This window comes from Muscardinus avellanarius (assembly GCF_963383645.1).
Source record: "Muscardinus avellanarius genome assembly, chromosome: 2".
Taxonomy (NCBI): Eukaryota; Metazoa; Chordata; class Mammalia; order Rodentia; family Gliridae; genus Muscardinus; species Muscardinus avellanarius.
Window position 1 is genome coordinate 135670278 of NC_137787.1, and position 129746 is coordinate 135800023.

General features: G+C 36.3%; 1 pseudogene across 1 annotated transcript; it reads right to left on the reverse strand.

Moving 5' to 3' along the window:
• Positions 1-3121: 3121 nt before the first annotated feature.
• On the reverse strand, positions 3122-97059 carry LOC308258820 (barrier-to-autointegration factor-like; annotated as a pseudogene). Its single transcript has 2 exons — positions 96941-97059; positions 3122-3381 (listed from the first exon to the last, which is right to left on the reverse strand). The product of its transcript is annotated as a barrier-to-autointegration factor-like (transcript).
• Positions 97060-129746: the final 32687 nt, after the last annotated feature.

Here is a 129746-nt window from a genome sequence, read left to right on the forward strand (position 1 = left end):
ATTCAAAGAGCTCAGGGCTGTACGAACAACTCAGCCCTGGATTGTCTATTCTTCCAGAAATACTGAAAAAGCCTGCTCCCACTGTGTAGGCAACAGTGCTGAACCAGGGGAAGTTATGGCATATAATAAGCTTTAAATTCTTCATCAACTCTTAAAAAATAACTTTGAAATTTTAACACACATATAAGCATTTGTCCTGAGAAGAAACGCAGTGTCTTATCTCTCATGAGTTTTCTGTCATGTTACGTTTTCTCACTTTCTTTTCGGGTCACTCACTGATGTTGTGTGAGGTCTACATGTGTGGACTCTAGAGTAAGTACAGCCGGGTTCAAATCCTGTCGTTACCGCTTATTAGCAAAGTGATCTTGGGTAAGAGTAACTTATTCATTCAGTAACTTTGATTCTTCACTTGACAAATAAACATGTTAATAGTATTCGTTTTTATAATTATGAGTATTAAATGTGGAATGTATTCAAAACTCACAAAATCAGGGCTTAATAAATATAATAAATTTTATTCCTTCTTCTCTGTACAGCAAATGCACTAAGAGATTCTGAAAGGAATGAAATGCAGCCTAATGTATACGCCCAAATGCCATAGTTTTAATGTGAAGACATTATCATTTCTTGGAGGAAACCAATGAAAGTAGAAACCTCTCTACTTATAAAAGAGACACCCAAATATTTTTCTGTAATGTATGATAAAGATATGTTCACAGTAATCCAAAAGCAATCATCAGAGATTTGTTTTGAAGGCAACCATAGTTTATGATTTGGTAATATATATGTATATTACTTTTATTTTTTAAGCCCAAACAATGTCATTAAGAAAACCTTCAGTTCCACTTATTTTATTAGTTCTTAGTTTAATGCTGCTATAACAAAATAGCTGAGGCTAGAAATTTTATAAAGCATGGAAGCTGGGTATGTAGCTTGGTAGCACATGTACATAGACACTGCTCCCCATTATGGAATCCGGATGACTCTTTTTGTTTTAGTCTTTCTGATACAAGGCATTGGAACTATTTTGATAATTATGCTATCAAATTTCAAAGAAACATAGCTTTTTCTCAATGTTCCAATATTGTCACAGAGTCCTAAGCTCAACAATCACCCTGAACAAACTCAAAATTTCTTTTGTTTTAATCATGATCCTGATTAAATTCACGTGTGTGTGTGTGTGTGTGTGTGTGTGTGTGTGTGTGTGTGTGTGTTACTGAGGATTGAACCTATGGGGAATTCTATCTCTGAGCTACAAACCCAGCCCCTTTCCTTAATTTTATGTTTGTTTTGGTTTTGAAACAGGGTCTCACTAGACTGATGGAGACTGCCCTCCACCTGTAAGCCTCCCTCGTCAGCCTCCCAGGTAATGGCATTACAGGCATGCACCACACTTTCCAGATGATTTTATATTCTTGTAATGAAACCATCCCAGCTTTTTCAAGAGATTCCTGATTTTAGTGCTAAAAGTTCTGCATCCAAAAAAAATTTCACAAACTAGGCAAACCGAGGCAAATGGACATCTTACTTCTTTGTTGACAGACCCACCAGAAAAGATAATTCTTGAGTCAGACAGGGTAATGTGCACCTGTGATCCTAGTACTTGGTAGGATGAGACAGGAGGATTGTAGCTTCAAGGCCAGCCTCAGCAACTTAGTGACCTGTTTCAGAATAAAATATAAAATAGTGCTGGGTGTGTATGTCGGAGGTAGAATGCCCCTGATTTCAATTCCCAGCCCGAAAAATAAAAAAGGCACTTTGTTAGCTTCTTTATTGGAGGGGGGGGGGTACTGGGGTTCCTGGAAATCCTTTTACCTCTGGGCTACACTCCCAGACCTATTTTTTATATATTTTTTTTTAAATTTGGAAACAGGGTCTCTTAAGCCAGAAAGGCTGGCTTCGAACCTGCGCAATCCTACTGTCTCCGCCTCCCAAGCACGGGTATTACAAGCATGCGCCACCAGGCCAGGCCACTTTGTTAACTTCTGAATTTCCATGTAATAGGCTTAGCATATCACATTCCTTTAGCATTTAAAGAGTGTTTACTTTGCCATTTGTGAAGAGTCCTGCCACTTCAGATTGCAATTTCTCAAGGAGGCAATATGGTCCATAATATATATGAATTTTACATCAACATTGGGGCCAGTAGCTTGGAATTCTAATGTGATTTATTTTATCAGCTTGATAACATTAATTGTTCTTCAAATATGTGATATTTTATTTGTAAAAGTGATAGTGTCTACTGTAGCAGGTATGATTCTTAGTTTGCACACTGGAATAAAAAAGTGTAAAGATATTACATAACTAAAATACTACAATATTTCAAATATATGGACATACTAAGTACAGTGTGAAATCCAAGTTTTATTAATGTTAAGTGAGGATAAAAACTATTTGTGTCAACTGGAATATAAAGGATAGAGATTAAATTAGACTTTACCTACTTTAAATTATTTGATTCATGAACATACCTACTAATTTATTTATAATCATATGAAAAATATTTAGAAATATTTTTGTTCTGATCTCATATTTCCTGAAATATTTAATTCAAGCACTTCATCTACAATTTCAAAATAAATTTCCCAGTCAGTATTAGAACCATTTTTGTACCATCTAATAGTTTTAGAGTTACCCTTATTTTCATTTCCCCTAAAACTCTTGGAGAGATACTGCCCCTTTTGAATATATGATGCACACTCTACGTGTGATCTTTGGAAGATTTACCTTAAGCCATAAGAACCCAGCCAGGCGTGGTGGCGCATGCTTGTAATCCCAGCATTCGGGAGGATCGTGGTTTGCGAACAGTCTCGGCTACTTAGTGAGATCCTTCACAACTCAGTGAGACCCTGTTTCAAAATAAAGAATAAAACATTGGGCAGGGGGTGTAGCTCAGAGGTCAAATGCCTCTGGGTTCCAGCCCCAGACCTGCAAAAACAAAACAAAACAAACCCACAAAAAACCAAGAACCCATAACATAGCACTGGAAGAGGTTCATTCCCCCCCCCCATCACTTATACATATACTATTGGCATCCACAAAACAGACAATATGTTTAAAATATTTACAAAGTAGGTGGAGACTTGACGCTGGAGTGGGGACTGAGGGCTCCCAAAAAAAGTCACAAAAAGGTGTCACACCACTCTGGAAGGCACCCAAAGCAGTCCAGGGACTGCTTGGCATTGGCACCATATGTGTTCTTTGGCCATTTCTGGAAGAGGTCCTCATCTTTCTTTAGCGCCAGAAACTGGCAAGGACCACACAGGCCTTGTCAAAGCCCTTTTCCTCCAGCTTCTTGCCCAGGATTTCGCCACCGGCTTTTCCCCCATGGGCTCTGTCACAAAGTCTCGGTGATTTTGGGAAGTTGTCTTCTTGATTGGGCTGCCAATTTCATGGCATTGATTGATTACCAGTTTTTGTGATTGGATTCCTGGTCCTTTCCCTCACCTTCACCTCTGGTCTGTTTGATGCCATTTGGCACCTTTTTTTTAAAATTTTCATTACAGTCACTGTCCTTGTAAAGTTTTTTAGATCAATAAAGTCAGTGACTTAAAAAAAAAAAAGTAGGTGAGGATGGGGAAAGGAAGATATAGGAATGAAGCAGTTCAAATAATGATTTGACACTATGGTATCTGGTAATACCAATCCAGTGGTAATACCAATAAAAATATTACCAGTAGATGTATACTACTGTTTTCACTAGTATGTATGTAGAGGGAGAAGAGGCTAGTGAGGTGGGATGCAGAGGGAAATATACCAAGAATTGTGTGCATGTATATTTGTATCAAATTGAATCTTAATATATCATTTCAATTAACTAATAAAAGTATAAGGAGAAAAAATAAAGGTAAGGCTTTTTAATGATGTAAGGCTACATGTCACAGAACACTTAAATTATGAACAAATGTTCCTAAGAATATAATAAAAAATAATGACTACATCTGTATTGTATTGTGTCTCTCTTTTAACCAATAATCTTTTATTTGGTGAGATCTAGAACATCCATGATGTGAACTTTAGATTATTTAACATTGATTCACATTTTCTAGATGTTACTATTTTAATCCAAATAAAGGCAGTAAGACAACTTCCTGTCTGTCTTAATTCTTGGTTTTATGTTGTTATTTGAAAAAAAATGTGAGACTGGATAACTTATAAAGAATAATTTTAATTTTTAGAGTTCTGGAGATTGGGAAATTCAAGATCAAGGAGTCTGCAGGTGATGGGCCAGCCTCTCTGCTTCCAAGGATAGCACCTTCAATACTGTGTCCTTCAGAGGGGAGCACTGTCCTGTCCTCACATAGCAGAGTAGAAGAGAAAGAATTCACTCTCATTGGTCCATTCTAGAGCAACATGAATCCATTCTTGAGGGGAAAGGCCTCAGGACCTAAACACCTCTCAAAAAGCCCCACATCTTAGCATTGTTTCACTGAGGATTAAGTTCCCAATGCACAAATTTTAGAGGACACACTCAGATCACAGTTCCACCAGCACACAATAGGAAAAGCTATTCACAACCTTTGGCTGAGAGAGTATTTTATATTTTTTTCTGAATAATAGTATAAGGATAATAGAAGCAAGACCACAAACTCATAGGGTTATGTGGCATATGTAGTCATGCTGAGAACAATATTAAATGTCAAGGTAGCTACCCTCTGATGATAATTGAAACAATCCTGAGTAAACCACTCAGCCTCCCAAATGCTGGGATTACAAGTGTGCGCCACCACACCCGGCTTTGTAGATATTTTATTATAAACGCCTTTGAAGAAAATTCTCCTATACTCAGTACATAAATGTAAATTTATGTGGGAGAAAAGTAGAAAGGATGGAGGAGGGAGAGAGAGAGGGAAAGAGCAGTAAATATGTGGAAGAAGGAGAAAGAAAGAAGGGGAAAAGAGGTGATCAAAGGAAAGAGGAAAAGTCTTGATCTGTATATATATATCATAAAATTAATTCACTCCTACCCCATGAGTCAATTTCCATGAAATCATGTAGAAACATACAGACAGAAATATACTATTATTTTTTTTACTGAACTGATAACATTTTATTATCTTTTTGATGACATCCAGTTAAATTTAAGTCAACTATTGTGAACACATCTTCTGCCACTTATTGTCGCAACCTGATCCCAGCAACAGAGTACTTTTTGCTAAGGTATAAATGTTTGACACAGCATAATATAATATAAAACCTCGGTTTCTTAAGAAAGAGAAACATGTTGATATCTTTGTTTGTTTTAGAGCATATTTTCTTTTATAAGAAATTATAAACTTGGTTATTTCATTAAAAATAATGTCTTGCTGCTACTATTTGAAGGGGGGATCAAATACCTGTGTCAGTAGTCAAAGAAGTTTCCACAAAGAGAAGTCTTGTCCATCTCAAAACAGATTTAATGTTACTCACAAATTCATCATTAGGGAGTTTGACTATTTTTATTATTGGAATATTTTGGATTTCAAGAAAATAGTTGATTTTCTAAAGAATGTCAGCAACATCTGTTAGATAACTGCAAAATATACCTATAAGAATAATAGGGCTTTATTTCTACAATTCAGGTTACATGGACAAAGTTTAGTTATGACATCTATGGTAAACCTATGTGGTCAAGCCTGTTTGTGAATTTTACAAAATAACCTATGATTCATGTGCAATTTAAAAACAATTAGCATCATGCATGATAATCTCATAAAATTTTGGTCATGTAAATGGAGTATTCTTACTAAATATACAGAAGTATACTCTATCTTTGAAGTAATTATACATCTTATTTAAACATGGGAAATTTTGCTATATCAAATTGATTTTACCTTTATGTACTGAGTATAGGAGAATTTCCTTCAAAGGCTTTTATAATAAAATATCTACAAAGCCAGGTGTGGTGGCACACACTTGTAATCCCAGCATTTGGGAGGCTGAGACAAGAGGATCTGTGTTCACGGCTAGTCTTAGATACTTATTGAGGCCCTTTGCAACTCAGTGAGATCCTGTCTCAAAATAAAGAATAAAAAAATAGGGCTGGGGGTGTACCTCAGAGGTAGAATGCCCCTCATTCTATCCCCAGTATTGCAAAATAAAATCTACATATAAGAAAAACTTATTTTTTAGAAAGGATATCATTTATGATTAAAGGAAGTAAAATATTTGTGTTAGGACCTACAGTAGTGAATATTGGGAAATATCTCTAATGAATTATATGAAGACAGGCGGTAGTTGATTAAATACGACAGTGGTTTATCTAAGAACACAGAATACAAAGCTTTGAGATGTGAGCCTATTCCATAGAGCCCTTCGGTGTTTCACGTGGAATGGATATGTACTTCATTTGGTTATCGGCTGTAGCAAAAAAAGATAAGGCTAAATTGCTAGCCCAGAGGAGTAAAAGCAATGTACCTTGGTAACTCCAACTAGAACAATCATATGTAAATGTGACATTAGTATCTAGCATACCAGCTGTGCGGCGTGATCACTCAGTTATTAATGGCTTTGCACAGGGCATGTAACTTGTGCTCCGTAACAAATTCCATAATATTTCTTTGTTTTAATGACTTTCAGAGTCTCTTTCCATTATAACCTAAAACTTTCTTCCCTGGCTATGAGCTGTTCATAAATAAAACTAAAATATGGAAACAGACACTATGAAGATGAATTTAAAATTTAAATTAGTTTAAATGTTCTTTATAATACTTTTAACTGCCTTCTCATTAAAATTTCAATGTTTGAGTAGTTCATTAGAAATACTAAACATATACATACATTACTGTGGAAAAGTAAATTCTGGTGGAAAGTTACTAGTCATATTATAAAATACAGATATGAAATTTTTAAAAATTTTGTGCTAAATGTTAATGTGTTTTACAAATGGAAACTGGTAAAGAACAATTGTGTAAATAGAAGCTAACACCAGGAAAAAAGAGGTTACTATTTAATTGTGTGGCGTAAATTATTCCCCCAAAGCCAGAAAAAAATGTAGAAAAAGTCTGGAGTGAATGAACACAGTCTTAAGAATTGAAGTTATTTTGATTCTATAACTAAGTAATTTTTTAAGACACTATTTAGCATATACACATTTTGGTACATCTGGCTCTCTGGCTAGATAATTCTTGACTAATTGGTGTGAGTTTTCTAATATGAGATGTTTGATTCCTTTCATTAGTATAGAGGCAAATTATTTATTAATATTAAGGTTTGAAAATAAGAAAATGTTCATGACAAATAAGGAAAACAAATATTCCTTATAGTTAATATTGAAAGAAAGCCATAGGATGCTCTGACACGAGTAGAGACTCAGTGGGCCTATAGATGGCACTGTAGAGAGAATTTATAAGCTTTCATCTTTATGTCCAGACATTTCCATACCCTGCCACCCCCCCACACACCTGGTAGAAATTACTAAATTAAAATTTTTTATCACTTAGAAATAACCCTGTGCTACTAAAGTCTGTATCTAGGTTTAACAAGGGAGGGATTGAGAAGAAATAGCTTGCTCTGGATCCCATCTTATGTACTAATCATAAATCACCAATATAATTGGCTTATGCTTTCAAATGGGGGGGGGCGGTGGTGATTTTGAACAAAAAGGCATGTGAGCAAAAGTAGCAACAAACATGCTAAGTTTATGAGATACTGGTGTGAAATATTAGATGACAAAATACAATTAACAAAAGAAAAATTTGTAAGCTGTTGAAATACAGGGAGGTATTTTGTACCCTAGGTGGATCTTGGTGTTATCAAAGATTTATTTAAATAAAAATAAAAAAAAGAAAGCTGCATGTTTATTGGGGCAAGTGCAAGTTGCTCCTTCCCTCCTTGCCCTGCTACCCCTCCCCCACCACTAAATGGTTTTGGAAATGATTTCAGAGAAGCATGTTGGCTTTATAGAGTAATATATGCAACTAGTAAGCACATTAATAACACTCATTATCTTAGTTAAATTATATTTTTCCTTGGTACATTATTTGCTGGCTCCCATTTATGCTAAGTATGATCTGATTTTTTTGTATTATATTGGTGATTTCTGATAAGTACATGAGGTTATCCTAAAGAGGGCAGACATATCTAATAGCTTCTGTTGTATTCATTTTAGGAATACACTAGCTTTTCTCTCTGTGTTCAGACTGTAACTGTTTTCTAAAATCATTTGGCTTCCTGTTTTTCTTCTTTTTTTGTGGTACTAGAGATTGAATCCAGGGCCATTCTACCTCTGAGCTAAACCCCTATCCCTACTTTGCTTTTTATTTTAAACAGGGTCCCTTTAAGTTGCTAAGGGTCTCACTAAGTTGTGGAGGCTGGCCTCAGACCTATTATTCTCTTGACTCACCCTCTCAAGTAGTAGGACTAGAGTGTCTGCCACCATGCTGGGCTCCTTTTTCCTTTTTAAATTTGTCCTTTTTGCTGGGCATGGTGACATAGGCCTGTACTCCCAGAGCTTGAGAGAGGCTGAGACAAAAGGATCACAGGTTCAAAGCCAGCTTCGGTAACTTAATGAGGCTCTTAACAACTTAGGAAGACCCTGTTTCAAAACTAAAAAAAAAAAAAAAAAAAAAAAAAATAGGATTTAAGGGATAGCTCAGAGAAAGAAACCCCCAGGCTTCCCCTGTATAACAAAAATAAATAAGCCCTTTTCAATAAAAAAACAATAAAATATTGCAAATCAACATTTTCTAGATCTTTTAACATACATTTTTGTTTTCCCTAAAACGTCAAGTAATTATAAAGATTTCTCTTAGAATTTAGATTTATATTCTAATGAAAGTCTACCAAGTCACCTGTAATGGCATAGACTATTTCTTAATTGTTTCTTAGCCAGGATAGAGCAGTAGTATCCTAAAGAAATCTAGATGACATTGGAAGAAGATAAAAAATATTTAATGAGCAGAGTAAAAATATCCAGGGGGAGAGAACAGAACAGAATATACAATGGGAATGATGCAGTGAGTAGAGAGATGAGGGAGAAAAATGGAGGATGCAATCATTAACCAAACTAGTTCCTGTGGAAAGCTGTACCTTTCTCTACCCACTCATTCCTACTCCTGCACTTGGTACAATTAACCAAACGTTTCCTAGCGATGAAAACATTTTTCCACTTAGAAGAGTTTCGGCAGAATAGTTTACTTCCTAGACTAGAATATTATTCAGTATGTTTCTTTGCTGTATTCCCTAGATTACTGTTCTATATTGAGTCATGCCAGTGAAAGATAAGAACATTGGTGTATTTACAAAGTCATATCTAATAGTCATGACGTGCGTGGTGTGTGTGTGTGTGTGTGTGTGTGTGTGTGTGTGTGTGTGTGTATTTCTGGGGAGTGAACCAGGAGGCTACATTCCCCAGCCCCATTATATATATGTATATATATATATTAATTATATTATATTACATTATATTTGGCAGCAGGGTCTTTCTAAATTTCTGAAGCTTTTAACCTGTGATGTTCCTGTCTCAGCCTCCCAAAAACTATGATTACAGGTGTGTGCCACTATGTCTAGCTTAAGAGTCATATTTTATAAACATAAATTCTTTCCTTAACTTTAGTGATTACATGAAAAATGGGATTTCAGTTCAACAACTCTCCTTTCTTGCCTTTTCAGCACATCTTTTTTTTTTTTTTAATAGTGAAAGCCACTCCCCTCCCTCAAGTTCTAAAACTTCCTGGAACACAGCCTATTAACAGAGAAAAGCATCTGATCCATTGTTTTTTTTGTTGTTGTTGTTTGTTTGTTTTGGGTGGTACTGGGGTTCCTGGAAGCCCTTCTTCCTCCCGGCTACACTCCCAGACCTATTTTATATTGCTATTTGGAAACAGGGTCTTGTAAGACAGCCTTGCTGGCTTCACACCTGCGATCCTCCTGTCTCCACCTGCCAAGAATGGGGAATCCATTGTTTTAAGAATTGAACCAGGAGATTGGCCTTTGACCCAGATTGGGTAAATTATTCCCTGGAATTTATAAGCAATGAAAAGTGAGATCTCCCTGTCCTAGGAAGCTTAAGTAGCCCCTAGAGACCTCTGTTATTTTTAATAAAAAACAATGAACTCAGTAGTAAACTAAGTGATCTCTGTAATTACAGCAGAAGAGGTTGAGAATGGTGTACAAAGAAGAGATAGAGAGGGATGGAGAGGTATTGAGATGGCAACTAAATTTCTGAAACCAGTTGAGAGCAGCCGAGAGCAGCTTCTCACCTGCCTCTCCTCTTATATGATTCGGTGCATTTCATTTTGCTGACTGATTTATTTGACTTTTGTCATCTGTTTGAGTTTGTGTCTTTTGTCACTTAAGAAAAAAAAATCAATCCTGATTAACCAAAGGGCAATAAGATAAAGAGATAGAAACAGGAATATGAGAGGACTCTAAAGCCTATTATCAGATCTACAATAAATTGACAAAATTGCATAAACTTATAGGGTACAAAGTGATGTTACAATTTATAAATAAATTTATATTTTAAAATTTTATATACTTTGACTGGTGCATTATAATTATATATCATAGTGAAGTTCAAAGGGATACAAACACACATGCACACAGCATTTGGTGTGTTTTCCTCTGGATCCCATCCTGCCCCTCCCACTTTCCACTATTTTCCATATCTGTTAGTGAGGTTAGTAATGGTGCCTTTATATATGAACATAGTGTTATTATACAGTTTCTTTCATCAATTCTCCTTTCCCCTCCTTATCTCCCTCCTTTAGTTCTCTTTCATTATTCTAATAGTCTCTCTCCTCGTTTATATGAAGTTCCTTTTGTTTACTATTTTATCTCTATCTTCTACAGATGAGAGAAAATAATTTACTCTTAATTTCTGAAACTGGCTGATTTCACTTAGCACAGTATTCTTTAATTCCCCCATTTTTCTGCAAATGGCAGTTCTTCTTTATAGCTGAGTAGAATTTGTGTATATATAACACATTTTCTTTATCCATTCTTCTGTAGACAGGGTTCCATAACTGGAAACTGTGAATTATGCTGCTGTACACATGAATATACCTGAATCATTAAAGCATTCTGACTTTAATTTTTTGGGGGAATAGATCGAGGAGGAATGGAATACCTGGATCATACAGTATATGATGGTTCTATTTCTAGTCTTATGTGGAATCTCCATAGTGGTTGTGCTAATTTACAATTCCACCGACAGTGTATAAGAGTTTCTATTTCCCCACATCCTCACCAGAATTTAATATTGTTTTCATTCTTGATGATTACCATAATTAGTTCTATCATTGCTTTTTGATAGTGAGATGTTGGAGAAGTAACCTACTTTGTATCAAAGTTAAGCTACTTGTTAATAAAATAGGAATGCTGAACTATAAAAAACAAAATGTAATTTGAAAGAGGAAGTGAAAATCTAAATATTTTGAACCGAGCTGGCAAGTCTAGCTAGTTCAATGATCTCAAAGAGTCAAGCTAAAGATGGAAGAGGTGCAGATGAGGAACAGAATGAGCTGATTGCTGACATGCTACTAGTCACCTTGGCGAAGCTCCACTGATGTAAGCGGCCTCCTCAGGAATGGTTACTCTTTGTAATGGAAGCTCTCTTGTCTATAATAACCATTGCTATGACCTCTGACAGTCATGTAGCTCAGGGTCCTTTCAAACAATGCCCACATTCTCCCGTCTTCCTCTAGCCTGCTTACCTTCTTAAATCAATAGCTCTACAGTGCTTTCCTCTCAATAACTTTTATTTCTGTTTTCATACTCTGCTGCTCTTTAATCTTCCTTAAGAAAATGATCCCCTGTGACTCACTTTTAGCACTCTTCAGAAAGCTTGGCTTTTTAATTCATTTTCTTTTGCATTTTTATCCACACCACTTGGTTATCTTTAATTTAGAATCTAAAACTTTCTTTCAGTTAGATTTATTGTTATTTATTTCAATAAGATTATTATTTTAACATGTTATTGAATGGTTACTATTTATTTCAATAAGACTTATTTATTTAGTCTTTTTTTGGGGGGGGAGGCTATTGCTACTAATGATTTCTGTTAGGTTCAATATCCAGTCCGAGTAAAGTGGGTAAATGTTTGTCAGGTGTCTCTGGATATAGACAACAAACCAAATATTAGTCTATTTTATGAGCTTACAGTAAATGGCAGCTGTGACACTAGGAATGGAATTTCACCTGTCATACTGATATCAGTGTTAATGGCTTAGTAAGTGCAGTAAAGCAGAAAGCAGAATGATCACATTGTTTTCTCCAGTAGTCTCTGCCTCAGCTTCCTGTTTATCTGATTTAATCCTGCGGAAAGAGATTGCTCTTCAGTCTGATGTTTGGGGAGAAAAAAAGAGCTATGAAAAGAGAGGAGGGGTGGGACAAGTTCTCTAATAGATGTTCCTTCCATGTTTTTACCTACTCTATATTTAATTATTTTTCTCTTTTTAGTGTTTCCCTTTTGGCACCCTTCCTGTGTCTTGAGGTACAATAACAAAAGGTATAAGGTAAAACAAAGTGTGATTGAATAAGAAATGCTGCTAAGATCCTAAAAAGAATCATTCTGGATGAGTGCTCAAATGAATTATCTCACACCACTTAACTTTCTCAAATGTCCCTTGCATAAGGAGAAGTTAATCACAAAAGAAGGAAACATCCATAAGCTAGATTGGTGGAATGTTGGTGAATAAGAAAACGTCTATATTAGGTAATAGCAAATAAACTTCTATGTGATAATATGAGTTGTTCTTCAATACTCTACTGGCTAAGGCAAGGTTTTCATAACCACTAAAGTATTCCTCAAAAGTCACAGTAAAATGTTAAATATGTAAAACACCATTATAAAAATAGTAAAATGCTAAAAATGTGATAGCTTTATCCAGCATCTGAAACTGAAAATTCATCAAAGGCAAGTCAATGTGGAATCATTTCTTATTTGCCTTTAAGACCATCTTTTGGTTGTCAATGCATTTAGAGTGTATTTCTACTATTATTATTACTGATATTATATCTATTACTCTCACTACTTAAATTATTTTAGTTTTAAGTCTTGCCAGAAGAGGATAACATATACTGTTTTTTGCTCATAGCAGTGAATACATAAACTTAAGTATAGATCTAAGAAAAAAAATGGCTCTTATTAACTTTTATGAGGAAACCAAGAAATAAAGAAGAGTTAAGTGTTTCAAAGACACACTACTGGTTAGTAATCTTATCTGGTCTCTAATCACATCAACATGTTCAGTAATTAGTTAATAACTAATGCTAAATTCATTGATATTTACAACTGGAGGAGAACATCTTTCTCCTATCTTCTTGAATATATATGGCAATCAGACTCATGAAAATTTACTTTCTAGTTCTAGGATATCAAGGGAAGTTTTTCTACAAAAATAAACTTATTAGAGATCAGGGATATGTGAGTCATACTTCTACAAGTACTCTTCTACCTCCTAAGCTTTACCTCTTCCCCATATAAAGCCATGTTTCCAACTGAAGTGGCTCAGTGGGACTTATTGATACTTAGTATTTTCCACACATTGCACATGCACTATCTACTTCAAATCTAAGAAAAGCCCTGCAGTATCTATACCCCTTTCATTTTAAAACAATGCATAAAAAAGAGGCTCAGAGAATTCAGGAAACAAATCAGGGCCACAAAGCAGCACAGTATAATATCTTAGTGCTACAGGCAAATTTTCTAATACCAAAGCCTCTGCTTGATCATTCATCTGAGCTACCTCCACACAGAAGAATGGATCTCAATGTGGACTATGGATTAGATTTATATGTAGCTTAAATGATAAGGAGTAAGAAAACAAGGAGAAAAAGGAGAAGCAAAACAATTCAGAGAAGACTTCACCTACAACCAGTTAAGTTGGAATCTTTGCTGGAGCCTGAGCACCAAAGCTCAGCAGGTAAGGTGTGTGTACCCAGGTCTGGGAACCCTTGATTTAGAAGATAATCAGAAGTTACTGGTGAAAAGAAAGAGCCATAAGAACAATTTCCCATTGCTATAAAAATTTTAGGGCAGCTGTTATGGTTTGGATTTAGAATGCTTCTTAGAATGTATCCTAGACCTCACAGAAATAAGGCCACCATGTTGGAAGTGGGCTTGGTTTCAGAACAGAGATCACTGGGGGAGTGGCTTTGGGGATTTTGTCTGGCTCTTTCTCCTCCTTGTTATTTCTCTTGCTTCTGGCTTCAATTATGTAAGAGCATACTCTCTCCCTTTCTCTGCCTCCCTTTGCCATACCTTAAGATCCCTAGCTGTAACAGGCTTGACATAGACTAAATCTCTGAAATCTCCAGAGCCATAGGAAAATAAACCTCCCTTCTCTAAGTTGTGTAGTCAGTTTTATTGGGTCATAGCAGTGAGAATGCTGGCTGAAACAGTCAGTGGTCATCTGATTTATCATCCAAATCAGGACACACTAAAAATTGCAATGGATGTGGTCTTTAAAAATGCAGGAGCCAGGCATTATGGCACATACCTGTAATCTCTGGGTTTCAGAAGAGGAGACAGAAGAATTGTAGATTCAAGGCCAGTCTCAACAACTAAGTGGAGGCCCTCAACAACTTAGTGAGATCCTGTCTCAAAATAAAATAATGCTGGGGATGTACTTCAGAGGTACAGCAACCCTGGATTCAATCCCCAGTACTACTACAAAAATAAAAAACAACAACAACAAAACAAAACAGACAAAAACCCTTTCAGTTTGTATTATAAGTCTAACATTAGGAATAACTTAATTTAACATGTAGCTGGACCTATTATGAAGTGTTATGTAAAGGATACACACAGTATCTGCAAAACAAATATATTCAAGATTGTTTCACTTTTATGATTTTAAAGAATAAGGTTATTTTCCCACTTAAAAGAATTGCTAAAATTCTATGAGATGGATACTATGGAAAGTCAATATTTTTCAAAAATAGAAACCAAAAGCTTAGATAATCTAGCTTTGTGAAGTAGCTTTTTGGCAAGTAATAGGCACATGCCCTGTTTAACTACAGTAGAATATGTTATTTGCTCTGCAAATTTTGGGGGTTATTTTTCCCTGTATCTTATAGATTTGGGGCCTCAGCTGTAATAAATAAGCCCATGAATGCTTCTTTATATATTTTAATAGCAAAAATGCATTTGCATTCAAAAGAGAGAGAATGGTTTGGTATAAATAACAATTCTAGACAAAGTAAATAGAAAATTAGAAGAGAAAATGTAGCTGGATAATGGCTTAGTTCTTGTCACACAAAGTAATGGGCCTTGTCTGATCTCTAGTCTCTAAGTGGCTATTCAAAAGCAACATGCACAGCAGTAATATGATCAGTATAATTGTCTTGAGATCATCTAAATTGCCATAAGTAAGCCTTATAACTTAAGATATACAGTAACTGTTTACTTTGAATAAACACATCAGAACTCTTAAATGGCAGAGATTTACTGTGCGCTAATGTACACTTAACAGAAGCCCCAGGGTATGCACTCGTTGAGCCGTTTTTAATCTTCTAGCTTATGGTTTACACTGCTAAATTAACATAGAGGTAAATGAGTTTTTTCTATATGCCATGCAGAATAATAGACCACAGAGGCCTGCTACAGTGCCTAGCTCTATGAAAAGCTCTGAAAGACATATTTAATTCAAGTCTCTTTCCAATCATAAAAGCCAATTAACTTTCAATTGAAGGCATAATTCCATACAAAGTAATACTAAGTAAACTGTATTCCATTCAGCACATTCCTTGAGCATTTCCACCTAGGTTTATTAAACGATAAAATTAGAATAACGTTTTTTGTAGGAAATTATTTTATAGAATTCTGCTGTACTAGCAAGATACTGATGGGTACCTAGTAGAGAAGAATCATGTAATAAGCCACAAAAATACTTATTTAAAAAGAGAAAAAATGTAATATAAAATATTCTTGTACATTTTAAATTAATAAACCTAAAGAGAGTAAAACAAAACAAAACAAAAAAACCTACCTAATTCTGGTCCTTCACTGATTTCTACTTTTGTCTTTTCTTTCCTGATGCCCCCTAAAGATTCAGAAGATTTAGCCTTCAAATCTCTTTACTCTTGGGAATATAATATTCTCTATCTACCGCCATAAAGTAGATGCCTCCCAAATCTGTGATTCAACACTCTTTTTCTTTTTTTTTTTTCCTGCCAGTTTCTCCCCCATTCTACAACCTCATATTTCTAAATGGGACTTTTACTGGGTTTTCCCTTTCTAATGTTAAACAATGAACCTTTAAGTAAATCCAACATAAAAATTAGAGATAAACACATAGGATTTTTGTTATCCTGCTCAGTACTTCTCAAAACACCCTATTTCCTTTAGTAATATTACTCAATCATTTAATGCCCACTGCATCCTCAGCATTTTGCATAGACAGCTTAATTTTTCAGCCTCCATTTCTAGCCCCCATGAGCTACATTTTCTTCCCTATAAATGCACCCCTATAGAAACAGGCCCTCGTACCACGGAGAGTACTCTAGGCATTCCTCTGTATAGCCAGCTTTCTCTTGCCTGATTTATGGTATTTGTACCTGTATTGTAGTTGCTGTCTTCAACTTCTCTGAGAAAGATGAAAAAGTTCTTTCCTATCACAGTAATGAAAACATTTCTTTCTCTGTCTTAGTTCTACAACTTAATTTCCCATGAAGGGCCAAAAAAGAAGACTGTTTTCTTTTGAAATTTTTTATTGGAACTTCAGAAACAATGGTCAATAGATTTTTATTGTCCTACTTCTATGGACTGCATAAAAGCTGTCAGAATTTTTTTCTTAAGAAATAAGGGCTACCTCATTTCAGTTGGTCAAAATGTAATTTGCAACCATTGTTCAGTTTATTATTTTTATCAACTTACTTAAATAAAAAAAATCTAGGTTTAGCTATTCCTAGTGGGGGGGGTGAAAAAAATAGAAAGATACCAAGGAGTGGTATAGGTGGAAAATATGGTACTACTTTCTGTTCTTAGGAGAGAGAGAGAACTGTTTCCTTGATAAAGAAAACAGATCTGATAATTCTAAGTTCATACATGAAGGTAACACCACCAACCTCCCTAACATGTAAGGAGAGATTGAGGGAAGAAGGGAGGTAGAATCCTGAGGAAAACACACCAAGTGCTGTGCATGTATGTTTGTATCACTTTGAACCTCACTATAATATATAATTAAAATGCACTGATAAAAGTATATTAAAAAGAGAAAAAAAAAACCCTCAAAGTTAAGAATAACATGAGTCTTCTCTTCAGCAAAAGTGGAATGTAGAAAAGTGTGGGCCTGGTGGTGCACACTTGTAATCCCCGTGCTTGGGAGGCAGAGACAGGAGGATCGCGCAGGTTTGAAGCCAGCCTTGCTGGCTTAAGAGACACTGTTTCCAAATTTAAAAAGTATAAAAATAGGTCTGGGAGTGTAGCCCGGAGATAGAAGGGTTTCCAGGAACCCCAGTACCATACACACACACAAAAAAAAAAAAGGAAAGAAAGAAAAGTATGGTACAATAGACATCAATTTTTATGGGAAAAAGATTTGAAACCTAAAATCTATTGTCAAATAATGAAATATAAGCACAAATAATGTAAAATATGTTCATCTATTCTCTAAAAAAAGGAAAAAAAGAAAAACAGAAAAATAGAAACATCTACTAGAGAAAAGAAAACAAAAGGGATTTATAAGATTACTTAATCTTAAGGTTTTATAGATAGCCTCATGTGCTAAGGCACAAATAAAGTACTTCAAGGCAAAATAGAAGTTGCTGTATTCAGTACTTGAGGTACAGTGAGGTCTGACTCCACATGGGCATCAGATGGTTAAGTAATAAAACTTCATTATAACTTTGTAGCAAGCAAAGTTAAATTGTTGCTGGTGGGGAGATGTGATTTGACTTAAAGGGCGATCTTACAAACTTACCCTCACTCCATAGCAAAAGAAGGATGTCCTGGGCAAAAAGTTGAGGCTGCAAAGAATTTGCAGATAAAAGAAATTGAATTATGTTTCTAGAAATACATTGCTATGTTTCTAGAAATACATTAATTTTCTCAGTATTGAATTAAGAGCACAGATGGCAAAACTATATACCTAGTTGATGAAGATAATAATTATCTATAAGATATAAGATAATTAGCTATATACCTGTTTCTATTCTTTGCCAGCGGGTCCATTAAGGTTGTTCTTGTTCACCATAACATATAGCCTAAGTGTTTTCTACAAATAAACAAAAGCCTTGATTAGAAAAAAATTTTGGCATGGTTGATTTTGAACATGATCTCAGATGATATGACAGCCTATGATAAAGAAAGAAAATAATCATAGTAAACTCTTATACAGCTCTTGCTATGGGCCACATGAAATTATGTTTGCAAATTTACTCAATTCTCTCAATAACCCTCTGTTGTGAGTATTATTTTATTAGATTAGCCACTCCCAGCACAGAGATACTAAGTGACTAGGTTGAGATATCACAACTACAAAGTTTCAGAGCTGGACTTGCTGGTGATGAGAGTTTTGTGTGTGTGTGCGGGTCTGGGGATGGAACCCAGGGGCATTCGATCTCCAAACTACACCCCCAGCCCTATTTTTTATTCTTTATTTTGAAACAGGGTCTCACTAATTTGCAGAGGGCCTCACTAAGTAGCTAAGGCTGTCTGTGAACCGTGATCCTCCAGTCTCAGCCTCCCGAATACTGGGATTACAAGCATGCGCCACCATGCCCAGCTGTGATAGGAGGTTTTTACTACATTGCTATAAAAAAGAAAGAAAGAAAGAAAGAAAGAAAGAAAGAAAGAAAGAAAGAAAGAAAGAGACTAATTTAAAAAAGACAAGACTAGTTCATTTCTCTAATAGGTGATGAAAACCATTCTTGTGATGAAGAAAAATAAGAAACAATCTTCATGTTATCCTATGTGCTTTGAAGCTTTCTGTATACATATGCATTTATTTGTGTGCATATCTATAGTTTTTATATAAACATGTATTTGTGAATGCTCCAGTCAACTTGAGATATACTGCCTTGTGTAATTGATTACATATTGCAAATTTAAGAGTTGCCTATTAATCCTTTGTTCTTGTTATAGATGAAAAATAATTGAACTAGATAGACACTACTTACAATTGTAGTAAAAGCTGGCATGCTCATAGTACTGACTATATAAACAACTTCATTACAGAATGATTCCTAAAGTGATTTTCCCATAATACGAGCTCAATGGGATGTTATTACATAAGTCATAGCATGTTTCATATGCTATAAGTTTCATATGACATAAGTCTGAAAAATCCTAAACAAAGAGACACCAGTTGAATCATGGCAGGGCTTCCTCTGGTCATTAACACAGAAATGTGTGCTGTTGCTGGGCATGCTGGGCATTACTGTAATCCCAGTATTTAGGAGATTGAGACGATTGAGGCAGAAGGATGGTGAGTTCAAGGACAGCCTCCACAATGTAGCTAGGGTCTCAGCAACCTAGTAAGACTCTGCTTCTAAGTAAAAATATAAAAAAGGCCAGTTGTGTAGCTACTGTTCTCCAATGATTACCTACTGAGCATGTCAAAGTGTAAGCAACATTGCTTTTAGAAAGCTTTATTTTCTCCCTATTTGGCTGTTTTACGCATGATAATAAGGCCAGACTGTGTTGTGAAATCTTGGCCATCAATTTGCCATTTACACTGGAAAGCAAATAAACGTGTTGTATAGAAAGTCCTTGAGATTTACTATCAGTCTACAACTCTCAAGGAAACACACTAACTTGGTTTATCATGCTACATTTTGCCATAGTCATAAAAGATGAAACATAAATCCTAGAGACTATTAGTTTTATCTAGTGTACATTCAAAACAGATTCTCTGTGCTTTATAACATGCATATGTTTAAGCTAATTTAAATTGGGTCTTAAAAAGTGAGTAATTGCTTTTTAGTATGCAGAGTAATAACCATGAAACATTTCATCAAATCTTAATAACAATAAAAACAAATTGTGTAATACCTATCACCAAGATGTTAAAGTCAGTTTCTGATATACTTTCTTTTCTATTATTTATTCATTTATTTTTGATACTAGGGATTTAACTCAGGGGTGTTCTACTACATGCTATAGAACCTATGATCTTTCTGTCTCAGTATCCCAAGTACTACTGTTACGATGTGCAGGACCACATCCAGCTTTACATCCTCTTATGGATCTTTCCCATCAGTCATCAGGCTCCATTTTTACCTAGGTGTGTATAGTTTTGGAGACTGAGCTCATGGCATTCTGCCTCCAACCTCTATTCCCAGTCTTTTTGTATTTTATATTTTTGTCTTTGAAACAGGGTCTCACTAGGTTGCTGAGAGTTTCACTAAGCTGCTGAGTCTCACTAAGTTGTTAAGGGATCACAAGGTTTGGCCCTTATGATCCTCCTATCCTAGACTCCCAAGTACTGAGATTATAGGCACATGTCACCCCACCTGGCTAATCTGAATCCATTTTATATTTTCTTTTCCATATTTAATTTTATTTTTGTGTCTCTGGGAATTGAATTCAGGGATGTTCTGTCTCTGAGCTACACCTCAGCCCTTTTTTTTTTGTTTTGTTTTTTTGTTTTTTTGTTTTAAAACAGGGTCTTGCTAGGTTGCTGAGGCTGGCCTCAAACCTGTTATCTTTCTGTCTCAACTTTCCTTGTACTGGGACTATAGATATGCATCACCCTGCCTAGATATGACTCCACTTTAAAGATAAAGAAAGAAGCTTATTAGTTTCAATAACATAAGTCATCTTATAAAGTAGTAATACAGAAGAGAAATCATAATTATGAAAAGTAAAATTATACAGCACACACTTGGGGCTGCCCACTATGCTAAGTTTCCACTCACCTTGTATAATTTGTTCCACATAACTACTTGATTAAAGATTATTGTCATTATGTCATTATGTCATTATGTCATATTATCCCATTTGTCAGATGGGATAACTGGTGTTTAGAAAGTTTTAATGTCTTGTCCAATGACTTTTCCAGTGTCTCAAAGCTCATACATGTTAGTTATGACATAAACCAATACAATTTGACATTAGAGCTTACACTTCAATTCTTATGCTCAATGGTCTACTAGTATAAGTATGTGACGTATTTAAAGATGAGAAAGGAGCTGAGCATGGTGGCGCACGCTTGTAATTTCTGTGCTTGGGAGGTGAAGACAGGAGGATCGCACAGGTTCGAAGCCAGCCGCGCTGGCTTAGGAGACCCTGTTTCCATATAAAACAATATAATATAGGTCTGGGAGTATAGCCCGGAGATAGAAGGGCTTCCAGGAACCCCAGTACCACTAAATATAAAAAATAAAAAAATAAAGATGAGAAAGTTTTTTTTTAACAGTTTCAGCTAGTATGATCAACACAAAAATGGCCCAATAAAACAAATTTTCTTTCTCTCACATATCATTTTTTTTTTTTGTGGTACCGGGGGGTGGAACCCAGAGGCTTTCTACCTCCAGGCTATACTCCTAGACCTTTTTATTTTGTATTTTATTTGGAAACAGGGTCTCACTAAGTTGCTGAGAGCCTCACTAAGTAGCTGAGGCTGGCTTTGAACCTGTGTGATCCTCCTGTCTCAGCCTCCCAAAAGCGGGGATTACAAGCGTGTGCCACCACGCCTGGCTCAAATATCATTTTTAAAAATAAATATTCAAAAATCCTCAAGCTTCAGTGAATCTTAAAGACAAATATTCTTTAAAAATTTTATCGGTGCATTTTAATTATATGTGAAAGTGAGATTCATAGTAATACATTCATTTATTGCATATAATATAATTTGGTCTGTTTCCTTTCCTGAAAACACCCTTTCTTTTTCCTCCTTCCTCTCCTGACCCATTTCTACTACTGTACAGTCCTTCCTATTTTCCTGAGGTCCCTTTTGCCTCTTTTTTTCTAGCTTCCACATATGATAGAAAACATGTGACCCTTGGCTTTCTGGATCTGGCCAACCTCACTTAGCATGATGTTCTCCAGTTCCATCCATTTGAAAACAAACATCACAATTTTATTCTTCTTTATGGCTGAGTAAAACTCCATTGTATGTGTATGTGTTTGTGCCACATTTTTTTATCCATTCATTTCTTGAAGGCTAGTTCTGTAACTTAGCTACTACAAATTATGCTACTATAAACATGGTATCATGCACAAGTTTCAATGACAAATTCTATCCTACAGCTTAAAGCAGGCCTAGGGTATCTTCACACTTCTGAAGGTCTGTTTCATAAAAGCGGAAAACATACAAGAACTCACAATGGCAGATCTGACAAACACAAAGGCTTCCCTGGAATAAATGGGAATAGTGTTGGTCCACAGGCAGCAGAATTAAATTGGTATCAAAGAACATTGTATAATAGGCTATCATGAAGACCTTAAAAATAAATACACCAAAATAAATTCAACAAATCACACACTAAATGTATGCACGATGTTTTAATTTGGCTCTGGAATATCCAAGCTCTAAAAAGGCTTGTGTGCTGAAGGGTTGGTTCCAGTTGGTGGCACTACTGGGAGGCGGTGCTGTGTTGGAAGAACCTGTTCACTTCCAGGGTAAGGTCACTGGGGCAAGCATTAAGGATATATCTTGGCTCTAGATTCTTCTCTCTGCCTCTACCTCGCAGCTGGCACAGGTAAGTAGCTTTGCCATGCTACATGCTTCCCACCATGAGGCTCTGCCTCACCAAAGACCCAAAACAACAGGGCCAAATGATCATGAAGAGGAAACTTCGGAAACCATGATCCAGAAGAAATCTTTCTTCCTTTTAAGTAGTTTATGTCAGATATTTTTTTTTTAAATCAGTGACAGGAAGATGATTAACACGGGAGTATTGATGAAAACTTCTAAATAAAATATTGGGTAAGTGTTTCAAATAGCACTTTAATCATATAAAGAACAAATATTATTTATTAGTCTCCCTGGGAAACTAAAACAAAGTATTGCAGACTATATAGCTTATACAAGAGAAATTTATTGTCTTGCAGTTCTGGCATGGTGCAGGAGGAGCTCCTTCTGAGACTTTCAGGGAAGAGTCTGTTGCCGGGCTCTTTCTGAGCCTCTAAGGGGTCATTTGTGATGGGTAGCATTTCTTGGCTTGTGAATACATGACTCTATCATGTTCGTAAGACTCTCTCCTTTTATAAATAACTATGCAACTTTTCTTTTTTATGATACTGGGAATGAAATCAAGGATATTCTATCTCCAAGCTACTCTCCAGCCTTATTTTATTTTTTATTTTGAAACAGGGTCTAATTAGGTTGCTGAGAATCTCACTAAGATGCTAAAACTAGTCAAAAACTGTTCCTCCTCTTTCAGCCTCCCAAATAATAGATTTATAAGCACTTATAAGCACATAACATGATGCCTGGCTAAATTTCCTCTTTATATAAAGACATCAGTCCTATTGGGTTAGAAACCCAGTCTTCTACATTATGACTCCAAGTCACTGTGATTAATATATTTGCAATTACCCTATTTCCAAATAAGTTCAAGATATTCAGAGGTACTAGAAATTACTATATCAAGATGGGAATTTCAGGGGATGAAATTTAACTTATGACCTGAGATTTTTTTTTTAATGGTACTGGGGGTGGAACCCAGAGGCTTTCTACCTCTAGGATATAATCACAGACCTATTTTATATTTTATTTGGAAATAGGGTCTCGCTAAGTTGCCGAGAGCCTCGCTAAGTAGCTCAGCCTCCCAAGCACGGAAATTACAATTGTGCGCCACCATGCCCAGTGTGACATGAGATTTTTTTAATGGATGATTTAATATTCAGAAGTCTAATAAAGTGACTTACTAGAGTAATAGATCTATAGAATATTTTTAATTTTATACTCATTCTTAATAAAACACAAAATAAAATAACACTTAAACATGATAAAATGCATCAAACTTGCACCCAAATACAGTATTATGCTTTCTAGGGAAAAACTAGAAGAATTCACAGTTAAATTAAAAATACAACAATCCCACTATTTCTTATTTTATATATAGGTAGAAAATTAATGCAAGTTGACATTACAAGTATAAAAAGTGTGTTATTAAGCTTTCCATTACTATGACAAACTGTCTAAAAAAAAAGCAACTAAAAGTGTGTGTGTGTGTGTGGGGGGGGGTATTTGTTTCAGCTTGCCATTTAAGAGGCTTCAGCCTATGACACTTGGCCCATGATTCCTGGGCCTGTGGTGATGTGCAGAGAGGATGTGCAGCACAGAGCTACTCTCTCCATGGAGTCCAGAAAGCAGAAGAAAGATACAGACAGACCCTGAGCACCTGAGAAACAGAGAGAGAGAAAAGAAGGGGACAGGGACAAAATGTACCCTTCAAAGAAGGTCCCCAGTGACCTAGTTTCTCCAAATAGGCCCCACTTCTGATATCACTACAGGCCAGCAGGTAGGCCCTTAGCACACAATTTCGGGGAATAGTTCAGATCTGAATCATTAAGTCATAAAATAGAAGGCAAAAATGATTATTGCATTTACAAGAAAATAACTTAAAAGGAGAAACTATTTGAGAAGAGAATTCACTTAATAAGGTACAACACTGGCATATTGAAATGAATGATATTCTTATAACAAATAGCTAGAGCATATAATGGAAAAATAAAAGACCCCACTTGTAACATGAACAAAAAGGATAAAATATCTAGGAAAAGTTGAAAAAATGATCAAAACCTTTAAAAAGAAAATTATTAGAATGTAAGTAGGAGAAAATGAAAAATTACATAAGTGGATTTTTAAGATATGCATGAGGAAACTCTGAAGGACTATACAGTGATGGACATAAGAACCAATGCAGTTGTTTTGTGGATACTGGTTAGGGCAATGTGGAAACTAGATCCATGGGAAGAGTTTTAATAGATGTTTTTTAGTATTATTTGGTCTTTGCAGCATGGGTTGACAGCCTATTCTAAACTTAAATTACAATATAAGTGCTATAGACTGAATGTTTATATCCCCTTCAAAATTTATGTATTAAAAAAATCTCCCAATTTGATGATATTAGAAGGCAGGACTTTGGGAGGTGATTAGGTCCCAAGTGTGGGGCCTTTAGGATGCTATTATACTCTCATAAAAGAGATACCAGAGAGTTTTCTTCCTCTCTTTTTAACATGTGAGAATACAAGAAGACATCATTCTGTGAACTAAAAAGCAGATCTTTCTTAAACATCAAACCTGCTGGCACATTGATTTTGGGTTTCCTTTGCTCCGTAAATGTGAGAAATAAACTTCTCTTTTTAATAATTTATCCAATCTATAGATAGTATTGTGCCATAGAAGCTCAAATATTCTAAGAAAAAAATTTTAATCTAATTCTGAGTATTCATTTTAACTTACCAGGACAAAAATCTCAACATAAAAATATGGCAAATGTTCCAATTTTACTGCCAATCAGTCTTAGTCTCTTTCAAAGGCATATAGCAAATCTTTTGTGTGGTGTCAATAATATTTTGTAACAATTAGACAATAGAAAACTTACCCATAGTAAATGTTGCATACCTATGGGTTTATAAATAAATATCAGTGCTGTGAAGCAAATGCAAACTCACTTCTCATTGTGAGATAAAATAAAATTAGGACTTTAAAAGAGCAATTAAAAATCTGAAGATTAACTTTCAAGGTTTTGTTTTTGAAAAATTATTTTTTAAAAAGCCTTTCAAGTTGTTGAACAGCAACCTGTGAACTATCCTGTTATATACTGGAAGATATTCTTGAGCATTCTAGCTTCTTTTATAACGGCAATTTCATGAGCAAACATCAAGCAAATTGTACTAAATGCTAATAATTATGATTTTGGCTGAAGTTTGCACAGAAATAGACAAATTATTTCCAGTAGAGAATAACCAATTAATACTAAGCTCTGAAGACTGGGCTTGCTATGTAATTTTCCTGGTGCCCAGGGAAAAAAAGTGGGTGTTAGAAAATCACTAGAGATACTCAGTATATGGGTTACAGTTGAGCCATGCAAGCTTCAAGGGACTGATAGTAGAAAGCTTAATAGAGTAGCTGCAGGGCACTTAAAGCCAAAAGAGCCATGTTTCCTTAAAAGGCACACTGTATTGTTTTCACATCAGTAAGTTTTTCATCAAATTAGGTGTCTACTACATGATGAGGCTAGTTCATTATTAGGTCTGAGAAACACATTTGTTCCTGTAAAATGTACTTTCTAGATGAAAATTAGCATGAAATGTAAAAAATCATGCTAGGGCAGAATTAGATAGAAATGAAATTGTCACATGCATTTTCTCCAATTAACTGAGAACTTTCACCATTTTGCACACAATTAAAATGTAATCTATGACACCAGAGTTCTAAAAAGAGAAAAGGAGGAGGGTGGGTTGCTTATAAAACATATAGAAAAGGCAAGAGGTTCCAAAATTTGGCTCAGAAACAAACCTACAGATTCAAACAATTGAGCAAACCTCAAGTAGGATTAATGCAAAAATATTCCATAAAACTGATGGAATATATATGCCAAATTTCAAAGGTAATGAAGTAAAGCTACTATGCCATGGTGATCATTTCTAGTCTTGCCTCGTAAGTAGACACAGGGACACATTTTTTCTATCAGTGTGATCGTTTTACAGTGACCATCTGTGCAGTTTGCCCTGGGACACCAGAGGAAGAAACCTAGAAAGGGTAGCTCAGCCTAAAGCTGAATGGACCCAAAAGAAAGGGCCTTGGAAAGGGGTTGTAAAAGGAATTTACTAAAAAGTAAAACCATGAATAAGGACCAAAAAAGCTGAATGTATGCCATTTTCAATATGATCCACATAAAGATAAAAAAATAAAATAAGCTGAAACAATATGGTGTGAATAAATATACATTTGATATTATTAAACTGCAACTTGTAAAGTGGATAGTGGGAGGTAAGACAAGGGAGTATACTGGGAACTATGCCATTATTTGAAAGATTTGAAATGAAGTAATGAGAGTTGTGAGTTTGCCAAGGAATTCAGTAAAATGCTGATGATTCCATCATTGTGTGACTGGAGGAGTAGGAGAGGAAAGTCTCTGTCTTCTCTTCCAATCATCCTGACCAACCTCATGTGGTCACAGTAATCAAAACTTATGGAATCAGATATGAAATGTTGGCTAAAATGTCTTTAGCTTTCTTAATGGAAATGATGACATATTTATTATCTGCCATTAATACTAGGACACCACTTCCAGTTTCTTGGTCTGCAGTATACGGTCATCAAGGACCATCATTTAAACAAGCTTTGTTGTAAGAAAAAGAATATGAATGTATTATTAGGCATCTGAGTAGAAGTTAATACTGAGGTGGAAGAAGTTCTTTGGAAGGCAGGATGTCTTCCAAAGAAGGCTGGATTAGTTTAAATGTGGGTAAAGCTGATCAAGATAATTAAATTGTCATTGATTTTAAATTATGAAAGTCTTAAAAATAAAGTGATTCAATAATGTTTCATCAAAGTACATCATGGAGGAGCCTGTGGAGAGAAGGCCTGTTCACCTCCTAGTGTCCAGGAAGCAGAGAGAGCAGGAGGAGCCAGGGTCTCTAAATCTCCTGTAAGAACACACCCCAATGACCTAACTTCCTTCCAGTTGTCCCCACTTTCTAAATATTTCATCGCTTCCCAATAGCTCTGAAGACCAGGGGTTAAGCCTTCAACACATGGGCCTTTAGAATACATGCTACATCTATACTATAGCAACTATAAAGCAGGTTAAATCAAGGATTCAATTTTTTATTTATCTGATCACAGATGTATGTCCTATATTTTAGTACTAGTATTTGGTGTTTAGTGTTAAAACTATTTGTAATATCAATCAATAAACCAATAGAAATACACAAAGTAGGTTGAGATATTACCACTACTTAACAAAGCTAGTCTTATGGTAACAAGGAAAGAAGATGGAAATGGCCAGATGCTATTTTTCCAACACTGTTCTTGAAGGAAATGATTTTCAAACTATAAACGTCAGAACAAACCCAATTATTTCAAGATTGAGATGTTTTAGATAAATTACCATTTGACAAATAATGCTCAACGTAAACATTCCCACTCTCTCTGTATAATACTTATGAGGATAGAAAAAGTACTCACCTCCAAATCAATTACTGTGAATTTATTAAACGAATATTGGTAGCTGAGATAGGAAAACACACGTTCAAGGACAGTCTCTACAATGCAACAATACTCTCAGCAGCCTAGCGAGACACTGTTTCAAAATAAAATATAAACAGGGCTGGGGATATAGCTTGGCAGTAGACTATCCCTGGATTTAATCTCTAATACCAAAAAGCAGAAAAAAATAATCATGGAGTAAATTTTACCAAAAAGAATGGAGGGAGGAATGAGACTACAAGATGACAGAAGTGGAATAAAGTTTAAGGCTGAACTATTTTTATAAAACTCATTGGTTATTATCCATTATCTGCCCATGTATTTCAGAAGTGTAAGGTCTCTGTTAACCATATAAGCATGTATTCATTTCTTGGATACTAAAGATTTTTAGTGTTAACCTTGTTCAAATAAACAATGCTTCCTGACAGTTACAATTTCTGATATATCATTATAGAAAAAACAAAAACAAAGTATTATCAGCAGTGTGTTAGGCAGAATAATGGCCCCCCAAGTATGACCACATTCTAATACATAAAACCTATGTATCTTATATGGAAAAAGGGACTTTATAGTTATGATCAAGTGAAGGATTCTGAGTGTGACATTATCTTGGATTATCCAGATAGACACAAAATATCCATAAGGATTCTTATAAGTACACACAAAGTGTAAAAGACCAAAGGAAAATGTTTTGTATTGGCAAAAGCATAAATAGGAGGGATGTGTTTTGAAGATGAGGGAAAGGAATACAGGAAAGGAATATAAGCACCCATGAAATAAGGAAAATCATAAGGAAATGGACTCTCTCCTCATAACCTCCTGAAGACAAGCAAGCCCTGCTCATACTGTGACTTTGGTCTAGAGAAACTGATTTGAGACACCTGACTTTCAGAAAAATGAAGAGTAAATCTGTGTTCTTTATTGCATTTGTGGGAATTTTTGAGATTGCATTTGAATCTGTAGTAATTTGTTTACATTAGCAGTAAGAAATACATATAATCATTATAGTCTGATATTATAAATATTACATGCATGGCTTTGAAAATGTGGACAATTACTGCTGGCTGATGGGATAACTTCTTTATACTTGTTAATATTTTTTCAAAAAGTTCTACAGTGAACTTATATTGCCTTAAAATTTGGAATAAATGCAATACATTTTATTAATTAATGAACATATATAGAATTGTGAGTTATTTTCATTTTTTGTAAAGTTTAGATGCTATAGAAATCTTTTTTAGCCATAAAGAAGTTTCATTTTAATATTATTTTTAAATATTTTTATCGGTGCATTGTAATCATACATCTTAAGGGCAGGCATGGTGGTGCGCACTTGTAATCCCAGCATTTGGGAGGCGGAGACAGGAGGATTGTACAGGTTTGAAGCCAGCCTCAGCTACTTAGTGAGGCCCTTTGCAACTCCGAGAGACTCTGTTTCAAAATAAAGAATAAAAAATAGGGCTGGATATGTCGCTCAGAGGTAGAATGCCCCTGGGTTCCATCCCCACTACCACACACAAAAAGAAAAGATGATAGAGGCATACATGCACACATCACTCGCTTAGCTCCTCCATTCTCTCCCCACTCCCTCCTTCTCATGTTTGGTTCAGTGATTGACTTTGATATGTTTGTGAATGCACTTCATGTACATTAGGGAACTTCCCTTTTTTCCCCTCCCATGCCTCCTCCGTTAGGTTGCTGTGTTTGCACATCTATAGTTTCTCCTTCTTCTTCTAGAGTTCCTCCTATGACCCATTTCCTCCCTAGCTTCCAAATGTTAGGGAGAGCATCCACTATCATACTTTTTGTGAATGACTAATCTCATTTTACATAATGTTCTCCAGTTCCATTAATTTCCCCCCAAATGACACAATTTTGTTTTCCATTATGGCTGCGTAAAATTCTGTTGTGTACATATCCCATAGTTTTGTAATCCATTCATCTGTTGATGGACACCAAGTGCCATTGGCAACTTTCCTGCTGCAAGCCTGGTTCTCTGAGTCTCTTTCAGTCTATGCATATGGCAGACCCAGCAAGTTTATTGCAGCTGCACAAGTTTCTGTGGGGACCACACTGGGCATTCTCCTATGGGGATGGCAGGTTCCCTTATGTTGTTGCTGAGCACCACCCTAGATCTCTGGAGAACATGGTGAGCTCAACCACCATGCTGCAAGTCATACCTGGTGTGTGTGCAGAAGGAACTGATGGCTTATAATTTTAATGAGCTGCAGCCACTTACTTCATTTCAAGTTGTTGGCTTTTTCCTGTAAGTCTCTGGCAGTCTGGCATGCTGAGGCCCACATCCATTGGAGGTGGGCAGGACTCTTTTCTGCTCTCTGATCTGACATCTAGATTTTTTATGCCACCATTCACTTGTGCACTTTTTAAATTTATGATGTTTTGTTTCTTTTGTCAGAATGCTGTTTTCATGGCAATAGAGGCCCAGTGTCAGCAGGACACATACGGGCTGCTTCCCTTGGTTGCTATCTTACTGGAAGTCTTCTGTGTGAAAAAACTGGAACTGTTATGCACTGCCAGTAGGGATGGAAAATAATTCAGCCCTTTGTGAAAACAGTATGCAGCCTCCCAGTTCTTGCATGGGAAACCCAGACCCCGGACATTTCAACATCAGAAGAATGAACAAAGCTTGATTTTGAGCATGGACAAGGAGCTTAATCTACCATTTCCTAGGTCAACAATAGAAATCTTAAGGACAATCTTTTCTTCATTCTGGATTCCCACTGGTAAAATTATTTTGTTTTCTTTTCTCTTATTATATTGTATGTTTGTCTATTATTTTTCATAATGTATTCTTATATTCATGATTTTAGCAACTAATTATCTGTTTAAATATATTGCTACTTTTAATTCATGCTACTTCCTTTTTGTAATCATAGATTCCTACTCCCTTGCCTCATCTACTGCCCTGACCATGACTTTAAAGAAAGGTGTTAATTGGTGATTTTTCGCTTATGTTAATTCTAATTTTACAACTTCACAATGTCTTTTCTGGAGACCTTCTTAGGACAACAATGCACGCTTCTTGTGATTGTTGTTCCTATCCTTATTAGGTTTTTAGGTTAAGTAACATAATCTGTTTGAATGATTATTCTCATATTTTCCTAAAATTTATCTGTATTTTTAGCTTACTGCATTACCATAAGTTTTAACATATTCCTATATCTTTATGGAAAAATCAAAAGTTAAAGAAAGCTTTTCCAGATGTTCCTGGGCCAGTGCTGATCCTTCTTGATATTGTTTCAGTGGTTTCTTCCCAGGTTCTGTAGAAGTGACTTGACCACTGCTCTTCACATTCAATTCCAATAATCTTCCAATTTCTTAATAAGGACTCCCTTAAACCCACACAGCAACTATGAAAACATTTCCAAATGTCCTGTGCCATGTATTTTTCATCTCTACTCCATTAACCATATCAGGAAAAAAATGTACTGAAATATCTATTCTCAAAGGATAATTTTTATTTTGTGTTTTTATTTTTATACTTACAACAAGAAAGAATGTAATCAGGTTTCCTGAGTAATTTCTCTGATCTATACTGTTAGTTTCTCACATGCAGATAAAAAATTTATTAATAAAAATGTCTTAATATTTTAATAGAACATAATAAAATGTTTCACTTACATTGGGATATAGATAGTTTATGGGTGCTATAGTTTGCAGAAATGTCCCCTAGAAGTCCTCATGCAAGAGTCTTGAGGTCCAGGTTCAGGCAGGGGGAGGTGCTCTGTACCTTTTGGAAGAGGGATTTTTTTTGTGGGAAGTCTTTACGTCCCTGGGGGCATGCCCTTGAAACAGATGTGGGATGAGCCCTTCTGTTCTGTTCCTCTTAACCAAGATATAAGCAGTTTACTCTACCACATACTGCCCACTATTGCCATCTGGCTTGCTCATCAGAAGCCCAAAACAATTTATCTACCCAAATTTGGGCTAGAATATCCAAAACTATGAGCAAAAATAAATCATCTTTTTATAAATTATAACTGGTATTTTGTTACAGTAATGGAAAGCTGACTAAAAAAATGGTCTTCTTCTGGTATTATGCCTATAAGTGTTATGAATTTTCTTCAAATCTAAGATTAGTGTCTTTATATTTAATATAATATATATATATATATATATATATATATATATATATATGGTAAAAAAATAGTTTGGGGGCTGGCCTGATATGCCTCTCATCCTAGCTAAGCTTTTGGACCTTGGGCCGGGAAAGGAGGGTGAAACCTTAAATCTGGCCTCCGAGATCTCACTGTGATCCCCTAAGGCTCTTTAGTCTTAACTCATGTGGTGGCAGTTGGGAGGAATCACTGGGAACCTAGGTCTGGGGACCCCAGTTCCCTCTGGAACTGGGGGCACTCAACCATTTAATGGTCCCCCATGTCCTATGAGCCAGGCCTCGGAGGCCCTTTTTGGCCTCGTGGTTGAGGTCAGTTACATCAGAGATGCCCTTGCTCTCCACCCCTAAAGACTTGAGCCTAGGCTTTGGTGCTGCGCCAGAGTTCTTTCATGGCTTTTGCCCATCTGTCTTACCCTTTTCAAGACACTATTAATCTGAATTGGCAGCCTGCAGTAGTAGACTTTGTCTTGAGGATATACCGGGTAAAGAATTAACTAAGAATGCCAGCATTTATCATTTGAGTTGGTGATACAGCTTTAAACTCAGCCCGTAAAAACTGCTTATGGATAGATCCAACTTTAAACTCCCTTTTCCCCATTGGAGGCTAATCTGGGTGGTCTTGGAGGTTAAAGAACAGCTGAAGATAAGCTATTTTTATTCATCTTTTCTCCTTTTTCTTTAGCATTTTGGGATCAAACTTTTCCCAGTTTTTGGAGGACCCATGCTAGTGGTGATCTGGCTTCCACTTTGGATGGATGGGATTCCATCTGAGAGAGAAAGGGTGGGGTTTTAGTGGCCTGTCTGGGCAAGGTTGGTGTGTGTGTGTGTGTGTGTGTGTGTGTGTGTGTGTGTGTCCCCTTCCCAGAGATTCCCGATCTAAAACCAATTACCTTAGCATTTAGGATATTGCTGGAATCCCGTCTAAGACAGAGAGAGTTATTTTGTGCTCAGAAGGTTACCCTTCTGTCCCTGCACCCTGTGTGTGTGTGTGGGCCTCATAAGGGTGGCCTCATTTTCCACCAGTTTGCTGCCCACCAGGAGGGTATTAAATGGGAAGGGGCTTTGCCACCCTTTCCCCTTGCTCCATATTCCCCTGTCCAATTGAGCTGCATGGCCTTTCTCTGTCCAGATGAGGCTCCCTGCATTCCCTAAAGCTAAGAGCTCGGCCGGGGGCAAATTCAACCAAGCACTTGTGTATGAGCGTTCCTGAAGGTGGTTCAGGGCTCAGCCAGGATGGGATGTAAGAGCGTGAGTCTGAGCCTCCCCAGACCCTGTCTCTTCTAATCCCACCCTCTCCTTTCTCCCCTGGATGAGGTAATGCTACCAGCTGATAAAACACTGTATTTTTCAGAATATTTTTCAGTGACCCAGAATGGGTAGTCACTGTTTTTAATATTCTGCCTCAGACAGTTGTATCAGCTAGGTAGGGATAGAAGCCTTAAACTGCCGATAAATCCGAGCTAGCCACAGATTTCTTTTACAGGGGCCAGTAACAGCCTAGTTGGTTGGAGACTAATCTGGTGGCACTAGGACCCTGTGAATCCTATGTCACTGGAGTTGCATCTGGGATGGTCAGGCTCTCTTAGCTGCCTAGAGTTCACAAACATGTTTGGCTAATTGCCTCTGGCCACTGGGTGTTCAGGGCCTCTGGGGTACTCGAACTTCCAAGGTTTACAGACCAACAGGGCACACATGGCCGTGGTTGGTAATGGCCATGCTTCTAGGTGCTGCACTAGAAGCAAGCTGGCTTATCTTCCTAGAACCTGTTTCCCATATATATAACATTTATGTAACTTTATAAATGGAAATGCATTTTTATGATTTTATTGGTGCACTTTAGTCTCACATATTGACAATGACATACATAAAGCATAAGAGCAATTGTTTAAATTATTTGAAAAATAAACCTGAATCAAAGTAAAAATAAATGGTTATATAACATTTAATTAATTCCAGATAGCCAGATTAGTTTGTTGGAATGAAATAGTCTGAGAAATCTAAATGGTAATATTTTATTTCAACTTGCTCACTGTAGTTGTTTAACTGTAGGGGATACAACTTGTAGGTTGTAACTTATTGGTTGCTGTGACAATATTAAAAGGTGAGTTCTTGTGGTGTGTGGTGGCACACATGTGTAATCCGAGTATTTGGGAGGCTGTGACCGGAGGATTGTGGTTCGTGGACAGTCTCAGCTACTTAGTGAGGCCCTTTGCAACTCAGTGAGGCCCGATTTCAAAATAAAAAATAGGGCAGGGGGTGTAGCTTGGAGGTCAATTGCCCCTAAGTTCCATCCCTAGACCCTCAAAAAAAAAAAAAAATGAGTCCTTTAGGAGGAAGTGGGATTGGGATTTTTATAAAAAGCCCTAAAGAAGTTGGTTTTCTCCATTCCTTCATTCCTTTCTCCCTGTGAAGACAGTGCTTGTTCTGACGAATGCAGTAATATGGTGCTATTACATCCCCTGCTCTTCTGCATACTTGCCCAGCTAGAATCTAAGAGACATTATTTTTTAGTTTTCCATTCTCATCATTTACCATAACCTCCACTGATCACTGATTCTGTTAATTCTCCAAGTTTTAAACTCCACGATGTGTTGTGAATGAAGTCATTTCCTTAGAGAAGAGATTAGAAACTGTGTGTGTGTGTGTGTGTGTGTGTGTGTGTGTGTGTGTGTGTGTGTGGTGTACACGGTAATTATATATTTATTAAGGGTCAAAGTGATACAAGCATACATGCACACAGCCCTTGGTGTGTTTCCCTCCAGATTTCACCCTACTACCCTCCCCTCCCTGTTCATATTAGTGAGATTGGTAGTGATTATTTCATATGAACTTAGAATTATCTAAGCTGTTGCCTTCATCAGTTCTTCTTTCCCCCTCCTTACCTCTTTCAGCTTCTTCCACTAGTCTCCCTCCTCATTTATCTAAAGTCCCATTTATTTCCTATTTTCTCTCTAGCTTTTATATACGAGAGAAAACATCGAAGTTTTGACTTTTTAGGACAGATGATCTCACTTAGCATAATATTCTCTGGATTATCTTGCCTCTTTCCCAAGGCAAAATTTCAAGCAGGACTCTGGAATGGAAACAGTGGCAGGCTTCTCTGAGTGGCATCTGTGCTGTAAGAGTCCAGCATTCAGTGTGACGAAACCAGAAGCCAGATATGCTCTGGCTTTCCTCTCCAGGTGAGAAACTACCATGTTCCAAGTGGGAACAGTGGCAGTCCAGGTCCACATCATGTGCCCAATGCAGAGCCTCCATTTTGCCAATAGGGAGTGGGTGGATGTAGGAAGAGAGCCCCTACTCCTCAACAAATTGAGGCAAAAAATAGCTGGGGGTGAAATGAGAAATGAAATGGTTTGATTTTTCTTCTTCCTGGGTATAGGGCATAGAAAGCCCTGGGATTAGCTGGAACAACTTCACATGGGATATTTGCCTCGCTGAGATAAGAGAGTTGGTGATATGGACCGACTTTAGCTCAAATATTAGCAACTCTTACCTTTCTCGCATAATTTTTACAGTTTTTCTTGAAAAGTTTCTTCATTTGTGATTTTCCCTTAGGTCCATTTTCAGAACTGTTAAATAGTTGTTTGTAAACACAATTCTTAACACTTTCTCTAGGGAGCTGGTTAGGAGAGCTCCTCACACTGTCACATTGCAAATTAACAATCAACGTATTATTTTTTACAAGTGTCTGTGAATCTACAATTATCTAAAACTAAAAGATTATTTAAAAGATCATAAAACAACAAAGCAAGTAGTTTTGCAGAGTAATCGTTCATCCATTTCTCTAGTTTCAAGGGATCTCTAAGTAGACTAGCATGTTTTTATTCCTGTATCTCAATTGCAAATAGCAGGTTGCTTTTGATCATGTTCATAGAATTTATATAATAAAGTTTATCAATAATAGGCTAAAGGAGAGGCAAAGACAGGAGGGTTGTACAGATTTGAAGGCAGCCTCGCTGGCTTAAGAGACACTGTTTCCAAATAAAAAATATAAAAATAGGTCTGGGAGTGTAGCCTGGAGGTAGAAGGGTTTCCAGGAGCCCCAGTACCACCACTAATTAATAATAATAATAATAATAATAATAATAATAATAAGCTAAACGATAAGATCACAGACTATATGTTAAATGCCCAGCACCTGATATTTTCATTGTTTCTTAAATGAATTACTGAATTTCCAGCTAAAGAAATGGAATAAGTCAGGTCAGCATTATTGGTGTTAGAGTTTTCCTTTGATATCATCATCTTAGTCCTTCTAATTCCTCACCACTACTATCATTTCAATTTATAGTTTTTAGAGCATCATGTGCTAAAGTCACTCAGAGACTCTTCTAAAATAGTTGTCATGGTCTGTTTTATAAACTTGCTGGGTAAAATAGTTACACTAGCAGTACTATTTTGTAGACTTTTATGCAATATACTTGTGTGCCTGTGACCATCTGTTTTTCAGAGATTCTTATTCTATGGATTTTTTTCTATCTTGTTGTCTCTTATTTAAGAAGAGAAGTGCAAAGAGGCTGCTCAGTTGTAGATGCAGCTGGCTGAGCCCCTGAAGCGAGAAGGGGGGCTGGTGATGGCCAGCACTGGAGAGCTGGGTTCTTAGTGACTTCAGCCTAATCAGAAGGCCAAAGCCTCTTTGAGACCTCTACTCCTCTCACATTTTATTTTCTTTTGGGCTAAGTCTGATTTGTCTTTTGAAACATTAGCCAACCTTGAACATTTCCTCACAAAGCACATGTGGAAGTTGATTTCCATGTTGTAGTGGTTATCACGTTCGCATCACAAAAAACATGTGGATAGCTAAAACCAGATTGGCAATGCTTCTCTTACCTAGAAAGGTCTTATTAAAAAATTTGTCTATTCTAAAATTAGCCAAAGTATAGAGGGAGGGAAGATATTTTAATGTATTCATGAAGAGGCCCTCAGGTTTTCATTCCCAGTTTACTGAACTATAGATATTATATAAAGTTTTAAAATGATGTTCACTCTCATAGCTGCTTATGAGTAACTGGGAAATAGGAGAGACCAGAGGACTATTGGGGCAGAGACACTGGGGTTAGCAATTCACCTCTTAACATCTTGACTCTTTATTCTAATTATTTGTTACACACATGTTCTCCTCAAAAGTTTCCCTGCTCCCAAGGCAGGGATTTACTCTTATAAATTGACAAACCTAAAGTTTTGAAAAAAAACTGCCTAAAATATATTAGTGACAATAAATAAGTATTATTCTAAGAACTTTTGTTCCAATAAAGAAAAGAAGGTTTGTGGTGAATAAAGCCACACACTGCTATATCTCACCTTTGTTTCTAGAGTCAGCAGCACCAAGGAAAGGCAGGATGGGGCCCGTGTAGGCAGGTGTCAGCTTTGCTGCGGGGGGGCCAGGTTGTTATCCTGGTGTTGCTATCTTTACTGCAGGGCTCAATACTCTGCATCCTCTCTGGACAAGTACATGGGAGGCGCAGGCTTTCTCACTTCCTTCTAAGATGTGGTTTGATTTTTCCAACGCAATGTGGAGAGCAAGGCCATGCTCCACATGTGAGAGCCTGTGCAGGATTCCTCCCCCTTCCGGCCACAGTCATCCTGGAGCCTGGATCAGAGAGGACTGTCTGTCTGATGAAAACCCTGACAAACTAGGAAGAAGAGAGGATCATCACCTCTGTATGATTATACAAACACCTTTTCGAGTTATTGCTCATTTTCAATTCTATAATTGAAAATGTAATAGTTTATATTGTTTTTCAAAGTGAAAAATCAATTAAACTGCAGAGAAGATCAGCAAGAGACGCTCTGGACAGCTAAGACTGAGTTTGGCTGCAAAATCACTCTGGGTAACAGCCAGAGTGTTCAGTTGGCAATTTAGTTGGTTGATTATACTGTCAGAAAGAAATATTGATTTTCTGCAATTTTATTCATTTTATGTCCAGTTTCACAACTCATCTTACAGTTTCTTACAATTATTGATACATACTGTAACCTACAGTGTATTAGTGAACTCTTTGGAGAAGATCCTGTATCTATCTAACAAACATGAGAAATGTTTGATATAAGAAGTACATGAATGAAAATGTTTATAATATCACAACAGACTCTTATAAATGAAGAAAGGATATAGGCTTAATATTTGTTTTACTCTCTCCTTAAGTTATCCTGCAACACTGAAAGATAAACATAAATACAATCACAAATAGTATGCCTATTAAGGTATCTACCTATTACTTTAAAGTGTAATTTTAAATATTGATTATTCAACATGATTAATCTCCCTTTTTTGTTTTTCCCTGTAGTACTAGGGATTGAACCTAGGGCCTTGCACATGCTAGGCAAGTGTTCTACACTGACTTACAATTCTTAGTATACTCAGTCTTCCATAGGCATACGTTCTACATCTAAAGATCCAAAAACATTGGAGAAAGAAGAGACTGAATCTATATTGAATATGTATGTACTTTTTTCTTTTTCAATATTCTCTAAACAATATAGTAAAATAACAATTTACATAGCATTTACATTTTGTTACATATTATAAATAATTGAGAAATCATTAAAGCATATAGCAGGATGTGCACAGATTCTCTATATAAATACTGCCTTGCCATTTTATATGAGAGTTGAGCATCCATGGAGGGTTCCTGAAATTAGCCCACCACTGACACCAAAGAACACCTATACTTGATTTAATGGTATATCTCAGACAATGCTACTAAATGAAAAAAAAAGATTAATTCTTATTTTTATGAATAGCTGATTAAAATATGTTTACTTCCTTTTTGTATTTTATTTTTCTTCTAAAGTGACTATCAGGAATATTACCATCTTTATACTCAGAAATAAGAATAATTGTTGGGCATGGTTATCCAAGTTTGTAATACCAGTACTTGAGAAGCTGAGGCAGGAAGATCACAAGTTCAAGGACAGCCTCAACAAGGTATCAAGACACTCAGGTATGTAGTGAGATCCTGTTTTAAACCAAAAAAATAAAATAGGGCTGTGGTTGTGGCACAGAGGTAAAATTCCCCTGTATTCAATCCCCTTCAATCCTCAGTACAACAAAATAAAAGAGAAAGAAGCTGGGCGTGGTGGCACATGCTTGTAATCCCCGCGCTTGGGAGGCTGAGACAGGAGTATCGTGCAGGTTCGAAGACAGCCTCAGCTGGTTTAAGAGACCCTGTTTCCAAATGAAGTATAAAATAGGTCTGGGAGTGTAGTCCGAAGGTAGAAGGCCCCTGGGTTCCATCCCCAGTACCACCCCAAAATAAATAAACAAACAAATAAATAAATAAATAAATAAGAAAGAGAGAGAGAGAGAGAAGAAAATAAGAATCATTAAAAGTATACACTTACATCTTAGAACTAATCAACAACGATGATATCTAATACTATTTTAAATGTTACTTGTATAAATTCCATGGTGTTTCTTAACAACCCCCAAATCCCAATAAGATAGGAACTGTTATTGTTAGTTTAATAAGAAGTTGGGATATAAAGGATGTTCTAAATAGTGCACTTGGATAAACATGAATTCATTTTTTATGTATTTCTTATTTCCTCCATACATTCTACAGAGGCTCCAGAAAATCTGCCCCCAATTCAAGAAAATAGAGAAATGAAGAGTCTAGGATGGAACAGGCATGTGTTATGGCCCATGCTGCAGTAGATACGAGCTGTCGTTATTCTACTTTAAAATTTTTTATTGGTGCATTGTAGTCATACATCTTAATGGAATACAAGATGGTAGAGACATAAATGTACACAATAATCCAATTAGCCCTTACCCAATTCCCACTCCATTCCCACCCCTCCCTTCTTCTCATTTTTGGCTTAGTGATGGACACTGATATGTTTGTTAAAGTACATCATGTGCATTAGAGAATTTCCCTCTCCCCCTGTCATCCCCTCAGGTTGTCTTATTTGCTCATCTATAGTATTTCCTTCTTCAGCTAGAGTTCCTCCTATGACCCATTTTCTCCCTATGTTTCTGCATATTAGGGAGAACATCCAATTTCTTATTTTTTTTGTGACTGACTAATCTCACTTAACATAATGTTCTCCAACTCCATCAATTTCCCTGAAAATGATGTAATTGTGTTTTTTGTTATGGCTGAGTAAAATTTCATTGTGTAAATATCCTATAGTTTTGTAATCTATTCATCTGTTGATGGACATCTTGGCTTGTTCCAAAGTTTGGCAATGGTGAAATGTGCAGCTATAAACATAGATACACCTGCATTAGTTTGGTAGTTCAGGTTTCTTTTTTGGGGGGGAGGTTAAATACCCAGAAGTGGTATTGCTGGATCAAATGGTAGATTTGCTCCTATTCTTCTGAGGATCCTCCATACTGTTTTCCAAAGTGGTTTCACTAATTTCTAATCCCACCAACAATGTATTAGAGTTCCCATTTCTCCATATCTTTACCAGCATTTGTTATTGTTTGTGTTTTGAATGTTTGCTATTCTAGTTGGAGTTAAGTGAAATCTCAGGGTAGTTTTAATTTGCATCTTTGATTGCTAATGATGTTGGACATTTTTCATGCATTTATTGGCAATGTAAATTTATTCTTCCATGAAGTATCTATTTAGTTGACTTGCCCATTTTTTGACTGTTTTCTTGAGTGCCAAGTTTCTTGAGTTTTCTGAATATTCTAGATATTAGTCCTCCACTGGTGGAATGGTTGGCAAATATCTCTCATCCTATTGGCTCTCAGATAAGGTTTTTGATAGTTTCATTTGCTGTACAGAAGCTCTTTAGTTTCATACAATCCCATGTATTGATTCTCTTTTTAGTTTTTTGTGCCTTTGGGGTATTTTTGAGAAAGCTTTTATCTGTGCCTATGTTTTGCAGTGTTGAACCTATGCCCTCTTCAAGGAGCCTCAAGATCTCTGGTCTAATTTATAAGTCTTTGACTCATCTTGAATTGACTCGTGTAGGGTGAGAAAGTGAGATTTACTTCCAGTTTTCTGTACATGTTCAATCAGTTTTGTCAACACCATTTATTGAACAGGCTATCTTTTTTTCAGTGTATGTTTTTGCTCCTTTTGTCAAAAATCAATTGGCTGTGTGTTTCTGAGTCTTTTATTCTGCCCCATTGGTCTATGTATCTGTTTTTGTGCCAGTACCATTCTGTTATTATTACTATGGCTTTGTAGTGTAGTTTAAAGTCAGGCATTGTGATTCCTCCTGCATGGTTTTTATTGCTGAGAACTACTTTGGCTATTCTGGGTTTTTTGTTGTTCCAAATAAATTTGAAGACTGAGTTTTCTATGTCTATGAGGAATGATCTTGGTAATTTAATGGGTATTGATTTGAATTTATACATCACTTTTGGAAGTATGACCATTTTGGTATTTTTTCTGCCTATCCATGAACATGAAAGATCTTTCCATCTTCTAAGATCTTCTTTGATTTCTTTTGTTCAGTGTTTTATAATTTTCTTTGTAGAGGTCTTTTAGCTACTTGGTTAAGTTTATTCCTAAGTATTTTATTTTTTGTGAGAAATCCTGAGTGGAAGTGGTTTCTGGATTTCTTTTTCAGTGGATTTATGGTTGGTATACAGAAAAGTTTCCAATTTTTAAAAATTAATATGTATCCAGACACTTTGCTGAATTTGATGATCAGTTCTATATAAGCCTTTTGGTTGAGTTTGTTGGGTCTTCTAAGTATAGTATCATGCCATCCACAAATAGTGAAATTTGAGTTCTTCTTTTCCTTTTTGTACTCCTTTGATTTCCTTTCTTACTTATTGCTCTGACTAGAGTCTCAAGTGCTATATTGAAAGGAAGTGGTGATAATGGACATTCTTATCTTATTCCTGTTTGTAGGAGAAATTCTCATGTGATTTTTGTCTTTGATGCTGTTTTTTGATGAATTACATGGATTGATTTTCATATTTTGAACCAGCCTTGAATCCCTGGGATGAACCTTACCTGGTCATGTGTATGATTTTCTTGATTTGATTTTGAATGTGTGATGCTAGTATTTTGTTTAGCACTTTTACATCCAAGTTGGTCAAAGATATAGGTCTATAGTTTTTCTTCCTTGAGCTGTCTATATTTGGTTTTGGTATTAATGATATGTTGGCTTCATAGAATGTATTTGGGTGAGCCCGTTTCTTTCCATTTCATAAAATAGATTGAGGAGTATTGGAATTATCTCTTCTATAAAGGTTTTATAAAATTAACTTGGGTAACCATCTGGTCCTGGGCTTTTCTTTGATGGTAAGCTCTTTATTGATGTTTTAATCTGTTTGATTGCTATTGGTTGGTTTACATTTTCTGTATCTTCTTGATTCAGTTTAGGAAAGTTGTATTTATCTAGAAAGTTGTCAAATTCTTCCAGATTTTTATTTCGATGAAGTATAGTTTTTCAAAGTAGTTTCTGATAATCCTTTGGATTTCTACACGGTCAGTCGTAATATCTATTTATCATCTCTTATCTTTGTAATTTGGGTTGATTCTCTGTTTTTTTGGTTAAGTTGCATAGTGGTTTATCTCTCTTGTTAGCTTTTTGTAGAAACCAGTTTTTGGTTTTGTTGATTTTCTGAATTTTTTTTATTCTCTTCTCCATTGATTTCTGATCTGATTTTAATAATTTTCTCTCTTCTTCTGGCTTTGGGGTTAGATTGTTCCTGTTTTTCAAGGGCTTTGAGGTTTGTCATTAGGTTGTTTATTTGGTGATTTTCTGTTCTTCTATGTGGGCACTCAGTGCTATGAATTTTTCTCTTAATACTGTCTTTAATGTGTCCCCGAGGTTTTGATATATTGTATCTCTATTTGAATTTGTTTCTAAAAAGTTTTAGATTTCACCCTTTACTTCTTCTATGACCCTTTCTTCATTTTGCAGTGTGGTGTTTAGTCTCCACATGTTTTGTGGTTTCTCTGGGTCTTCTTATAGTTGATTTCTAATTTCATTACATTATGGTCTGAAAAGACATAGGGAAGTATGTCACATTTTTTTTTTTAATTTGCTAGTGATCACTTTGTGGTCCAGCTGAAAAAAATGTGAACTCTGCTGTAGTTGGGTGGAATATTCTGTATGTGTCTAACAAGTCCATTTGATTAATGGTGTTTTTCAGGTCTACGGTATCTTTAGTAAATTTTTGTATAGAAGATTTTTCTAATGGTGTGAGAGGGGTGTTGAAGTCTCCCAGTATTATTGTATTAGGATTTATGTGTTACTTAATGTCACAAAGAGTTTGTTTTGTGAAAGTAGTGCACCTATGTTTGGGGCATAAAATTGATTATTGGTATTTTCTCTTCCTGGATTGTTCCTTTTACCAGTAAAAAATGATCTGCTTTGTCTCTTCTAATATGCTTGGGCTTGAAATCTAACTTGTCTGATATCATATTTGTTATTCCTGCTTGTCTCTGAGTTCCACTAGCATGGATTAACTTGCTCCAGCCCTTTACCTTAAATTTCTTACTTTCATTACTCGTAAAGTGTGTTTTTTGCAGGCAGCAGATAGATGGATTCTGTTTTTTAATCCATTTTGCCACTTTATGTTCTTGTATTCAGAGTTGAGACCATTTACATTCAGTATGATTATTGAGAGCTGATTTTTTAATACCTAACATGTTGAGATTTAACTTCTGCTTGAAATAATGTTTGTTGTTCTTTGCTTAGTTTTATGCTGGACTAAAATTCTTATTTTTCTGATTCTGGAATATATTACTTATTTCTTATTTGCAGTTAATCTCTTCTCTAGTGCTGCTTTGGAAGACGTAAATTTCTTCAGCTTCTGTTAGTCATTGAAGATTTTTATTTCCCTGTCTTGAGAGTTTCCTGGGAAGGACATTTGGGGCTGCAAATTTTTTTCTTTCTGAGTTTGGAATATTCTATTCCAGGCCCTCCTGGCTTTCATGACTTGATTTAGAAAGTCTGGAGTGATTCTAATTGGTTTGCCTCTGAATGTCACTTGTTTTTTGTTTTGTTGCCTTGATGATTCTGTCTTGGCTTCTACATTTGCCACTTTGACTATTATGTGATGTGGTAAACCTTTTCTCTGATCTTGTCTAAAGGGGATTCTATAAATTTCCTGTACCTGTATATCAACCTCTTTTACTATGTTTGGATAATTTTCTGATATTACTTCTTTGCAAAGATTGTTGATTCCTTTGGTTTCACCTTCTTTTTCCTCTTCTATTCCAATTATTTTAGGTTAGCTCTTTTAAAATGGGCCCATTATTCTTCAATGTTCAATTCATGCTGCTAAATTGTTTTTTCTAAGTTATATACTATGCTCTTATTTTAGGAGTGATCATCTTCTAGGAGCAAGATTCTATTCTCCATGTGATCTAGTTGACTATTTATACTTTGCATTGATGTCTTCACTTCAATAACTGGATCTTTATTTCCTTCAGAATTTCTCTAAATTTTTTGAAAGTCCTATATTATACATTACATTCCTGATTTGACCTTTTAGAGATCTCTGCAATTCTTTGTTTTCAGGTTCTATTATTGTGGTGTTGTGGGAGCTCATTGCCTTCTTGTTATTTCTCCTTCTTATGATTTCTTAAGTTTGTAACTGTTGCTTTTCATAGATTTCTCTCAGTCTCCAGGTGCCAGCTGGGGCAAGTTGTGTTGTTTTCAACAGTGAACCTTGAGTGAGGAGGAAAACAAAATTGTAAATGCAAGAATAGGTAAAGCCTCAGATAGGTTCAAATAGAATGAGTGTATGAGTTTGGTAAGTTAGTATATATTAAAGATTAGAGATAGTGAATATGTAGTAGTATTTTAGTAACCAACATAGACTTTCTGGTATAGTGATATGAAGTAGATTTAATATAAGAAAAGGAAGAGAAAAAAATAGAAGAAAAGGAATAGAGAGAAGAGAATATATATTTACAAGAGAAGAATCTTGGGAGAGGTTTTGTGAAGAGGGTAAACAAACAGGCATGCACACACAAATACACAAAAACAAACAAACAAAACAACACCACCAACAAATTAATGCAACTCTACAAATAGACGAATATTCAGCAAACTGAGCCTTTGTAATCTCTCTCTTTGCAGACACCAAATGCCATCAGTACCTTTTTTTCTGCAGGCCTGGTTCTCTCTGTCTTTCTCAATCTATGCAGATGGCCAGTATAATGGGTTGGATCTAGTGTTAAGCACAGGTCAGCCTTCACACTTTCCACAGATGTGGAGTCTCAGTCTCTCCCTGCCTCTGTAGGTGGCAGATGCCTCTGAAACCAAACTCAATATAATGACACCAAACTCAACTCTGTTCTTCACAGTAGGGCTGGACTGGTCTGACTTCCCCCCATTCACCACAATTGGAGGATCTGTGATGAACCTGGAGATCCTACTAGTTAAGTCTAGTGTTAAGTGTAGGTCTACCCCCATACTTCCCAATGATGTAGAACCTGAATCCGTCTGAACTTCTGCTACGTCGAACAGCAGACTCCACCCCAATCTTCTTTGGGTAGAACCACAAAGTCTCAGATCAAGGAAGTTTAGAGCGGCTGTGCAAGTCCCTGGGGGTGCCATGCTGGGTGATCTCCTGCAGGGATGGTGGCTTCTCTTACAGTATTGCTGCACACTGGTGGTCTGGATCTCTGGTGGGCATGGTAAGCACGGCTGCCACTGCTACAGGTTGTAGACTCAGTCCCCACCTTTGCTAAGTTGAACCACAAAGTCTCAGACCCAGGACATTTATCACAGCTGAGAGATTCCTTGGTGGCCATGCTGGGAGCTCCCCTGTGGAGACTGCTGCTTTACTTAACAGTGTTTTGAGCACTGGTCTGGATCTCTGGAGGGCGTGGTATTCTTAGCACTACTGCTACAAGTTGTAGCTGATGTTTGCAAAGGAGAAACTGATGACTTACAGTTCCAGTGATCTACAGCTGCTTGCTTCAGGTCTTTGGCTGTTTTCCTGTTTGCCTCTGGAGTTGGGTACAGTTGGGGTATGCTCAATCACCTGATAGAACTTCCAATGAATCAGCTACATGTAGCGCAGAGCGCATTGAGGTCTGCACAACCACCTGACAGAACTTCGAAAACTTCCGATGAATCTGCAACATGTAGCGCCGAGCAGATAAGGAGGGCGTAACTACTCTCCTTGCCCCCACTAGCCAATCATTAACCATGGTAATGTTGAGCCTTATTGGCTCAAATAATGCTTCCGTGCTCGTGAACCCCTCATGCATTGGTTAATGATTGGCTGCAAGTTATGTGCTTTGCACATGCAAGAGTGACCTTTGGCTTGATAGGTTAGAATAGTTTCCTGTTGGAAATCCCCCTTGTGGTTTTTTGCTTTAAACTGGGTTGCCTGAGAAAAAATAAACGAGATCTTGCTTGACATGTCTCCCAGCTCGTGTGGTTCTGTTCGGGCCATCGGCACTCAACCTTCCTTTCCTTCCCCACCGCTGACGGGCTGGACCTGTCAGGGTACAGTGAGGCAAGATGACACTGCTGCCACCGCAGGGAAGGTGAGTTTCTTTTCTGCTTTTTTTAAATCAGTCTTCTAACCTTTTTTTTCTGCTGCCTTGTACCTATCATGTATTCCTTTACTGGTAGTATTTTCTGGCTTTGTAGAGAACACTGTTTTTAAGGCAATGGCGATCAGGTGTCATCAGGACTGGTATGTGCTGCTTCCCTTTGTTGCCATCTTCCCAGAAGCCCTGTCCTTGTTCTAAAATGTAAAAAAAAAAAAAAAAAAAAAAAAAAAAAAGATCAATATAGTAGTGTCTCTTAAATGAGATACTATTTGTTAAACTCTTACTTTAGAGGTTGCCATGCAGCAAATTCTCAATATGTTGCATTTATTTTTATTGATTCTTGCTTCTCAGGCACAAAGATTTAGGGCATGATGAAACTATGCTGATTGCTCCATTATAAACTCATGCTATGTGATTAAGACAAGCTATGAGGTCATCTTCTGTATACTATTTAAGCTATTTTCCAAAGCATCATTCTAAATCTGAGCAAAAGCTCACATGAGATCCATTTGAATTTTAACACAAAGTTCTGAAATTTACTCACACAGTACAGTTTCCCTCATCTCTAACTTCAGTCCATTTATTTGTTTAGTTTACAAGAGGACAGTGTGGATTAAGTTAGAGAGCTTAGCATTTCCATAGTCTAATCCTAACTCTAAAGTTCTCTCTTTCTCTCGTTTTCTTGTCTCAGCTCTTTTGTATCCAAAATACTATATATATTTTACTAATATCAGCCAATCAAAATTTATTAAACAACAGCTATGTGATAATATACTGGTGTCCAGAATTCAAAGAAAAAAGGGGTTATAATTCATAAATAGTATATACTTTTTTTGCAGTACTGGAGATGGAACTGGGGGCATTCTACCTTCAAGCTACACCCCCAGCCCTAATTTTTATTCTTTATTTTGAAACATGGTTTTACTGAGTTGGAAAGGGCCTAAGTAGCCGAGCCTGTCCACTAACCATGATCCTCCTGTCTCAGCCTCCCAAATGCTGGGATTATATATACTCTTAATGAATTGGAGTCTTGTGAGGAGTTTGATATACTGAGACTCAAAGATAAAATGGTAAATGCAATAGAAGAAGATGTACATGGATGTACAATAGAAGAACAACAGTACAAGGAAGAAGTATAATATATTTTAGTGAGGAAATAGAGTGGATATTAACATTCTTTTTATTTTATGAAGAAAAAAATTAAAGTTGATAATATTATGTAGTCATGAAGTGCTGAGTATTAAAGGAAATGTTGAAATCTAAGTTTATAAGTGGGGACCTCAGTTATTTCACTACATCATTTTATATTCATTTGTATTCATTGCTCCATGTTTCACATTTTTTCTTTTCTGAAATTAAATAGAAGAAAAATTTTTAAAAATCTTTCACCAAAGTAAGCAATATATCTACTTAGTGACCCTATATTCTGGTCATCTCTATTCTCTCTCAGCCTCTTAAGAATTTTGCTTCTCACACTCTCCCATGACCTCCTTCTTTGATGTTTATCTGCTTTTATTTGTTTTTGTCACCACACAAACATGCTGTAAATCATAGTCCCTGTAGTTTAGACTTATTTTCAGCTTTTATTTTATGACATTTCTTCAACTAGTTTATAGTCCCCACTTCCTCCCTGCTCATTTGCTTTTGATTTTGAGCCCATAAAACTATTATTTTCTCACTACTCAATTAAACTGCTAGTCAAGATCATTTATGAGATCTACGTGTCCATATCCAACAGTCTTTTCTTAGACTTTATCTCATACAATTGAGTAAACTGAATAGACAAACGAATGAGGAGTGGAAGTCCCCAGAGTCTTCCAGAAAACTGTTGATCACACAAACCTGGAAATCTGAAACTTCTTGAGCAAAGAAAATGCCACCTTGATGAAGTCAGTGTACATCAGAAGAAATTAGAAGAGTGCTTTTAGTGGTTGAGAATTGAGGTTAGACTTAGGGCCTTAGTGGAGTAGACGTGTGGTCTAATCATGGAAGATCAGAATTTGGAAATCAAGTGACTTAAGTCAGAATTTGAAAAACAGGTCACTTGCAGGGACAATCAGTAGGCTTAATTTTGGACCACAGGAGCCTCTTCAGGATTCCCCTCTGGTTTTGTCTTCATAAACATGAATCTGAAAGAGATGCCAATAAAACATCTAGACTTAGATAATTTTGGTGCATGCTGTGGTATAGTGATAACTTTGGTGTGTGCTATAGTATAGTATGTTTTAATAGTAATCGTATACTTTGTTTTGCAAATAGGACCTTTCATTTAACTTCTCAAAAGAATTCTTGGCTCTATTATATCTGGAAAGGTCGATCTGGCTACTCAAGTACTTAGCACCTTAAAATGGCTTTGATTTTTATACTGACATAAATTCACAATCATGAAGATGAGTCAATATTTTTGGTTGCATACTTGAGTATATATTCTTGTTGTCCTGTGCCTCTTCAATTATGTAACTAATATACTATCTAAAGTGGGAGGTTTCTGTGACCTGCATTTGTAATTGTAATGCTTCATTGATGCAGAAATCCTCTTAGGTCAGCCTTCCAGAACATTCCTGAAACCCAACAAGCAACAAATAAAACCATTAAGAGTGGGAGAATAGTTGATATTTTATTTACAACAGAAGAAAGACTTTTAAGCCAACTAATGAGTGTATCACTATAATTATTTTACTTAATATCCCACAAATGATAGAAGCTGAAGATTAGAAATGATGGAAGGACTTACTGGGTCTGGAGACTCATCAGGGAGCAGTTAGGTATGCCCTCCCACAGCAGAGAAAGAATGAATAAATAAATAATTGTGAAGGAATAATAAAAGCACATTTGTCCTTCTAATATGTATTATATACTGTATGAATTTTCAATAAGTTTGCCTATAATATGACCTAATAATTTCTTGATGATTCAAAGTTACCATGATTAACACCTATTTTAATTATTATACTCTAATGCACTGAAGCCCTTGGAATCTGTCTGAAATTGTTTTATTTTACCCCAAATAAGTAGCTTACAGAAGCCTTGTGTACTTTGAAACAGTATAATCATAAACAAATCTCATAGAAATATGAGATGCATTTTATAAAAATTTTAACAAACATGAATATAATTTTAAAACAGAAAAATACCAGAGCTTAAAGAATCATACACTAGAAACCTAGAAAATGTGCTTAAGATTAAGACTTCATTTACCACTGGTGACAGAGAAATTATTCTTTGCTCTATTTGAGCATTTAGATGCATAATGCAGGAAAAAAATCAAGATGTTTGTATTGAGCTATCAGCATGTATTATGAGCTATCTTGGTCAAGCGCCAGTAGAGCTGTTATGATCTTCCAGTAGTTTATACATCATTACCCAGTTCCTTCAAATAGAATGCTATTATTTTAGTGCTATTCTAATTGTATCATTTGCTGTAATAAGTGATGTAGGCTAAAAATATTGTCAATAAAAGTTCACATCAAATAACTGCTATAACCACTGTGTTTTAAGGTTCTTTTCCACTATTCTGTAGCTTCAGAAACATGTGGCTGGAATCATTTTTACTGTTCTTTGAAGAACAGTAATTGATGGGAAATGAGAAGCTAGAGATCTTATTAATTTAACATTTGCTATAGCTGTGTTTGTTTAAAGCTTATACATTTATGCAGTGGTTTATAGTGACCTTCCCCTCTATACCTAATGGAAATATTGATTCCTCGAGTCAAATAAGATATTCCGGTTTCCTTTGTATTTCATTTCTGAAAGCAACAACTACATGTCATTTCTTTACTTGGACATATTACTTACTAACTTATCATTAGTACAAATTTTACTAATATAATTCAAATTGTAATTGTTAAGATTATGTGATGGTACAAAAATGGTATACATTCAGTAGAAGCCACACTTAAAAATTTGAATTTTAATCTTTTTTCCAGGCTAGCAATACTCCAGACAACATTTTCTTATAGTGTTGGGCAGAAACAGAAAGCCACAGTTCCCAGTTAGGCAGTTGATCAGAGGGGAAACAGCTACTTGCATTGTGATGTGATGTTCAGTAGATTAGGTGTATTAAGAATGTACTCACTTTATGATGGGTTTTCTAGGATGTAAGCTCATCATAAGCTAAGGAGCATCTATATTGAATTGACATTTTTCGGTAATAGTCTTCTACTCTTGTCTACAAAATTTAAACTTCATATTGCTTTCATTCTTCATATTTTTGTTATTTATCAAATAGTCATTATCTGCAAGTAGAGGATGACACATTTTTGTCATGTGACATGATGAAATAGTTCTAAGAATGTGCCATGATCTCTTTCACTAACAATAGTGCTTCAGAGACATAAAACTGGATAAAAGAGTACTGACTCCAAGTTATAAACAATCTTTTTTAATTTTAGGCTTGATAGAGATAAAAAATGACTTAGCAATCAATTATTTAGAAGTAAATTAGACAGCTTTAAGAGAAGCATTATGTCAATGAAAGGAATAATTTAATTGTGCACTGTGTATAAAAGCAATGGTTTATTTAAGAGACTCTGGTGACAGGAACAGTATTACATCTGTTAAAATAAGAATCTACAGTTCTGTTTGTGTGCAATTACAAAACAGGCTATTTTTAATCAGTTTTTTTCTAAGTAAAATGAACAGTCGTCCTCTGTACAATCAATTGAACAACTCTGCAGTATACCCAGGTCAGCATCTGCGATGATAAACTAAAAAGCCACTTTTAGCCCTGTTTGTTAGATGGAGAATGCCATGTATTAAGTTAAATCCTATTGAAGAGCCTGACTAATGTCTGGAACTAGGTTTTGTCTAAATATTTTGGTGTATGCCAGAAATATTAAATACATTTTCTTAAGTCTGCAAAATCTATAGATTAATAAACCTCTATATTTAGCCCCAAAGTAACCCCTGGGAAGTATGTCAAAACTCAAATGAAATTAGGGGTAAAAATGATAATCAAAGAGCAGATCTCCTTTATATTTTAACTTCACGGAAATTCCCATTAGCTTCCTCTGGGAGACATTGCACAGACCCAGCACCTGGTGCATGATATTTGGCTTCAGAGCCAATGAACACAAGCATCTCTAAACTCCCCTTAGTCTTTCTAACCTTATGCAAGTCACTACCCCACTGTTAAAAAATGGATAAACAATCTTGAAGACAAAAGGCCACATCATAAAAAAGAAATGTTCCTCAAATCTGGCCACTCCTCTCTACTCTCATCATTTTCTTAGCTACACTGAATAAGAAAGAGGGAGAAGGAGAGAGAGACTTGATAAAGAAAACTGTCCAAATAATACTTTATATATATGCAAAATTATCAATGCCAATCTCATTAACATGTATGGGGAGGAGAGATGTGTGGTAGGATCCATTAAGCGCCATATGCATGCATATACCTATCACTCTGAACACCATTATAATGTATAATTACAATGCACCAGTAATACGATATTAAAAAACTTTCTATTTAATAGTCTTGCTAAATGGTTATCTCTGGAGTGCTTAGTACCTGAACATTGACTCTGGTTACTATTTCTGAAGCATTTTTGGGTTTATCAAAAAAAACATTATTTTAAATAATAACTAATAACTTTCAATGTCTTACATCATTGTATGCTCCTCCACTTTCAAATAAAAATTTAGACAGAACTTCATTATGTAAATCAAATGATAGTCACTATTTCATGAAAGAATCGAGTAGGTTTGTTTGGGGTTACTTCAGCAGAAACTGTTGAGCTTTCTGAAACTGTACAATTGTCAGGTAGCAAAGGAGGCCACATCATATAGCGCTGAGGAGAATGGCCTGATTCTCTGGAGCTCGATTGTCTGGTTTTGAATCCCAGCCCTGCCATTTTCTAGCTGTGACATCACCAGGTAAGTTGCTAAAGATCTCTGCATTTGTTTTCTTCATCTGTAATATGGAATTGCTATAAAGATTAAATGAGATAATATTTGGAAACCATTTAAAGTGTTTGTATGAAAAGAGTCTTCTTAATTTGTTAATTTTATTGACCTTTGAAACAAGCAATGCAAGTAACACAGCGGCTTTATGCCTTAGGACGTCGTACTTCCTAACCAGACCATTATTTCTGAATCCACTATGCATTGGTTAGTTCTGTCCCAGAAAGATCACTCTTCTCAGTGATTCCATTTCAGGACTTGTATGTCTCATGTGTTAGGCATATGTGATCTTTTTTAGATTAGATATGTTCCACTGCCTTCAATTTTTAATGAATGAGGATTTTTAAATAGCTTTAAAATAATTCTTTCTTTCTTTCTTTCTTTTTGGTGGTACTAGGGTTCCTGGAAGCCCTTCTACCTCCGGGCTACACTCCCAGACCTATTTTATATATATTTTTATTTGGAAACAGGGTCTCTTAAGCGAGCACGGCTGGCTTCGAACCTGCGCGATTCTCCTGTCTCCACCTCCCAAGCGCGGGGATTACAAGTGTGCCCCGGCTAAAAATAATTATTTCTAATTTAGGACTGGTCTATCAATAAACTGTTCCTTGATTTTTTCTATGTATTAATTCAATTAACACCCAGCTTAATATAAATTTATACTTTCTCTCTCTTTTTCTCTCTCTCTTTCAAAAAAGAATTTTCCCAAGGGATTTTCAGTAATGGCTTGGGCTCTAATAAGTAATCACCAGAAAATTTTCACTCAGCTAAAATAGCAGACATCCGTAATAGTCCTTGTCAACAGGCTATATTTTCTACTTCTATATATAATGTTTGAGTAAGCCTTCATCAAACAGACAGGATTAAAGTTTAGTGATCATGATACTACTTTTCGTTAGATCACTTTGGTGAAATCTTGAAGTTACGTATTTAATGAGAGCTATGTATTTAATAGCTGGGACACTGCCAGCTATTGCATCAGGAAAGAAGGATGATAGTACCCATCATGCAAAAATGTCTGCTCGTTACTTCTTTTCACTTTTTTATTGGTGTGTTGTAATTGTACATTATGGTGAGATTCATAGAGATAAATATATACATGTATGCAGCATTCATTGTACATTTTCTTCTGTTTCAAACCCCACTCCTACTCCCACAAATAATCTTTATATCAATACAAGTAAGTTCATGTATGAATGAAAGGTTTTTTGAAGTTACAATCATACCATCTTCCAATATTCTACTTGTCATTTCTAATATATCTGTTACTTGTTGCAATTTTTTTTTCTAGCTGACAACATTGGCTGTTTGAGAAGAGGGGGGTCTATATAGGGCTTAATTTGTGCATTTTTAATTTTGACGAAAAACACAGCATATGGTGGGGTATAATATTTCTGACACATGAGAGAGAACTAGGACATTTAATAGCATTTATTTCTGAGGAAAATTACAAGAATTTGCATTGAATTGGAGAAAATTACTGCAAAACAGGAAAGCACACTGTGCTACTGAGAGCAAAAAGCACATTCGGTCCTTGAACATTCACTACCCACTGAGTTCAGACAGAACACAGTTCTTTCTTGAGAGCCACCTCCATGATTGGGGCTTTAAAGAATGGTGGCACAGTCAAATAAAAAGCTGATTTGGGAAAATTGCACGTTGGTAGAATGCACGCCTTAAGATTTACTGCAGATACTGAGCTTACATAATACCCTCATTACCTGTGGCTACATCTGAGTGTGTTTAGTTAGAAAAGGTCATTTGATTTCTGAGTCATCTCAAAAAATGTCCCAAAGATTATAAGATGGCTAAATTGCTATGATAATTCCAGTCACTATTCAAAAGTTGCATTTTTTATTGACTTTAATATGAGTATTTCTGGCTTTAAGGAAACTGCTCCTATTTTATTCTACTTAAAGATATTTCATGTTAGAAGTAAGAAAACAAGGAAATAAAATGATTCAGAAAGATACTAGGTTTTTAATCTTTACAAATTTATAAATTTCTTTATCTTATTGTTATTTTTCTGAGTTTATAAGTGATATATGCTGATTAGGCAAATACATGTAAAAAGGAAATGTATAAAAATAAAAATAGTCATTAATCTACTGCTCCTATTAAAACATTATTTCTTCAACTCATTTTTGTGTTTGTGCACATGTGTTTGTGAATCTACAGAAGCATTATGATTAATATTTTCACATTATCTTAATATATCTAAATCATATAATATTTTATATTATTCACAAAGCTATACATACACATTACATTCTGTTATACTTTCTGGACACACCATCATCTATTTATTTAACCTTTTTCCAATTATGTTCATTTACATTAAAAATTTTAAACAGTATTAGGATGAATACTGACTTGTAACTTTCTTATACATGATCTGTTTCTCCAGGGAAGATCCTTAGAACTGTCAACAATCTATTGAAATTACTCAGCATTTTAAAGATTTTCAATAACTTCAAACCACTTTCCAGATGCACTGACCAGTTTATGTTAGCCCCAGCAATACATGCCATATTAAACATACTTACAAATTTATATTCATGGCCTATATACATTTGCAAACTTGAATGAACAAAAACCAATATAATCGCATTTTAACTGGAACTGGATTTATATTCTAATCTCCCAGGCTTTGATGACGTATAGAGCAGAACAAGCATAGACAGCCTTGCTCAGGGTCCCATGTAGTCTTTCTTGGCAAAAATAAGAAAGCAACCACTACTGATTATGACATAAAACTGCTGAACAGAGGTCAATTTTACATAATGTGGTGTCACATTATGGCCTTATGGGTGACAGATTCCAACTAAATATGCTTCCATTCACACATGAATTAAGTTCTGAGAACTTGTAGAGTAACTGCCTATTTTTTATATCAAGTCATATCAAGAATCCCAAAGTTGTGGCCAAAGTAAAGGAACTTAGAAATTAATCTTTTAAAAATATTTCAGGTATTCCAAGCATTAATCTTCAGAGTACATATACATCATTTACAGTGAGCCTCCCAAAAAACATTAGTGTAATTTTTTGAGGATGTTATTTTTATTAGTGACTTTGTATGATGGGAAAAATGAGACTTATAATAGAAAATTATAAAAAAAAAGTCTTGGTTCAGGCTGCTTAAACAAAATATAAGAAACTGGATGATTTATAAACAAAAGAAACTTATTGGTCACAATTCTGGAGGCTGGGAAGTTCTAGATTCAGGTGCTAGCAGCTTTGGTGCCTGGTGAGGGCAGGCTCTTTGTTTTAGAAATGTAGCCTTTTAGCAATGTCCTCACATGACAGGAAGGGCAAATGAACTCCTTCAGGCCTCTTTTATATGGATACTAATCCCATTCATGACCTTAGGACCTGATTTTCTCTTATAGTTTCTAATACTGTTGCATTGGGGATTAGATATTAACAAATAAATTTAGAGGGGACAAAACACTCCAGGCCAGAGCAGAAGTTTATTGTCTACAAATAACTTGCCCCAATTAAACAGGTAGTAGGTTTGGGCTGAAGTCTTCCTCACTTTTCTATTATTATTATTATTATTATTATTATTATTATTATTATTATTTGCTTTTTATTAGCAGACACAGAAACAAACACCAAAAGTACAAATACTACATATATATATATATATATATATATATATATATATATATATCACGTAGAGTGTGCTATACCTCCAGTCTCTTTTCATTTTTTGTTTTGACAAGGGTCTCACTGGGTTGTGAGGGTCTGGCTAAGTTGTTGAGACTTTCCTCAAAACTGCAATCCTCCTGTCTCAGCCTACCAAATATAGGGATTATAGGCATGTGCATGTAGCACTTAATATTTGATTTATATGTTTAATGAGTCCAAATGCTTGTGTATATGTGTATGTTTTACATTTGTGCATGCATGAATTTTTATAAACAATAGTTTTTTAGAACTTCAGAAATGCTTTGGCATTTTCAAAACCTAGATGTTGTAAGAAAGATTCACTGAATTTTCATTCTACTTAGACTTCTAAGTTTTCTGTGGCTCATGCTCAAGATAAACTCTCTTGCCCTTCATTAATTGCAGGGTGAATGCATGCAGATCAGAAAGCATCTCCTTGGTGCAGAAAGAAATGCTAAGTAGCTGTGTATGCTCAGGGTTCTGTCCAGATCTGCCTTATCCTTAACAGATTCAGCCAATATGATTTGCATAATTATCTCTCTGAGCAGTCTTTAAAGCCTCTGCCAGGAAAGATTACAGAAGGACTGCCCAAGGATTATTGCTACATCTCATTCATTTGAGCTCTCAGATACTGTCTTCTCAGAGTTGAATTGTTGACACCTAATATGAGGACCCAAAGCATGTACTTGTTCCCTGAGAGATCTAAGTACAATAAACATTGGTCATCTCATTACTGACACCTGGAGAGTGAAAGGGACAGGAAGTCAAGGGAGGCTGAGTCAAACAGGCAAGGAACTGGTTCAAAATGTCTAGAAAATATTTATTGAGTACCCAATTTTAGAAAAACGTTGACCAGATAATTTTGGAAAAAGAAAAGTACCAGCAATTAACACAGACAATTTTCTCGCCACTATTAATAGAATTCCCTTTACCATGAAAACTAGTTAACCCACAAAAGTCATTTAAGTAAGATAAATACTGAGACTTTTTAGAAATAATTTTATTGGGGCCTTATAATCTCACATCATAATGTACTTCATAGTGATAATGACATACATGCACACAGAACGTGATGAGCCCCTGGCTCCATCTCTACTCTCCCTCTTCCCCACACAAGATATTGGGATTGGCATTGATATTCTCACGTAAGTACATAACGTCAGTGGCAGTGTTTCCTTCATTAATTCTCCCTCCCTAAAACTACATCCTTTGCTCAACTGGAGTTTTTCCCCCATTATCTTAAGTCCCTCTTGCACCCCGATTACTCCCTAGCTTGCACATATGAGAGAAAACATATGACCCTTCACTTTGTTCTGATATTTTTGTTGTTGTTGTTGTTTTGGTGGTACTGGGGTTCCTGGAAGCCCTTCTACCTCCGGGCTACACTCCCAGACCTATTTTATATTTTTGAAACAGGGTCTCTTAAACCAGCGTGGCTGGCTACGAACCTGCGCGATCCTCCTGTCTCCGCCTCCCAATCGCGGGGATTACAGGCGTGGGCCACCATGCCCGGCTTTGTTCTGCTTTTTTTTTTGTGTGTGTGTGGTACTGGGGATGGAACCCAGGGGCATTCTACCTCCGAACTACACCCTCAGCCCTATTTTTTATTCTTTATTTTGAAACAGGGTTTCACTGAGTTGCAGAGGGCCTCACTAAGTAGCTGAGGCTGTTCTTGAATTGCGATCCTTCTGTCTCAGCCTCCCAAATGCTGGGATTACAAGCGTGCACCACCGTGCCTGGCTACTTTATTCTTCTTAATTGCAGAGTAGAATTCCATTTTGTGTATGCTTCCTAATTGCATATGCTTCCTAATGGTGTTGGATACCACCTCCCCAATACTGGGATAATCCTAAAATTCATATGGAAAAACAAAAGACCTAGAATAGTCAGAGCAATTCTCAGTAATAAGAATAATGAAGGAGACATCACAATTATACCACAGAGCTATTGTAAGTACAGCATGGTATTGTCACAAAAACCAGACACATGGACCAATGAAACAGAATAGAAGATTCAGAAACAAAACCCACACATTTATAGCCAATTGAGTTTTGACAAAAACATATAACCCCAAAGCATATTTTGGATAAAAGTTGGTCTTTTCAACATATGGTGTTGGGAGTTATCCATTGGTAGAAGACTGAAATTACCTACCTGTTGACCTGTACAAGAGACAACTCAAGATGAATCAAAGACCTGAAAATTAGACCATAGACTTTAAAATTCTTAGAGTAGGGCGTAGATCTAACAATCCAACATATAGTCACAGATAGAAACTTCCTCAATGAGATCCCCAAAGCTCAGGATATTAAATCAAGAATTAATAAATTGGATGGCTTATGTTCATCAAAAAGAAACTACCAAGAGCCTAAAGAGAGACTACAGAATGGGACACGACCTTTGTCAGCTATTCCTCTGATAGAGGACTAATATCGAGAATATAAAAATTACATAAAGATTTAACATTGAGCTGGGTATGGTAGAACATGCGTGTAATCCCAGTACTTGAGAGGCTGAGACAAGAGGATCACAGGATCATGGCCAGCCTCAGCTACTTAGTGAGGCCCTTTGCAACTTAGTGAGACCCTGTTTCAAATTAAAGGATAAAAAATAAGTCTGAGGTTGTATCTCAGAGGTAGAATGCCACTGGGTTCAGTCCCCAGTACTTAAAAAAATAAAGATTTAATACTAGTCAAACAACCTGATCAAAAAATGGCAAATGAATTAAATAGACACTTCACAAAAGAAGAAATACAAATAGCAAATACATACATGAAAAATCTTCAACATCATTAGCAATCAGGGAAATGCAAATTAAAACTTTCTATCATTTAAATGTTTTGTAGTCCTTAAAATATCAGCTAGTGGAGTTTGATTTCAGATGCAAATTTGTTCTGATTATTTACAGGAAAATGTGTCAGACAGTGTGACCCAGTGGAACAAACTCTGAATGATTGAGTTCCAGAACACGAGTGCTTTACTCTATGGCATCAAATAAATAACTTTATTTTTTGAGTGTCAATTGTCTTCATTTATACAATAAGGAGTAGGCATAAGTAAGAGCTAATGGTTCTTTCTAGATCAACAATTTATTATCACATACATTTTAAAATAAGTAATCTGGAGTGTTGGGAATATGAATTTATTCAATAACAATTCAATATAGGCTTGCATATGTATGTATATATATTAGTACTATTTAACACTAATACACACATTAGTATTATAAAATTGCACTACAGTGAATATATAATTTTTTAATTTTTTCTAAATGTATTTGTCCACTCCTCCAACACATTCTTTGTGGCTCTGGATACAATTTATAGTACTCTATCACCAACACTGACTTAGGATTGTCTATGAAACTCAAGAGTGGGTGAGTGTTTGATAGTAACTGACTTGATTCTGGCCAATCAGGACCTTTCTCTACATTTCCCATATTAACACTGTGATGGAATGTAGCTTCTAACCACTTTGACCACCTCCAGGCTGAGTTGAATGTGCATTCTTGCTTAGTTAGGATGATGCATACCTGACACTGCCCATAGTCACATTCTAACCTCAGGGCATAAAGTTGGGTGAGGAAGAAGCATGGACAATCCCAATGTAGAAGGGACAGAAATTTAAAAATTGGTTAAATAAAAGCTAAAACTCTTTTAAATCCCCAACTCCTGGTATTTCTTAGAAAACTTCATTACTGTTTTTTAGAGTTAATGAAATCTGGTATTAGTCTTCTCCATTCTTGTCTTTAACTAAAACTATTAAATCAGATTTGAGCCAAATTTTTACTTTTGAGCTTAAAAAATTGTGGAATCATAGTATTTTAGGTAAATTATTGCTTCCGAAGAGATTGCATTCTGTGACTTAGAGAAAATTATATGAGAACTAAACAACTACAGTAAGCAGAGTTCAAGTTATTTGTAATATTGATGTAGTCCTGCTGGTAAAAACATTGATTTGGTGCTTTTTATTACTAGAACTTAATACAGAAATAGGGAAAAACAAACAAAACCACAATAATAATAATAATAATAATAATAATAATAATAATCAACTAGCAATAAACACGTGTATGTGTGTGTGTATGTTGTAGTATTGGGGATTGAACCCAGACACATTCTACCTGTGAGGTATACCTCCACTGTATTTTATATTTTATTTTCAAACCAAGTCTTACTAAGTTGTGGAGGCCCTCGGTGATAAGTTGTTGAGGCTGGTCATAGACTGTGATCTTCGTTTTAGCCTCCCAAGTACTGGGATTACAGGCATCCACCTTGACACCTAGTTTAATAAACTTTCTTACCTATACAATTCTGAAGTAGCCCTATCATTTAAAGAAAGGGGAATAATAAAACACATTGGCCCTGATTATGCCCTCTCTGTTTCCCAAAACCTAGCCAAATTAAGAGAACAATGGAAGCAAACCTAGACCTGAAAGTTCAGATGTTTAGTATGATTCTGACTTTCTCTAACTCACTTTGGGAACTTGGGCAGTGTTATTCGTAAAAGCTCCTTTCTTACACACTCATCAGGACAGTTGTTCTTTGGGATTCTGGCCATATAAGCAAAGTGAGCAAGTTGGTGCTGGTGATGTCAGTGATTCTGCAGCCTGGCATATGCAACCCCTCTCTGAGCGGAGACGGGGCACTGTGAAAAGAATAAGTGTCACTCACCCAGCTGGAAGCCATTGGACAAGGCACCATAATGGACAGAGGTGCCATTTATCAGCCTTTTGCCACTGAAGTGTTCTTAGAATAGTCACTTATCTCTTGTAAGTCTTCTCCAACAAACCATGTGTCTCCTGTGCTGCCTCTGGGCACTTTCTTTGGTCTGTGTGCAAACTTCTGCCCTGACCTGACACAAGCAAGCTGTGAGCTAAATAAGAGAGTGATATAAACAAAGGCAGAGGATGATTTGATTGTCTTTAGCGAGAGGAAAAATAACTTTTAAATGAAAGTTAAGAAAAAACAGTAAAAGTACAGACAGTTTTAATCGGCTAAAAATAAAAAGTGGGAGCATTGCATAAAATAAGAATTTTTAAAATTAGTGTTATTAGGTAAATACGACAATACTTTTATCTGTGTCAAAAATGTTGCCAGTTAGATATGAACAGAGACGTACAAATAATAATCGTCTTCCTATGATGTAATTAAAATAACAGTAAAAGTTCTAATGACATTTACAAAATCTTTCAGAAACCTAGGGTACCCCTTTTGAGCTTTTGATCATCTTACTTAGTATTTTAATATCATAATTACAGCATGTCAGTACTCTATTTAAAATGTAATTATCAAAGCTCAGAGGAAACTGATTCTTATGCATCCATAATTTCATACAATATAATTTTAGAGCTTGAGCTATTTTTATGTTATCATTTTAGTCACAGAAACATAGCTGACTTGTATTTTTATTTTTTTCAATAGGCTTTTAAAGATAATCTTTGCTTTTAAAGTGGCCTTGTCACTGAGTACACATTTATCTGGAATAAATCAAATTGCTTCTGGTGGACTAAAAGGGTGCATCTGCAAACTTATCTTAACAATAAAACTAGAGCTTCTGGAGAAAAAATAACAACAACAACAACAACAAAACCCAAACAGGTTTTATTCAGTTCATTCATAGAGGCCATCTTCCCCTATAAGAATTGGAAGAGCATTTTAAATTACATTGACTGATAGCTGCTTTATGGATTTCTCTGGAGTATCTATATAACTATCATCTCAAGGAGGCCTCCCCACCTCATGCTCTATGTAAATTACCCTCTCAGCAAAATATAGGCTCCTTTACCCCTGACGCTAGGCCTTGATCATCAACATAGCTCTGGAGTCAGAAAGAGGCTCTTCTATGCTGAATTGATAACCATTTATAGTATATATGTTATATGCATAAGAAAATACTTATTTTGGTGGGTTTGAAGTAGAATTTAGGATTTATAAACAATTCCCAAACATTTAACATGATTGGTAAAAATAAAAAAGCACTAAACCAAAAGCATTATCTATTTTTAAATAAAGAATTGTATAACCTCTATGTCTTTCCTTTCTTTCTCTTTTCATTCCTCTCTTCCTTCTTCCTCTATTCCTTCCTTATTTATTCATCCAACAAACACATTATTAGTATACCATGCCCTATGGATACAAAAATCAAAACAGGTAATATAATTGTTTGTTCCCTTAAAACACATACAATTAGCTGGGTGTGGTGGCACATGCTTGTAATCCCCACACTTGGGAGGTGGAGATAGGAGGATTGCATAGGTTTGAAACCTGCCTCGCCAGCTTAAGAGACCTTGTTTCTAAATAAAAATTATAAAATAGGTTTGGGAGTATATTCCAGAGGTAGAAGGGCTTCCAGGAACCCCAGTACCACCAAAAAACAAAACAAAACAAAACAAAAAACAAAACAAAAAACAAAACAAAAAAACCAGAAAACCCCAAAAAACATACAATTAAAAATGGATTAGTACAATTAATCATTAAATATTGATTGTATTATTTCCCAACTAAATTATCAATTTCTTAAAATGGATGGGATCCCAGAAGCTAGCAATTATGCCCAACAACATTTTCTAACACAGTGCATTCAAAATATTAAGTAGCTAGCTGGATATTAGCAGATGAGGTCGACTGGGATGGACCAGAAGTTCAACTGCAGAGGCTCACTTTGACCCCTTCCCCTGTGGGACAGGGGCAGACATAGGGGTAGCTGGTTCCAGGATAAACCTGAAATTTACCTGCAGGGCCTGTTCACTCTGATTTCTCCCTCTGTGGGAAGGGGCTGAGAAACAGTGCAGAGTCACTAAAGTGTGACATTCAAAGGGCTGTCAATCATCCCAAACTGTAAAATATATATGTGTGTGTGTGTGTGTGTGTGTGTGTGTGTGTGTGTGTGTGTCTAGAGGGACTATAAAACCCACCATGTGGAAAACTTCCCACCACTTTCCCATATTTGATGAATGGATGGCTCCAAATCCCATCTCCAGAGCATAACTTCCTTGTCCCAGGCCATGTTTCCATTCTCAGGAATGGCCCAGTCCTGAAACTTTCCCTGGATCACAGTCCTTCCCTTTTCTCTTCACAGCCTTCCCACATGGTGCCAACACTTCTCTAAATAAGCCTCCTATATTCCCCATTTGTGCTTTCTGTTTAAATGCTTTCCAAACAAAAAAATCAAGGACTGAAGTTACATGGAATAATTTAAAATCTCTCACCTGGTAACAGAATAACTTAAAAAAAAAAAAAAAAGGCTGGTAGGACCCTGTTATTTATCCAAGCAACTTCAGTCCAGAAGAGGATTCTCTTCTCCCTGCACCTTCCTGATGAACAGGTCTTTCCATGGGTTTCACCACACCATTAGTAAGTCCAAGCAATTTATAGCAAGGTGGCCCCTTGTACACATTGAGAAACAGCAGAGGCAAAGGGACCCTCACTTTTTCCCCCAGTACACCTTTCTTGGAAGGTATTTTACTTCTGCATCAGATAGTCCACTTTAAAGCAAGGTAAGAAGAGGGAGTAGGGCTAAAGATAGTGATGACTGGAGTTGCTCTTTGCTGGTGAAAGGGAAGGGAAGGGTGATGGGGAGAGCGAGGATTTTAAGTTCACGTGTATGTCCTGACAACCAGGTTCATTATTTTAACCCGCATGGTAACACTAAATCATATGAGAAATGATTTTCAATTTAAGATAAACTATGAAGAAAAACTGTGTTTGAGGTAGCAAAAAGAGCTACTAAAGAAGGGGTAGGCCTTGTTCCATCAAACTTTTACGGGCAGTTTGAAATCGGATCTGACTACCTTAGATTGAAATGGAGTAACAAAAAACTCCCAGGAGCAATTGTTTCTTAAAAATTTTAATGTGTCACTAATAGGTACTGTATTGGAGTAGAAAAAACAGTTGAATTGATTTCATCTCGGTGCATTTATCTTAATACTTGTCATATAAAAAGTGTTACTTCTCAGCACTAATCATATTGAAATAACATTGAACTGAATTAACTTTATTAAGCCACCCATATTTTTTGAACCAAAGCCATGGCATACAGATAAACAAGTTCTAAAGGGTGAGAATCCTGATTTGTACCAAATACGGATTTTATTGGTGTAAATATGCCTACCATTGCCAATTTCAAGTTTCCAAGGCATTCACAATGGCCTCACCAAATTCCTGATATTTAACTCTTGGCTCCAGCACACGACTGGCAGAGACAGTCTGGACCATCATCAGCTAACACATGGCTCAGGAAGGCTGTTGTGAAGAGAACATTTCCTGGGTGCTGGTTGAGGAAGTTTCAAAGCAATCTTCAGGATAATATTGGCCTTCCACTTGCTCCACCTTCCTAGCTCAGGGCTTGTCACTCATTACACATGTAATTGATGGCTGCAAGAAGTAGAGTTTTAGAGAAATAGTGTCAGGTACTTCAGCACAACATCCACAGACATTTCTAAATGTAGTTAGTTTCAAACGCTGCTTTGAACTGATGAAGGTTGGTTTTATATTGTTAAAGACACAGTAGTTAATCTCATAATGAATTATCTGTACATTACTCTTAATATTTTTATTACAAAGTGCCAATTGATTAGAAGAATATCTTTGTAACTAAAGTCCTCATACTTGTTGAGGTTTGAATTTACTACACCTATAATACAAATTGAAATAGAGTCACCAAAAGACTGAGTTGAACAATTTGGACAGTTGCAGCAAAATGAAGATTAGAGCTTTTGGTTTATTCATGCCCAGCCTTAGCTTCTATGGTGAGGAGATGAAAAGCCTAGTTTGGTGAGCAGTGGGACACTCCTGACATGCACAGTGGAGGGTTTAGGCAGAGCACCCAGAGCCTGGTCAGAGAGGTAGGCAGTGGTCTCTCCCACCTCCCTGCTCCCTACGTATATAAAACACATTTACTAGACAAATATACTATCATTTGCTGATTTTTTTTTTTTTTGGTGGTACTGGGGGTGGAACCCAGAGGCTTTCTACCTCTGGGTTATACTCTCAGACCTATTTTATGTTTTATTTGGAAACAGGGTCTCACTAAGTTGCTGAAAGCCTCACTAAGTAGCTTAAGCTGGCTTCAAACCTGTGCGATCCTCCCGTATCAGCCTCCCAAGCGCGGGGATTACAAGCGTGCGCCACCATGCCCGGCGATTTGCTGATGTTAAGCTAAGAATATTTTATATTTAGCAATTGATGGTTAGCATTTTGACTTACTTATACACAATTTAGATTTTTTAATATAAGCCATTCATAAAACCTTATTTATATTTACTAATTCACCCATTTTAATAGCATAGTTGGCACTTTAAGTTATTATTTTAACAAATAAAAATCTTAAAATCAATAAACATTGCAATTTAACATCAAATAGAAACTGACCCTATAATTCTAATTGGTTAATTGAAAAAATACCTGTTTTATTTTTATGACATTTCTTTTTATTTTTTTAATAAACATGGAACAGCATACAGTAGGGGATGTATGAGCCAGAGACTTCTAATCATGTGACACTGAAACAAAATGGTTCAGGTGGCCACTGTCACCAGGAGGCAGATCTGCATCAAATATCAACCCATTATATTCTTCAGAAGGAAAAGCCAAATATTTAGATTTCTGCCCATTTTATTGCAAATACTTACTATACCTCCTGCCTCTCAAGGTGGAAGGGACTGTCAATGCTTTTGGACAATGTAACTGGTTGCAGTAAACGCTGATCCTTTGAAGAGCTAGCTAATCAGTACTCATTAGCAGTTGCCTGAGCAAATGTCTGGTGGCACTGTGGAGGACCATTACTTTATTTATTTATTTATTTATTTATTTAGTTAGTTAGTTAGTTAGTTAGTTAGTTATTTTTGGTGGTACTGGGGTTCCTGGAAACCCTTCTACCTCCAGGCTACACTCCCAGACCTATTTTTTATATTTTTATTTGGAAACAGGGTCTCTTACGCCAGCAAGGCTGGCTTCAAACCTGTGCCATCCTCCTGTCTCCCTCTCCCAAATGTGGGGATTACAAGAGTGCACCACCACACCCAGCGCAGACCATGACCTGAGACGCTACCTGCCAACTGGCATCAAATTTGCACTCAAGTACAATTGGCAAGTCCTTTAAACCTGGCATTTCAACCAAGTGAGGTACCTTGTAGTGAGTCATTAGATGGAGGATATATATTACAATCAATGGAGGTTGACAACCACACCCTTTATACCATATAAAAAAATACTTAAACAGACAGTTCTAATCAAACAATCCTTCATAGATTACCAAAATAATCTCTTGCCAAATACCTTTGAGCATAAGAGTCACCATATGTTAATAAAGTTTGAAGAAAAGAGTAATAATGTATAATAAAAAAGAGGGGAATTGTGAGCGATAAGTAGATCTTTTTTGTCAAAGGAATAGTTTGACTTGGACTTCATATTGCAAAACTGCCATTGTGTAACTTTACATGTGCTTGTCTTCTTATAAATATAGCATTTTCCTGAAATTGTGAGTGCCAATCCCTCCCCCAGTACTCCCTTCAGCCAATGGTATAAAAATTGTGAGGCTGTGTTTCCACCAATGAGAGCATGGCACAGAAGCCTTGCACTGGAAATAAAACTCCCAGCAAGTTTCCTTCATGTTGTTCTTGCACACCTGACCTTACTGCTGGCTGGATTCCTTTTGGAAAAAATAAAAATTCACCTTGCCAAGCTGATTTAAAAAAAAAAAAAAGCTTGCCTTGCACAACTGGAGTTGAATAAGGATCTAAACACAACAATTGGTCTTCTAAACCTTCTGAGACTTGTTTGAATGGGTAAATATGTGTAGAGTTTAAGAAGTCAACAGAGAAGATTACGGTAATATACATATATATATATATATTTTTTTTTTTTTCCTCTTTGTGATACTGGAGATTGAAACCAGGGGCATTCTACCTCTAAGCTATACCTGCAGCCCTGTTTTATTTTATATTTTAAAACAGAATGTCCCTACTTTGTGGGGGACTTTGCTAGCTGCTGAGGCAAGCCGCGAACGTGTGATCCTTTTGTCTCGATCCAAGTACTGGGATTACGAACATGCACCCCCACACCCAGTTAGTAATCCTTATGAGAAAGGTCACTGCATAACTCCTAAGAAAACTCTCAGGCCTGGGAATCGGAAGGAATGGTGTCAGGGGTTGGGTGCTGTTTTAGAAAACTCAAAGATGACAGAGGATAGAGTAGAACTCTAAATAGCATCTTGGGGAGAAGTGGATGTATGTTTAGAGGGTGCTTCATGGAGTGTTGTTGAATGTTGCCAAATGAGTTCTCCCCACACCTTCCTGCTTTGCTGCTTATTTCAGAGACTTCAGGAAACATCTTCCTTAATTAATTTTCAGTGCTTTGGAATAAGGTGGATGTTTACATGAAGATTCAGCACTGTCATTGAGGCCTTCCTGAATGTAGACTGCTTTATTCTGGTTGTTACTAATTTGGAAAATGAAAAAGAAGGAAGGTAAATGATTATTTCAAAGAGGAAGTAGAGATGCCAGCTAGTTCTGACTTCAGACTTTTAAAAATCATAAATATTGGTATGTGATTTTTTTTTATTTTTAGCCATTAAATTCTAAATACAAAGAAAGGATTTTCATGAAAATTCAAATTTATAGTACCTTGGCAATTGTACCAGAGTTATATACTCAACATATAACTGTAAAGTAAATAACACATAACATGTAACAACTCTTTCTTGCCTTCATGGCAGTAATATTTTGAATCTAGGAAAAAATTAAGTTGCTCACTATTTTTTAATTCTACTAATCATATATATAATTCACTTAACTTTATGTAGTATATGTGTGTGTTGTACTGGCAATTGAACCCAGGGGTGCTTTACCTCTGAGCTACACCCCAGATCTATTTTACATTTTGTTTTGAAACTAAATCCTACTAAGTTGCTGTGGCTGGCCTCCAACCTGCAATCCTTTTGCCTTAACCTCCCAAGCACTGTGATTACAAACATGTAGCACCACACCTGGCTCATTTAACCTTTTTTCTGCTTGCTATTTCTTCATATATTATATCTTTTATTGACTAGCAATTTTGGCAGCCATGTCAAAAAAGGAATCCATCCAAGGTTCCTCAAATATTAAAATTCATAGCCTTGGGTATGTCACATGCTAAGCCTGATAGACATTGCTCTTTGTGAAGTCAGTTCTTTTTGATTTATGTTGTTCACAATAATTTTTCAAGAAATTGATTAGAAATATTTTTAAGCATTTGCAAAGCATCATGTTTCAGTTCACAAACACTTAAAAATGTAAATATAGCTTCAGAGCCAAAGAGCTCATGGTATTTCAGACCCCAAAGAGAAACCAACAGAACAGGCTTTTGCATCTTTGCCTCCAGAATACAGGTTTATCTTTAGCCCCCAGAGATAAAGCTACAGACTCTTCTACTATAAGGAATTTTTTCTATTTTGCCATTGATATCAGCATTTTGGTTTGTATTATTTAATTTTCCATGCATTCAAATAACTAAATATAAGGCAATGACCCTCAGAGAGACCTGCCTTTCCTCAGATTCTCTGAATCTATATTTGTGCTTTGCCTCTGAGCTTTGCACTTATGTGTGACCATGGAGGGTATTAGTTTATGGTGGGCATTATCAGCACGCCAGTGAAGACATCTGCCAACATTTCAAATTAAACTGCACAGTACTTTGCATATAGTGGTTATTTTATTGAAGTTTTTAGCACTAGCACCAGTGAGGACTAGGCTGGTGGATTTGATCGCATTTCCAGAAAGAAATCAGGAGACATTTGGAAACCTAATAATGTCAGGGAGAAATCAGGAGACATTTGGAAATCTAATAATAAAACTGAAAATGCAAAAGTTTGAGCAGCAAGGCAAACCAAATTTGTGGGTTGTTTTCAGAAATTTCTCTTAAAATTTCAGAACTTTTTTACAAGGTTATTTGGAGCCTATGAGGAGAAAAGATAAAAAATTATAGATGTGTAGATAAATAAATTTCTCGTCATATTGGTAGGTATGATATTAATTCACCAATAAATATCTTTTAAAACAAAAAGCTGCATCCATTATTTTTAACTTGAAATGAAATATGCATGGTTCTATATTGAGTAAGGTCTGCTTGTTTTCATGGCATTATCTTTTATCTCAGAAATCCGTGAGTGTTTTTATAGAGGGCATGTCAATTTAGATTTACAAGGCTTCTAGGTCAAGTTTGTGTTCTTGGTTTTCTTTCAGTATTTATTAAAATAATGTAAATTGAGTGTTTACTACATGACAACAATATGCTGGATATTTTTATTTATTTTTATTTATTTTTATCTTTGTGGTACTGAGGGTGGAACCTAGAGGCTTTCTACCTCTGGGCTATACTCCCAGACCTATTTTATGTTTTATTCGGAAACAGGGTCTCACTAAGTTGCTGAGAGTCTCACTAAGTAGCTGAGGCTGGCTTCGAACCTGTGTGATCTTCCTGTCTCAGCCTCCTAAGAGCGGGAATTACAAGTGTGCGCCACCACGCCCGGCTAATATGCTGGATATTTTTATTAAATGACCATAACTTAGAGACAAGTTCGTATGTCTCCACTGTATCCTTTAAATACTGGTGGAGGAAGAACAGGATATGAACAAATAAACAATTCCCACTGACGTGGGAGGTAGAGTATTCATCAATTAAACCTTGCTGATAATCAGATAAAACCATCACCACTCCATTACTTGTAGATGCTCACAAAGCTAATGCCAAGGCACAGGAAAGTAAAACTCGGGGCTGAGTGTTAATTCTACCTGCTACAGGCCACAAGGAGACTTTCAGATCTGGAGCATAGCGACAGAGATTAGGATTGTAGGAAGTAAGATTATGCTGAAAGATAGCAAAAGACAGTTGAACCTACTTAGATTTTACTTTAAGTGTGATGGGAAGCCATTGGAGGGTAGGGAAGTATACTTTCTGATTACATTTTAAAAGGGTCATTCTGCTTCTACCTAGAAAATCAACTTCAGAGGATCAGGAGAGGGAAGGATGGGACCAGCTAGTAGGCTGATGTAGGTGTGGATTACTAGTGGCCAGGACGACATGGCAACAATTGAAGGCAAGACTTGGTATGTCTCAAAATATATTTTAAGCTGGGTGTGGTGGTGCAAGCTTGTAATCCCCCCATTTGGGAAGCTGAGACAGGAGGATTGTGGTTTGAAGACAGCCTCAGCTACTTAGTGAGGCCTTCTGCAATTTGGTGAGAGTCCATTTTAAAATTTAAAAAAAAGTAAAAAATAGGACTGGAGGTGCAGCTCGGAAGTAGAATGTCCCTGGGTTCCATCCCCAGTACCACAATATATACATATTCTTCCCTCCCCTTCTCGTTCCTCCTTCCCTTCCCTTTGTCTCGCTTTCCTGCCTTGGTATTGATATCAAGGGCATTCACTAATGCACATCCTCTATACTAAACTTCATTTCAGAACTTTTTCTAGAACCCCAGAATTGCACACAGTTAAGCAAAGGACAGTGGTAACATAAGACCTAATAAAGCTAGTATGCTAACTGGCTCTCAGAAAGGGAGGTGGGCTCGGAGGCACAGCAGGTACTGCAATCTATAACTTTAAGATTTGTCTCAGATGCCTTTTCTGACTGATAATTTCTCACCTCTAGCAGCTTTGCATTATTAAAACAAAGATTAACAAATCAAAAATAAAACAAAATCAGGACAAAGCAACACAAAATAAACTTTCACTCTTCTCCTCAGATATATTTCTTCAATGCCACTGTTAGAAAACTAATTATAGATGCTTTTTGTTTATAAACATTTATAAACATTATAGGTATATATGTCTTTCCATACAGAGTACCATAATTTGCTAAGGTCGATTATAGTGCTATACCCTAAAATATTTTATTGATACTTTATTGCTACTTTTGATAAGTATTGCGCGTTTATTTCTCAGCCACATCCCCATCACCTCTCCTGTTCTTTTTACCTTCTAAGTGCTAGATAGCCCCTGCAGAAACTTTGTCTGTTCCTATCATACCACACAGAGGGTCACTTGTCACTTTGAACTCTTAATGGAACTAGGGTTTGATCTCCCGCAGGTAGCTATTTTTTTCCATTTTCTCAGAAATAGAACAGTTCTCCAGTGGAATCTTGCACTTTTCCAAAGGTTCAATTTTTCAGCAAGTTCCAAATTCAGATAGAAATAGCTATTGTACCAAACAATCTTTTTATTGCAAGAAATCTTTTGCTTTGTCCCTTGGGTTTCAGTTAAAAGGTTACATTTTGAAGATGCACATAAAACACAATAAATTCTGGAATTATGATATCCTGGTTCAGGATTAAGATAGGAGAGAGAAGAGTTTTAAAATGCATTTAACTTTTAACTAGAAGCATCTAGATTTAAAGAGTGGCTTATCACCTTGGATCTTTATTCTGTCTCTCATACTTTTTAAAATTAGATTCCTTAAAGACTGTATGAAAGATATCTCTTTTTTCATATAGCCTCAAGAACATGTTAGTTTTCTTAAGTAACTCTATGAGAGTTTAAAAGGCTGGAGGAAGGAGTTAATAAATAGTGGGAGCAACCCATCAATCAATTAATCAACCAATCAAATACACATGGCATGCATAATGTCTGGGAGACTCTAGGTAGGCTGAAGTATTTTCTGTCTATAATTTTGCCTAGATAGAGAAATAGATTTTAGAAAAGTAGACTTTGGTAAGCAGGTGTCTATTCTGAGATACCTCTGGGTTTCCCTGTAACTAACCCAGAATTGATGTTGCTTGAGAATCTTCAATCCAAGTTTCAGCATTTAGGATAATTTACCTTCAAGTATTAGAACTATATATAAAAATGGATACAGATATAGAAAATATTGATTATACTGATTAACTCAAATGTGTTTCCATTTATTTATACATATATATATATATATATATATATATATATATATCTCACATATCATGGTAATCATGTTAAATACTTGCAGGAGCTATTCCTCCTCTCACCAGATATAAACAGCGTTCTAGGTAAAGGCTAGGGCACACCAGTGAACAAATCAAGCAGATCCTTGGCTTTCTGAAGTTCAGCTGTTAACCATTAACTTTAAATGTAAATTAGGAGGCTAGAGGTTTATCTCAGTGATAGAGCACTTGCCTAGCATCCCCAGCACTAAGTAAATAAATAAAGAATTATTATACTTTAATGTACTTTTCTGAGTATTTCAAAATCGTGATAACCTACATTTATATTTTCGAAGATGTAGACATCTTAAAGATAAGAGGTGTGAAAAAAACATTCTAACCTTCATTTCACCCCTAAGCTCTGACTCTAGAGCTTGCCAAAGACTCTCAGAATAAAAGTTATACTAAGAGCAATGTAAATGCAAGACATTTCTGAGAAGTATAATTATTTTTAAATTATAAGACCTGAAATGATATTTAGATAAGAAAGTTTAGCTTTTATAAAGAGTTGAAAAAGTTAATGGGACAAGTGAAAATCAGTATTCATATACCTATGTCATAAAATACAAGGTATTTTTTGAAGCAAGGGTCCTACAATGAAGTAGGCATTCAGAATCAATAGGTCATTCTCTCATTTGCGTTTGGCAGCATTCCTCTTGAAGTGTGTGAATAAGATCTGATTTGATCTAAAAAATTCTGACTTTGAGATTTATAATATAAGTCAAATCAATTTTTTATTTTGTTTTATTCTTTAAGTCAGTTTTTATTCTCTTTTGAAAATCCTTGTTGACAGGAGAACATTCTGAGCTGTGACTTAAAGTGCACAGGCTTGACTTTGGGAGACCTGTGTCTTGGCACAGATACAGCAGCAGCCCTCCATATCAAAGTAAGTTTTCAATAAACTTGGTAATTTGCATAAAAAGTAAATAGTATAGCTAGGCATGATGGCACATGCCAGTACTCGGGAGGCTGAGACAGGAGGATCATAGGTTTGAAGTCATTCTAAGCAAATTAGCATCATCCTCAGGAACTTAACAATACTGTGTTTCAAAATGAAAAGGTTAAAAAAAGAGATGGATGTGTAGCTCAGAGGTAGAATACCCGTGTGTTAAATTCTCAGTACCAGAAAAAAATTAAATAGTATAAATACATTTCAGTGTTTAATAAAATCAAACATTATAAAGTTTATAGGTCACTCTCAGTTTATGGGTTTTGTAAGATGTTCTCAAATTATATATTTACTTGCATTGACTTTTATCAATATTCATATTTTAGTGTTTAAGCATTTGATGCTTAAAGGTAAATCACAAGCACGGTTATGGTCACATTTATAATAAAATTGGTGAGTTGTTTGGGCATTAAGACTTCAAAGTCTCTATGCATTGAACAGGAAAACCAATTCAGTAGGCTTCTCTGGGTGACTTATTTGAGAATCGTATTAATGGAAATCCAATAATGTAAAAGGATTGCATAGACCAGAAGTATGAGATTGGAAATGAAAAACTCTTTATATAATTGCTTATCTTGAATTTTATTCCTTCCTTCTCTCCAAGAGTTTATGGACCTTTCCTAATTTGAAATAGTTAATTTCCCCAGAGGCCCTTGAATGTAATGAAATTTTAACTTAGTAACTGATAATTATAAACTACTCAGGCTTACTTGTATTTTAATTGAATCATTGCTATTTTCAGTCTATTTGATATGTTTTTTCATTTCTATTCATAAGTGTTTTATTTCTAACAAAAGGAACTAGTATCATGGAGTGGCTTATGAAGCCTATTAACCTTGAAACTATCATTATTTTTTTCTTTTGGTACCGGGGATTGAACCCAGGGGTATTTTGCCTTTGAGCTAAGCCCGTAGGCCTTTTAATTTTTTATTTTGAAAGAGTCTAAGTTGCTATGGATGTCACTAAATTGCCAAGACTGGCCTTGTTGTACCTGTTATCCTTCTGTTTTTAGCCTCTCAAGTACTAGGATTACAGGCATATGCTATCATGCCTAGCTTCTTTTCATAATCTGCTGCTCCAATCTTTTTATATTTCAAAATTTGGGTACTTGTTTTTGTGTGATTATGCAAGTCACAATTCTTTGCTGCATATACTACCTATGTTACAGATGACGGCTCTAATTTAAACTCTGACCATATGCCAGCCATTATACTAAGCACCTTTGTACATTATACTTACTCTCACAAATATGAATTTTATTACAGTACCTACTTAAATGTTTTTGTAATTGAAGCTCAGAACAATTAGGCAATTCATTCCAAGGCACATGCTTATTAATCTGGATTTGAGTCCATTATATCTGACTCCAAAGGAGGAGTGGCATATCTATGTACCTGCCTTGCATGTACCTACAATTACTTAGATATAAACAAACCCCAGTGAGTCCTCATTAAGAAAGTAATTCCACTCCAAAGTTGCTATTTTCTGGATTCTTTAGTTAATAAACTTACTATAAATACTTTCTCATCTTTTGCCTATAAATTTACCCATAATGAATTTCTAGTATATCATAATGCATAGTATTATTAGACTTATAATTGTGAGGGTAGTTCACCAAAGTGTGTACAGTATATTTATAGATTGTGAACGCCTTGCTAGTACTTTGTACTATGTTCTCAAATACTGTACTTTTGAGGTCTAACAATTTTTGATATTTTGTTTCATTTGGTTATATTTTGTGCTTTTTATTTATTTATTCATACTTAGGATTGAACCAAGGAACATTTTGTGTCTGGCTATACCTCTAGTCCTTAAAAAGAGTTTTTTAAACAGTATCTTACTAGGTTGCTTAGAGCCTTGCTAAATTGCTGAGGCTGTCCTTGAACTTGCAATCCTCTTATCTCACCCTCCCATGTCCACCATGTCCAGTTTGTTGCAACTTTTTTTTTTTTGATACTAAACCTCGGCTTCAGTCCTTTACTAGAATACGTGCCACTTCATCATAACAGAGTTGTGTCTACTGAGAAGAGTACACCCAAACCAATCCAGGTGAGCAACCCAGGACCTTCTCTGAGCGCATATCCCTGAGAACTCTGCCTGGAGAGATCATATTTCAGGAGAGGTCTGGTAAAGAAATGGTTATCTTTTTGCTTCAAGGAGTGAAGAGATTCAGAAAGTGAGGAGACAAAGTGGATAGAAACAAAGGTAAAGACAGAAGTAGACACTGATGTATCCCTGGTGTGGTGAACATTCTACTAGGTGAAACAGCAATGAGCTGCAAGCATTTATCCACTAGGAAAAATTTCAGCATGCCCTTGGTTCTTCTAATTCCTGCCTTGCCAGCCACATACAGATTCTCATATCATGAATAATCCCCACCCTCAACCTGGGTACAGTATTTTCCCCAGCAGGATATCATGATATTTAATGGGAAATGTTTCTAGTGGAAATACTTAGCAGGTGAAAGAAGCAAACACTAAGCCATTATTGAGGCTCAGTCTGCAAATATTCAAGCCTGAGGGACAGATTTACTGAACTGAGTGTTAAAGGCACATACTAGAGAGATAGCACTGTGGCTAAGAATACAGATTTTTATATTGACTTGGGTAAGTCCCAACTTCTGTAAACCTGTTTCCTTATCTAGAAAAGAGGTAATTATAACTATATAAATCTCATAAAGACACTGGCAAGTTTGAGTAAGTTCATTATAAAGAGCATTAAATCCAATATTTGGCACACAGTAAACATTAAATGAGTGTGTTTATTACTAGAGGGAACAACAATTGGACCAGAGAAGGGAAAGAGACAACCTTCCCATCTAAATTTTACCTTGAATGACTTTATTTTGTGAGACACACAATAACTGAGAATTTAAGCTGTATAAAACATATCACCTGAATATATGATCTGCATTTTAATTTGGGGGATTTTTTCCCTGATCCTGTTGCTCTGTTGACCATATTATAGATCAGGATGGTGGAGGGGAGGGTCAGAAGGAGTCAATATACTGACTGAACTTCACATAGCCTTTTCTCTAGATCTTGAACTCATGGAACACATTTAGAGTATCTGCTTTAACATCTTTGCTACTCTCTTATGTATCTCTTTTATATCTCTTTTTTTCTCTGCAGTATGAGTTTTATTTATCTACTTATTTGAAAAGATCTAAATTTCTGATTTGATGACAAGACTTTGAGAATTTTTATTTACCTGCATAGATTGGAAATTCTATATTATTGTGCTTTGTCTGGAACATTCCTAAGATATGTAGAAATAGTGATTTGTGTTAGTCTTGTTTCCATCTTTTTTAGGAAGGACCAGAGCTGGATTAGTCTGTGTTGACATTTTTCCGCTCCTAAGCAGGACTCTCATTAGTCTTGACTAATGCCCCTGAATTACGACTAATGAAACAGACAGTATTCCCATTCTCATGGGTATCTTGCTTGCCCATCCTTATGGGCATTTCTGTCTACTCTTGGGTAATTTTCTCATAAGCACATGCTGATCATTACTGAACTGAATACACATGTGGGACTTCCAGGATTGCCCTCAGTGTGGCTCTCTCTCTCTCTTGGTCATCGGCTTTGCAATCTCAAACTACCTTGGCCTCTCCAGAGGCCTCATCGATCTTCTTGGTTCAGAAAGACAGCTGAGCTCTGCCAGGCTGCTCCCTCTCTGTGCTCTAATCTGGAAGTTTTCTCCAGGCAACATGCTGGCCCATCAAAGGTCTTCCTCATTTATTTCTGTCATGATCACTGTTCTTCAGTGACTTATGTTCAATGCCTTGATGGCCATTATTTTTTAAATGTTATCCATGTTCTCTAATTCTTCAGTGGGGTATTAAATCTGACTCTCTTACTCTGTCTTTATTAGAGGTTGAAATTTGTTAAAGTTTTTTTTTTATGCAGGGAGGGGAGAGGGATTTACAGGAGATTGAACCTAGAGATATTTTGTCTCTGAACTACAATCCCAGCCCTTATTTATTTATTTATTTATTTATTTATTTATTTATCTATTTTTATTTTAAAACAGGATCTTTGTAAGTTTCTGATGCTGGCTTCCAATCTGTGATCCTCTTGTCTCAGCCTCCCAAGTACTGGGATTACAGGCATGAACCACCATGCCAGGTATATTTTGTATTTGCAATCTCTTTTAACATGGAATTGATTCTTTTCCCTTTTTGTCCTCCTTGTTGTGTATGATGTTTCTTCTTGAATTTATTCATATTATAATTTTTATCAGAACTATGTTGCATATTATAATGATTTCTTCTATTACCTGTCATGTTAACTTGGAGCAATCAGGAAAGTGGTGCCTGACAAGTTTCTCTATGTAAAGTTACTCTTTTTCTCTTTGTAATGAAGGAATAATTTGTAGGGAGAAAATTTAAGTCTATGAAAATACACTAGTTTGCATCAGACGTTTTTCAATTAGACTTAACATTCATTGTTGACTATTGCCCTAATCAATGATTGTCATTTCTTTCTAACATTATCTTTTCTTCTTCATTCATTGGGTTCTCCACTCATTTGTTGAGTGTGAAGAAGAACTTTCCCTTCTCCTTTATTTATGTAAATTTTTATTAATGAAATTATGGATTTTAAATGTGTTTTGACTCAAAGATTCTTTACAATTGGTTATAACTTGTCATTATAATTACTTGTTTTGATAGACAAATGATCCCATATTTGAGAGTCGGCACACCTTCAAGCTGGCTGCCACTGATTTTCAGATTCCCAATGTTCTTAAGTCACTTGCTTACTCTCTGATATAGCAGTATTTGCAAGTTAATTTTAAGTTTACCATCCAATCTCTAATACTAGAATAAACATTTTCTCTCAGGAATCCTGAATCCACTTAGTAAAGAATGATGTATAGAAAAATGACTTTGGAGCTAGTTTTTATTGCTTCTAGGCTTTGTCCATTTATTAGAAATGATAGGCACAAGAATATAGATAGATAGTAGGCTAGGTATTTACATTATATATGCTTACACACCTGCATCTTTTACTTTTATCTATTTATTGATTCAAACTTCATGTTTCTTCCATTTTCTTATAATGAAACCTCTCATATTTGGAGAGGTTATCAAGCTTTTTCTGGATTTTTTTTCCTTCAAGGAAGTAATGTTATTCTTTGTCTCAGAATACTTTTTCTAGTTGTTTTGGTCCCAAGCAACTGACCCTAGCTTGGTAACCAATAAGCTGCCTCATCATTTTCTTGTATAATATTTATTATTCTTTTCTCTTTTATCCTGCTATGCAATAGATTTCAAAACTTATTTTTGCCTATCTGAAGTTTTGTGTTCTATCACCAGCAAAACTCTAATTCCTCCTTTCTATCCACCTCCATTCGCCCTTTGGTAAACATTACACTCCCTACTTCTATGAGTCCACCTTTTTTAGATTCCACATATAAGTGGGAATTTGTGGTATTTGTCTTTCTGTTTTTGGCTTATTTCACTTAACATAAAATCCTCTAGATTCATTAATATTGCCATAAATGACAGAATTTACTTCATTTTAAAGGCTAAGTAGTATTCCAGTGAGTAAAAATACTACATTTTCTTTATCCATATATATTTTAATGTACATTTAGGTCATCCACTAATCAAAAATCTATATGAATACTACTGTGATGAACAGTAAAATTTTATTTACTAAAATAGGCAGTATTTATTGCTATGTCAGCAGGCCTTATATAATCTGCTTTGAGATCCCAAACTCTTTTCTATCTTTCTTTCTCTTTCTCTCTCTCTCTCTCTCTCTCTCTCTCTCTCTCTCTCTCTCTCTCTCTTCATTCAGTAGTAGGGATTGAATTGAACACCGGGGCATTTTACCTCCAAGCTGCAACACCCCCAGCCCTATTTTTTATTTTTGAAATGTGGTCTCAGTAAGTTCCAGAGGGCCTCACTAAAGTAGTTGAGGCTGGCCGGGAACCTGTTATCATCCTATCTTAGACTCTTATGTACTGAACAAGAAGTTTTTCTTCTGCTATATAACCAAACGGAGGGTTTATTTCCTGATTTAGTTAGAATAAGCCAAGCTTGTTTAACACAGTTTAACAAAATCCTCAACAAACAGTAGCTGAGAAAATGTCAAAGTTCATTATTTCTTTTTATAAAGTCAGAGGTGAATGTTTGAGAAAGATGAGCAATGAATGTCAGCCAGTGTACCATACTAAGCTGGCTATTTGGATACATGACTTCTAAGTTGACTGTGATAGCCACTATTCCAGCCAGAAAGAGCAGTAGAGGAGTGCAGTGTAAGGAGACAGATGCTCTCCCTTTCCCACATCCCATTGGAGGTATCTTGGTCATGGGGATAGAAACAATTACAGGGGAACTTGAAATGTGTAGAATATCCACACTTCCTGCTATAATCTTATAAATGTACAAAAACTGGAGAACAGGTTTTTGTGGACCATCACATCTTCAATGCTATGTGTAATAGTCTGAGAAAACAGAAGGCTGACTATACTACATCTGACAGCCAGTATCAGAAACTGTTCTAAAGTAGATATTAATATGAAATTGAAAATAAATGCATATGGTCCAAAACTAAATGCAGAAGTCAAACTTATACTGGCCCCAACAAAATCTATTGGCATATAGAATGGATCCTCAAGTGCTCTGCATATTTTTTCACAATTACCAGGCATTGGGAGCCATAATTAGTCATTAGGGCCAGTGACAAAAAAAAAAAAAGAATGTGAAGCAGAGGAGAATATTGATAAGCTAGAAACTACGAAACACCAAGTCTGTCTCTACATCAAACCATAAAATTTTCAGAGAATACCTGATACTTCATTTATTTCTCATACACCTCTTCTGTCCAACTTGAATTCAGAACCCTAAGAGGAAGCACATTGCAATAAATAAAGGGTCAGCCTGACCAACCTGACAGTATCCAAACCCCCTACATGGAAACATTCATTAAAATATCAGAGATATTTTAATAATGAAAAAGTAGAAATTTGAATTTTTTATTTTGGCTTTATATTCTTTCCCAACCTAGAAATTCTGTAGTATTTTAGAATGCATTGTTTACAGTTAGTCTATCACTAATGGGACCAGCATGTTTAAAATGGTGCTCTGCTTATCTGCAATGTAATAACCTTGTTTGTAAAGTGAAGGGTTTGAAATGGGTGATTTCTTAGATCCCACCATGTTCTTTGCTTCTAATAGCACATGTGAAGTGGTTTCTTTTCTTCTTAATGCATTTTCCCTGAATGAGTTTTCACAGAGCTCAGTTCTAAATAATAGAAACTTTGATTTTTCTCTTTAAATACTATTCCACTTAGAAAATCTCTCCCATCATAAACAATATTATTCTACTTTCAAATGCAAGAAGTCATGTTCAAGTACAACTTTCATCTGTCTTCACATTAGATCTGCATAATAGAGTAATTGAAAAAAAAAGACAGAAATATACACATTATTGAACTTCAATTAAATTTCAGGGCTGGAATATGTACACAAGGAAGTAGTCAACCGCAGCTTAATGCATTTAAAATTGCAGATGTCATTAGTGTTGTACATTAACAAAGCAAAAACGAACGATCTCATTACATTAGCTTTTAAAAACCACTTCAGATGCAGTTATACTCAAAATCCAAATACTCCTATTATTTTAAACAACAAATTGGCTTCTGAATTGTGGCTTAGCATATGTGAGTCAATAGGAAAATAGCCTAAATTTGTTCCCAATATAGAGAATGATTTCTGTTATCTGAGACTTTTCAAAATCAGGCCACATCTCAATACCCCAGGTCTTATCTTCTCACTCTATAAGCAATATATATTCAACTCATAAAACTCTCAGTGTTGAGGACATAAGTATCCTGCAGAATGAAACTGGCCAAATTTTGTCATGTGAATGTATGAATATAGCACAATGAATCCCATGCTTATGTGTAGTTATAATGTACTAATATAAAAAATAGAAATGTTTCCTGTACTCTTCACCTAGTTTCACCCAATAGTAACAGCTTACAAAACAATAGTATAATATTAAAACCAGAAAACTGATATGCTCACCAGCAATGCATGAGACATCTGATTTCTTTGCATTCTTTACATTTAGTGGTTAATATCGTTTTTAATTTTTTTTTGGTGCATTATAGTCATACATCTTAATGGGATACAAGATGGTGGAGACATACATGCACACATCACCCAATTAGCCTTTACTCAATTCCTACTCCATTCCTTTTCCGTCCCTCCTTCTCATGTTTGGCATGGTGATTGACACTGATATGCTTATTAAAGTACATCATGTGCATTAGAAAATTTTCCTCTTCCTCCCTCCAATCCCCTCAGTTAGGTCACCGTATTTGCTCATCTTTAGAATCTCCTTCCCCGTCTAGAGTTTCACCTATGGCCCATTTTCTCTCTAGCTCCCACATATTAGGAAGCACATCTGATTTCTTATTTTTTGTGACTGACTAATCTCATGTAGCATAATGTCCTTCAGTTCCATTTATTTTTCTGTAAATGATGTAATTGTAATTGTGTTTTTCTTTATGGCTGAGTAAAATTCCATTGTGTATATATCGCATATTTTTGTGTGTGTGGTTTTTTTTTTTTTTTTTTTTGGTGGTACTGGGATTCCTGGAAACCCTTCTACCTCTGGGCTATACTCCCAAACCTATTTTACACTTTTTAAAAATTTGGAAACAGGGTCTTTTAAACCAGCATGGCTGGCTTCGAACCTCCGCGATTCTCCTGTCTCCGCCTCCCAAGTGCGGGAATTACAAGCGTGTGCCACCATGCCCGGCATATTGCATAGTTTTGTAATCCACTCATCTGTTGGACATTTTGGCTGGTCCCATAGTTTGGCAATGGAGAATTGTGATACCCCGAAGTGGTATTGCTGGTATTGCCTATCCATGTTCAAGGCAAAATAAATCTTATCAAAATGGCCATACTTCCAAAAGCGATCTACAGATTCAATGCAATACTCATTAAATTAACAAGTGTATTCCTCATAGACATAGAAAAATAAGTCTTTAAATTCATTTGAAACCACCACCACAACAACAAAAACAACAGAATAGTCAAAGTAGATCTCAGGAACAAAAACCATGCAGAAGGAATCACAATACCTGACTTTATACTACAAAGGCAAAATAACAAAAACAGCATGGTACTGGCACAAAAACAGGTACATAGACCAATGGAGCAGAATAGAAGTCTCAGAAACAAATTCACACACTTAACAGCCAATTGATTTTTGACAAAGGGGCCAAACACATACACTGGAAAAAAAGCCTGTTCAACAAATGGTGTTGGCAAAACGGGTTAACTATGTACAGAAAAATGGAAATAAATTCCACTTTCTTACCCTTCACAACTAGAATGGCTCTCATTCAAAATACAAACAACAAATGCTGGCAAGGATGTGGAGATGTGGGAACTCTAATACATTGTTGGTGGGATTGCAAATTAGTGCAACCACTTTGGAAAACAGTATAGAGGATCCTCAGAAGAATAGGAATGAACTTACCCTATTCTAAGAAGTTGTATAACAGTATTAGATCGTGGTTTTAAATGTGTTTATTTAGTGACTACTTATGTTGTACGTCTTTTCAGGTGTTTATTCAATATTTGTGTCCATTTTCTTATGGATTTTCTGCTCATGTCTCTTGCTGATTTTTTTTGTTTTTGTTTTTGTTTTTGTTTTTGTTTTTGTTTTTGTTTTTGGTGGTACTGGGGTTCCTGGAAGCCCTTCTACCTCCGGGCTACACTCCCAGACCTATTTTATATTTTTGAAACAGGGTCTCTTACGCCAGTGCGGCTGGCTTCGAACCTGCGCGGTCCTCCTGTCTCCGCCTCCCAAGCGGGGGGATTACAAGCGTGCGCCACCACGCCCGGCCTCTTGCTGATTTTTTAACTGGATATTTTTCTCTTTTATTGTTGAGATTTTGCTTTTTTACGCTGTTATTATATATTCTAGGTATTAACTCTTTGTCAGATATATGTTTTGCACATATCTCCTTTCAGTCTTTGGCTTGCCTATCATCCTCTTTTTTGTGGAGAATAATTTTAATTATGATTACATCCAGTTCATCAGTTTTTATATTTTATGGATTATGCTTTTTGTTTCAAGTCTAATAATCTTTGTCAAGCCAATCCTTGAGCACAAAAATATTCTCCTTAATGATATTACAAAAATTTCATAGTTTTCTACTTTATATTTAATCTCACGATTTGTTTGATTTCATTTTCTCTAGTGTGTGAAACTTAAAAAGTTTCAAATTTTGTTTTTTTTTCCTGTGTATGCCTAAATACTTTACCACCATTTTTTTAAAAAGCCCATCTAATTTCCATTGACATTTTTTGCACCCCATTAATGACAAAATGTCATTTGCATGTAGAAATATACTACTATAAGTTTTGTTCTTCTGTGTAATTAAAATACACTAAAAGAGAAAAATAAATAAAATACTATTATTAAAATAACTGAGACTATATAGCATTTTTAATTTGTAAAACAATTTTACATGAATTACCTTTATAGTATTTCTTGTTAACTTTAGCACAGGTGCATAAACCAAAGTTTCTCATGTTTATTTGAGCTCAAATTTTCTCAGCTAAAGCTAGGACTCAGACCTAGATCATTATTTAATGCTAATGTATAACACAGAGATCATTATACATGGTAACTCAAAAGAAAATTTGTGGCTTGTTGGTGTTTGTTCTAAATTAAAGAGGTCCAGAGAAACAAAATAAAAACAAAACATCCTCAGCATTTAGCAAAGTACAACTTGCCTTTGGTATATCATGACTAGCATTAGCTTTTCCCCAAACCTCTTGTTTTCTCTTTCACTTCCCAGCTTTACTAATTACACTTAAAAAAAATAAGCTTACTGTTTTAGTTTTTTGAAAATTTGCCAAGATAACACAGTTTTCACATTCCTCACAACCAATTTTTTTGTTAAAACTTTACATGAACATGTTATATTGGTTGCAATTAATGAATATGTAATGTCACATTGTTACTGTAGCTCGGAGGTACAATGCCCCTGGGTTCCATCCCCAGCACTGCAAAAATAAAAAAAATAATAAAAAATAAATAAATAAAAGAAAAAAGTAGAGCTATCTTCCACCTTTTGGGGATAATTTTGAAATTAAGTATTTGTAATTCTGTCCATGAGATTTGTCTATTCCATCCTACTTCCTTATTAACCAAATCATTTGCTTATAAAAATTCACAGATGCCTACTTTATATTTTTCATTATAATTCATTATTTTGTTACTTTATTGTTTAAATTTAGTACTCTAAATGCTTTTAATTACTTGTTTCTCTTTGTAATATTCCCATTATTGTGGGAACTTTTCACTGTATAAAAAAGTATTGCTTCATTTTCTAGGGCTATAAAATGGTCAAGTTCATGTGTATTTTCTGACCCAGCCCTAAGATCTAGTCATTTCTTCAGAGTCCTGGTTCTTTTAATTGAGAAATAGTATTAAAATCCAATCTCTGAGCACTATATTTACTCATTGCTAGTTGGATGTTTTTGCTGCTAGGCCATTTAGGCCATTGTTATAAAGAAATGTATGTGTTACACGATCTTAGCATCCTATTGCTGTTGTAACGTCAACTTAGTGGCTTTAAGCAACATAGAATTGTTCTCATTGCGCTAGATGTCCAAGTCTAAAATGGAACTTGATGGCCTAACTTCAAGGTACTGGGAGTCTCTGGTCCTTTCCTGTGCTCTGCAGGATAATTCAGCATCATACCTTTCTTTTCCAACTCCTACAGGCTGCATTCATTCCTTGCCCAGTGATGTTGTTTTATACATTCCTTTTGTTTCATTCTGTCTTGGCATCCCTGATACCCTAACGATTTTGTAAATTTGCTTAAGCATTCTGTACATTAAGGTTTTATACTTTGGGCAAGAGCACAGTGTCTTTTCTTTAACATTATGATATTGTTTAACATTATGATAGCTTTTAATCTAAATCAAACATCAACTCTGTTCTAAAGTCATCTCAGATTTTTGCTTGTTATCCTTGTTATCGGATTTTTATTTGTTGTGTTTTGTTTGTTTTGGCAGATGGTATCCTTCCTTTCTTTTTATGTTTAATATCACACCACTGAATGTTTTGATGGTTTTTTTTTTTTTTTTTTGGTACTGGGGGATTGAACCCTGGGGCTTTCAACCATTTTGCTACACCTCCAATTCTTTTTCTTTTATATTTTGAAACAGGATCTTGCTAAGTTACCTTGGGCTGGCCTTAAACCTGAGATCCTCTTGTTTCAGCCTCCGAAGTACTGGGATTATAGGTGTGTAACACCACACCTGGCAAATCTTTGTGTATTTTAAAAATTGCATTTTTGTATGTTGGAATATTTAAGACACTAGATTATTTGCTGTGTGACACTACGGAATATGTTTAGTTTCCTGTAAATTTATCATTTGGCATATGGATTTTTGAAGTTAGGCACTCACTAAATAATAAATTATTTTAGATAAAAAGATAATAACATCCTTAAAATAGACTTTTAATAAACTTAAGAAATTTATGATGTAGAGAAGATACATTATTTGTTATTCTTGTTAAAATAACTTTTGTAGGTAAATAAATAGATTCTAGATATTTTTTAATTGCCAGCATCTATAAAACAGATTTAAATTAAAAAAACTGCAGAAAACTAGGTGTGGTATAACTACTGTATTTAAATAGGTTAATTAAACAAAATGGACTTAAAATTGGGCTAAAAAGAATATATATATATATAAATATAAATATATATATATATATATATATTCAGATTTTGGCAGAAGGAAAAAATATCTCTGAGGAGAATAGGGAGGTTCCTAATTTAAGTTCTTTGAATAAATCCTGAAAGCTACTGGAGTCACATAAATTTATCTTAATTATGAGAAAGAATACTATGAGAAAAGTACTGTCTCTACCTTGTGACTAATAATGGATTCCTTGAGTTTTCTCTAAATGAAATAGAATCTACTTAGACTCTTGAACATGTGTTTTTAAGTTTTTGGTAGTCACATGGCCCTAAGCTGCTGTTTTATAGAGTAAGAGGGAGTATTACTCAGTTCTTGATTATTTATGTTTTGGGGTGGTATTCATATTTGGAATTATCACCTATTAACTACACAAAGTTGACAAAAATTATTTAATTTTTAACATATTGTGGTTTTTTGTGAAGATTATAGGCACAGAAAGTTTATCACATGATGAGTACTCCAAAGACATTAGGTATTATTATTAATGGCATTATTACGAGTTATATTCAAAGTGCTAGACAATTCTAAAGAAAAATGTTTAGAAAAAAAAAAGGATACCATGGGCTATAAAAGATGGGTTGTAAGAAGAAAGATATTAGCTCTAGAGTTTTTGAAACTGTAATTTGCCTTTCACAAATGGAAAATCTATTGGAGGTTAAGTATTTATGCTATTTTCTTTCTGATGCATATGGACTTAGACATCAATAAATTCAAAGGAACTATTTGGTCTGTAAATCTAAAAATAGCAAGTTGTCAGTTCTAACTCTTTTCCTTCCAAACCCTCCAGCCTGCAAGATATTCCTTCCCTGGTCTAGTCAAGTAACTCTGCTTCCACTGCATTCACTTTGTCATTCTCTTGCATCTTTTCTCCAGACACACAGTTCTCTGGCTGGTGATAATTTGATTTCTCATCCTTTGTGCCCTTCCTCCTCTTGAGCCTGGCTATCTGCTATCAGTCAGGGTTCAGTTCCTCTAACAAATGCTCATCCCACTTGGCACAATGCACCTCCTCAAAGTCCAGTAACATTTAATGCTTCTCTCTCTAGAGAACAGAGGCCCTTTTATTTTAATCAACTCCACTGGTCAGTTTGACTTTTTGACTTGTTAGTTGTTTTCACCCTCAACATCACCTCTATCGACATTTTGAGCTGGATGATTCTTACTGATGAAAGCTGTCCTTTGCATTTTAAGATGTTTATCATTATCTCTGGCCTCTAACGACCAGATTCTGGAAGAACACACCCCCAGCCACAGTTATGAATTCCAAAATTATCTCCAGACAATGCCAGATATCCCAAGGGGTAAAATTGCCTCTGGTTGAAAACCATTATTGCAGACAAATAGATCCCATCTTGGACACTAATTAGAACTTCCTGGGGAATTAAAATTATTTATATATACAAGTATTTGTCTGCATCTCACCCAAGAGATTCTATTTTAGTTGTTTTAGGGTAAAATATAATTATTAGTATTCAAAGTAAATTAGAGGAAAAAAGGACAAGAACAACAATAAAACTTGACACCTACCTTGTGTTACTTTCAAAAGCCAAGGTTCAATCTTATTTATGGATTGTTATAGCACATAATAAATCCTGACTCTTTTTGGCATTTAATAGATGTTTCAAAATGATGAAGTGAAAAAACGCATGAATTCAACAACTTTTACTTATGTATATCATAGACATGATTCCACATTTCAGTGTAATTGCTTACTTTTTATATGTATTTGTTGAAGAAAGTTATCTTTATACTTTTATTCTAGCATTGTAGTTGGTATATATTAACAGTTAATAATTGTATTTGGATATATATAGTAAGAATAAATGAATAACACAAGAAACATAGAATTTTTAACTTATTCACACTATGGCAGAGAGTACTAGTTGAAGTTTTCTGTCATTATAATTTTATCAACTCAATATCTATTCTCATTTTTCCCAGCCAATAGAAAACTAATTTATTTGAGAAAGGATATTTTCAGCTTAAAGAGTACATTTCCCAGCCTTTCTGTAGCTAGGTATAGTTCTGAGAATACATGTGGCCAGATGACTGGAGCTTCAGATGCCATGTTGAGCTATGGCTTTAGAATGAAAGCAATTGTTTAAGATAAGGAACAAATTTATAAAGAGCCATTTTTGTCATGCCAGCACTAGACCGTTCAGTTTTGAATCTTGGATTCAAGCGAGAGAGAAAAAACATGCTTGGAATCTTGAATTTAATTGAGAAAGAGAAAAAATTCAATCTTGTTTCTGATTTTTGATAATAGTGGCTTAATGCATATTTTGACTACTACACTAATCAATAGACTGCACTGTATTGAAAAGCCCAATTATTTATCTTCTCTTTATTATACTTTATGCTTTTAAGGACATACAATTGTAATTATGTGATACATTATCATAATTCTTATGAAAATGCACAAGTTATTCAATGTCTTGGGCATATGCATTTTTATCTGACTTCTTACATTAAATTAGAGTACTCCTTTATAGAAATCCTATCTAGACCATTTTCTGAGAATTCCAGAATGTACCTTCAAAACATATCTAAATTACATATCAAAATGTTCACTTGTCTTTAATGTGAATTTTCTTGCTGTGAACGTGATGTCCATGTAAGAAAGTTTCCTCTGAGAGCTTGCATTTAGAATTGTAAGTTACACATATAAAAAAAAAAAAAAATGACTGGCATGCCTGCTGTTAAGTGGTTGCTTTCAGAAAAAATAAATCTTTCAGCAAGATTCAGCTATCTAAATTCACTCAAATGGAATGGAAATTGCCCTCTCAACTAATAATACACTAGGAAATGTTCACTTAAGGATAATTGTCTACCGGTAATTGCCCTCACAGGCCACCATCTTTAAGAAGCTAGCAAGCGATTGTGTAAAATTCTGAGGAATAGTTGAATAGTGACAATTGCGAAAATACTGTAAACTTTCAGAGAGAGAACTCTGAAATATTTACAGACTTCAAATTCTCCATCTAATTGCTTAAAATTTGACACTTATTAACATGATCCCTCATTTCCTCATAGCTTCTCAAAATGTAAAATAAAGAACATTGTTTACTTATTTTTCTATAAAAGTTAAATTTCTAACAACTCAAAAGAAACCTGGATTTTTTTCTAACTCACCTATTTTCCACTCATGTGTTCAGGTCTTATTAATTTTTTTCATGTGAGCAAAATAAGAAAAACAAATTATCCTGTAGGGGTTAAATATGAAAAAATTTGAGTGGAAAATAGCAGTTCTATTAGAGCAATTTCATCGCAAATATAGCCATAATTATTTGAAAGGCACTTAGTCTACAGAACAATATTATGGATGGAGGATACATCCTACATCATTATCATTGCCAAAACAAAGTAAAGGAATATATTTAACCAACTTAAAAAAAAATAAATCAAAGCATGGTGGTGCATTCCTATAATGCAAGTAATTGTAAGGCTGCCACAAGGGGATCACAGATCTGAGACCACTTTCACCAACTTAGCAAGGCCCTCTGCAACATATCAAGACAATGTTTCAAAATAAAAAATAAAATAAAAATTCCAGGGAGTATGGCTCGAAGGAAGAATGGCTCTGGGTTCCATCCCTAGGAACACACAGACACACACACACACACACACACACACACACACACACACACACACCTAAAGAAATTATTCTACCACAGTTCTAAAATATCTAAGTATAATTGTGTTATTTATTTGTATGTATGTAGGCAGAGGTACTAACGACTAAACCCAACCCAGTGACACTACCACTGAGCTACATTTTACTCTTAAAGCCAAAAGAAACCAACAACCCATGTATTTGGCCAAGGTAATCAGGAAAAGAATTCATGAGATCTAAAGAGGAAGAGAGAAATCATTATTTTTTCTATTTTTCTCTTATCTTGCTACTTTTCCACAGTGTTGGTTTCAATCATTCTCCATTTTAGCCAGAAAAAAAGAAACTTTAGAGAAAATCTTGTAGGGAAAACAGCTAGTGAAGAAGCTCTCTGAATTCTGTTTATGAACTGGCTTAAGATTCAGGCTCAATCTTCTGCTGGCTGTGCATGGAACAAAATAAAAACCACAGCAAATGCTTTGAAAACTGACTTCACATGAGATCCTCTATTGACAGAAGACAGCATTGAATTTGAAAACTCAACATAAAGAGATTGAACATCTATTAAAACAACAATAATAACAAACACATCATTCTTCAAAGGATATTAATGGGACCCAGAGTCTTACAGCATAATATTCAAAATGTTCAGAAAACCGGATATGGTGGTCTATACTTGTAGTCCCAGTACTTGGGAGGCTGAAACAGGAGGATTGCAGGATTGCAGCCATCCTCAGCTACTTAATGAGCTGAGGATGAGCTTAATGAGCTCTTCTTAATGAGACCCTCTTTCAAAATAAAGAATAAAAAAATCAAGTTGGGGGTGTAAGCTTATAGGTAGAAGGCCCCTGGGTGTAATCTCCACTGCCTTCCCTAAAAAAAAAAAAAAAAAAAAAAAAAAAAAAAAAAACTTGGAAGATGCCAAAAGTTCTCCAGGGGAGAAAGGAAGAGTCTATCAAACCAAAATTATCCACTGCTGACAACCTTTGTCACTATACTCCATGTGGAAAAGGCAAATTTACTTCAATGTATAAGTTTTCAAGGGAGAGGTACAAACTATTATAATCAAAAATAATAAGTAAATAATATTTGAAATAAAAATATATTCTAGCTCAGAAGCAAGAAAATAAATATCTACAGATTATCTAGTTAACAATATGAAGCAACCTCAGAGATCTTTTTGACAATATTTATATTTTGGGGGCCTCAGAAATGGAGAGAATGAGATTAGTATAGAAAAAAAGTTTGATGAAATAATGACCCAAATCTTCCCCTAAATTGCTGAGAGTCAACTGTTGAAAAAGTACAGGTAAACTAACATCAATAACTGCATTAAATGCAAGTGATTTAAACTTGCCTATCTAAAGACAAACTCTGTCATATTTAATAACTAATTTGTAAGAGCAGATAGATCAAGTCAACCACATACCACCAGCCATGCTTCTTGATCCAATTAAGTCTCATTTCTGATTGAACAGAAAATGAGATAGACTAAGTTCTGAAGAATTCGATGTACAAGGTGAAGATAGAAACTCAAAGATTTGCACAATGCAGTTTTAATACAGACTTTATTAAGGAATCCAAATTGAACCATTGCATTTTCTTGCTTTGGGATTTTCATTAGAGCCATTCTGATAGATTTCTACTATTTGATATATATCTAAGGGCAGCCTTCCATATACTGAGTTTTATTTATTTTTCTCAAAGAAAAATGTACAGCAAAATATTCTAATTATTTTTGCTTCTTACTTATTTATATTTAAAGCATTCGAATGCTTTTTCTACCAAAATCTGAGCAAATCATCTGCTTAAGTTCATTTACATCATCTAAATGTCTTCTTCCTGAGAGAGTAGCAATATAAATAGGATATTAAAAATCTAGCTATAGTTATCTCTTGGCATTTGTGGGAGATTTGTTCCTGAACCTTCTCTCAATAGCAAAATTTGTGGATGTTTAAGTTCTTTATATAAAATTCCAAAGTGTTTGCATATAACTTATGCATACTTTCCAACATACTTTAAATCATCTCTAGTTTACCTATAAACCTAATAAAAAGCATTGCTATGTAATGATTGCCATACTGCATTGTTTAATGAATTACAAAGAGAATAAAAGCTATATATATTCAGTACAGATGTAGTTGTTTTCTAGTTGGTTGAATCTGGTGATTCACAACCACTAGATAGAAAGGTCTTATATATATCTTTGCAAGTTATTATTTTCTTCTACTTTTTAGAAGCTTAATTTTGTTTTAATCATAGTTATTAATATATATTAATTGTACAAATTAAGTAAGATTCACTATGGTATCTCCAAATATAATTATATCCTGATTTTCTCATGTCCACCCTTCCTTCCCTCCCTCTGATACTTCCTTCTTTCTGAATAGTCTGTCCTTTACTTCCAGACTTTTTTTTTTGGTTTCCATATATGAAAGAAAGAAGACATGCAATATTTGTATTTCTGTATAGGGTTTATTTATCATCAATTGATGTTTTCCAATTCCATCCATATTTCTACAAATAAAATTATTTTATTCTTCTTTATGACTAAATAATGCACCATTGTGTGCATGCATGTATGTCTGTATACACATATACACACAAACACATACATATTTACTGTAATATATACGTGTATATACCATATTTTCTTTATCCATTCATCTGTTGACAGGCACCTAATCTGATTCCATATCTTGGCTACTGTGATTAGTGGTACAATAAGCAAAGACATGCAGGTATTTGTTTTATTTTTTGAAAAATATGTAGGAGTTCTATTTGCAATATTTTTGTAAAAACTTTATATCTTTCCATAGTGACTATATTAATTTATATTACTACCAACTGTGTGAAAAAGTTCCTTTCTCTCCACATTCTCACCAGCATTTTTTAATCAAACCCATCAGGACTAGGGTGAGATGGAATCTCAATATAGCTTTTAATTTGCATTTCCTTAATTGCTAAAGACACTAGGCACTTTTATTATATTCATTGGCCATTCCTACTTTCTTTTTTGAAAAATATCTGTTCAGAGCATTTGCACATTTCTAAATTACTTATGCTTTTGTTTTAAGGTTTTCAGTTCTTTATACATTCTGGACATCAGTCCTCTGCCAGACAAAAGACTGGCAAATATATTCTCACATTTTGTAGATTTCACTCTGTTGTTTTCTTTGTTGTAGAAAAGCTTTTTAATTTAATGTAATCACATTTGTCAATTATTGCTTTTGTTTTCTGAGCTATTGGAGTCTTATTCAGGAAATTCTTCTTTGTGTCAATATCTTGAAGCATTTTCTTTATGTTTTCTTCTAGTAGTTTCAAAGGTTCAGATCTTATATTATGATATTTTATCCATTTTGAGCTGATTATTGTACAATATGGAATGTGTGGTCTACTTTCAATCTTCTACACATCAACATCCATTTTTATGAGTACCATTTGTTGAAGAGGTTATTTTTTCTGCATTGTGTGTGTTTTGACACATCTACCAGTAACGAGTTGGTTATAGATAAGTACATTTATTTCTATTCTAGTCCATTGGCCTAGATATTTGTTTGTATGTTAGTATCATGCAGTTCGGTTACTATGGCTCTGTAGTGTAATTTGAATTCAAGTATGGTACCATGATGCCTCTGGCATTATGCTTTTTGCTTAGGCTTTTCTCTGACTTTTCAGGATCTTTGTGCTTTCATATGAATTTTAGAATTGTTCTTTCTAGTTCTGTGAAGAATGTCATTGTTATTTCAATATAGATTACATTGAATCTGTAGATTGTTTTCAGTAGTATGGTCATTTAAACAATATTAACTCTACAAATTTATAAACATGGTGTTCTATCTTCTAGTGTCATCAATTTTTATTCAGTGATCTGTAATCTTCATTTTAGAGTTCTTTAACTTTCTTGGTTAAATTTATTCCTATGTATTTAATTAATTCATTTATTTTGAGGCTAATTACAAAGTGATTGCTTTCCTGGTTTCTTTACCAGAGAACTGTTGGTGTTTAAAAAAGCTACTGATTTTTGCATGTTGATTTTGTATTCCACTACTTTCCCAAATGTTTAAATAAAAGTCTTTTGGTGGGGTCTTTGGGATTTCCTAAAAATAGAAGCATACCCTCTAAAAAATAAGGATAATTTGACTTTTTTCTTAATTATAGTACTTTATTTTTCTTGATGGATTGCTCTGGTTATAATTTCAAGTACTATATTGAATACGTGGAAAGAGTGGACTCACTTTGTCTTGCTCCTGAATTTACAAGGACCTTCTTTCAGTATTTTCCATTATATATAATGTTTTCTATGGGTTTGGCATATATATCATTTAATACATTGAGGTTTAATCCTTCTATATCTAATTTTAGGGCTTTTATCATAATGAAACACTGAATTTTATCAGAAGTCTTTTTCTGCATCTATTTAGAATATCATGTGGTTTTTATCTTTGATTATACTCATGTACTATATTTTATGTATTTATTTGCATATATTGAACTGTCCTTCCATTACTGCAATAAACAAAGTTGATAATGGTGTATGATCTTTTTATGTGATGCTGATTTTTTAAATTATTGAAGAATTTTACATTTCTCTCCTTAAGAATATTGGTCCATAATTTTTGTTGTTATCGTGTCCTTATCAGCTTTTGATAGTAGGGTAAAACTGACTTCATTGAATGAGTGTGGAATGTTTTCTCCCCTTTCTATTACATGGGATAGTTTGAAAAGCACTAATATTAGTTCTTTTGTAAAAAAAAAAAAAGATGGCAAATGCATCAGTGAATCTCTCCAGTACTGAGTTTTTCTTTGTTGGGCGATTATTATTATTATTTTGTAGCTGTCTGTTTAACTGAATATAATTCTTGTGTTTATTTCTTGATTCCTTGAATAATCAATGTATTGATGAGAGTAGGATACCCAACAATACACCCATGTATTTATTTTTTCCATGTATTTATTTTAATCCTCTAGTATTATTGTATTGTGGTCTCTTTTTTTATCCAATATTGTATTACAAAAAATGAGTGCTCTATACATATTTTCAATCATTCCATCTGCTCAGTAGATTTGTGTCACAGGTTCTCCCCAAAGGCCAAATTGACTCAAGGCAGCCATCCTCTGGGTAAATGTAATAATACTGCCATAGGGATCCATTGACAGGAACATACATGGGCTTTGACTCCCAGAACAGTAGGCTCAGACAGACCTTTTCAAGTGCCATAAGAATTCACAGAGAACTTCTCCAGATGTCTTGGAAGTACTATAAAAGTCCCAAGTCTAGTGGCTGTTTAGACTGTATTCCCGCAATACACCAATCCCTGTGTTAGTCGTGCTCACTAGCACTATTCCTCCTTCTTCTTTATCTCTGTCCTTTGCCATGCTATGTTGCTATGTGATTGGTTCCCAACTGCTCTGCTTTATTCTATGTTTCAGATCCAAAGACTCTGGGTTTCTTCAAGTCTCAGTCTGTGGAACTACAGCATTCTGTCAGTCACCCACCTAGATACACAACTGCTCTAGTGGTTTTTATTGTTGTTGTTACTGTTACTGGAGATGGAATCCAGAAGAATTCTATATCTGAACTAAAATACAAGTGCGTTTTTTTTTTAATTGCTTTGAAACACAATCACTAAGTAGCTAAATATCCCCTCACTAAATGTCTGAGGCTGTCCTTAAACCTGTAATCCTCCTGTCTCAGCCTCCCAAGTACTGGAATTATAGGCATATGTTACTATGCCAGGCCCTCTGGCTATTTTGATTCTATTTCATGGACAAGAGGGTGAGTGCTGGATGATTCCAATCTTTTAAAAAATGTTCATAATTTTCAGTTATAAACTGCAAAAGATGTTTATTCTTTATTTCCTAAATCATTGGATGTTTATTTAAAAAGTCAGTTTTAATTTTCCCATAAAACAGAAATCAAAAAAGGAACACTTGTCTTTTCTTCTCATACAAAAGCTTCTTCTCTGAATTGATACTTCCTATTTGCATTTGAGCACTACATCTCCATTCTATTTGATGCATGACTTCATTTCAGGGAGCTATTTTAAATGCTTCTTTGCACCATGAATTTATATAGATTAAAATTTTTAAAAGAGTCATATTTTTAAGACTAATCTCAACTGAAATTTTAACCTTCTGAATTCCATCTCTTTGCAGCGAGCATTATCTATTTTAATGATGTACTCTCCCATCTGCTCTCAAATATTAACCTGCATTTAAGACCAGAAATGAAGAACTAGAAAAAAATAAGTCTTTTTCCAGCCTACCCAGCCTACAGAGTACATTATTATTTTATCTATGATAAAATTTCAACTACTGGGCAATTAGAATATAATTTTATTTTTTAAAAGTAGCACACTGGAGAATATATATATATATATATATATATATATATATACATATATATATATATATATATGTATTCCCCTAATTTAAAGACTTAGAAAAATAATTTTATAACATATATCTACTTTACATATTCCTATTTTTAAAAGCAACAATTGTAATAAAGCACTGTTCAAGGCCAGCCATTAAATATAAGAAAAAAAGTTTAACATCATTAGCAGTCAGAGAGATGTAAATCAAAGCTACACTAAAATTTCACCTAACCCCAATTAGAATGGCAACCATAAAAAAGCAAGCAATTATAAATGGTGAGGATGTGGGGAAATATGAATTATTATACATTGTTAGTCGGATTGCAAATTACTGCACCTGCTTTGAAAATCTGTGTAGAAGTTCCTCAGAAGACTGGAAATAAAACAACTCTATGATCCAGCTATACCACTCTTGAGTATCTTTCCAAAGGGATTGAATCTAAAATATTATATGCATATCCATGTTTATAGCAATACAATTTACAACAGCCAAATTATGTAACCAACCTAGATGTCCATCAACAGATGGATAGATTATGAAATTATGGATATACACAAATTAAATTCTACAAAACTATATAGAAAAGAAATGATGTCATTTGCAGGAAAATGGATGAAAATGGACAATATGCTAAGTTAGATTAGTCAGTCAGAGCAAATAAAGGGTCTTACGGTTTTCCTCATATGAGGAAGCTAGGGAGAAATTTGGATACAGAAGGGACTGCAAACAAAGGAGAAGAAACCCCAGTGGAGTGATGGAGAAGGTCAACGTGACATAGGTGTGTGGGGTAAGGGAGATTTTGATAAAAGACTTCAACCTGTACGAGATATGATAGATGCATCAGATAGATTCTTTAAGGGAGCTCCCGCCAGGGACCAAGCCTAGCCACTAAATCCCTGCCCCCATATTCAGGTTTGGTTTCCTAGAAAGGTCCAACCACTTCCCAGAAACCAGGCAAACAGTCCTCTTGCCATTTCTGTCAACCAATAAGTTTAAATGCCATAGACCCTCCAATAAAGTGCAACATCCGGTCCACTTGGCCAATGGCAAAGTGCTTAGTCAGCCTAAGACTGTATTCAACCCCAAGCACGATCACATTCTCTCTCTCTCTGACTGCTTTTCCTTCTTACCATACTGCCTGAATAAATCTCTTGGCTGTATGGTTGTCTTCAACGTAGTTTTTGCCCTTCCTTGGTGCCGTGACTCGGGTGACTCTGATCGAGTGCACGCCCTCAGTGGGACCCAACATTGTGCCCATTATTTTGATCACCTGTCTCGCATCCACCATCAACCATTTTGGTGAGTCTCACTCAATTCCAAAGGGTCTCTTGCTGGATGCTGACCGTCTGGCTGCCCCAAGCATTGACCTATACAGGGAGAAATGCACCTCAGATCTTCATGACTGCAGTGGACTTCATGGAGTCTTAATCCTTTTTTTTATCGGGACTTTACACCCCCCCCCATTAGTCCTGAGGTAATAAATTGTTAAATATTAGTTGTTTACAGTCACTTGTAGGTTAAACTCCTTATTCTGCTTCTCCCTTTTCCTATCTCAGCCGTGGATGAGGAGAAGCCCCTCTTCAGACTTGGGTTCTCCCTTTCTGTTGGTCCTAAAAATCCAAGTGCTTGGTGACCCATTGTCTTTGGTCCACTGGTACCTCCAGTCCACTGAGACCTCTGGCCCACTGAAGCCACTTGCCGTTTAGACCTCGGTGACGACTGGGCTCTTCAGGTCGAGATCTGCCTTATCCTGTTCTGGGAAGACACCTCCATGGACTCTTGCCTGTCGGTACACTGGGACCTAAACCATGGGAACTTCTTCCTCCCTCCTGGCTGACTCTCCCTTAAAATGCCTCCTCATCAATTTAAACATTCTCAGCCTCACTTCTGATATTAACCCCAAATGACTCATTAGACTTTGCACTCAGGACTGGCCTGACCACCCCTTAGACAACTGAAACAAATGGCCCAAATATGGGTCTCATGATCACACTCTTCTCCAGGAATTATATAACTTCTGTGAGTGATTAAAAAAAAGGGCACGGATTTCCTATGTCCAGGCCTTTTTCTTTCTATGCTCCAACCCTGCTCTATGTGTTTCTTTTTTGGTGGTACTGGGGTTCCTGGAAGCCCTTCTACCTCCAGACTACACTCCCAGACCTATTTTATATATATATATTGGTTTCTTAAGCCAGCGGAGCTGGCTTTGAACCTACGCGATCCTCCTGTCTTGCCTCCCAAGTGCGGAGATTACAAGTGTGCGCCACCACGCCCTCTGAGTGTTTCTTGATTCCCCTAAGAGTATACTCTTTGCCTGTCAGTCTGCATCTCCACCTTCCTCTCCTTCGTTCAACTTTGACCCTGTGGATGAACTCCCCCCCTTACCAAAGCCCCCGATTGTGTGATTCGGCTACTTCCTCTGCCCCCACCTCTCAGCCACGCCAATCTGATAGGCCCTCCACTTCACAACCTTCTCCTCCTTTCATCCCTCTGGCCACCTGATCACACACTTTACACCCCACACAACTCCCCCCTCAAGTTATGGCCCAACTCTGGAAGGTCACTAGGGCTGAATGGATTGTCTGAGTACACATTCCCTTTTCTATGCAGAATCAATCCCTACTCGAAAAATGATGTTTGGGCTTATGCACCATGGACTCTGTGTCTTATATATGAGAATTCCAGTGAGTCTACAAATTTATAATCTTACTATATATATATATATATATATATATATATATATATATATATTCCTTGCTAATCCCTTCTTCCTGAGGAGAGGAGGCAAGTCTGGGAGCAGGCTAGGGTATATGCAGATAAGACACATAGGATAAACCCTAAGCATCCAGTTGGCCCCAAGGCTGTCCCTGAAAAAGACCCCAACTGGAATTACAATGCCCTTGAAGACCTGGCCTTAAGGAATCATTTCTCTACCTGCATTGTGGCAGGTTTAAAAAAAGGCTGCTCAAAAAGCAGTAAATTTTGAAACACTACACAAGATAATCCAAAAGAAAGAGGAAACTACCTCCAAATATCTCAGTCACCTTACACAGGTCTTCAACAATCTAGACCCAGAGTCCCCAGGTGGGCAGCAGATTCTCATGACCTATTTTTTTCTCTCATGGTTACCTCAACATAAGGGCAAAATTAAAAGCTAGAGCAGGGTCCTGCAATCTCTCAGACCAAGATCCTGACAGCCACGTTTAAGGTTTTTCATAATAAAAATGAGAATACAGAGTGCCTCAAATACCAACGATATGAAAAGGTAGAGCATACTCGATATTAGATGCTTGCCCAAGCCCTACAAAACACCAGGGTCCCATCAGGTGGCCCCCGGAGCAGGCCATCTAATCCACGAAATGGATTATCATCTTAAATATGAGGGCTCCTGAAGCCCTGTTTCAAATGTGGCAGGGAAGGCCACTGGGTTAGGACATGCCCAATCCCGAGGCCCCCATCCTGATCATGTCCCATGTGCAACTTAAAGGGACATTGGCCATCAGAATGCCCATATTATCTGCCTCCCCCACAAACCATGCCCAAAATATTCTCAGCACAGATATGAGGCAGGCTATTGTCCCACTTCCCAAAGGGGAGGTGTGCCACCAATGCCCTTGCTGGGCCTGGCGGCAGAGGACTGACAGGGCCCAGGGCCTTCTACTCTGGCCATCAACATTGCTTCACAGGATCCATGGGTTACTCTTAAACTGGATGGGTGCTCCATTGAGTTTTTGCTAAATACCAGTACCATGTTCTCTATCTTAAAAGAGTTTTGGCAACCCAAAACTCTTGGATATCTCTCTACAAGGAATAAATGGAAAAAGTTCCCATCCCTGCAAAGCATCCATTTTATTCTGCCACCTGTTCTGCCATTTATTTACTTATCAATTTTTGATACTACCCCACTGCCCCATCCCCTTACTTTGGAAGGACACCTTGGTAAAACATCATGCCTCTGTTGTCCTGCTCCTCAGCTCCTCTACTCTTACTCTCTACTCCAAAAAATATTCTTCTCAGTCTCAGAAAACAACTCAGGGAGGATAATTTGTCAACCCTGGTTCCCAAACATCTGGTCACCCCAGAGGTCTGGGACATCCAGACTCCCTCTTTATCACATTGATTTCCTGTTCAGATCCACCTGAGGGACCTCTATAACTTTCCTGATAAGCCCCAATATCCCCTTCTGGCCACTATCCTGGAGAGCCGCCAGCCTCTCATTTCAGACCTCTTCCATAAGGGCCTCATCAGACCTGCCCACTCTCCATATAACACACCAATACTTGCCACAAAAGAACCCAAAAGATCCTTCCAGTTAGTCCAAGACCTCCATCTCATCAATGTGGCAGTCAAATACATTCACCCCCTAGTTCCCAATCCTTATACTATTCTCTCTCACATACCATCAACGACAACCCACTTCTCTTTCATGGATCCCAAGGATGTCTTCTTTATGATTCCCTTGGACTCAGGCTCTCAGGACCTATTTGCCTTTACATGGACAGACCCAAACACCCAAGAATTCCAACAGCTAACTTGGACTGTCCTTCCTAAGGGATTTAGAGACAGTCCACACATCTTTGGTCAGTCCCTAACAAAAGACCTTCAAGACCTAATGTTTTTATCTTTTATCCTCCTCCAATACGTGGATGATCTCCTTCTGTACAAGCCATCTCTCCTGATGTCACAATTGGATAGTTATACTCTCCTCAATTTCCTTGCCTCCTGAGGATACAGGGTGTCCCCTCAAAAGGTGCAGTTATTTCAAAGCCAGGTTTTTTTAATCTGGGAGTCCAAATTTCCCATCAATCAAAGACTATCACATTAGATCGTAAAGCCCTCACTGAGTCCCTTCCATGCCCTAAAACTAAGGATTAGATTCTCTCCTTCTTGGGGCTGGCTGGATACTTCTGGGCATAGACTCCTAATTTTTCTCTTCTAGCAAAACCCTTATACGTGGTCACAAAGGGACCTATACTTGACCCCCCGAGATGACAAACATAGGTCCTTCTAAACCTTATAACAGGTATCAATCTGAGCCGTGGCTCTACATCTTTCCAACCTACAGCAACCCTCTATGCTCTATGTTCATGAAAAATCAGGCCTGGCACTAGGAGTCCTGGGGCAAATCAAGGCTTCCACCTTTGCCCCTGTTGCATATCTTTCTAAAAAGCTTGATCCAACTATCTGAGGCTGGGCACCCTGACTTCAGGCCCTCTCAGCAGTCTACCAATTCCTACAAGAGTCAAAAAGTTGACCTTTGGCTCTCATATTTCTATCACATCACCACATGATCTAAGGGATTTGCTCACCTACAAAGTCCTTCAAACCCTTCCTCCTTGCCGTATACTTTCCCTGTAGTTATCTTTCCTCCATGGTTCTTCTATATCCTTTCAGCCCTGTTCTGCTCTACACCTAGCCATTAACTCAGCCCCCACTCTCCCCACTTGGCTCTCCTTTCTTAGCCAAGAGCTTCATCTTTTAAATGCCTCTCATGTCCCTCCTACTGATTGTTTTCTTTGTGCCAACATGGAGCAACCCCTTTAGTCGCAGTCCCTCTCCCTTCCTTACTGATGATTAAAAATTGGAAGCCACCCACACCAGATTCACAAACTAGAGCACAAAGCACATTTTCAATTCCTGGTGTCCCACTATACTCTACTGATATCTTTCCCCTCTGTTATGTGTCCTTTAAACATTCACATATTTGCAACCAAACACTTTTACCACCCTACATATGCATTTCAGATGGCATCTTTTATTGGTGCAGTGGCACTCTCTACAAAAACATTGACAACTCTTTCCATATGCCCTGTATCCCTATAACATTGGCCCTGAAACTTACCCTATTCTCTTTCACTGATGGGTGACAAACATACTCAGCTTGACAAACCCCCTTTTTCTCTTCCCCCTCCCGACCAAAAATGGCTGTCTTTCTTCCCATTATAGCCAGAGTGTTTCTTGTAATGTCTCTCCTGGGCACAGGCCTGGGCGTGACTTCCCTGGGATATAGTATTTCACAGCTTCCAACTTTCTAGGCTGAAATGCAAAATGCAATCAAGGAGACCGCCTAATCTCTGGCCTTCCTTAAGTGCCAGATTACAACCCTGGCTGGAGTCATCCTACAAAACCAAAGGGCCCTTGACTTGCTGACTTCTGAAAAAGGCAGAACCTGCATTTTTCTGCAGGAAGATTATTGTTATTATATTAATGAGCTCCAGGTAGTAGAAACCAACATCAAAAACCTCCATCAAGTAAGAAAAAGACTCCTCAAGGCTTCCTTGGTTTCCAGCTCCAACATATGTGAATCTCTCAACAACCCAGTCTTGATTTGGCTATTACTAATCATGGGCCCTCTAGTTGGAGGTATTTCTTTTTTGCATGTTTCTCCCCTGCCTTTTAAATTTATGCAGACATGCCAAAGACCAGCTCCGGCCAATTCAGAGTTTTTTGAAGGTGATGAGGAATCAGCAACTTGAGGGAATGAGAGATAACCTTTTTTGGAGGTGTGACTCTTCCATACAGAGTCAATGCTTTATTTTTATATGCTTTTACATAGAAATTTTTGATATTAACAACTTTTGACAAAACACATCCTCAATACACCTGTATATAAACAACTTTTAGCAAAACATGTTTTCAGTACACCTAGGTACATTTTGCGCTTTATCTGGAACAATTCTACCTGCCTCGATGAGCTCATATCCCAGTACTGTGGTTGGAAAACCACTGGAAATTATCCAAATTAACGTCATACAAATTATTCTGGTTACCTAGCCACAAAGATCAATTTTATTCTAATTATTAACCTTACTAACAATGGAGCTCTGCAAAGCATGTTCAAACCTAAAGCTAAACTGAAAGTACAGAAAACAAGGGGCTTTTCCATTAGAAGGAACACAAAGATTTTAAGAGATCGTAAAGGGGCACAAAACATTTTACTTTTATATTTCATATTTTAAAATATTAAATGTACAATTTATTTTCTTAAATTCTATGATCTTTGGTCAGAAAATACAAAAAAGGGAAGGCTCTGTCTAGCCTATCTCTCTGTCACACATTATAAACTTTAACTAAACTTATCCTTAACTACTAAATGCTAAACTTACTATTTTTACTTCTAAATTTAGCTGCTAATTTTATCTGTTATTTTTGACCACTAGGTATTCTATTAACTTCTTTTGACCCATCCACAAAATTTATATTAAACTTATTCTATTTCTCTAACATACAATGCCCACATCTAATTTTCTATAATACCTATTAAGTTGTTTACCAAAAGAACTCTTTTGTTCTTTAGTGAGCAGGCACCAAGGAGTTTCCGGCCTGCCCAACTCTCTGAGGAGTAGCGGAGTCCTGACATCAAGCCATTTTCCAGTAATAATAACTATGTACTTTCCAATCATCATACACTCCTGTACAGGAAAGTGGAGGATGGTTGGAGGTGGAAAAGTATTCTAATTAGTGCTAGCCCCCTAAGGGGGTAATACAGTCAACCCCCTAACATATAAGCAATGTATGAAAGTCCTTGTATAGTAGGTATAATTTGCCTAAATTTAACTTTTACTTTAATGGCTAAAGCCTTAAGTGAGTTAGGTGTTATAAGCAGGGGATCAAAGAGCTCTTTTGTATGTAGCTTCTTGAAAGTTCTCCCATAGTCATATTCTTATTAGTGCTATTCTCAGCACAAATCTTAGGGCATTTTCCAGTCATATTCACATCAATTTTCAAATTATTACAAAACAGCAATTCTCAACCAAAGCAATGTTCAAATTTCATTAATATTATTATTATTATTATAACTAAAATCAAGTGGGATAATGGCTTCAGTCTTGTCAGAGTCTTCCATCCCTGTGAAATTCTCTTCCAAGCTGCAACTCTGTCATACAGCAGGAATGGCACTGCCTCTGCCACAGACATAAATAAACAAGACCTCTAATCAGTCCTTTAACCTTGGGGATTACCAGCTGCTGCCAGCCACAGACACCTGTACATTCTAAGATGATCCTACCAATAGACATCACACTCAAGCTGCCTTAATCACCTGGCAGATGCCCAGTCCACCCCCTACTTCATACCTCTTTCTTTCCTTCTTTTCCTCTTTTTCCATTCTCAGGTATTTACCAACAAGATGCTGCATAAAAAATGATGTTTATTCCTGGATACACTGTGCATGGACAGCTGGCTCATCCCACTCTCCACTCTAGCCCTGGACTAGACAACCACACTGTTGGACCTGTGGCTACAAGGCACCCTAATGGACTTCAATCCAGCCAAAATCTACTCATTCAGTGCTGGGTTTTTGGGAATCCTTCTCTCTCTAGAACTTGAGTCCACCTCCTCTTATCCCTTACCCTATATTCCGCTGCCCTTTATGACAGCAGGAAGTAGCCAGAATGATATGACACTTGATTGCTGCACAATATCAAAGAGGGGGAATGATAGATGGGTCATATCAGTTCTCTAAGGGAGCTCCCACTGGACACAGAGCCTAGCCACTTTATCCCTGCCTCCATACTCAGATTCAGTTTTCTGGAAAGGTACTACCCCTTCCCAGAAACCTCAAAAATGGTCTTCATGCCATTTCTCTCAACCAAATAAATTTAAAGGCCATATGACCCTCCAATGAGATGCAACATACAGTCTAGCTAGCCAATGGCAAAGCACCAACTCAGCCTAAGATTATATTTAACCCAAGCACGACCATGTTCTCTCTTTCTGACTACTTCTCTTCTGACCCCGCTGCCTAAATAAATCTCTTGGCTGTATGGTTGTCTTCAGCGTAGTTTCTGCCCTTCAATATACACATGCAAAATTATCAATGCCAATCTTAATAGTAAAGGGAAAGGGAGTAATAAAGTGGGATCCAGGGGAAAGCTCATCAAGAACTGTGTGCATGTATGTCCCTACTACTCTGAACTTCATTAGGATGTATGATTACAATGAACCAAAATTTTAACAAAACAAACTGATTCTTTTAGTGTCAATCCTTGATCTGTTGCTTTATTAACTGTTCTATTTTGGGCATCTGATGCATCATATATAAAATGAGAAATGTGATAGAGCCTGATTTGCCATAAAATTATAACATTTAAAAGAGTGAATAACTGTAAGCACTGAATATAATGTTTGACACAAAAATTCATAATAATTCTATTATTTGGTAAATTAGTTATCTCCAAATATCTATCTTCAAGTGAGCTTTGGTCCATATTGTCATTTACTCTACTTTATGGCCAAGAAAGATAAAATACAATAATATGACTCTTTTACCAAACAAAATTTATTCACTTTATATAGCTTTCCTTGAATATGATATATTTATGCAATTTTGGTGATTGCGTGGTCTTCCTTTTATAAAGATTAATGCTAGTAGGTTGTCATTACTATTGTCATTACTGCTAAGTACAATGTTTAGGAAAAAAAAAAGCAGTGGCTAACATATAAATTATTTTCCACAAAATATTAGTAGTTGTATTGTTCCATAAACTAGGCAGTTTATAAGTTACTAATTTAAAAAAAATACTAATCTCTATTTCTTCTGTGGTATTCATGTATGAAGCAGTTGATGTGTACTTGAAGTAGCCTGAATATAAAATAAGACCTTGGTTAAGATCAATTTCTATATCGTTTAACTTTTCCACAATAAGCAAAAAAAACAGTCTTTCTTAATTTAAATTTTATTTAAAAATAGGTGAAATGTATTTTTGCTTTCAAAGAAAAAGTAACTAATAAAGAACTTGCCTTACAATATTTCTTACTTAAATATGTGTAAAATTCATCCATGAAATCATTTGAATCTAAAATATTTTTTTCAGAAATATTTCAATCATTTAATTTCTTGCTAATGAATGAAATTTTGATCATAAATTCAATAGTTTCAGGCATATTAACAGTTTTTATTTTGTCCTGAGTGAATGTATTTGTTTATTTTCAGTTTGAAGATTTGGAAAACTTAGTTTATATTATTTAAGGTGTAGAATTTAGAAGAAAGAAAATAAATTCATAAAAATAGAAAAAACATTTGAGACAATACAAAGGACAAATGCAGATGGCAATGACCACATGCAAAGATATCTGACATCCTTGTCATTAATAAAATGTAAATTAAAACATGATGTGCTAAGAACACAGTGTCCTTAAACAGGCTAATATTTTTTTTAAATGGACAAAAATAAAGTTGGAAGTTAATACATTGTAAAATTTTATTTATATAGTACTTTGAAAGTGGCAAAACCATAATGACAAATAATACATATGAGGTTACTAGGGCTTCATGTTGGAGACAATGCCACATCTATGAAGGAGTAACATGCAGAATTTATTTTGGATTATGAAATAATTTGTGTCACCTATCTACCTATCATGAATTTTATAGAACTAAACATCAGAAAAAATTGGCTTAACACAGGAAAATTGGTTTAATAATATATTATGGTTGTATAGGTGATATGTATCACTGGAAGAAATTACATGAAGGGTTGAACTATTTTTATAATTTCATATCAGTCTAAATTTAAATTTATTTTAAATTTTAAGAAAAATCACTTAGAAATACAAGCTTAAATAATAAATAAAAACTTAATGAGGTCATGTGCTACAAAATAGTTTAAAATATACTTCAAAAAAAAAAAAAAGAAAGAAGCTGGGTGCTGGATTGCTGGGTGTGGTGGCATAGACTTATATTCACAATACATTAAGTTGTTAAAAGAAGTCTCCAAAATTTGACTTTGAAGCTGTTATAGTTTGGATCCTAAATGTCCTCTAAATCCCATGTGTTAAAAACCTAGTTCTCAGTTTGCTGCTATTGGGAAGTGGTGGAAGCTCTAAGATGTGGAGCCTTGTGGTGGGTATCTCTGTCACTGGGATATGACCTTAAGAGAGATACTATTATGCTAGTCTTTTCCTTTTTCTTCTCATTCCCAGCAATGAGTTGAACTGTTGCTTAGTTATGTGGTTCTGCCATGATGTGCTGCTTTCATTGCAAGCCAAAAAACAAAGGGGACACCTGACTATAGAATGAAAACTCTAAAACTGTGAGAAAAAATAACCCTTTTCTTTTTATAAGTTGTTTACCTCAGTCATTTTTTACAGCATCAGAAAGTTGACTAATACAGGAGCACACTATAATTGCTACTTCATACTTATAAATGAATAAAAATTTAACATTAGCAAAATGAAAGCAGATAGCTATAATATGAGCTACACAGAATAAAACATGACCTTCTAGACTCAACATTAACAGTTTGAACTAACTTCTCAACCTCAGAAATATGCTTATAGAAATAATTAAATAAACATCTGTGTGTCAACTACTCATGCAAACCTGTGTGTTTTAATTTTTTGAAAATTTATGGGACTTCCAGGAAGATGGCGACAGAGAAAAGCAGCGTTTATGAGTCCTGCTGACACTCGATCTCCATTGCCTCAAAAACAGGGCTTTGCATAGCCAGAAAATACTATCAGTAGAGAAATAAAAACTATAAATAGACGAGACAGAGAAAAAGAAGACTAGAAGAACAACCAGAGACCAGAAAAGAAGCCAGCCCAGCTTCTAGTGGCAGGCACCATACCAGCACCATCTTGCCTCACAGCACCAGACTCAAGACAGAAATGAAAACAAGGAGCTGAAGTGAGCAGCTACAGATCAGTAAGTTGTAATTCATCAGTTCTTCCTGCACAAAAACTGGCTAAAACTTCCATTGGCCAAGACCACCACACCCTCCATGTATTCAGAGTGGAGCTCAAAAATCAGGAAAGAAATACACCAGCCTTAGAGCTGAGGGTGCTGTGGCAGCACCATCTTGCCAGCAGTGGCCGAGTTCACCATGCCTGCTAGAGAGCTAGACCAGCACACACCAAAATCCTAAGTGAAACTGTGGCCCCAGCAGGAGAACTCCCTAGGGAATTGTGCAGCTTTGATAAACTCACTGGATCCAAGATCTTGTATTTCAACCCAGTGAAGGAGCAGTGGTGACAGAGATTACTACACCCTAGTCCAGTTCCCCATGGAAAAATGCACAGCCAGGCACCACCAAAGTCTCACACAGCCACAACTAACCCCCTGGGTCTGAGACTTTATGATACAACCCAGTGAAGGAGCAGTGGCAGCTGAGATTACCACACCCTTCAGAGATCCAGAGTACCATAAATCTAGTTATGGTGACCTGGAGAAGAACCCAGAGAATATGGGAATTGGATCTGCTGTTAAACATATCAGGGGCTCAGACAAACTCAGGCTCTGATCTGTGGAAAGTGTGGGGGGAATACTATGCTTAACACTAAACCCAATGAGTAGGATTTCCAGGAACACCACAGACCTCCCAATTGTGGTAAACAGAGAGAAGTCAGACTAGCCCAGCCCTACCTGTGGATAAAAGAGACTCTTGCATTGAGTTTGGTCTGAGAGCATATGCTACCAAAAGATGCAGAGAGAGACCTAGACTCCAAATCTGTGGAAAGTGGGGAGGGTGACCTTCATTTAATATTAAATCTAACACCATTAATACCGACCAGCTGCATAGACTGAGAAGACTCAGAGAACCAGACTCACAGAGGAAAAGGTGCCAATGGCACTTAGTACCTACAAAGAGAGAGAGACTGCAGAGAATCTATCTGCTGAATAGTCATTTATTTGTAGAGTTGCATTCATTTGTTGTTGGGGTTGTTGTTTTTTCATTCTTTTTTAGTGTGTGACAGTGTATGCCTGGCTGTTTTTGTTTGTTTGTTCATGTGTTTTTGTTTGTTTGAGGTTTATGTGGTTTTTTGTTTTGTTTTGTTTTTGTTTTTTTAACCCTCTTCCTAAACCCTCTTCCAAGCTTATTCCCTTGAATGTATCTACTCTTTTCTCTCTATTCCTTTTCTATTACTTTTATTCTTTGTATTTCTCCTTTGTCTTGTAGTAAATACACTTCATATCACTATACCAGAAATTCTACATTGGTTAATAGAATACTACTACATATTTACTATCACTAATTTCTAGTATATACTACCTTACCAAACTCATATTCTCTTACTATTCGACCCTATCTGAGATCTTACCCTATTCTTCTATTTACTCCTTCTCTTCCCCATTACTCAACCTTCACTGTTGAAGGCAATACAACTTGCCATTGGATATACCAGCTGGCACCTAGAGACTGAGAGAGAAATCTGTCAAAAGCAACAGGTACAAACTTCTGAAATCATGGGAAGGAGGAACAACAATAGAACAATGTGCTCCCACAACCCCAAAATAACAGAACCTGATAACACAGAAATGCAGAGATCTCCAGAAGATCAAATCAGAAATGTAACTGTAGAAATAATACAGGATTTTCAAAAAGAATTTAGAGTTGAAAAGAAATAAAGGATGCAATCATTGAAGTAAAGGCAGCAATTCAAACTATAAACAATATATATATCACATGGAGAACTGAATCTTGCTTCTACAAGATGATCACTCCAAAAATGAATGTATAGTTTATAACTTAAGAAAAACAACTCGACAGCAGTAAATGGACATTGAAGAATTATGGGCCCATCTTAAGAGAGCTAACCTAAAAATAATTGGCATTGAGGAGGGAAAAGAAGGTGAAACCAAGGCGCTCAACTATCTCTTCAAAAAAGTAATAGTAGAAAATTCCCCAAACATAGAGCAAGAGGTTGATACACAGGTTCAGGAAACATATAGAACTCTCTTTAGACAAGATCAGAGAAAAGGTTCCCCATGCCACATAATAGAAAAAAGGACCAGTGTAGAAGCCAAGGAAAGAATCTTAAGGGCAACAAAAACAAAAGGCCAAGTGACATAGAGAGACAAACCAATTAGAATCACTCCAGACTTTCCAAACCAAGTCATGAAAGCAAGAAGGACCTGGAGTAACATATTCCAAATGTTGAAAGAAACCAACTTATAGCCAAAAATGTCCTACCCAGCAAAACTATCTTTTGAATTAGATGGGAAAATAAAAGGCTTCCAGGACAAACAGAAGCTGAAGAAATTTATGTCTTCAAAACCAGCACTAGAGAAAATATTCAAAGAGATTAACTACAAAGAAAAAATAATATACACCAGAACCACAGAAACAAGAATTTCCATCCAGTAGACAATGAAACAAATAAGAACAGTATTTCAAACAGAAATAAAATCTTAACATGTTAGGAATTAAAAATCGTCTCTCAATAATCACACTAAATGTAAATGGCCTCAACTCCCCAATAAAAAAGACATAAAGTGGCAAAATGGATTAAAAACCAGAATCCATCTCTCTGCTGCTTGCAAGAAACACATCTTACAAGTAAAGATAGTAACAAACTTAATGTAAAGGGCTGGAGCAAGGTAATCCATGCCAATGGAACCTGAAGGCAAGCAGGAGTAGCAACTATGATATCAGATAAGATAGGCTTCAAGCCTAAGCTTACAAGAAGATACAAAGAAGGTCAGTTTTTACTGGTAAAAGGAACAATCCAGCAAGAAGAAATAACAAAAATCAACATTTACTCCCCAAACATAATGCAGCTACTTTCATAAAACAAACCCTTTGGGACATTAAGTCACACAAGAATCACAATACAATAATACTGGGAAACTTTAACACACATCTCACACTGAGGAGATAGAAAGGATATAGGCAGATAGGGAAAAGGCCTCAGTAGAAAAAAGTTAATTTCCTGAGTTTCCTGAGGGGTGACAAATGCCTGAAACTCCAAAGGCTCAGAGATAAGAGGGCCAGAGCTTCACAAAGCCATCTGTTTAATAATCAACAAACCCAGGAGCCAGCACAGAGGAAGTCGGACACTCCTACTAAATGAAAGGAGACCCTTCAATGGACTTGCAAATACCCTATGCAAATTCTCTTTGGAATCCCAAAGTCACCCTAACCAAAAACAGACTTGCAAGCAGTCAGGTCTTTGCCAGTTGATGGCAAAGAGGGGACTTTCCCTCTCGGGACCCTCTCTCCTTTTGGGGAGCTGTTCTCTCTATTGCAAGTCGTGTTGGCCCTGAGAGAAGGCAGAGTGCATCTGAGGGCACGTGGCTCAGGCGACTCTCGAGTAGTGACCTGAAGGCCTCTGCTGGACATCAAGGCTGGCCAGGCCCCTAGGGATGACCTGCATCTCTTTTCTGGCAGATCGCATGGACTCTGGGAGAAAATAGTTTGCAACTGATGGGCACTTGCTTTGGGCGACACTCGGGTAGTGACCCTGAAGGCAGCTACTGGACCCCGGAGTTCTGACCGCCCTTATGGGGCATTAGGCCACTTTTCTCTATTCCCTTCTGGCAGATCGTGCGGACTCTGGAAGAAAGCAGCCTGCACCTGAAGGCAATTCGGCTTGGGCTACTCTCAAGTATTGCCCTGAAGGCAGCTGCTGGACCCAGAGTTCCAGCCCCTTTTGCGGTGTTCAGCCATCCTCCCCCCATTCCCTGCTGCTTCCAATAAACCTTTTACTCCCCTTCCTGAGGTCTGCAGGTGTCATTCTTCGCTCACCGTAGTCAAGAACTCGCTGGGTTTCCTCTCAAGAAACCCCCGTTTCAACACCATTAGACCAGTCTTCTAGACAAAAGGTCAGTAAGATGCCTTCAACCTAAAGAACACCATTTGTCAAATGGACCTGTTGGACACATATAGAACATTTCATCCAACTACAGTGGAGTTCATATTTTTCTCAGCTGCTCAAGGAACCTTCTCCAAAATAGATCACATCCTGGGCCACAAAGTGAGCACTTGCAAATTAAAAAAAATGTGACATACTTTCCTGTGTCTTTTCAGACCATGATGGAATAAAATTAGAAATCAACTATAAGAAGACACAAAGTAACGACATAACCATTTGGAGACTGAACACCACACTTCTGAATGATGAATGGGTCATAGAAGATGTAAAAGGTGAAATCAAAAAAATTCTCAAAACAAATGAAAATATATATACAACATATCAAAACCTCTGGGACACTATTAAGGCAGTATTAAGAGGAAAATTTATAGCACTGAGTGCTCACATAGGAAAAAGAGAAAATCATCAAATAAATAACCTAATGACACACCTCAAAGCCCTTGAAAATCAGGAACAATCAAACCCCAAGACAGTAGAAGAAAGGAAATTATTAAAATCAGAGCAAAAATTAATGAAGTAGAGAATAAAAAACAATACAGAAAATCAACAAATCCAAAAGCTGGTTTCTTGAAAAATTAACAAGAGAGATAAGCCACTAGCCAGCCTAACTACAAAGAGAGAATCAACTCAAATTATGAAGATAAGAGAAGAAAAAGGAGATATTAATACTGACAGTGTAGAAATCCAGAGGATTATCAGAAACTACTTTGAAAAACTATACTCCAACAAAATGAAAAATCTGGAGGAAATTCACAACTTTCTAGATAAATACAATCTTTCTGAACTGAGTCAAAAAGATATAGAAAATTTAGAACAACCAATAAGAATCAAAGAGATTGAAACAACAATAAAGAGCTTACAATAAAAGAAAAGCCCATGACCAAATGGTTTCCCAAGTGAATTCCATAAAACCTTTATAAAAAAGATACCAATACTCCTGAGTCTATCTTGTGAAATAGAAAAACAAGACTCTCTCAAATACATTCTATGAAGCGAGGATCACATTAATACACAAACCAAATAAAGACATTTCAAGGAAGAAAAACTACAGGGCTATATATTTTATGAATTTGGATGCAAAACTCCTAAACAAAATACTAGCAACATGCATTCAAAACCATATCAAGAAAATCATACACCATGACAATTTAGGGTTCATCCCATGGATGCAAGGCTGGTTCAACATATGAAAATCAATTCATGTAATTCATCGTATAAACAGAACCAAAGACAAAAATCACATGATCATTTCAATAGATACTAAAAAAGTATTTTATAAAATCCAATAGCGATTTATGATAAAAACACTTCAGAAAATCGGAATACAAGTAACATACCTCAACATAATAAAGGCAATCTACAATGAGCCCACAGCCAACATCATATTAAATGGGAAAAAAATTTCAAGAATTCCCCCTACAAAGAGGAACAAGACAAGAATGTCCATTATCACTACTTCTCTTCAATACAATACTTGAGACTCTAGCCAGAGCAATAAGGCCTGAAAAGGAAATCAAAGGAGTACAAAGAGAAAAAGAAGAACTCAAACTTTCACTATTTGCAGATAACATAATACTATATTTAGAAAACCCAACAAATTCAACCAAAAAGCTTATAGAACTGATCAACAAATTCAGCAAAGTGTCTGGTTACAAAATCAATCTTAAAAAATCAGAAGCTTTTCTGTACACCAACCATAAATTAACTGAAAAAGAAATTCATATAACACATCCACTCAAGATTTCCCACAAAAAATAAAATATTTAGGAATAAACATAAACAAGGAGGTAAAAGACCTCTACAAAAAAATTATAAAACATTGAAAAAAGAAATTGAAGAAGATTTAAGAAGATGGAAAGATCTTCCATGTTCATGGATAGGCAGAATAAACATCATCAAAATGGCCATACTTCCCAAAGTGATCTATAGATTCAGAGCAATACCCATTAAATCACCATGATCATTCCTTACAGACATAGAAAAATCAGTTTTTAAATTCATTAGAACAACAAAAAACCCAGAATAGCCAAAGTAGTTTTCAGCAACAAAAACCATGCAGAAGAATCACAATACCTGACTTTAAACTATACTAAAAAGCCATTGTAATAAAAACAGCATGGTACTAGGCCTCAAACATAAACCAATGGAGCATAACAGAAGACCCAAAAACAAATCCACACACAGCCAATTGATTTTTCACAAAGGGGCCAAAAACATACACTGGAAGAAAGATTGTCTGTTCAACAAATGGTGTTGGAAAAACTGATTAACCACATGCAGAAAAATGGAAATTAATCCCACTTTCTCACCCTGCACAAGAATCAATTTAAGATGGATCGAAGACTTAAAAATTGGACCAGAGACCTTGAGGCTACTTGACATGGGCATAGGTCCAACACTGCAACACATAGGCATAGATAAAAACTTTTTCAGCAAGACCCCAAAGACACAACAAACTAAAAGGTGAATTAGTACGTGGGATTGTATAAAACTGAAGAGCTTCTGTACAGCAAAGGAAACTATCAAGAACCTCAATTGAGAGCCAACAGAATGGGCAAAGATTTTTGCCAGATAGAGGACTCCTCAGATAGAGGACTAATATCTAGAATATACAGAGAACTCAAGAAACTCAACACTAAAAAAGAAATAATCCAATCAAAAAATGGGCAAGTGACCATAAAGACACTTCACAGAAGAAGAAATTCAAATGGCCAATAAATGCATGAACAATGCTCAACATCATTGGCATCAGAAAGATGCAAATCAAAACTACCCTGAGATTTCACCTAACTCCCATTACAATGTCAATCATTCAAAACACAAACAAAAATTTCTGGCAAGGATGTGTAGAAGTGGGAACTCTAAAACATTGTTGTTGGGATTGCAAACTAGTTCAACTACTTTGGAAAACAGTATAGAGAATCCTCAGAAGAATGGGAACAAGTTTACCATTTGATTCAGCAATACCACTTCTGGGTATCTACCAAAAGATAGGAAGCCAAACTACCAAACTAATGCATATGTATCTATGTTCATAGCTACACAATTCATCATAGAGAAACTATGGCATCAGCCAAGATGTCCATTAACAGATGAATGGATTACAAAACTGTGGGATATGTACACAGTGGAATTTTACTCAGCCATAAAAAAACAAAATTACATCATTTACAGGGAAATGAATGGAACTGGAGGACATTATGCTAAGTGAGATCAGTCAGTAACAAAAAATAAGAAAGCAGATGCTTTCCTTAATATGCAAAAGCTAAAGAAAAATGGGTCCTAGGAGGAACTCTAGATGAAAAAGGAGATCCTATAAAGGAACAAGTAAGACAACCTAATTGAGGGGATGGGAGCAGGGAAGAAGGAAACTCTCTAAAGCACATGATGTACTTAAAAATATCGAAGTCAACTAAGCCAAGCATGGGAAGGAGAGATGGAAAGGGAATGGGTGGGGTAAAAGAAATAAAAAAAAAAAAAGAAAATTTATAAGTGGAAGAAACTAATTTTTCTATAATAGTAATAACATTATTTTGTTATTAAACTATTTTTCTCATTTCTTCTTGGATTCATTTTCATTTATTCAAAAACATTTTGGATTGCCAGGTGTGGTGGCGCACATTTGTAATCCCGGTGCTTGGGAGGCAGAGACAGGAGACTCGCACAGGGTCAAAGCCAGATCATAAGAGCTGTTTCCAAATAAAAATATAAAAATAGATCTGGGAGTGTAGCCCTGAGGTAGAAGGGCTTTCAGGAACACCAAAAAAAAAAAAAAAAAAAAAAAAGAACGTTTTGGAGTAATCTATGGTAAAAGAGTTTGGAGGTATGTAGACAATAAAAACACAAGTAAAACATACATTCCAGAAACATTCATTTCATTTCATGAAAATGAAGGCATTTTTATTATAGAAATAGAATTTAAAATAATGTTTATTGTAAATAATTATAATAAAAAATTAAGAAATTGTGATTGTTCTACTTTGTGTTTTAGGGGAGGCAATAGGAAAATGTAGACAAGGCTATCTTTACCCCAGTATTCGTTAATTGATTGGTATATTAGTCTGATTCAGGGAAGTGGGGCATATCTTAGTTTAGGAGGCTTTGTACAATTGAAGTGATTTTCAGAGAAGGTTGAAAGCAGATGGAAGATTAAGTCCCATATTTGTTAAGCAGGATCTGTGTGGTAGATCACAGTTGCTACTACAAGTGTGAAAGCACCATCAATTTTCATACACATTATGGTTCAGTTAGGTTCAGTTAAATAGTTAAAATTTCATATGGCATGTTTCTAACTCCTCCAAGCATCTAGTTGTTCCTCTTTTAATTATGGATTAAATTTGATATATACATCTTAAAATAATTTGATTAAAACAGAAACATACTGTAATTATAGAATAAAGAACGTTAGTATTATTGGTCTTTTCTTGTTTTTTCCTAAAAGTTTACATTAGCACTGTTAAAAAAAATTTTAATTTCTTATCCAGTTGAAGGAAATAGTATCTTTTTCTGAATTAGTTTATGTGATTTTTAAAAATTTTTCCTCTATATAGGTAAATATTATTTTATATATACATAATATATATAAAATATGACCATACATTCTTTTTTTCTAAATAGTGAGATACATCCTCAACCTTGTGTAGGTTTTCTTTTGGATTGCTCTATTTTTGAACAAAATAAGATCATTGTACTCAAAATAATCTGAACTGTGTAGTTTAATATTGAGTGGTATAGCTGGAGATAGGAAAAGACCACATAGCAAGACATATCTATCACAAACACTCAGCAAGTAAGCCGATTGCATGAAGTCTCTCTTATAAGGGCTCCAATATCATTCATGAGAAAGAAGCCCTCTTTGTCTAATCTCTGTTAAAAACGTTACCTCTTGCCAGGCATGGTGGCGCATGCTTGTAATCCCCGCGCTTTGGAGGCTGAGACAGGAGGATCGCACAGGTTCAAAGCCAGCCTCAGCTACTTAGCGAGGCTCTCAACAACTTAGTGAGACCCTGTTTCCAAATAAAGTATAAAATAAGTCTGGGAGTATAGCCCGGAGGTAGAAAAGCCCCTGGGTTCCACTCCCAGTAACAAAAAGAAAGAGAAAATAAAGAAAAAAATCTGGGCATGGTGGTGCACGCTTGTAATCCCCGCGCTTGGGAGGCAGAGACAGAAGGATCGCAAAGGTTCAAAGCCAGCCGCGCTGGCTTAAGAGACCCTGTTTCCAAATATAAAAATAGGCCTGGGAGTGTAGCCCGAAGGTAGAAGGGTTTCTAGGAACCCCAGTACCACCAAACAAACAAACAAAAAAAAAAAAAAAGAAAAAGAAAGAAAAAAATCTCCACCTCTTAATGCTATCACATTGGCAACACTGAAATTTTGAAGAGCATGTGAGCATGTATTCATATCATAGCAGTGCTAAGCACTATTTAGAGTACATTTTAATTGTCTAAGCACATAATTCTTATTATTTTGTATAACTTTTCTTCTCATAAAAAAATTCACTGGCTGATACGGTTGCCAAGAGCATGGACATAGATATGGAACACTATCAGACAGCCATCTTCTTTTTTCCATCTTTGATTATTTATTGGTGTCAGTTTGTCTTCATCTATATGTGCTTTGTTAAATTTAAATTGCTTAAATTCCATAATTCAAGTTTTCTTACAATTGTAACCTGAATTGCCCATGAAGCAATCTGTACTATCCTTGCTGTTGCACTCAGAGATGTTTCTTCAATAAACAACTTGAAATAGAGTTGGAAATGCATTTTTCTACACCTGCTTTAATCATTTCTTCTTTTTTTCTCACTTTATTAACATTGCATGATTTTAAAGCTATCACACTTCTCACCGGGTGTGGTGGTGCAGGCCTGTGATTCCAGTAATTGGAAGGGTGAGACAGGAGGACAGGAGGACCACGGGTATGAGGCCAGCCTCAGCAATTTAGAACTATCACACTTCCCAAATGGTTTGCAGACATTGAAGATTCACCTCTGTCAACTGGGAGCTATCTCTGAATCGAGGTTATTGACACTTGAGAACAGTAAGGACTACAAAACTCCTTATTTCCCATTCTTATTTGGGCAAAGATTTTCAACTTATTTTACTGTTTAAAAGGGGAATATCTTAACATAAACCAATGAGGAAATTCATCTGAATTGACTGGACTCTATCTTTTGTTTTATTTTGTTTCCTTTTTTTTTTTCTTTTTAAAGATTTTCACTAGTACCTTAACAAAAAGCTATAAGAAAAAAATAGTTCTTAGTACTGGGATGGAGCCAACTCTTACTATATCTCCAAGATACAAATGTGCATATCTCTTCTATCTTTATATTCAGATACATTCAGTGTCATCCTATTGGTAAACAAATGATATTTCCAAGTGCTGCAAAGCAGAACTTTGTACTCCAGAGAGCCAGTTGCTAGTTCTAGTATTACTCCAATATCCACAGCCGAATGATCATCATGAGGACTGCCAAACTTTCCATTGGTTTCCATACAGTGCTCCATGTGGGAGCATTGTCATGAGGCTCGGAGTTATAGCTAGCTTTGACATGGGTTCTCTTACTTTGCATGGAAAATACATTTCTTTCAGCTTATGAGATACATTGAAGTAGCTTGGTATGTCAAGTGAATTAAATTATTCTTTTTTAGTAGCTTCTATTATGAGGTTATTGCTAATTTTTCCTGCAGCAATTCATGCTTTTATTACTAAAATATTTCTGGAAGGTTGATATTTATAACACCTTAAAATAAATATTATATTTACAGCCAGGCATGGTGGCTTGTCCTTTTAATCCCAGTACTTGGGGAGCTGAGATCAGAGGTTCACAAGTTTGAGGCCAGCCTTAGTGACTTAATGAGATCTTCAGCAACTCAGCAAGCTCCTGCTTCAAAAAATTTTTTTTAAAAAAGAAAAGAGGCTGAAGTTGTAGCTTGGAGATAAAATGAGAATGCTCCTGAATTCAATTCCCAATACAAAAATATATATTATATTTACCCAGTTCATCTGTTTGATAACCTCTGAAAAGTGATGATATAGTGATTTTCTACTGCTTTCAGCATTTACTGAAATCACTGGGCTATAGATTTCAAGTTGAGGTTGTTAAATTTTAGATAATTTTATCATTAATTTTGTGTACTCCAAAAGAGATACAAAATTTTGTGTCATATAAGCCATAGAAGGGATCTCTAATTTTCTGGTCAACATTGCTCTCATTCATTCTACCAGCTAGTGCATAATCTGTTGGTAAATGTTCTATTCAAGGGTATATATCATTTGCTAGCATATTTGATAGTGGGGGAATTTCACAAATACAGCAACTCCTATTTCAAATATATCTCATATAAATGTAACTTTAATGCAAAATTATTTAAGACACATGCACTCTAAGCTATAACTGTTTATAACTCATGTATCAATTAGCTTGGTGGACATCTATAGATTTAAAACTCTGCTGTCAGGCCCAGATATCATATTCTGGTGCTATTTCATTGGGAAAATACGTACTTTGGGTTTTCAGATATTAGTTAATTGTATTTTTACATGTAAATCTCATAAATGCAAAATGTATATTAAATCAGAACAAACTTTAAAACAGCTCCCCTTGGTCTTAAGCACAAGCTTGCCTTCTGTTTTTTCCATTTTTCCATTTCAGTATCCCCTTCACAGAAGCCCATAATTTTAATAGTGTTTGAGTGCTTCTCATTCAGTAATGCCTCGTTCTCAAATGGAGGCTTCAGAAGGCTCAGTGCTTTTAGTTTGATTTGGGGTTCTGCATTTCCGTTGCCTCAGTTTTATCAACTCCCTGTGGCTGCTTCTGGCCACAGCCCTGCAGTTAGTATCAAGAGCTGCTTTCTCCTCCTGCAGATGGCCCTAATTGCCTCTAGCAACGGCTAAGGCCAGGCTGCTAACTCTGTTCCAAAATATTACCCTGGTGGGGCTGCTGTCATTGTGATGTTGATAGCTATCTTTTTCGTAAACTTGTTTTTCTTAATTTGACATTACATTATACATATCTCCCTTGCCATTTAAAATTCATCCTTTATGTTTTTGAAATATTTTCTAAATGCAAATGTAATAAATGTGCAGTGTAAAAAATTTGGCAGATTTAGAGGAGAACAAGAAAAAGTAACAAGCAAACCAGCTAGTCTGGATACTTTGCTCTATATTCTTCATCAGTATTTGCTTATAACATTTTTATATGCTTAAAGTGATCTTTTTTGCATTTATTCTCTAATGAACATTTGTATTTGATTACATATTTTTTCTTACTACTATTGACTTTAATGGCTGAATAGCATCATAGTATCCTATTCTGTACTTTTTACCGTGGCTTTGTCAATAATCAAGACCTGGAATTGAGGTTGTTCTTTGGCAAAGTGTGATTATTATCCTTATAGCATGTAGTTGATTTGGGAAAATTACCTGAAATTATATTGCTGGGCCCAATGAAAGCTAATGATGTTTTAAGGCACTTAAGACACTTTTCCAAATCACACTCTAAATAGGCTATTACAATACACATTCCATCGGCAATGCATAGTGTGCCTACTCTGACACACCTTTATTACTCAATAAGTAGTCAATAAATTACAATTCTTTTTTATTTATTTCCTAAAAAATACCTTAACCTTTTCTAGTAATTTTTTACAACAAAATAAATTTGTATAACTGTCTGCATTTAAATTGTGTGCCTATCATTTTAACATAGAGAACAGGGTTGAATTTTACAAGAAATGATCTTCTTGCATGCAAATATTCACAATTTTTTTATTTTCTTATTTATTGTCTAATTTTTAGTGCTGTAGGTAGAACCAAGGACCTTACACATGCTGTGCAGGTGTTCTACCACTGAGCTACACCTTCTGCCTCTATCTTTTTCATCCATAGTACATGCTTTCTTAAGGGGCTTTTGAAGAATATTGCTAAGTTTTAACTAAAGATTTTTTTTAGTATAGTTGATAGTTGATGGACTTACTAAATGACGACATGTGGTAATAGTGGTAATATAAAACATGTGTATAATAAATCATTTGTGATGTTATATTTTTGCATATTTAAACTATGTCAGAATGACAAAAAATAAAATTTTAGAGTACGAAGTACTTTTCAGCACAATAGTAACAGTAATATATGAAGAGAGGCCTAGATTTAAAGAATTAATTAGAATAGGTAGTGCACATTCAAAACATGGATTTAGAATAATATTGTTAGAATTTGCCATTTATTTTAGAAATTCACTTTCTTTGTATTTATATGTTGTTTTTTATTTATTGATTTTACATTTTTATATTTTAATTGTGTCAGAAAATAAGTAACAATCCACAGTTTAATTTTATTACTGAAAGCTTATTATGAACGAAAAGAAACTGTACTGCAGCTTATGCAGAGTTTACAAACCAGTTTGCATGTATGAAAAGAGCTTACTACCTTTCTCACTCAGCTTTTCCTCTGAGAACACTGTTAACCCAATTCCTAACAGGGAAACTGCTCTGCACATTTACAGGAAGAAAAAGCCTGAGTTTCCTTGGCAACTGGAGCCATGTGCAGTCTCTCAGAACAGCTCCTCCTACACTCGAGTTTCCTAGGTAGCAGGCTGCATATATTTTATAAAGACAATGGGATAATGGGACAGATATTACCCTGTTCAACCCTGCATGAGAAAAGCTTCAATGGGAAAGATGCATTTGCCATAATAACTGGTAATTTCAGGGAAAATATTAATTATATAACAAAGTCACTTCCTTTCTGTAATTCAGGATTAGCAAAGTAATTCAAGGTCACATATATGTATACATACAAATATATTTATGCATGTTCAAATATATACATATTTATGTGTATATTTAAATACATATCTTTGGTGTTTGTTAGTATTTTTTAACAGGTAAATATACATATTTGGTGTTATCAGGATTATTTTTTTACAGGTGCAAAAAACCACCTCCCATTCTACTTCATTCTTACTACCCTACTAACAAATTAGCTCATGCATGCTGCCAGTTGAAGCCAAAGTTGAGTTGCAGGTGAGCCCTTTCAGGGTAAACAGTTACTACTGCACAGTACCCTTGACCTCTGAAACTCAGGTAGAAAAGCTATTTTTTTCTACTGTATGAATGGGAGACACAATTTATCTCAGTTTTCTATAAAATGTCAACAAATCTTAAAACATCTAAACAAAGCTGGGCATGGTGGTATAGGCTTATATTCCCAGTACTTGGAAGGCTGAGACAGGAGGATCGCAGGTATGCAGCCAGCCTCAGATACTTAGTGAGGCTTTCTGCAACTCAGTAAGACCTTGTTTCAAAATAAAGAATTAAAAATAGGGCTGGGGTATAGTTTGGAGGTAGAATGCCCTGGGTTCCATTCCCAGTACCCAAAACAAGCAAACACATAAAAACACATCCAAACAAACTTATCTATACATATATCTAGAAAGCATAGCAAATAAATGATAGATTGCACAAAGGAATTATAAAAAATCATCAAAATAAAATATTAAAAAAGAAAACATTGCTGGGCATGATGGTGCACGCTTGTAATACCTGCGCTTGGGAGGCTGAGACAGGAGGATCACACAGGTTCGAAGCCAGCCTCAGCTGTCTTAAGAGACACTGTTTCCAAATAAAAAATATAAAAAAGATCTGGGAGTGTAGCCCAGAGGTAGAAGGCCCTTGGGATCCATCCCTAGTACCACCAAAAAAAGAAAGAAAAGAAAACATTAAGGAAATATATTATATGCAGTCACTACATACATCTTTTGTTTCCTGGACATAGATGGGGTAGGTGAGGGAAGTAAATACATTTATATTATTCAGAGTCTTCTGCTTTTTTTTTTTAACATATACACTTTCAGAAGAAATTAAAGAGCAGATGTGCATGTTTAAATGTGGACAGGGCCAATACAAAATGCTGTAGCTAATTAGTCAAATATTGTGTTAAAATTATTTTTCAAACCTCTTTAAATTTTTAATTTCATATAATAAGAACTCCTTTCTCTGATATATAACTCCTATTCTTTCATAAGGCAATTAAGTATAATTACCTGTTGAGTTGCACACAAAGGAAAATATAATTTATATGTAATGAATCAGCTCTGGATCATTGTGAATATTAAATTATGTGCAACTAGAGGAGTACAGATTACATTGTTTAAACCTGTTTTGCTGAATACTTAACAGAACATCTTCACAATCAGAATCTACAGGGAGAATATCAAGTGTGCTCATTTTAATACTCCCTTGCTAGATACATCATGAGCTAGTCTATATATAACTTATTTATACTTTATTTGGAACCAGGGTCTCACTAAATTTCTGAGAGCCTCACTAAGTAGCTGAGGCTGGGTTTGAACCTGTGCGATCCTCCTGGCTCAGCCTCCCAAGCACGGGATTTACAAGCGTGTGCCACCATGTCCGGCTACAGATAGAATTTTTATACCTCTTTTCAGCAGAATTGGTAATCTACCTAAAACTGGCGAGTAATAGTTTATTCTTACTTTGTATACCTAAGGCATTTTTTTTTCTATTTCTTTTTCTTTTTTCTTTTTCTTTTTTCATTTTGTGGTACTGGGGATGGATCCCAGGGGAATTCTACTTCCAAGCTACACCTCCAGCCCTATTTTTTATTCTTTGAAACAGGGTCTCACGGAGTTGCAAAGGGCCTCACTAAGTAGCTGAGGCTGATCGTGAACCATGATCCTCCTGTCTCAGTCTCCCAAATGCTAGGATTACAAACATGTGTCACCATGCCTCGCAGACATGTTCCTTTTAAAATATCTGGCTAGTGATTTTGGAAATAGTCATAATTTCCTAAATGAAAGTACAATGTAAAATTCTCAAGAGAATTCATTTGTAAATGGTACAAATACATGATTGAAGAAAAGACCAATGCTAGGCAAATGACATTCAACTTCAAGGCTTTTTGAAGTGCATAAAATAGATTTTTATTAAACAATTATAAAACTATAAAAATAACTTGAAAATTTGAGTGACTATAAGAAAATTTCAATTTTGACATTTAAAAATATATTGATTAAATTTATAGAATTCTAAATAAAATTACAAACTTTGTCTTCACAAAAATATACATTCTTTTTTGACATAACACACATGCTCTTACATACCCTCCATGCCTATAAGAGTGTATAAAAGGAAAACACATCTTTTCATCTGCCTACAATAGTCTATTTTTCAAAATATTAAACATATTAAGTAGCAAACTCTAGACACAATAAAAAATACCTTATTCGGTTTGCTATTTGATTAATAGAAGTAATTATAAATGCAAAATTTGTCTGTGAAAAATAATATGGAGTTTCATCTTTCTTTTTTTTGTGGTACTGGGGATAGAACCCAGGGGCATTTTACCTCCAAGCTACACCCCCAGCCATATTTTTTATTCTTTATTTTATATATATATTTTATTGGTGCATTGTAATCATATATCACATTGGAATACAAGACGAGAGGATATACAAACACACATCCAATTAGCCCTCACCCAATCCCCATCCCATTCCCTCCCCCTCCCTCGATTCCATGCTTGATTGGTGATTATCTTTGATACATTTGTTTACGTACCTTCTGAGTTTTAAAGAGGTTCCATCCTCCCCCATCCCATCCCCTCTGATTGGTCACCTTAATTGCTTCGCTATTGGGTCTTTTCTATAATTCGACCTCCTCTGGTTACCCCTTTGCTCCTAGTTTTTGCTAATTAGGGGAAACATCTGATTTTTATTTTCTATGATATTTCTCTGTGCATGCTGGATTGCAAGTTATGATCCCACTCTTGATGGCACCGGTAGTGGCCTGGCCACCCGGAAGACTCTGATCCCGACCTTGCTGGCTCCAGCACCGGCCTTGCCTCATGGGAGGCCCTGATTCTGGCCTCGCTGGCCCCGGCATTGACCTAACCCTTTGGCAGGCTCCGATACCGGCCTCAGAGGCCCCAGAAACGGCCTTGCCTCACGGCAGGCTCCAATCCAGGCCTTGCTGTCCCTGGCACCAGCCTAACCCCTTGGCAGGCTCTGATCCTGGCCTCAGAGGCCCCGGCATCACCCTTGCCTCACAGCAGGCTCCTATTCCGGCCTCGCTGGCCCCAGCACCGACCTAACCCCTCGGTAGGCTCTGATCCTGGCCTCAGAGGTCTCAGTAGTGGCCTTGATCGTGGCAGGCTCCGATCCCGGTCTCACTGGCCCCAGCACCAACCTAACCCCTTGGCAGGCTCCGATCCTGGCCTCTGAGGCCCCAACACTGGCCTTGCCTCACAGCAGGCTCCAATCCCAGCCTTGCTGACCCCAGCACCAGCCTAACCCCTCGGCAGGCTCCGATCCCGACCTCGGAGGCCCCAGCACCTGCCTTGCCTCACGGCAGGTTCTGATGCTGGCCTCGCTCTCCCCGGCACTGGCCCAATCCCTCAGCAGGCTCCAATCCCGGCCTCGGAGGCCCCGGCACTGGCCTTACCCCTCAGCAGGCTCCAATCCAAGCCTCAGAGGCCCCAGCACTGGCCTTGCTTCATGGCAGACTTCAATTCCAGCCTCGCTGTTCCCGGCACCAGCCTAACCCCTTGGCAGGCTCCAATCCCGGCCTTGGAGACTCCAGCACTGGTCTTGCCTCATGGCAGGCTCCAATCCCAGCCTCACTGGCCCCAGCACAGGCCCAACCCCTCAGCAGCCTCCAATTCCAGCCTCGAAGGCCTCAGTAGCAGCCTTGCCTCACAGCAGGCTTCGAGCCCAGCTTCGCTGGCCCCAGCACCAACCTAACCCCTTGGAAGGCTCTGATCCTGTCCTCGGAGGTCCCAGCACTGGCCTTGCCTCATGACAGACTCCAATCCTGGCCTCGTTGGCCCTGGCACCGGCCTAACCCCTTGGCAGGCTCTGATCTCAGCCTCGGAGACCCCAACAACGGCCTTGTCTCATGGTAGGCTCCGATCCCGGCCTCGCTGGCCCAGCGCCAACCTAACCACTCAGCAGGCTCCAATCCCGACCTCGGAGGCCTCAGTAGTGGCCTTGATCACAGCAGGCTCCGATCCTGACCTCGCTGGACCCAGCACTGACCTAATGCCTCGCCAGGCTCCGATCCCAGGCTTGGAGTCCCCAGCACCAGCCTTGCCTCATGGCAGGCTCTGATCCCAGCCTTGCTGACCCCAGAACCGGCCTTACCCCTCAGCAGGCTCCAATCCAGGCCTTGGAGGCCTCAGCACTGGCTCTGCCTCATGGCAGGCTCCGATCCTGGCTTTTCTGTCCCTGGCACCAACCTAACCTCTCAGCAGACTCCAATCCCAGCCTCGGAGGTCCCAGCACTGGCCTTGTCTCATGGCAGGCTTCGATCCCAGCCTTGCTGTCCCAGCACCGACCTAAGCCCTCAGCAGGCTCTGATCCCGGCCTCGGATGCCTCAGTAGTGGCTTTGATCACAGCAGGCTCCAGTCCCAGGCTTGCTGGCCCCAGCACCAGCCTTACCTCACAGCAGGCTCTGATCCTGGTCTCACTGGCCCCAGCACTGTCCTTGCCTCATGGCAGGCTCTGATCCTGGCCTTGCTGGCCCCGGAACCGGCCTTGCCTCACAGCAGGCTCTGATCCCAGCCTCGCTGGCCTGGGCACTGGCCTAACCCCCCTCCACAAGCTTTGATCCTGGCCTCGGAGGCCTCAGTAGAGGCTTTGCCTTATGGCAGGCTCCAATCCTGGCCTCACTTGCCCCGACACCAGCCTAATTACTCAGTAGGCTCCTATCCTGGCCTCGGAGGCCCCAGCACTGGCCCTGCCTCACAGCAGGCTCCAATCCTGGCGTTGCTGTCCCAGTCACCAGCCTCACCCCTCAGCTTGCTCCAATCCAAGCACCCCCTTCACCTAGCAGGTTGTCCCACATTCTCAAGGGTGCGTGGTGGTAGCATTCTGCCTCTGGGTTATTTCTTCAAAAGTTCCAGGTGTAATGCATCAGATCTCTGCCTCCCCTGAGTACTGGCCACTGCCATTGCCACTGCCTCCACCATTTCAAATCTTTCCCAAGCTCTTTTTCCACTCTGTATGTTGTCCAGTGTTCCTATGCATGCACGATGATAGCATTCAACATTTGGGGTAATTTCTCCAGACAGAAGATAAGGTTGATAGGATCATATATCTGCCGCTCCCTAATACAAGTCTGCACTGCCATCGTGGCGACCACCTTCCTCCTAGGTCTTCGCTAAACTCTATTCTTACAGGTGATGTCCAGGATTCTTAAGGATGTAGAGAAGAAGCAGTCCTTCTTTGCGGGGAATTTTTCCAAAAGTTCCAGGTCAGTTGGATAAGTTTTGTCTGCATCTCCAGTATCCTGGCAGCCGCTGTGACCATCTTGACCCCTCTCCGATATTTTTCTTTTCTTTTTTCTTTTTCTTATCCTTTAAAAAAAATAATAGAAGACAGTATGAGTGGTTTGAGGAGGTTGTGGGATCAGGCACTCCGTAGCACTGCGGCCCAGGCCCTGGTTCTTCCAGGAGTCCAGTGTGCCCAGTGTGACCCACACCCCAGGGCCCTGGGGCCTGGACCCTGATGCTTCTGGGGGTCCAGCGTGCTCTGTGTGACCTCTGCCCGGGGACCAGGGTCCTGCAGCCTGAGACCCCGGTTCTTCCGAGGGTCCGGCGTGCCCTGCGTGACCCCTGCCCGGGCCTAGGGTCCTGTGGCCCAGGCCCGGGTTCTTCCAGGGGTCCTTTATTCTTTATTTTGAAACAGGATCTCATGAAGTTGTAAAGGGCCTCACTAAGTAGCCGAGGCCATCTGTAAACCACAATCTTTCTGTCTTTTTCCCAAATGCTGGGATTATAAGCATGTGCCACTATGCCTGGTTTGGAGTTTCATCTTTCTTAAGCAAATATCTGATGGAGCAAGCATATTAAGCCATCATTAAAGAAACAATAGTGATATGAAACTTAATTTTTTTCTACTTATACCCTAATATAATTTCAAGATCATACAAATAGATAAAAGTTAATATAACAAACTATAATAACAAATAGCCATAGCCTGACTAATCAGTCCAAGAACTAGAATCTAATCAATGACTTACATTATCTATTGATGATTTCTGTCTCTTTTCTTATTCCCTTCTATAGTCTATATGTTTGATAGATATATTTGAAAACAATGTATAGATTTTTCTCAGCTGCTCACAGAACTTTCTCCAAAATAGACTACATTCTGGGCTACAAAGTAAGAACTAGCAAATTTAAAAATGTGACATAATCCCCTGTGTCTTTTCATACCACAGTGGAATGAGACTAGAGATCAACTATAAGAAGGCCCACCTAAACACATGGAGCCTGAACACCACACTACAGAGAGAAATGGGTCATATAAAAGTAAGAGGTGAAATTAAGAAATTTCTAGAAACAAATAAAAAGAGAGATACAACATATCAAAACCTCTCGGACACTCTGAGGCAATATTAAGAGGACAATTCATAGCACTGAGTGCTCACATAAGAAGAATAGAAAATCACCAAGTAATAACCTAATTGTCCACCTCAAAGCCCTTGAAAAACAGGAACAGTCTAACTCCAAACCCAGTAAAAGACAGAGCAGAAATGAAGTAGAGATTAACAAATAATTTTAGATAATAAACAAAAGCAAAAGCTGGTTTCTCAAAAAAAAAAAAACCACAACAACAAATAAACAAGCTAGATAACTCATTAGACAACCTAACCAAAAGAAAGAAAATGAATCCAAATTACTAAAATAAGAGATGTAAAAGGAGATATAACCACTGAATATAGAAATCCAGAGGATTTTCAGAAAATACTTTGAAAAACTATACTCCAACAAAATAGAAAATCTAGAAGAAATTGACAAACTATATATATATATATATATATATATATATAATCTTCTTAAATTGAGTTGAGAAGATATAGAAAATTTAAACTGACCAATAGAAATCAAAGAGATTGAAGCAGCAATAAAAAGCTTACCATCAAAGAAAAGCCCAGGACCAGATGGTTTCCCAAGTGAATTTTATAAAGCCTCTTGTTAAATTACTAAGTAAATGATGACACATTATATGTATTCTTGTGAGACTAACTGCTTTTACTCAACATGTGGCTTCCAAGACATATTTATGTGGCTCTGTGCCCTATAATTGATTGATTTTTCTGCTGTTTAACAATTATTGTGTTAACATATCACAATTTGTGATTTTAAACTTAATTTTTCTATGGGAAACCGCTGATGGGAATATGCTCTTGGACATGGTAGATCCAGACATGAAAGATATCATGGCCATATTATTTGATTTCTGACTTCTTAATTTAGAAAATCTAGAATGTGTATTAATTTGGATTTTTTATTTAACTTTATATCTCTTATGTTAACATTGATTATGTTAATCTTTTTGTAGACTATTTAAACTTTCCTTCTCTTACTTTGTCATATATTTGGCCTACTTTTCTTTGGGGCTGTTTTACATTTTGTTACTGATTTTTTAGAATTCTTTATATTCCACATGTCAAACTTTTATGGACAAACACAAATATACAAGTACTTTCTCCCAGTTTCTGGATTACAATGTCTTTCAACTAACAGAATTTCTAAACTTTCATTTTGGTTTTTATAAATATTTAGACTATGAATAGCAAGCTTAGTGAAAAGAGGTTATAGATTTTTTTGTATGAGGTCAATCATTTGGCTGTTCCATACATAGGCAAATAAGGAAGTTGGTGAGTTTCCATGTCAAAGACCAATAGCACATGCTTATAAATCTTCCTGTTGAGAACCTGACACAGGTAAATAGGGCACTATCAGTCAAGCAAGCAATATTTACCTTGCAGTGAGTGGCTGCTAGACAATTCAGAACTCCCCATGCCATAAAATCTTACAACTCCAAGAGGTTGATTTACCTTCTTCAGCAGGTGCAGTAACTGGAGATGGTTCTCTCCCATTATTAACAGGTCACCTCTCTGCATATCATTTGAGGCATTACTTTTGTCCACATTTTCATTTGAAAACCACAGTTGTTGATGAAAGCCCATAAATTTTATAGTGTTATTAATAATGCCATTTGATGCAAGCAGATATAATTTCCCCAATTTCCTGGGACTCTGGTTTCACTCTCTTTGTGTCATTGTTTTACCAAAATTAGATTTTACACTAATAAGGCTTGTTTTTTATCCATAAAAATATGCTTCAGTTTTTTTTTGCTTTTATTTATTTATTTATTTATTTATTTATTTATTTATTTTTGTGGTACTGGGGGGTGGAACTCAGGGGGTTTTTTCTACCTCTGGGCTATACTCCCAGACCTATTTTTATGCATTATTTGGAAACAGGGTCTCACTAAGTTGCTGAGAGCCTCACTCAGTAGCTGAGGCTGGCTT